Below are 121,141 nucleotides of genomic sequence, written 5' to 3'. Positions count from 1 at the left end.
TTTTGTTGATAATATTTTACATGATATATTTTGTTGTATTTAGTGTATGATATGCATGGCATAATTGTTGTATTTACTCTTGATATTATTTGTATGAATTGGACAACTACTTACATATAGTGTTGGTTTTTGGTTGGGTTTTGTTTTGGGGGAGGGGTGTACCATTTTGGTGAGGGAAAACATAATTGTTTTGTTTTTAATTGGGAAAATATAACAGTATTTTGTATACACACAAGTTGCACATATGTGAAATTGTTGAAAATAACCAATTTGCCAAAATCTGCAAGAAAAATTAATTGCCCTCACCATTCATCATTTTTTAATTACATGTACTTAATATATTGTTATCATCCAATAATCAATTGATCAAACTACCACAATTTAATAAGAATAATCAATTAATGTTGTGTTGTACAATATATTTTAAGTCATATAGTTTAATACTGTGAAGATAATTAACCAAACATATACTCAGATTTTTTCTGTCTTTGAATTAACAATATGTCTCATCTCATGTAGAAGTATATTTTTATTTTCTGTTTGTAGTCATGAAAATAATTATCCTATAGATATTTTAAGAATAGTCTATGATTTGAGTTTTTGGAAGGATGTTATTTTTTCCTTTTTCTTAAATAATTTTGAAGTTAACTAAAATAGTGAAAGTTAAAATGTGTGTAGTATGCTTTAAAAGTAAAATTGACATATTTGATTATTAGTTTCAATTTTTTTTTTGTAGTTTCTTAGGAAAGAAAGGATGTTATTTTTTATTATAATATTTTTTTGGCCCATTGTTTTTTTCTAATTGTTTTTAACGTCGGTTATTTGAAGAACCATTTAAGATACTACCATTTATATTTTCTATTAGTTCCTAAGAGTCAAATATATGTCCAGCCTCAAATCTGTGTCCAATCCTATATTGCATCATAGACATCACAAATCTGTTTCCTTTCTTTTCTCAAATCTGTGTCCTGTTCACCTAAGTTATGTGATGACGTTAGAATTATCAAAACGTCTTCCAGGAAAATGTTTTGTTGTCAAAGACATCAAAACTACTTTTTCATTCAAATTAAATAGCTATCAGTTAAGGTTATTCAAAAGTTCAAGCATGTTAAACTATGGGATTTGAATGCTTTAACGTCGTCACATTATATATGTGCCTGGCCCAAGTCGCATAACATTACTGAAAGTCTGCTATAATAAAAGGACATGGATTTGAGTAAACGATTGGCCATAGATTTGAGTGCACTGACATCAAGGGACACAAATCTGAGGAAAGGACACACCTTTGAGGCTGAACAAAGGGCCACCGATTTGAGTGCCATGACGTCACTGAACACAGATCTGCGGAAAGGACATAGATTTGACTCTTTTATATAAACATGGATTTATTTTTATTGGAATCTAATGTGCTGATCATTATAGGTAAAAAAATAAATAGTTTAATTTTCATATATCAATATTTCATAAAAGTTTGACTGGTTCAAATAATAGTTGAATGAATCAAGACCAACCTCTTTCCACATTAAATAAAAGTTATAATGTATATTTAAGATTTAAGGTGAAAAGACAAAACTCTTTTTTCTGTAAAAGCAGAAATTATTGCATGTATTTATTATTGCGATTTTTGAAGAATAAACAAAAATGCAAATTTAATTATTGCTATTTTAGGAAAAGCTCCATACGGATATATGTACAAGATAGCAGAATGCAAGTTCTTATTATTGGGATACTCAAGGTTTCGAATTATTCGCATTAATAAAAAACTTGGAATAATTCTAAACTTACAGTATTTTAAATATTTTGGAAAAATTTATATGTATGTTGAAGATATGATGTCAGATTTTATTACAATTTTTGATTGACTTCTGGAATTAAGCATCTTATCAATTGCAAAACTTAAAGATCTAAAGGTCTAATGGAAACTATCATCTACACAATTTTAATGATCTGTTATGAATAAAAGAATCATTTTAACTTGTCTTTATGTGCCTGTCCCAAGTCAGGAGCCTGCTATTCAGTGTTTTCAATGGTTGCTGTCAGCCGTATTTGTTCTAATTAATTTGCTATTTTAAGCATTGTGTAGGCCATTGTTTTTCTCTTTGAATACTATCACATTTTGTAAACACTTTTCTCGTTCATTGTTGAAGACTGTACAATGCACTATAGTTGTTTATATCCTCACCTCATGGTCTTGGGTTGAAAGTTGTCTCATTGCCAATCATATCACATCTCCTTATTGTTCCTTGCTGTCAAGCAGTGCATGGGACATAGAAATACCAGATATCCATCTGAAAGGCTTGTTAGCATACAATTCTTGCCAGATTTTGATGCAAGGAGTAGGTTCATGAAGGGTCCATATTGGCCCTAACATTCTGTGAAGTTTAAAGTTTAGTAATACAAATCAAAAATTTGATCACAAAATATGTAAAAATATCTGACAAACAAATTCAACAAGTGCTGACGCATTAAAGCTATTATGATGCCATAAATGTGACCTCTAATGAAGAAAATAATAATTTTGACGAATTTTTGGCCATTCTCCTTTTTATCATAGGATTATATCAGCAGTGTCTTGGATGAGTTCAAAAATCAGTGCTGATCAACTATTTCGAAAGGAGTTGGAAATACATATCAATTGTAAATTGCATTGTAAGCACTCTGTAAATTGCATTGTAAGCACTCTCATTTCTTGTACATGTATTGGATGTGTTGAAAAATCAGCCTTGATCAATTATTTGTATGCCCCAGCTACGATAGTAGTAGGGGCATTATGTTTTCTGTTCTGTGCGTCCGTTCGTCCGTCCGGATTAGGATACATTGTTTGTCCGTCTATCCCCTCCTACAGTTTTGGAGGTACAACTTTAATATTTTATAGGATGTTTATACATAAATGAAGGTGTGCATGGCCACAGGATTTTGATTTTTTTTCAAATATTCTGAAAATGAAAGGTAGTTGGGCTTAGTCATTATTTTTGTACTAGCTGCATAACGAGATCATGGTTTGTCCGGCTATCTCCTCCTACAGTTTTTAAGGGACAGCTTTAATATTTTGTAGGATGTTCATACACATGATAGAGGTGTGCATGGCCAAAGGATTTTGATTTCTTTAAAATATTCTGAAAATGACAGGTAGTTGGACTCAGTCATTTTTTTGGCACAAGCTGCATAAAGAGATCATGGTTTGTCCGGCTATCTCCTCCTACAGTTTTGGAGATACAGCTTTAATATTTTGTAGGATGTTCAAACACATAATAGAAGTGTGCATGGCCACAGGATTTTGATTTTTTTTTCAAATATTCTGAAAATGACAGGTAGTTTGACTTAGTAATTTTTTTGGTCAGGCGGGGGCATCATTTGTGTCTTACAGACAGCGTAACAATTTCAAGTTGTATGCCAACATCACCGTTTGTCGAATCTAAAATATGTGGAACTATTCTCATGCATATGGCAGAGCAGAAAGGGGGCATTGTCCATATCTAGTTTTCAAATTTGCCACCCATTTTTAGCTCACCTGCATCAAAGGGCCATGCAAGTGAGCTTTTCTCATCACTTGTCTTCCGTCATTGTACTTTAACTTTTACAAAACTCTTCTCCTCTGAAACTACTTAGCAAAATTTAACCAAATGTAGCCACAATCATCATTAGAGTATCCAGTTTAGAAATTAGTCTGATGACCCCGCCTGCCAACCAGCATGGCAGACATGGTTAAAAATAGAACATGGGGTTAAAAGCAAGTTTTGTCTACTATTTAAAAAAACTTGCTACAAAAAGAGAAAGGAGCAGAAACGTTTCGTTTTCAGAATGTTGCGATCTACCTTTTATATATAAAATAAAGAAGATGTGGTATAATTGCCATTGAGACAACTCTCCACCAGAGACCAAATGACATAGAAGTTAACAACTATAGGTCACTGTACGGCCTTCACCAACCTACATTTACATCCATTTACATCAAAACTGTCAGACGACTTTTATAGTAGTTATTGTCCTTAAAAGATGAATTTTACGATTTGTTTTTTCATTTTTAACCGGATTTTCGAAGAAAAAAATCGGTTATTGCTTTGGGGATGTACAGCGGGCGGGCGGCTGCCAAAAAGTGTCCGTTCATTAACAGTCAAACGCTTTGACGATTTTTTTTCGAATTTTGATATATTGTTTCCTGTGACTAAATGAAGGTCAAGTTCAATTTTCACGATTTAAGCGTCTCTCTTTTTTGAGTTTTCGACTTTTTAGAAGTCCAAATATATACTTATTACTTAGTATATGATTGAGTTATTTTCCTTTGAACAGAAATTGTGATTTGCAAATATCATTTTCATTAGATAATAATCTATTTTTATTTAAAAATATATTTCATTACATTACATTATGTAGATAAAATTGTTGACCTAGATAGATAAGTTGCAGATCTATATTAGTTTATGACAAATGAAAGAAAAAATATTGGGAACTATTAATCGTATATATATAGTTTGATTACACTTAGCGTTTTTAAATAATTTTCACCAGTTAATAGATAACAAAATATCTGGTAAATATCTTATCACACAATTATTATTGGAGTGACAGATTTATTTGAAAATTTTCTGTTTCCTAAGTGTTGATGATAAGATCTGAAGGACAGTATAAATAAAGTTTGAAATTTGCTGTTCATTATTCGACATTTTGAAGATAATTACAGATAAGTTTTATAGATTTTTAATAGATATTGTATGGATGATAAATGACATTTTGGATTTTTTTTCATCTTTTCTTTCGTAAATCGTTTGAAGAATTTTGTGGTTGGTTTGTTTATTATTCTGTATAAACTTATTTTCTGAATGCTATATATAAATTTTTTTTTGATGAAGCAAACTCCTTTAAAAACTTAAAAACTAAGCTTAGTTTGTCTATCAATAAACATATATTTACATTTCTGATTTTGGGCCCAGTTTTCAAGTTGGTCCAAATCGGGGTCCAAAATTATACTGTGTTTGATTTTAACATAAATTGAATATATATATAGGGTTCTTTGAAAAGCTGAATCTTAACCTGTATTTATTTTCATTATTAATTAGATAATACCCCATTGAGGTACAAAGGGTCCTAAATTAAACTTTTGTTTGATTTCATCAACAATTCAAAAATTTAATTCTTGGGGTTCTTTGATATGCTGATTCTAACAATGTACTTAGATTTTTGAAATTAGACCATAATAGGTAAATGTCCAATTTCAAAATTTTCAGTTCCTTGACCACATTCATTTTGTGTCACAAACCTATGCTGTGTCAAATATTCAATCACAATCCAAATTTAGAGCTGTTTTAAGCTTAAATGTTGTGTCCATACTGCTCAACTGTTCAGGGTTCGACCTCTGCAGGAATATCCGGTTTGCTGTTACTCTGACAGCCTCTTGTTACCTATTATCTTGAAAACTATAATAGATAGAGTGAAACTCGACTAGAAAAAATGATCAGCAAGACAAGATCTACAAATATGTCAACATGGCTGAAATCGTCTGTGGACTCCTGATTGTAGTTATTGCAATTTTTGCCTATCCAGTCCTACAACTATGCCCAAGAATTCGCATTCAAATGATGTTAGAAGGAAAATCAGCTTATCACCAACACCACTTAGAAAACACAAAATTTTCAAATAAATGTGTCACTCCAATTATAATTTTGTTAGTTGATGAATATTACATACATGTTTAGTTTTCTTGTTAATTGACGGTAATTGTTGCATGAATGAATTGATAATAAATAAAAATGTGAATATTTAGTTAATTACAAATGTAAACATGTAATACAAATTAAAATTTATAGGAAGACAAATAAAAATTTCAATTTTTTTTTAATGTGTAGGGAAATATAACATCACAAACTTTCCTTCATCCTTTTTAATATTTAATTTCCATGATTAGTTATAAAAATGTTAAAATAATCAAAATTTCAATTCATTTCATTGTTCCTGTCCTGGAATGGTAATATCAGAAACTGGACACATTGTGTATTATTATCTCTACTGTTATTACAAATCATTTGTTTGTTTTAAACATCTGTTTCTTAAGTAATATTATCTGTCCCTTATCAGCATCAGTTGACAGATTTACAGCTTTAATTAACCATTTAATAATTGAGAGAAGATATGAAATTTTCACTCTGAAGGGTTTGGATGTAAGACTGTATCATTCAGAAAACTATAATAGGTAGATGTACACTTTAAATGACAGAAATGATCAACAAGACAAGATCTACAAATAAGTAAACATATTCGGAATAGTCAGTTAATTCCTTATTGGAGTTCTTGTTCTTTAAATGACGATTTTACCATTTTTTTGGGGCATTTTTACCTATTATTTTGAAAACTATAAATGATTGATAAAACACTTTTAATAGCAAAAATGATCAACAAGACAAGATCTACTATTAAGTTAAAATCTTCCGAAATCGTTAGTTGACTCTTTATAGAAGTGATTGTCCAGAAATGACAAATTTTGTTTACCCTTTTTTGTGTTTTGGGCAAAAACTAAAGAAGATAGAGAGAAATTGTAATTATCAGCAATACAAGATCAACAAAAAAAAGGAATTTTTGTCATGAATTCGCACATAGACTCTTTAGAGTCTCTAGTTTCTTGTCCTTAAAGTACTTTTAAAATCTGCACATAGAAACTCATCGTGCACCCTTTTACTACACAATGCATAAGTTTGTATAACATATTATATCCTGCCTAGATTCAGCTGATGAAATGACTTTTTTGTAGGACTTAATTCCAGATTTGCAGGCTGCATAAAAAAGACAGAGTTAAGAGGAAATATATTATTTTATTTTGGTAGCTCTGTACAAAAAAAAAACAATTTATAAATTAACTATGAAAAATGAAACATACAGCTGATGGAATATCTACATGTATTTTTTTTTATATATAACAAGTGTGTCGGAAATCTTGCACTACTGAGTATTATGTTTACTTAGAAACACAGACCAAGGCTGCCAATGGTTAACAGCAGGAAGACATAGATAAAATGGTGTGTAATGATAGCATCACCATTACAGCATCAACATCAGTGATATGTAGTCTAATTAGATAATCCTGAAGACAACACCTAATAGTTCCGTTACTGCCAACATGGTCTGCATCAAAAGCCCTTCCTGAAAGTCATTTCCGAAAATTAATTTGACTCTGAAGGTTTTTTTTATGGAGGTATTCCTCAGATCCTTAGCGTTAGAAACATAAACTTTTAATAGTAAGTTTGTTAATTTCAAACTTCATAACCAATTATAGGTCCTTATTAAAATGATTGAAAGTTGAAAATGAAAGTGAAATTTTTAATATTTACTCGGGTAATCTTCCATCGTATACTTTTCTGATTCTAATGCAAAACTGTTCTGTTGTCCAAAGGGTCTTTTTGAGGGTTGCTAGGGACATGAGACACATGGCTTCCAGGTAATTTCTCCATAAGGCAGTCAGCTAGATGTCAGAGCTATCCCAGAATAGTCAAGCGTGGAACTATAGTTATAAAGAAAATGAAACTTCAAAGAATCACATCCTGTCTTGATGATATAGATTTAAGCACTTTCTAGTAACATCATCAGTTTAAAATGATGAAATAAAATTTAAAGGACTTAATTCATAAGTATTTCCTGCTTTGTAATTCAAAATCTACTCAAACGTTAAAGAAACCTATAATAGTGATAATATTATTCTTCTGGTTTTGAGATGTTTTACGGTAGCTTATGACACAACTATGCATAAAGACCTCAAGACAAACTCTTTATTAAAGCTGATTCATTTTTGTCGAGCCTTCGACTTTTGTCGAAAAAGCGAGACATAGCGATCCTACATTCCGTCGGCGTCGTCGTCGGCGTCGTCGTCGTCGGCGGCGTCCACAAATATTCACTCTGTGGTTAAAGTTTTTCAAATTTTAATAACTTTCTTAAACTATCCTGGATTTCTACCAAATTTGGACAGAAGCTTGTTTATGATCATAAGATTATATTCAAAAGTAAATTTTGTAAAAAAAAAAATCATTTTTTTCCGTATTTTACTTATAAATGGACTTAGTTTTTCTGGCAGGAAACATTACATTCACTCTGTGGTTAAAGTTTTTGAAATTTTAATAACTTTCTTAAACTATCCTGGATTTCTACCAAACTTGGAAAGAAGCTTGTTTATGATCATAAGATAGTATCCAGAAGTAAATTTTGTAAAAAAAAAATTCCATTTTTTCCGTATTTTACTTATAAATGGACTTAGTTTTTCTGCCAGTTAACATTACATTCACTTGTGGTTAAAGTTTTTAAAATTTTAACAACTTTCTTAAACTATCCTGGATTTGTACCAAACTTGGACAGAAGCTTGTTTATGATCAAAAGCTAGTATTTAGAAGGAAATTTTGATAAAATTTTGTTCCATTTTTTCCGTATTTTACTTATAAATGGACTTAGTTTTTCTTCCAGTCAACATTACATACAGTCTGCAGTTTAAGTTTTTAAAACATTTATTAGATTCATAAATTATCCTGGATTTTTACCAAACTTGGACAGAAGCTACTTACAATCAAAAGATAGTATAGAGAGGAATATTTTTATTAATTTTTTTCCTCATTTTTGTTGAGCCTGCGATTAACAGCAAAAGTAGGCGAGACACTGGGTTCCGCGGAACCCTTACGAATCTTTATCCCGAAAACCTATTTGCGAAAAATTTAATTTTTATTTCAGGATGAAATTCAGAAATATGTTGGAGATAATGATCGTACTGCATATTATGTAGAAACTACGGATAGTAAGTACTTGGGATACAAAAATAAATCAAATAAGCGCTATTTTCAAAAAAATTGCTCTGATTTTTTTTTATGATAATTTTTCATATCACGCCATTTGAGGGATAAGGGTTTTTCTCAGTGGTGTAGAAAGAGAATGTATGACATCATGAGCCTATGTCATTGACTGTGATAAATATATTATCAATGGTCTTTCAAACTCGTGGATGTTTCTCAGCAACTAAATGTTGAGGTATTCCTTGATCAGTCTTTCCTCTGCCAGTATAACTCTGTTCAGCTCTTCAGAAAGTTTGTATGTCACGGCCTTGTATGTCATAATGTTTGAACAGACATTGATAAATTTGACTCAAACTTATCACATTGATAAATTTGACTCAAACTTATCACATTGATAAATTTGACTCAAACTTATCAAATTTTCTTCTGATTTGCTGGTAAAACCAAGAAAAACCTTGTGTCTATAACAAAAACACACAAAATACAGTTCGATAAAATAAATCTATTATCAGATTTTCATCATTATGATATTGTAAAATATCAGCTGCGTAACACAATATGAAGCCATTTTGAAGATGATTATTGAGCTCACTCGACAAAAAGCTTTATATTGAGACTCACAGCTGATATTTTACTGTATCAATTTGCAGAAAACCTCATAATTGGTAAGTCTCTTCCAATCTCGTTGATAATGCAGAATACAAACTATGTAGATATAAAAATAAGAATATGTGGTATGATTTCCAAATAGACAACTCTCCATCAGAGACCAAATGACATAGAAGTTAACCGTTCACTATACAGCCTTAAACAATAAGAAAAACCCATACCTCATAGCAAGTTATAAAAGGCCTCAAAATGACAAATGTAAAACCATTCAAACAAGAAAACTAACGGCCTTATTTATGTACAAAATAAATATGATATAAAGCAACAAATGCCAACCACTGAATTACAGGCTCCTGACTTGGGACAGGTACATACAGAACATGGCAGGCTTAAACATGTTTGCGGGTGCCCAACCCTCCCCTAACCTGGGATACTGGTGTAACAGTACAACATAAGAACAAACTATAAAATCAGTTGAAAGGGACAGAACTCATCAGATCGGTACATAGCACAAAAACAACTGACAAAAAACACTATAGACACAAAGTACAGATCTGAGAGTACTCACAGTTACTGAAAACTAGTTCAAAGCCAATAACAACTCATAAAAAATTCTGTATCTCAAATTAAGATGTTTTAGTGTTATTTATGTCTTTTGGTTGCTGTCTCATTGACATAAATTTAAATTTTATTTACTGTATTATAATTAGCATTAATATAAGAATAAGGAGCTATGGTATAAATTTGCCAATGAGACAACTATCCAGTTAGCTTTTATAAAAGGACTGAACTCTGTGCAGTAAAACATAAAAGGAATTTGTCAAAATACTGTATATTTTGTAAATGATCAATGTATTTTGGTAAATGTCATTACCAATATATATATATATATAGGGTGGAAATTTTAAAAAAATATACATTCTGTGCATTCATTTTTTAAATGATGAGGTTTATATCAAGTGAATGTTATTTTTTTTTTGTCATTCATTATAAAAACGAATTTCTTAAACTTTACCTTATTTCAATATTTTCCTATCCTAATCATGCTAATAGCTAAATTATCAAATTCTGAAATGCACGACAAACCTTACAGTTTGAATGTTGAAAATGAAACCTTGTCAAATGGTTAAAAATCATAGTTATACCTTGAAGGGGTATTTTAGTAGAATCAATGCAATGGTGTATTCATTTTAATGATGGAATGTAAACCAAAATATTACAAAAGGAAATATGGGATATACTGAGACAGCAATCCAGTGACACAGAAAAATTAACCAACATTTAGGGGCAAACAAACTGTCTTCCATAATAAACAGATGTAGTTACAAAAGGTCAACAGCACTTGGGATCTTTTCAACAAAAAATCTACGACAAAAAATGATCGTAAGCTATACTGAAATATTCATGACTTAAGAGTATTTTTTCTCGTAATATTTTTTGCAAAATTAATCACTAAGTTTGGAAATGTAATGAATATAATGTTAGCAGTCACAACATATACTTCTAATCAGGAAAGCATTTTGTTGCTTACTTGGCATTTTTACATTTGTGAAAAATCTAAACAGTTTAGATTTATTGCTTTGTCTCATTTACAAATATTTTGTAACTAGAGCCTTTAATGGCTTTCTAATGGACTTTTGTTTCTCCATTGAAAAAGTAATAAATTGTCATGTATACATTTGTGGCCTTTAACAATGTCCAATGGGCTCCAGTTTCTCAACTAAAATTAAAAACCATTGTATACATTGGTGATATAATGTTCCTATGAATGGTGTATCTTAACACTATTCTATATAATGTAAATTCAGAAATTATTGCATGCATTTATTATTGCGATTTTTGAAGAATGGACAAAAATTGTATATTATTTATTGTGTTTTCAGGAAAATCTGTCTACAGATATATGTATTAAATATCAGAATGCGAGTTCTTATTATTGCAATACACACCTAGTCTCATTATTCACATTAATAAAAACCTTGCAATAATTTCTGAATTTGCAGTATAAAATAGTACATATTTTTTTGTAGTCGTTGGTCGGTGTATACCATCAATATTTAAAACTATTTTGGAAACAGCAAAAGATGCCGCTGTAAATACAGATGGTTCAAATAAAACTTATGACCTGACAAACACAGATAATACCCTGATATCAGGAAGTGTGCTTAGCCAAGGATCTGTGTAGGTATTTAATAAAGGAAAGATTTGACTGTAATTACCTATTACATTTTTTTTTAAATTGTATGTGCGTGAAGAAAGGATAAGTCATTATGTACATGCATGTTTAGCTTCAGGGTAAAAGGTATACTGTAACTATAAAAGTTGCCGAAAATAAAAAAGAAAAGATAGTTGCAATGAGCATGAGGTTAGCGTATACAATGTATAATATCTTTATCAAGTACAATGAAAGCCTTGCTTAGATAATATGCACAAGAGCCATATGTTCAGTATAAAGGTTAGATGAGATAAAGCATTAAATTCTCAGAATAAAAATACTTAACAGAAAGAGTTGTAATAGTAACCTAATTATCATTAAACTTTACATGAAGCTTTTTGATAGTGCGAGGGTAAATTGTATTCTGTTTCAAGATGTAAGGCACATCAGCATATAAGATTCTAGGCATATAGAGAATTGTGATTTCTAGTTTATTTTCATTATGCATGTTTGTGTTGAGGTGGTTAGTTTTATTTGAATTTAATGTCATAATTTAAGGTCTCATATATGCATATATAAAAAACTTGTATGAAGTGACTATGTTTTCATCTTGTTATGAATTCTCTAATGACAAAAAATTAAAAAAAAAAAAGCAAACCCTTAGATCATTGAGAACTTCAACAACTGACAGTTTATTGTGATTGTGTAGTTCTCTTCAGTCCATATTATACTGGATTTTGTCTATTGAATAGAAACTCCTTTGAAGTTTATTTTTTCTCAATACCCTGGGTGGCTTTCTCTCTAAAAATAATGAATTGTTTTGAAATTAAATACAAAAGTAAAACTTTTTATATACAAAGGATAAAAACACTACAGCTAGTCGAAAAAAAAAATATGAAGAGACTGCCTCTAATTTCTCAAAAATTAGCCTGTATAAATATTTACTGCATATAGTATAAAATTAATTGCTGCTACCTGAATTTTATTTTTAAGCTTCTAGATGTTATGCTAAGGGAGGCAATGCAGACTTTGCTAGTTATTCTAAGCATATTTTGATGAGCATTAAGTTTTAGTCATACTACGTTTGCTAATTATTTACCAATGTTTTCAAAGAATTTAAGGTTGATCAAAATCATGGAATTTAAAATTCTATCCATTCACAAAAATCATATTTGAAGTTTATTTGTCATGTTAAAACCTCAGGAAATGGTATTTAAAAAATGCACAACCAGTAACTTTTCCACTAACCGTGAATTTAAAATTCATCTTTACTCTCACAATGTATTTAAATAATACATTATAAATAATTTTACAAATTCTTTCTGATTTCAGATTTCTAGCTTTGTTTTATTCAGCATCACAGGAGGCAAAAATGATATTTAAATAGGTAGTGTTAGCATGGCATCTTATCGTCATGTAAGAATTTTAAAACAATATGTTTGACTTCTAAAAAATATAGAGAATTTAAACAGTATTATTTGCAGGCTTGTAAAGCATATGAGGTTTGTGGCAGTGTTTTGCAATGAGAAAATAAATAATGGACCAGATTCAGTAAAATAGTTAATTTTCACATAACCTACAATCTATTTCCAATTTTGTCATTTTTGTCAAAGTGTGAATAAAATTGAAATTATGTTTTATATTTAAATATATAGTAATATTTGGCGAATGAAAAATTGTGTACTATTTTTGTAGATAATGTGACATTAAAGGGAAAATTCTCGATTTTTGACTTATCATCTTATTATGTTTATAATATCATAAAAAACATATTCACCAAGTTTTATCTAGATACCGACACTAATAAAGAAGAAAATTGGAAATTATTAATTTTATTTATGAGAATTTCCTGTCCATTGTGACGTATTTTTAAACTATTGCATGCCGGGAGTGGAATTAATTTCATTTAAAGTCTTGTTCGTTAATCATCTAAAAACGCAATTTAAAGCGTGTCGATGACTATTTTGCACAGCTATTAACCAACTAATAATTGAAAAAATAAGGCGAACAGGTACAGGCAGATATTTTTTATGGACTTCTGATATGCATATAGTAATAAAAGTGAATCGTACAATAATATATTTTTGTAAAATATTACTTCCGACGGCTATGTTGAACAAACATATTAACTGATAATGTAATGACAATGAATGTATGTTTTCTGAGCTTTTAATCAAGTCTAGCAAACATTCCCACTAGGACTGTGTAAATACATGAGTTTATTATACTCTGACACTACCTAGTGAAGGCGTGGTTAGGTTCACGATAGTTAAAAGATTAGCATTTTGTAATTCTATTTTCGAAGGAAAAATCGGTTATTGATTTGGGGATGTACGGTGGGCGGGCGGGCGGCTGCTATATTTAGATATGTTGTTTCCTGTGACTAAAGGAAGGTCAAGTTCAATTTTCACGATTTTCGCTTTTCTCGTTGTTGAGTTATATCCCTTTCCAATAGTCAAAAGTGGTACTTATTATGTGATTGAGCTATTTCCCTTTGAACAGAAATGGTTAATTATATATAAATAAAGTCTGATTACATTTAAAGATAAGTTTTATAAATAATTCAAAGACATTGTATTGATGATAAATGACATTTGGGATTTTTTTTTCTTTTCTTTGGTAAATTGTTTGAAGAATATTGTGGTAGGTTTGTTTGTTATTCTGTATATACAAATTTTCTGAATGTTATATATATTTTTTCTATTTGATGAAGTGAATTCCCTTAAAAACTAAGCTTATATTGTCTATTAATAAACATTTATTTAGATTTCTGATTTCGGGCCAAGTTTTCAAGTGGGTCCAAAATTAAACTGTGTTTGATTTCAACATAAATTGAATATATATAGGTTTCTTTGAAATGCTGAATACAAACCTGTTTCTATTTTCATTATTATTTAGATAATACCACATTGAGGTCCAAAGGGTCCTAAATTTAAATTTGTTTAATTTCATCAAAAATTTAATTCTTGGGGTTCTTTGATATGCTGAAAAAAAAAGTCCACATTTAAGTCCAAAGGGTCCTAAATTAAACTTTTGTTTGATTTCATCAAAAATTAAATTCCTGATGTTCTTTGATATGCTGATTCTAACAATGTACTTAGATTTTGGATATTGGACCATAATAGATAATGTCCAATTTCAAAATTTTCAGTTCTTTGACCACATTCATTTTGTGTCACAAACCTATGCTGTGTCAAATATTCAATCACAATCCAAATTCAGAGCTGTTTTAAGCTTAAATGTAGTGTCAATACTTGCTCAACTGTTCAGGGTCCGACCTCTTCAGGAAATCCGGTTTGCTGTCACTCTGGCAGCCTCTTGTTTATATTTTGCGTTAGCTCAGTTTTCAATAAATTTCGCCAAATGAATTATTTTTTGTAACAATGAAATACTGAATTTATCTCAATTGAATAATTCTATAAATAATAAAGGCCCCCCAAAAACGAGTGTATAAACTAAAAATGTAATATTTTAAATTAGCATCAGTAACCTTGAATATTTAAATGTGCATAGAAAATTATCAATTGCATTTATATAATTTTTGGTCCGTCCAAAGCGATTTCTATTTACCTAATCGGGAAAGCCCTTATCAAAATATTTCATATCTCACAGCGTATAAATATTTTAGCTATTTGACCAAAGATGTTTAAAAAGTTAACAGAATAAATCTAAGGTCAACTTTGCCTTATTGGAATGAAGACAGATCGGAGGAATCAGATTTTCAATGTGCTTTATATCTTGTACCTTTGCAAGACTTATTATTCATTCATAAACCCACTCTAAACTGACAAGAATACTCCTTAATAGCGGACAAGCAGTAATTGTCTCGCCTTGACGGAGTCAAAAAGCGAGACATAGGTATGTTGTTTCCGGCGTCGGCGGCGGCGGTGTCGTCAACAATGTATTAGTTTGTGATTTGGTCTAGTTTATGGTGAACCACAAGTAGTAGGTCAATCATATTTGGTATGCAGTTGTTTAGGCATTGGCATATCTCATTTCCATAGAGATTATTTGGCTCCGCCCCCTTAGTCATGGTCTATTGACTTTGACAATTTTGCTAAGTTAACATGTATTAATTTGTGATCAGGTCAGTTCAAGGGGAACCATTTAGGGTAGGCAAATGTTAATTGGTATTCAGTTGTATAAGCATTAGCACATCTCATTACCATGGAGAATATTTGGCCCCGCCCCCTCAGTCATGGTCTATCGCCGTAGAAACTTTTGCTTAGTTTACATGTATTAGTTTGTGATTAGATCAGTATAAGATGAACTGCTAATGTTAAGTCAATGACATTTGGTATGGAAATTTATTGGCATTTGCAAGTATCGTACCCATTCTTCATGGTTCATAGACTTTGAAACTTTTACATAGTTTACAAGTTAATGTATGTGTTTAGGTTTGTTTAAAGGGAACGACTTATAATAAGTCAATGGTATTTGGTATGTAGTTGTATTAGCTTTGACACATCTCATTTACATGGAGATTGTTTAGGGACTTTCCGTTTTGAATTTTCCTCGGGGTTCAGTATTTTTGTGATTTTACTTTTTAGCCATGTACCTCAGTCATGGTTCCTTGACTTTGAATATTTGCATAACTTATGAAACATGTTAAAGTATTGCTATTTTAATTTCTACATTTGCATAATCAAAATTACAAAAGGGCGAGACATATCTCTGTGATAACAGTTTTTTTTTTTTTAATTTCTGTCATTTAATACCAAGAAAAAAAAATACCGAAATTAATTTGATACTCAATATGTTTCCTGGAAATATTCACATCCTCATTCGGTCTGAAAATAAAATATGAATTTGGTATACAGAACATTCAGAAGTGTGAATGTCATAAACCTTGTTATATCAGAAATATGTATTGAGCGCCATTATAAATGTGTACCTGTATACGTAAGAACTCATGGGACGTCACCTAACCACTTACAAATAATATACATATAGCTCTGTAATACCCGGAAATGTCAAGGTAAATTACTACCTATACAGAATTTACCATGTCAAATAAATTCTGACGATTGTAAAGCATGACTATTCATGATCTAAGAGGAGTCTTGGGTGGTGGAACGATTTAAATTCTGACTAGAATTTTTTTTTTCTCAATTAAAATCACTCAACTAAAAAAAAAAATTCAATTACAACCAGGAACAGAATTCTTTTTGTAAATTCATAAATACAACATTCTTATTTTGTAACTTTCAATAGAAGTGATTTTTTTTTCAAATCCCTATTGGACCAATGCATTATTAGTAAAGTTAGAATAAAAAATTGACACTACAATCAAACAATTTATTACTCTCATTTCTGGAATGGTTTATTCCCCCACAAGCTAACTAAATAAATTAATCAACTAAGTTGGAATCCATAACTGATATTACATACATGTCGGAACAGGAAAATTGACAATAGGTATTATTAGAACCAGTGCTATTTCGCCAGGTTCACATTATTATACATTATAACTAACAATTGGGATGACGAATTTCTTAAACTGTTCTAGAACAATTTAATTGAAATATAAATCTGTGATTTTACTATGTTCATAACTTCGACGAACCAAAGAAAGTTAGATATAGATCTGAATTTAAATCAGATTGGTCCTGGATGTTTCTCTCTTATAATATATATATTTTAAATTGCGACTATCTATAGTTCCGTAACTTTCTATCTTTATAAACCAATGATCGACAAGTGCGTACATTTTTGTGATTTAATACTTATATGTTTCGAAATGTCCATAATTATTGACAACGAGAATATACTTACATTTTCTCCAATTTTACCCTTGGAAAATATCTAAATAGATTTTTATTTTATCAAATTTTTAGCTGGAATTATTTAGATTTTCATAAATATCATTCTTTACATCAGAAATGTTATTCATAAACAAGTGTGTAAAACACGTAAGAGTTTAGTAATGACAAGTATATCTCTGTCGGACTCAAGACAAAAAAATCTGTACACATGATGTATATTACACCTGATAGTTTGTAAATGGAAAGTTACAAGTTACTGGCCCTGTACACGGATACGATCAGAAGTGAAGCGATGCATGAACATGCATTATGTAATGTGTCATAAGAGTTTTTATGCTCGACAGGAAATCGCTTGAATACCTGGACGCGTCACCTCACAATGCCTCTGGAAATAATTCCTTTAGCCATGCTGGTGATCAGATTAGGGAAGGATCTAATTTATTGAAATAAGTGTATACAAAAAGGAATTATGAACAAATTAGATTTTCGAAAACAATTTTACACGGAACACCTGATTATGACTAGAAACTTTGAGAGAATCCATAAAAGCAATCGCCCTTAACTAATTCCCCTATATATTTACTTGTTTCATAAACTTAGTAAAAAAAAGTAAATTTAAAAACGACAGACCATAGTTATTTAAACAATATAGATATCAAATCGGCCGGCTTTTCCAACTCTTAAACCTTTTTTTAAATATTTTTCCGTATTAAGTCTGTTAAAAAAGTTTTCCGATGGGGAGCACAACCATGTCTGATATAATTCTTGTTTTATGATCCGGGAAACTGTTTATGATGTTGTCATAACCTTGTCGAATAAAACTCAATTACGACTACGTTAGTCCCTGCTTGTTTTGGTACTTTGTGGTTTATATCACGTGGTTTCTTAAACCGGGAAGCCGTCAAGATGGCTACATGTAGAGAATTGATATTCTCAATTTAAAATCGATAAAGATCTCTTATCTAGGAGAATAAAACGTTAATTTATATGAATTTGTGCTTTTTTATACATAATGAACATAATATCAATTTTTCATTTTTTTGCGAAGTTTCCCTTTTAAGTTATTTTAGAGCTTTTTACTCTCAATTTTTATTTTAGATTCTTGGTATTTGCCATGGTAGCATGTTTTGTGTTGATTGTTATTATGAGATAGATTACTGGTTTAATGGTGTGGTTCAGTATTTTTGCAGTTTTAGGAGTCATGGGTTTTGGTAAGAGTATTTTTCTGACTATTATTAAATCCTGTCATATCAAGTCAGCTTCGATTTATAAGTTTAACCCAGCATTAACCTTTGTGACTACCTTTATTCACAAAGTTCGACCAGAAGTTTAAAAAAAAACTGTGCCTAGATTCTACTGCATGGATGTATTTAGCTTAAGAACTCTAGAATACTTTATATAGAATAGAAATAGAAATTCTTTATTTGACCAACAGGACCCTTGCTTTAAAATTCATACAATGATTACAATGTTTTTTTATGACAATAAAATAATAAAAAACAACATAATAGATCAACGAGTAGTCAGTGCATGCAAATGAGATAGAAAATTTAATAGGGGGAGACATTCAATTAATATGTAAGGATTATTTCCCTTTGAACAGTATCTAATAAACTTAAAAGAGAGTAGAATATGATGATAGATAATGATAAGTATTACATTAAAAAAATGTACAAACAGTAATTTGATATAAGAAGATGTGGTATGAGTGCCAATGAGACAACTCTCCATCCAAGTCAAAATTTATAAAAGTAAACCATTATAGGTCAAAGTACGGTAATGTCATTCGTGCTTCTAATATTGCTAACCATCTCAGTGGACTCATAGCTTGCTTATATCAAGCATGGTAGGTCATGGGTACAATACTCTGCCAGGTCAAACCCAAAACTTGAAAATAAGTATCGTCCGCTTTTCAAGTAATTCTTTGTTTATTCATTTACAAACTAAACATTGCTACTGTAACCTAAATATTGCAGGACAAAAACAAAGTACATTAAAAAAAAATTGTAATTATTTCAATATTTTCAGGTTGTTACTATAGTTACTCCCAGTATTATGATTTGAAGAACTCAAATTCAACATGGGAATTTGAAATTGCTCAGGCTTTTGCTCTCAATTTTTTATACTACTTGACATTAAAAGAGACATGGCTTGCATTTGGTAAGTAAAGATGGTATTGAAAATCTTTGTCTTTATAATTTTCCATATTTTCCAAGTATTATCAGGTCAAGGAACAGTTACGGGTACTATCAGACAGAATGTGCATACAATTGTGTTAATGTTGTCAAGTTTTGAAGTACATGTGTAATTTAAAGGTCATTCTGTTGTCAAGTTTTGAAGTACATGTGGAACTTAAAGTTTAACAAGATAAAATCGACCTCATGGGGCCACGTAGCTAACAAGCAAATTATTTATACACATTTTACTATGAAATTGCTGTATAAATTGTAAGAATGTATATTTGATTCCTGTCATGTGATTGTTTTGTTGATGATATGATATAAACTCGTATTTAACGTTCTGCTTTTTTCTATTTTTAGGTTGTACAACAGCCGTTTTCCTGATTATATTTTTATTGATTTTGTGTCACAGAATTTGTTTTGCCATTAAGCTTATAGAGGAGGGAAGCAAGTTAGTTGTTCAGTTGTGAAGGAAGGGGGTCTGGTAAAAGAATAAAGTTTCCAATAAATATTATAGATCTTTTGCATTAATTAAAAAATATTTTGCAAATTTTCCCATGATTTTTACTTCAACAGGAAATCATTTGATGTCATAGTTAAAAATAATTGTCTGATTACCTTTTTTGACAGTTAGAATACAGAGAACAAACTCAGCAAAGGTCTGATTACCTTTTTTGACAGTTAGAATACAGAGAGTAAACTCAGCAAAGGTCTGATTACATTTTTTGACAGTCAAAATACAGAGTGCAAACTCGGCAAAGGTCTGATTACTTTTTTTGACAGTCAGAATATAGAGAGCAAACTCAGCTAAGATTATTTTAAAAAAAGAATAATGAAATTCAGAAATTGTTTGCAATGTTTTTATACGACCGCATGTATTATTATGCTATGGTGTTATCTGCGTCTGCGTCTGAAGACATTTTGGTTCGCAGACAATAACTTAAGTATTAAATCATGGATCTCTATGAAATTTTAGCACAAGGTTCCATACCAGTAAAGAATGGTTGGAATTGTTTTTTTGGGGCTATTGTCCTTGCGGTTTTGTAATTAGGGGCCAAAAAAGGTCAGTTTTACTGGTTCATGGAAAATAAATTGGTTCGCAGCCAATAACTTTAGTATGGATGTGTAAGAAATTTTAGCACAACGTTCCATTCCACAGTCTGAGGGTTAGGATATTAAATAGTTAATGAGGCTCTACATTTATAGATTTATTGCACAACTAATAGTTGAGTCATAGTTTAAAATAGATTTGCTTTGTCAGATATATTTATTGTGGTGATAATTTATTTTGCATTGTGTTCTATTTAAAAATTGTTAACATATTTGAATATTTTCTTATGGTTGAAAATTCTCTTGGAATTTAAAATAGACCTTTGTCCATCTGTTGAAGTGGAAATGTAGGTAAGTGAAGATTTAAAATACATTTGTGCCATACATTATGTTATGTTACATCTTAATAAAAAATGTAATTTTTAGATAATAATCTATTTTCATAAAAGGATATATTTCATTACAATACATTAATGTGTAGATACAGTTGCTGACATTGATAGATAAGTTGCAGATATTAGTTTGTGACAAATGAAAGAAAAAATATTGGGAACTATTAATTATATATATAAAGTTTGATTACACTAAGTGTTTTATACGATCTAAAATTTATTTGCCTTCTTTATTTTTGTTGTTGTTTGTTTTCCAGTATGATAAATGTGATATACCATGCCCAGACTGAAAAGAAAATCTACATTAATGATAAGACATGATCGTAAAAAAAATTGATGTCAAAAAGGTCCAAAATAAAACTTTGTTGGTTTTTTTCAAAAATTGAACTCTTGGGGTTCTTTGATATGCTGATTCCAACCATGAATTTAGAATTTCGATATTGAACCATAATTGGTAAATGTCCAATTTAGATTTTTTTTAGAACTTATACCACATTCATTCTGTGTCAGAATTTATGCTATTATTAAATATTTAATCAGAATCTAAATTCAGAGATGTATTGCGCAATCAACAGAAATTTTAAGTTGAGTCATAGTTGAAAATAGATACAGCATCATATCTAATTTTAGAGAAGAAATTATGTATTGATATAGTTTGAAATTTACTGTTCATTATTAGATATTTTGAAAAATAATTAAAGGTAAGTTTAATAGATTTTTTAAAGACTTTGCATTAATGAGGAATAATATTCTGGAATTATTTTTTTCTTCATTTTTTTTTTACAATACTTTTCTAATTACTTTGTATAAATTGCTTATTTCTTGACCAACTTCAATGTGGTTTAATTCGAAGTCTTGAATTCATGTGGTTCTTTGATATGCTGTATCGAACCGTGTATTTAGATTTAAGATTTTGGGCTCCATATTTGATTTGGTAAAAGGGTCTAAAATTAAACTTTGTTTGATTTCATCAAATATTGAATTATTGGTGTTCTTTGATATGTCTATTCAAAGCATGTATTTATATTTTAATTTTGGGGCCTTCTTTCAAATTGGTCCACATTAAGGCCCAAAGGGTCCAAAGTTATACTTTGTTTCATTTAAAAAAAATTGAATTCTTTGGGTTCTTTGACATGCTGAATCTAACTGTGTATTTTAAATTTTTGATTATGGGACCTGTTTTCAAATTGGTCCACATAGTCCAAAATCAAAGTTATTTTACTTTTATGGAATAGGAATTCAAGGGGTTCTTTGCTAAACTGAATCTAAGCATGTATTTAGATTTTTTATTTCGAGGCAAGATTTCAGTTGGTCTAAATTGGTATCCAAAATTAAACTTTAAATGGTCCACATTGATGTCCAAAGGAGCCAAAATTAAACATTGTTTGAAGTAATAAAAAATGAATTATTGGAATTCTTTGATATGCTGAATCTAACCGTGTATTTAGATTTTGTAAATTGGCCCATGATAGGTAAAAGTCCAATTTCAAATTTTTCAGTTTTTCGACCACATTCAGTCTGTGTCAGAAACCTATGCTATGTCAAATATTTAATCACAATCCAAATCCAGAGCTATATCATGCTTGAATGTAGAGTCCATACTTGCCCCAACTGTTCAGGGTTCGACCTCTGCGGTCGTATCAAGCTGCGCTCTGCAGAGCGTTTTATTATTATTGCAAAAATTGCGACAGAATAGGTTTTGCAAAAATAAGAATTTGCAATATAATGTTTGATAGCATTATTTGTTTGCAGCATTTTCTGAAATAGTAAAAATTATTCCTGCATTTTTGTCCGTTTTTCAACAATTGCAATGATAAATGCAAGCAAAAGAAAAAAAAAACTTTTCCCTCTAAGTAGAAGTAATTCCTTTCGAAAATATTTCGATTTTGACCTTTTCCTGAATGGGTCCGAAGTTTTGATAGATGTATTAATTTTTGTTTACAATATCACATTGTTTGATGTTATATCATTTCAGAGCCATTGCAAACATGATCTTTACCCTGTTGTGGCCAATTATTCCATTCCTGTTACAGATAATAATGATAGCTTATATGGCTGTGGCAGTATTCGTTATCAGCTGTAATCGATTACATTTTGCAGTGTAATCACATGTAATCAGTAATCATGAATTTTCTGATTACAAGTATTCGTAATGTAATCAATTACAATGCAAAAAAAAAAGGCGTAATCATGATTACTTTAAGATTACACTCAAATGATTACTTGCTGATTACAAATTTTATATGTATAAATTGTCTTTTTTATATACAAGCATAAATAAGAAAAATCCTCAAACTAATGTTCACTATGATTGATCATGGTTAAATGTGATTTATACTATTAACTATTTAGTAATTTCAAGGGTATGTGGGGTGTAAATGTGTGGCTTTTACAAAAAAGTTTCATTTTGAGATTGAGTCATTGTGATATAAGATGCCTGCTTTTTAAATTTTTGCTGTTCCTTTAGGTTGCAGAAAATTCTCGGACTGTTAAGATTGAGTGCAAATTTTGCTCTTTATTTTGACTTTGATGTTCGACTTAAATTGATAATGGAAGTTAGAACCAACTGGTTTTATTTCACAATTTTTATAACAAAATTCCATGATTTTTTATCACGTGTTTTCTGAATATGTTTGTACAGAAATATGAATTTTACAATCATGTATATAATTAAAATAACAAACTGCATACAAATTTATTAATTATTTCAATCAAAACAATTCATTTTAATTACCCAAGCTCACCTATTGTTTGTTATAAAATTTGAAGTAGTGATTAACACCTGTAAAACACATTTACGTGTCAATTATATACACACAGACAAAAAGGCTACTTGATCAATAAATAATCGCTATTTGTTCATTTCTTTTCTTAATTGAAAACATATTTTGGGATAACATTGTTATTCCTTTAACAGGGAAAGCACGGAGACATTTACATTCAAAGTAAATCTGTGAAATAAAATAATGTCATCAAACAATACAAATATTACACTGCTCCTTTTCTAAGATCTTATAAATAACATGTTTATATTCAGAATATCAAAAACACAATTTTTCACTCGGATTAGCTTTTTCATGTGAGGATCAAATGTTTAAAAAAGTTTTTTTTTCAATACCACAGTATAAAATGTAATCATAAGTAATCTGAAGTAATCAGGAGTAGGAAACATAGAGCTCAGGCATCACCAGTAAAATATTCAAATAAGATATTTAAAATGTTATAACAAACATTATGTTAAAAGATCTTTTTTGTCGATGCATGCGCTCTATGGTTAATGTCTAAAACATCAATGGAAATTTATCCGTTTTCATTGAATTTTCATGGAAAATCAAAATGAGTGCTATTTGTGACGTCATGAATAGAATGCAAGTACGTAAATTTTCAACAAAAAGACATATTTCCTATCAAGTCATTGTATTAAATATGATTCATTGTGACATTGGTCAATAAATCCTAATTTGAAATTATAGCTAGAAATAGGGGCCATTTCAGGGCCTTATCAAACCTACCCCTTTAATCCAAAGTTTTGAATGAAAATTGAATATAAAAGCTTAAATCATTTTTTCAAGGTATCATATGTGAAATTGCATGATAAAAGAAATTAAACAACTTTTCCACTACATAAGGAGGTCACAGCCTGTCATCTGCAAGTTTTCAATAAAAGGAGAAAATGGGTATATGTCAATGAAACAGCAACCCAATGACACAAACAATCGAAAGACATCTACAGGGAAACCTACAGTCTTCAACAACAGACAGGTGTCTTTGCAATATGTCATATTCTTAATCGACTAAAGTCTAAAATGGTTGTGAATGACTTCACAGTATAAACGGAGACTATAAAACAAAATCTGCCATCAACACCAAATCCTCAAAATAACTAAAAACATTATGATATTTCATAAGACAATAACTGATGAGGATCCTGAATTAGGAAAGGCACATGAACATATTAAGTAAGGGACAAAATAGTTTTTGAGGATCTCCACCATCTCTCCCTTTTGATCTCCATCAGTGGATTAACAAAAGATGCATAAAACAAAAGAAAATCAAAACAGGAAAAATACTCAACTCTATAGTGTTTTAGTGAATATTTATTTAAATATAGTTACAATCTTTAACCTGGTACCAGATTTAGAGCTTCTATGGGAGGAAGTGAGTATTACAGAAACGATACCAGTAGTCAGATTGGTAGTGACTTATTGTCTGATTTACCATGTAATGAAAATGTAAGTAGGAGGGGTAAAACAAAGTTTTTACATACAAATAAGGTATGGTCTGGATCTGCATGGGGGCTCTTCCTATATAAAGGTATACACAGACATGCTGCTGGTATGGGTCAATTTTTTGAAATGTCAGATATATCACGGAGGCAATATAAAAATGGGTAGAATTTTATATGCCAACGGGTCATAAATGTTTATTTTCTGTTAAGATGTCTGTAAAAACTATGTACTGATCTTTTAGTCTAATAATATGAATGATCCTATGTGGTTAACATTTAAATTAGATACCACATATTGTATGTCTGAAAGCTAGGAAATATATAAATAGGTTAATATTATTATTGATGCTTTGGGAGGCGGCTTTCCTGATATGGAACTTGCGCCCTACTTAATACTTATTATATGAAAAAAATTAATTCCCTTAGTGTTTCGTATTGTTTCTAGTGAGTTCTGAAGTTGTGAGTTTTTTTGTGAAGTCCTTACTGTGCTGTGAAGTTGTACTTAGGTAAAATTCTACAGATTTTTGAAATATTTATATTGTCATTGCTTGTTGACTGGAAGCTAATTATATAAATAATTGCTTCGATGCGTGTGGTAATAGTAGCCAATAAATGAAATAAATAAAAATAAATATATAAATAAATAAATCTGAATGTCCATCGCAAAGATGGAGATAAGATAATGTTTCCCGATAGGCAGGTGTCCATATAATGAAAAAAAAGCCAAAGTTTTGTATACGTCATATAAATAAAACAATGATAAATGAATAATAAAATTATCATATATTTCTTTCACATACTTTGGGCTTTGCCAAAAATATTGTATCTGAAATTCCAATAGATACAAAGAGACCAGTTTGAGTTGTAGCGCCTTGTTCAGTGAGGTTGTCGTGGTGTTGTGTATTGACCTCGACTACCCTCACTGACCATAAGACCACCGAATACTCAATCTAGTAAGTAAATTTTTTAACTGTAACCTTTTATTGACACTATGACTTCGGGAACTACTATTACCATATGTTTTGGACCCAGAGATTGGTGTCCTGTTGCCATTTGGGCATATTGTGTTCAACTTACGACTTACGTAGTTTAATGGAGAGTATGTGCTACCAGCAGTACGCTTGCCATTTACGTTGTAGCTTTTTTTCTTTTTAAAATCTAAAATAAGTTTAACAAACATTTTAATCATTAACCAGTTTTTTTTTTTATTTTTTTGGCTGGAAAGAACTCAATGAGTTCTTCCTAATATAGGTGTATCCCGTTTATTTTTATATAAGAAGTAAAAACCAGTTTTAGTACAAATACAATTAAGGAACACTTTAGTGTATCAGTCTATTCGTATCTTTTATGTATATATAAATCGGTAACAAATTATATCCTTATTTTTAGCTGAAAGTTCTGTATTTGTAATTTTTTCAAGCTGTCTAATAAGTTAGATCTTTGTGCGTTATAGTGTTATCAATGAAGTAAATAATGCTCTACGGTTTCTTCAACTTTACTTGACTGACATAATTTAGTGTTTGATGAGCCTATTTTATGCAGATGTTTGTTAAGTGCTATATAACCAGTTCTTAATTTAAAAACTAGTCTTTCTTTGTTTCTTGACATTTTTGGTAATTTTATGTCTAAATTAAGTTTTGGACATATTTTATAATTCTCTATCTTTGTCTTTATTCTATTGTTCCTGCCACTTATTCTTCATAAAATGTTTACATAATGTTTTTGAAATCGTCTTTGAACAATGGTACAAAAATATTCATATCTTTAAAATTTAATGCCTGTTTTGCATGATAATCAGCCAGCTCATTGCCTTGGATTCCCACATGACTCGGGATCCATTCAAAAGTTATACTTGTTCCTGACTGATATAATGATCCTAATAATAAATGAGTATTGGATTTTTATCTTATTAAGTGGTATCTTGAATGCTTGTAGCGCTGATAGAGAGTCTACAAAAATCACGACATTATAGGATAAAAAATCTATCCATGATAAACATAGGTAAGTTGCGAAAATAGACAGGTGATTGTGCAACTTAAATCCCTTATTGATTTTTAATTCTGGTATGACAAAAGCGCAACTAGCATTGTTATGTTGGTCCTTTGACCCATCCGTGAATACTTTTAAATAATGTTTATACTGAGTTTCTATCATGATATTTGCTTTCACTTTTAATCAGGTGTGGTAAATCTATTTTGGAGTTAAAATCTTTTAATTACATGTTAACAATCGGTTCTGTAAAATGCCATGGCGGTATTTGACTTTCTTTATATATTATAACATTATTTCTGAGAAATTGTTTTCTTTTAAAGTTTCTGTTGCAATTAACGCAAATGGTTTACATTTAATATTTTCACAATAGAATTCGAAAATACACAGTGGCGGATCCAGAACTTTTCATAAGGGGGGCCCGCTGACTGGCTTAAGGGGGGCTTTATGCTTCAGTGATTCCCTATATAATCAACCAAATTGTTCCCACAAAAGGGGGGGCGGGCCCCTCAGGGCCCCCCCTGGATCCGCCTATGATACATGTATCTTGAATAGCTTTTTTAACTGGGTGCTTATTATCAAATGTAGATATATTCAAATATGCTTTTGCAATTAACGCCTTTTTTCTAACATCTTAGGGTGGGTCTCCTATTTCTATCTGTAATGCTTTTAATGAAGCTGACTTCATGGAACCTGTACATATACGCAAAGATTGTGTCTGTATTTTGTCTAGTCCATTCTTAATAGTTGCAGAGGCTGTATTATATACATCACACCCATAGTCTATTGTATATCTTACTAGAGCTATATATATATATAGTGTGTAACTAGTTGCTCCGCATTTTGTTCCAGTTAAAAGTTTCATACAATTTAAAATTTTTGTACATCTTGTATTGATATATTGTACATGACTTCTCCAAATGAGCTGTCTATCAAAAATAATTCCGAGGAATTTGGCTTCTTTAACTACTTTTAAAATATGATTTCCTATTTTCAATACAATACTATTGCAATTTGTTTTCCTAGAAAAAAATCACTGTTACTGTTTTTGAAGGTGAGAGTAATAAACCCAATTTGAGCTCCATTTGCTTATACTATCTAAGTCTTCTTGATTTTTTTTTTCTGTAAAATTTTTATGATGATGATCCAGATTTCAATATTGCTCCGTCATCTGCAAATTGTGACATTTCACAATTCTTTAAACAATCTGACAAGTCAATAACCATGATATTAAAAAGTGTTGGACTTGTACAACTTTCCTGGGGGTAACCATTCTAATAAACATGAATATCTGAAAAAGTATTGTTTATCTTAACCTGTAAGACTCTATTTGAGAGAAAATATTAACATAAGCAAGCATGTTGCCTTTTAATCCCATTTTTTCATTTTTTTCAATAACCCATGTTTCCATAGCATATCAAAAGCTTTTTTGAAATCAATAAATACTCCCACTGTAATGTGTTTTTTGACAAAAGATTTTTGTATTTCGTTTTTCTAAACGTATACATTGTTGTGTTTTTTTTCTATAACCGTTTTGATTTGGGTTATATAAATTATTTTTTTCCAAAAACCATCTTAGTCTGTTGTTAACCATTTTTTTCATTATCTTACTAAAATTAGATGTTAAAGCAATAGGTCTATATGATAATGGATCACTGGGATCTTTACCATGTTTAAAACTAGGAATGATTGTAGAATGTTTCCAATCTTTGGGAATTTCTTGCAATATCCATATTTTATTAATGAATAGTAAAAATATACTTAAGGTTTTATCAGTTAAATGGTGAAACATACTATAAGTTGTTCTATTTTGCCCCGGAGAGCTATCATTAGTATCTGCTATTGCATCTTTGAATTCTTGTAATGTAAATTCTTCAATATAGCAATCTGTATTAATTTGTAATATTCAATAAAATCATTTTTTTTCTTGCTCTGTTCATGCTGTTTTAGTCTTTAATTTTTTGAAATAATCATTGTAATTTGATGTACTACATTTTGTACTAACTTTACAATAATTATCTGCAAACACATTTGCTATTTCTTTCGTATCAGTCACAAATCTATTAAAGTTTTTTAAAATATGATTATTTGTCCTAGTACGTATCTTTCCTTACATATTTTTTACATTATGCCATAGATCTGAAATGTTATTATTACAATTAAGACTAGTACAATAGTTAGACCAGTGGTTGTCCTGGTACTTATCTTTCCTAACATCTTTTTTGCATTATGCCATAGACCTGAAAGATTATTATTATAATTAAGACTAGTACAATAATTTGACCAGTTGTTGTCCTGTGTTTCTTTTAATACTTTTTTACAGACTCTTTCTTTATCTTTATAAGTTTAAAAATCATTGCCATTTCCAGTGTGTCTTGCTCTATTTCTAGCTTTGTTTCTAGCTTTTATAGCTGATGTACACTCCTCTGTCCACCATGGATCACAAGGTTTGTTGATATTCTGAAATTTCTTAATGGAAATATGGGTGCATGCTATATTTATTAATTCAGTAGTTAATGTATTGTTAATTTGCTCTATATCATCTGTAATTAGATTCTCTGTAGATTTAATATCACATTCTTTTGTGAAGCTTTTCCAATTTGCTTTTTTAAAATTCCATTTGGGGGATTAGTCACTATTGATATCTCCAATATATATATTTGAATCAATGTAAACACAAAAATTATCATTTCCAAAGGTTGAATGTTGATCTACTGACCAGTTCATTTTTTGTCCAATATTTGGACTACAAAAAGTTAAATCTAAACATGATGTTTCTAAATTGATCGGGTTTAGTCTTGTTCCTGATCCTTCGTTTAAGAGACATATATTATTATCTTGAATGAAGTTAAAAAGTTATCTACCTTTAGTATCGGTTCCCCCCCCCCCCCCCCCCCCCCCCCCCCCCCCATAATGTATGGTGGGCATTACAATCACCACAAAATATATAATCTGTTGTAATTTGACTAAAGAGACTATCATAGTCTTTATGTTTAGTGTCTGATTTAGAGTCATACAAATTAATGTAAATGGCAGAAGTTTCAAATGTACTTTGAAAATCTACTGTACTATAACTAATAAATTGTTTAATATCAATGGTTGTTCCACCTCTATTAACCCCTCTACTTGAGAATGTTGCACGACTGTGTAACCTGGGATTTCAGGATAGTCTTTTTCTGAAATACAGAACGTTTCTTGAAAACATAAAATGTTTGGCGTATCTTGAATATTATTTAAGTGCCATATAAATTCCGATATGTGAGCCCTGATTCCTTGACAATTCCAATGTGCCAAACTTAGTTGTAAAGCCATCACTATTATTAAGTTATACATTATATTTGACATGAATGTAAACAGTATGTATTTCATTATTATGTACAAGTTTAACTATAACTTAATTTGTTACCGTTAACTTATCCAGTATATATGTAACACTCCCAAACGTGTCCTTCCCCCCAAACGTGTCCGATCCCCCCAAACGTGTCCGATCCCCCCAAACGTGTCCGTAATTATCAAACGTTGCCCAAACGTGTCCGATTTCATAACCCCCAAACGTGTCCGATAATTGTTATTCGCCCAAACGTGTCTACTGTTATACGCCAGAACGTCTCATGTCTTTTAGCGCTAATATGTATTTAATGACGTCAATAACGTTGACGGCAATTCAAAGATGGGGGACACAATTGAAGATGTCGGGTTTCGTTTAGACTCTAAAAAAAGGTCAAAACCGCTATCGAAAGACATAAATGCAGAAGTATTTTGGGCACAATTGCCGGAAATTAAAAGAGTTACTGAATTAAAAGAAGAAAATCCAAAATGGGGACCAAGAAAAATTTCAGAGATTGTAAAAGGAGTAACAGAAAGAATGATAAAAAAATATATTCAATTGTATTTTTTTGACAAAGAAACAAAACAGGTTTACAGAAGAAGTGAAAGCCTAAATGATGGACATAGAAGATGCGTAACCAAATTAGAGCTAATACAGTTAATAAAGATAAATCACGAAACAGACCACAGGAAAAATGATACAATCTATGAGACAATTAGGCATGCTGTTTTTCCCTTAGGACGAGAGAGTATAAAAATTCTATTCAAAAATGAAATTAACTGCTCTAGCTGTAATGCAGCTGTGGAACTCCCTAAAACAACAAGGACTAGAAAACCAATTCCAGCCACTTACCCAAATAGTCGGTGGCAGATTGACTTGAAGAAAATGCCTTGTTACAAAGGATATAATTACGTCTGCAACATTCTAGACTGTTATTCCAGGTTTGCGTTTGGATGTGCCACAAAAACCAAAACGGCAACGGAAATTGCTGACATTTTCTTAAAATTTATTTACCTTTATGGTGCACCGCGTATATTACAATCGGATAATGGTAAAGAATTCACCAATAAGGATCTAGAAGGAGTCGTTGAGGAGTTTAAGTCAAAACAAATACATGGCAGACCGTACCATCTGCAGAGTCAAGGGAGAGTAGAGAGATTTAACAGGACAATGACAACCTTTTTTCGTGTGAAAATGAGCACTGTAAAAGACTGTGTTGAAGAACTTCCACATTTCTACTATACCTACAACAACAGAGTTAATTCAGTAACCAAGCCGTTAACTCCTTATCAAATGTATTTCAAAAGACAAAATTTTGCTACATCGGTGGAGGAACAGGTTTGTAATTATGGAATTTATGTTAATGTTTCAATTAAACCGTTCATAAAAATAATATAATAAAGATATTCAGATTGCAACACAATTTAATTGTTTTAAGCTGTGTTCAAATAAATTTTATACTGTAATAATGTAATACACTGCATATTTGTATTTAATTTTAAACTTCCCTATATCTCAGAGACACAGAAAAATATTTCATAGATCTTAAACTTTAATTGTGTAACATTGTTTAAGGTGCGATAGGTCAACAATTTATTTGTATGGTAACATATTGCAATAAAAACCATTGCTAAATAATAAATTGATCGTTGGTTACTTAACGTCCAGTGACAAATATTTCATGCATGTTTAGGACGCAAGATGGTAAACTATAAAAGGTCCCGTTATGACAGAAGGAAAAACTATAATTAACTTAACCGTAACAGAAATAAAATGAACAGCTTAAGTTATGAAATATAATAATAAACTTGTGTATTTTTCAGATAGCATACCAAAATTTAACTGAAGAAGAAAGATTGTTTTTGAGAAACGCTCATCTAGATGTTGACGACGAAGTAGAAAATGAGTGTGAAATCAAACCAGAAAATAATCAGCAGGAGAATATTATGGATACGGCAACTGATGAGAATGATGACCAGATATCATTAGAAGGTATTCAACTTAATATGCTATTGAAAGTACATGCTTAAATAATTTAAATTTCAGATGATTGGATAAAGCAAATTTAAAAACTAAATTATTTTATAAATGTATTGCTTTCCCATTTAATCATTACAGGAAACTGCTCAAAGGTTTCAAAACATAATTACTTATATATATATATATATATAGATTTACTTCACTAATTTTATAGCTTATTTTAACCAATACTGAACCAACCTATAACCATTATCAACGTTAACTTAACCCTAACCTTTATTAAATCCTAATTGAAAAATACATCCTTACGTATATAACGCTGTACCATTTTAAAACTACTTCTTAAATTACAAATACACAATAACTACTTTTGTCTTCTTTGTGTCAAACCTATAGGATCCTTTAGATAAAAACCTACCCAACACGAACCGTATTCGAAATTGCAGGAAACCATAAAGGAAAAAAGATAAATATTTATAAATGCCAACAATAATTAGTGAATTATAAAGTACAATGCTATTATTATTCCATTATTGTCTGTAGAAGTAACTTATAAGAATTTAATTTTAGAAACATTACAACTATTCGATGACATCGCCTCGCCTACCAAGGATATAACTGAAGACCAAACTAATCAAATTATCTCGCAACAAGATTGTATGATGGAAGATAAAGCACCTAAAAAGAATATAGTACATGTATGTGTACCCCAAGTATATAAACAAACACAATTTTTTTTTTTATCTATAACCAAATTCATAAGAATGGATTTTTTCGTGCATTTTCACTTTACTTTTTAATGATCTAATCATCTGTTATCATATATTGAGCATTTCAATCTTTAAAAAGGTTTTTGGCTTAATAGTTGTATGACCACTGTTTGTGACCTATATTACTACATGTATAATTTTAAACCACGCCAATAAAAAAAACGAAAATACATTGTTTAAGTACGCTTGTTTTTAATGCTGAACTGATTTGTATTGGTATGCTCAATAAATAATACTGATTTTGAAATAATATGTTTAATACTAATATTTTTGTAGGAAATAAGTTTGACAAGTGAAAACGTGCAGAGCTGCCAAGTATTAATAATGGAAGAAAAAGAAAACCAGGTACACATAAAAACCTACAATAAACAATCTCCATTTTATTTTTTAAACATTTACTGATTATTGTACGGATTTAATATTTCCAACTGGACAGTAGTAAACATTTTCTTGTGAAATAAAATACATATTCAATAATTAAGGTGCTTATAAATCCGTACAGTTTGTAATGAAATGTTATTAAAACGACCCAGATGCAAATTTTGTTATTTTACCTAAATGGTCTTCAAAGAAATTTGTGTTTTTATGTTTTACATGGTTCTAAACCACATTTCAGGTGGAATTTTATTTTTAAAACAGATCGTCTTAATATACTTTTTATATAACAAAATTTATCATAATATAGAATAATTTTGTATATTTAAAATATGTGTGAATGGTATTTTTTAAGGTGGTACAAAATAACACAGCTTCCCCTTACTACAGTGAAATGTATAGAAAAAGATTTGGAAGACCCCCATCTTTAATGAGCTCAGAAAGTCCAAGCAAAAGGATCTATTTACAAGTATTTTTTTATAAAAAATATTCAAAATACTTTAAAAAAAAACACAAAAAAACACAAAATAAAAATATCCAACAATTAATAATTGTTCAAATTATTTGTTTACACATGCATGTATTGTATTAAGTTTCCATGTAAGCTTAAGTTTTGCGTTAATTTAAAATGGTTTTGAAAAATTAAGTTTGGTTTCAAGTAAAATTTGCAAACACGTATTTAAGATTCATTAAACAAACAAATGAACAAACAAATGTTTTACTTTTTAACTTTTGCTTCATTTAAACTTAATAGGAAATTAATGGGAACCAGTCCACACATGGATTTTTCAACACTGGTATCACGCAGTATTTTGATAGTGAACAAATGTATCCCGTTGAATTGTTTGGTAAAAACTCCCTGGACGATATGACCAGCTACATGTTTTATAATGAAGGAGATATAGTTGACTACAGAACCAATCCTGCTATGAACAAAGGGACTGCGGTTTTTAGCAGCGGTTTCTGGAGAAGAGGTGTAGTGATACGAATAGATAAGTGTCCTAGACGAGGCACGCTTTACACTGTTAAGATGTCATAACAGACTTCTGTTTTCAAATAAACAGACACCAGATTCGAATAGCAAAATAAAAATGTATTATTACTAGCAATGGTTTTATAGATTTTTTTTTGTTGATATGATTATTATGTGATCAACGCCGGTTATTAATGATTACCGTAATTACAAATTTAATTTGTACTGTATAAATTAACTTTAGACTGTTGATTGCGTATTGTCCAGTTGCACGTATTTCATGCATATTTAGAGCGAACATACATGTTTTAATGCGCAGAGAAAGGGACTTTTTATACCAGGTATCTGTACAATTTAACTAAACATGTTTACTTACATTTACATACGACATAGTCTAAATGACGCCCCCGCTTTAACCCGGTTTATAATGCCGGTTTAAAAAAGACCTAACGTACTTTATTTTTATTTTTTAATAAAATGGGAAAATTAGTATACGTTAATGAAATAGCAATAACCAAATAACGCTTGATATGGACACGTTTGGGGGATTGGACACGTTTGGGCGTTTATTATAAAATGGACACGTTTGGGCGTTCATACAAATGTTTTGCATGTTTTGCAGTTCAGTGACGTCATGTGGACACGTTTGGGGGGGAAGGACACGTTTCTGAGTGTTACATATATTCTTGGTTAATGTGTACACCAAGTAGATTTGTAACCAGTTTTGCTGCAAGACTGACTTGTTGTTTAGTATCAGTTAAGGTTGGAATCTGTGTTATTGTCACTATCATAAAATTTCTTAACAGGAATGCTTACATTATGGTAATTATATATAATACATACTAGAGGTTTTTTTTTTGTTGTTGCCACCACAAAGGAGACTTTTTTGGTTTTGCCCATAAATGGTAAAATTTTATCAGAAAACCACTTTTTCATATATAAAATATACTTTTTCACTCATTGGAAAATGTTGTTTGTGCTGTATTTAGACCCCTCTACCAAGAAATTTGTTTTGCATGCACACGTATACAAATTGCGGTTTTTATCCAACGCAATCATAGGTTTGAACGTTGTTTTCAATTTAGACTTGTTTATATTTTTTCGTTTGGGCTTGTATTATATTTGCCTTCGGGTTTATATGATCCGTTCATCCTATTTTGACTCTTTCAAAATTCAAGAGTCTATCCTAAATTGAGGTAAATTATATGGCCTTCCAAATACCGTTTCGATTCCTAACATCACTGAAGAGACATTAATTGTCGAAATCCGGATATGGTGTACAAATATTTGCACCTCGTGTTTGCGGTATACCATCTTTTCCGCAAGTTTATTGTTTTCTGTTTGGTAATAAATTAATAATAAGATCTATTTTGTTACATCTTGTGATCCGTTTATTTGGCAATCACCAATGGCAGTCAGCAGGGTTAAAGAACATCAGTTGTTCGACCTGCTAGTCAAATGCGTTTTGTTAAAATATACTTTTTGACTCATTTGGTCTTTTGGAAAATGTTGTTTGTGCTGTATTTAGACCCCTCTACCAAGAAATTTGTTTTGCATGCACACGTATAAAAATTGCGGTTTTTATCCAACGCAATCATAGGTTTGAACGTTGTTTTCAATTTAGACTTGTTTATATTTTTTCGTTTGGGCTTGTAGTATATTTACCTTCGGGTTTATATGATCCGTTCATCCTGTTTTGACTCTTTCAAAATTCAAGAGTCTATCCTAAATTGAGGTAAATTATATGGCCTTCCAAATACCGTTTCGATTCCTTACATCACTGAAGAGACATTAATTGTCGAAATCCGGATATGGTGTACAAATATTTGCACCTCGTGTTTGCGGTATACCATCTTTTCCGCAAGTTTATTGTTTTCTGTTCGGTAATAAATTTATAATAAGATTTATTTTGTTACATCTTGTAATCCGTTTATTTGGCAATCGCCAATGGCAGTTAGCAGGGTTTAAGAACATCAGTTGTTCGACCTGCTAGTCAAATGCGTTTTGTTAAAATATACTTTTTGACTCATTTGGTCTTTTGGAAAATGTTGTTTGTGCTGCATTTAGACCCCTCTACCAAGAAATTTGTTTTGCATGCACACGTATTAAAATTGCGGTTTTTATCCAACGCAATCATAGGTTTGAACGTTGTTTTCAATTTAGACTTGTATATGTATATTATTCCATTTATATTGAAACTATTCATAAATATTATGTGTATTCTATGCCTCATTGGGGCCAAGTGCCATAATCTCTGCACGTTTAAAAACCCTTGCAACAACTCTCTGTGGGGTCTGTAGGTGGCTTGCTTATAGGCAAAATTTCCCTTATTCAACATACCTCCATTTTCCTGTGGCAGTCCAAATGTCTCCCCCTTCATCCTGATAGAACTTACTTTCAGAACTTATCTTTTGTATTGTTTATTTGTTCTCGTTCTGACTATGCATACAATATTTGCCACTGGATGTTTAGCAAGAGACATGAACAATCCATCTATCATAAATATTTCTCCTAAACATTATTAAAATGGAACATGAAGTGGGATCACACAATTTTATTAACTTGTTCTACTTTGTAACATAATAAAAATTTATGTTGATATGAGAGACGAAAAATACCAAAGGGATATTCAAACTCATAAGTCGAAAACGAACTGACAATGCAATGGCAAAAAACAAAAAAGACCAAAAGACAAACAACAGTATACAAACACACCATAGAAAACTAAAGACTGACCAAAAACCGGTGATGATCTTAGGTGCTCTGGAAGGGTTAGCAGATCCTACTTCACATGTGCTACCTGTCATGTTGCTCATGAAAGTACAAACCCGGTGATAAGTCTAAATCTGTATATCACATTATGGGGAAAAGAGGACGGATTGTGGTTACAATATCACAAACAATAGTTTGAACAAAATTCTGTTATCTGATGTAATGCCACTGACTTGCATGAAAAGATTAGTAGAAAAAAATGTTGGTATTTTAAGAAAAATAAAAAGTAAATATAAAAATGAAATGAGATGTGGTAAGATTGCCAATCAGACAACAATCCACCAGCAACCAAAGGACAAGGATTTAGACAACTAAAGTTCACTGTAGAGCTTTCAACAATGAGCAAAATCAATACCTTATAATTTTGTTATGCCCCCGCCGTAGGCAACGTGGGCATTAAGTGTTACCCTTGACCATCCCTCTTTCCGTCTGTCCCATTTTCCCCATTCTTACTTAAGTTTGCCTCATCCAAATTTTATGAAATTCATACACAATGCTATGAACAAAAACTAGCAGACAGAGTTCAAATTTGGGCAGAGAGTCATTTGCCGTTCTATAGTGATGCCCCTTTATAACTTGGAAAATTACAAATTTATTTTTTCCCGCATTCTAACTTAAGTTTGTCTCATCCAAATTATATGAAACTCATACACAATGCTAAGAACCACAGCATGCAGACAGAGTTTGAATTTGGGTTATGGGTCATTCACCGTTCTAGATCTATGCCCCTTTTAAACTTCGAAAATTACAAAGCTTGAGCAGGGGCATTCGGGTCCTCAGACACATTCTTCTTTTATTTTTTGATATTTAAAAAATGTTGTCAGGTAAGCAAGATACATGTATTTATCTGAAACTCCTTACAACTGATCTACCAGCATATAGTATGCTCCAGTCATGCGGATGGGCAGTCGGGTGATAGGGGAAAAGTGGGTACCTAATTTGTGTAATAAACTCCTCCTACAGTTTTCAACACAGATTCCTGAAACTCACAGGAAGATTGCACATATGTTGAAATTGTGCACCTGTTATTATGGAATTGTTTGAGGAATATTTTTTGGAACTTGATTACTTTTCAGCAAAATTTATGAAAGAGGGTACAATTTTTCAAATTATTCTACAGTTTTCAACCAAGACCCCTATCACTTCACAGAAATATTGTGCACATGTTGAAGTTGTACACCTGCTATTATGGAATTGTTTGAAGAATTTTTGCACATTTTTCTGAACTTAGTTATTTTCCAGCATTTACAAAAAAGGGACGAAAGATACCAGAGGGACAGTCAAACTCATGTAATTGATACTACATAGTAAGTAGACTAATCAGTTGAAATTGATATACTTTGTTGTTATGTACTGCTCCAGATAATCTGGTACCAGTCATAGTAATCGAAGACTGATCAGTTTTAACTGGTATATGCTTGGTTGTTGTGTACTACTCCGAGATAATTAGAAATAAAGCTGCATAAAATGGGTGAGTGATGTGGGAAAAATGGCTATGAAAATAGAAACCAGCTTCATAAGTTACAGACAGATATGTAGAAGTTATAACAGAGCTTTCAACTAAATAGCAAACTTTGAACTAACTGCCAGTCAGGTTCTCGGTAGTTTAGGCAGGTTGTAAATGAATTAGGTAGAATTGATCAAAGATCTAACAATTGATTTAAAAGGCTCATAAACTTACTTGCGTGGGTAAAGATTGTGATAACCAATATTTACTACATCTCCCTAGCTTCGAAACATTATTATCTGGATGTTACGGCCGGATAGATGTTTTGGTTAGTTTTATTTAACATAGGAAATATTCAATAATAGAAAAAAAAAACAATTTGAGAATTTCTCTTTTTCTTGTGAGCTTTATCTTTTTCTTTTTTCTTTTGGAAAAAAATCCTGGAATTGTGAGATCTTTAAAATGTGTATGAGAGCATGAGAAAAATATGGGAAACCTGATTTTGATGTCTTATGCATGGCTGTAAGCAATCGTTCTCTAAACTGAACTCCAGTTTAAATGTGCTAAATTCTTATATCAAATTTGAAGATGAATCCTACACATTGTCCTTTGATGTTTAAGCTCGTTATATTTTTTTCAGGTTGTAATAATGGGAACATATGTGATAGCAGCCACATTCTTTAATGTTTATACCTTGCAGTTGATACACTGTTTCTATGTTTCTGTAAGTATTTTTATTGTAAGGATTTGGTAGAGGGATGTTTGATTTGTTTTTGAAATTATTGTTTGATTTCATTGAAATGCATCTAACAAAAACACAGTGGATGTGGACAGGTACTTCTACATCCCACAACAAAACGACACTAAGTACAGATCTGAGAGTACTCGCTGTTACTGACAGCTAGTTCAAAGCCAATAACAACTAATAAAAAAATCATGCATCTAAGACTAAAATATCAATCAGGGTTATTTCGAATAGACAGAAAAAAATATTTCAGTCATTCCTTATAATTTAATTATAAATTCCATTTTAAAGGAGTAAATCATGAAAAAACGTTGATAACGTCACAGTCACATGACAAAATTATGTCTATGAGCTGATAGACAAAAAACTTTCAGCCAATCAGAAGATGTGTTACATCCAAAATTAAATTATTGAAGTATAAAATGAAACTCATATTCGATAACATTCATGGAACAAGTTGAACAAATTTTATTTTAACTTTTCGACACATGGAAACATCTAGTTTCAATAAATAGATTTGTAATGATATTTGTTTATTAGTCAAGAATCTTCTATTAGAAGAAGGCTGTCTTAAATAATATACTAGTGCTTTATTCCAAACGCAACATCTTAAAAAAATTCACTGCTGGAAATGTCAAACTTTTCATGCAGTTCTAATTTTTTAAGTCTTTATTTTTTTACAAAATGTTATAGACTTTTATCAAAAACAATAATATCTTTTATCTTATAGTGGAAGACTTGGAAGTGAATAATGGCGATAATAGGCCATATCGTATGGGTAAAGGATTGCAGAAATTATTGTCAAAAAAGAATAAGAAATATAAAGAACCAGAGGAAGAAAACAGAGCTCAAATGGCAAAATGTGAAATCCTTAAATTTACTGTTTTGTTTACATGCTTTTTTCGTTTATATATAATAGGTTTGTGAATAATCTACCAGTACAACTGATTCTAGTTTAATTACAATGATAGAGCTTAAGTCGAGCAAATGGCTATTGGGAGATAAGAAAAGTATTGTTCTAACTTATGATATGATAGATAAATTATGTAAAGGTTACTTTCAACGAAAAGTGAATCACAGATTACAAATTAAAACTTCTTTTATTTCAATGACTTTATGAATACTTGCAATTTTTTCAGGGGCCAAAATATTACATTTCCCCATTCATAATTCAAGCCAGTTGAATTTAATTTTACTTTACAAGGAAACCTTTATTTTTTCCAACCTAAATTCGGGTCTGAATTTAACTCACTAATTATCAAAAGAGATTAGGTTTTCCAGTTTGATTCATTCTTAATTTTTCTTGATGTAATGAACAGAAAAAATGGAAAATGTACAAAATGCAATACTATGGACAAAATATTGTTTAATTTGATGAACATTGGAACATATAAAGATATTTGAATTGCTAGATGTTTTGATAATTTACCATTTCTGAATCCAAAAGACTTTTGACTAATTTAAATGCTGTTGAATTAGATAAAAGCTTCAACATTATGTCACACAATTAGCTAAGGATCCATTGATAAAAGTTTTTATCCATTCACAAAGTTTCGGTGTATGCTTTTGAAAATATTGCTTATATTACTTTAGATTCTGATATGGTGAATCAACTTATATTTTTTATGTTTAAGAATCAGTTGTTGTTGTCAAACCTACTTAGTCATACTATGACAATCAAACATATTTTGAAATATTAACCTCATTAGTGAAATCCTTTATTTTTATCAACAAAAAGAAACTTTTAACAAACAGCATTTCTTCAAATCAAAATACAAAATGAGATTCTTTATAAAAAATATATCAAAATATTTTTTTGTGTTAATCAATGTACATTACAGTCAGAAATGTAATGCATGATAAACTTTATTTGTCAAATGTATATTCAGACATTGAATGTAATAATAATGTTGAAGTGACTGTTATTTTTGACTAATGGTCATATTTGTTCAGATACATATTTTAATGTTAGTGCTAATAAAATAATCAATGCAAACTTTTCTAATTCTATGTTTGACAAGTACATATATAGTATGATAATGTAGTGTACATGTAGATTTAATATAGAACTAACTGTACATATATATCAAATAGAATAAACTGTACATATATTCATTTTTATGGTCCGCTGAAGTCAAATAAAAACTAAAAATGTTATGATGATGCAGGCCACAGATGTGACAGTTTATGTTTCAAAATCAATCATACCAAAAGAAACATGAATAAAACTTGCATACACTACAGTTATAAGTACCAATTGTGAATTTAAATATACGATACTTTCATTACAATCTGAACCAATAATCATATTATGTAATAAGTGAAAAGACAAATGTCATCAATTATTAAAATTGAAGTTTTTGAAAAGTCAATCAATTTAGAGTTATCTCCCCTTGACTATAAATTTGCTAATAATAGTGTAACTTCTCAACTTTTGGAAGCAGATACCACCTCTTCTCGTCACCTTTAGAACAAAGATGAAAGAAACTCTTTTCAAGGTGGAAGAAGAGGAAGGAGGAGGGGATTAAAATATTTTATGAAATTGAGTGTCACCAAATTTCTGTACGTTCTTCCTTTAGCAGCTATTTGAAAAAGAGGCTGCATATTGAAATATGTGCTTGAGGTAGCGCCCCCATATCAATTACAAAATTCCTAAAATTTTCATGTCAGATATACACCTATGTACTGTACAAAACTATTTTCTACATATTTCTAAAATTTACAAAACATGATATCAAAAGACTTTTAAAAATACAATTAAAAGTTACAATCTTTCATTTTACCATAAAGTCATTTATGCTGTACATAACTGTATTCGTTGTTGTAATTTTATATGACATTTTAGCTAGTTTACATCAATAGAAATTATAGCTTAAGTTTGATGTTAAAGCTTCTTACATTTTGTAATTTGTTATAAAAAGTAAAAGGGACCAAAAGTGACTATTTTTGAAAATCATACATTTTAATGAACCATGAATTTGAAATTGGAAAGTGATAGTGAATTTGGTAAATGTATTTCAGTAAAAACTTACAAGACTTGTATGCCATATTTTCATATTTTTTATGCAAACAATAAGAATTAGTTTTTTTAAATATTAGTTGTTGAAATCTAAATTGCTTAGACATTTGACTGACAGTCTTCCCGAAAAGGACATTATTTGCAACAAAATTGTCATATTTTAAATAGATTTAGAAATTTTGCCTCGCAATAGGTAACCTATAGTTCCCTAAATAAAATCATTGCCAGGTCTTTAATGTTCAGACAGCATTGCAATATCACAGCCCAGGGCATCAGATTTATCTAGTCCCCATTTCATACTGAATTGGCTTTATTTATACCTCCTGAACAACCAAACAGATACCCCCTCAGCCTTGGTCTTACTGGAGATTTGGGTTCCTGATGTGTACAGTAAGGACTTATTTTCCTCAGCTGCATTACAATATGGATATGATATGCCATACTTTGTGACTCTTTTACTTGAGTGTCTGGATGGGGTTTACAGAATAGAGAATGATGGGCAAAAAGTGCAGAATAAAGGGGGAAAAAATATAGAATAGAGAATATTGGGCAAAATAAATAAAGAATAGAGAAAGATGATCTACAAAAATGAAGGACACCCCTTCCGGATCCTCTTACTTAACAATTGTATCATGAAGCTGAATACAGCATATTCCTTATTGTCTCATTAATAATTTAATAAATATTGACTTCATGTACATTCCTTGCTCAATGTTTGTGATTTGTTAACTTGTATTATAGCAAATTGTGATGTTACTATATATATGTATGTGCATTGACTACTTGTCTTTTTTACCGGTTTATTTTTATTTTGATATTTTTAAGTTGAAATAAACAAGATATTTTGAATATTTGTACTCAAAACTCATTTTGAAATTTCTACTTTTCTTTATTTACCTGTCAACACAATTTCTAGAAATCCATATGATATTTGATATTTCCTTTTTTTTATGAATATATTTTGGCAAAAAGATGTTTGAATAGAGTTATGTCTAACTTTAAATGGCAAATGTTTATTCTACTTTTTTTAACTGTACTTACAAACATTCACTATTTTTAGTAAGTGTACGTGAATTTGTGAAAATTTATTATGCATATGTTATGTCTTATATATTTAAATATCCATTTTTATATTGACCATGAAATATCTAAATCATATGTTAAAATGGGCCCAAAAAATCAAGAAATGCATTATTTCAAAGCGTACAGCTTTGTTAGACTTAAGGCATCCTGTTCTGTTGCTTTGGTAAAAAGTGACATGAACAAAATATTTTCATTTTTATTAGTTTTTTTTTCTTAACCTCTAATATAAGTTAAATATAAGAACTATGAACATTTGACATTTGTTCAGTAAAAAATTTTGTCAATAAAATGCCCTCATTGAATCGATCTGCTCCTAAGTACAGAAAACTTGTAAGTACCACATATGAGGTTTATTTCTATTTTTTTGGAGTACCGGTATAAAAGTAGATATAATTCATGGGTCACCTAATTATCTAGCAACCATATTTAATTTCAATTTGATTTTCATCTATTAAAACTGTTGTAAAGTGTTGAAATCAATACTGTTTACAAGGTACCATTTGTGTCAAATACCTTACCTTTAATTTATCTGAGATTACCTTGAGGAATTTTGGTTGAAAAATACTAGGGATGTCAACTCGGTGAAGATTTACCAATCGAGTACTCGTTAGATTTACCGAGCGATACTCGAGTACTCGCTCGGATCAACATCTACAAAATGGAAACACAAAATTATACCCATTTCACGTATTTTTGGTCTTTGTCTTATGGACGTAAACTCTAAACATAATTACCAAGGACTAGATAATAGTCCCTGGAATTTTAAACCATAATTGATAATAAATAATAATAAAATCTATTTTATTTGAGTGTCACACATTGATTGATACAGTACATTTAGACATATATACAATTATATCTTTAAAATGCAATCAATGCACAGCCAAACAGTTGACTTATGAGACACTATAAAACACATACATGTGCATAGATACAATAAACTGCATGTTAATTTGTAAAATATTTCTAGGGTTAAAAAACTAATTAATTTAATTTAGAAATCGCTTTCAAAAATACTTTTAAATATAAATTGTTATTAAAAAATCATATAAAATACTATTAGAAATTCTTTGAATTAATTATAGCTCATTTACTATATGCACTCATTATGTAAACTGGCAATGATCTAATCAATTAATTAATAAACATCTATAGAAAAATGTTTGCTCAAACAACAGTATTTGTAATTCTTAAAAAAACACTTTTAATGATCAACAAAGAGGTGATGATTAGAACTTACTGATACCTTTAACAATTCTCTAAGGGTCAACACAGGGTGCAACGAATTTGTTCTTATTTTGGAAATATTATTTTTTCAACTTTTTCTGGGACGAGTCGATTTCTCAACTTTGTTACGTAATTAACAGTCCTGCTGATGAAAATATTTGCTCTGACGGTAAAGAGGTGTTGGAATGACTAAGAGATGATAAGCTAAAAGTGTAAGCCTTGGAAAGGTGCTCTTGTTCATATCCTACATCTGTTCGAGGGAATTTTAAATGACAATTAAACGCAAACATTCGAAGCTTTTTTTTTTAATTTTGATTAAATTTGATTAATAATAATTTCCCGGGAGGCGCTCTTAATAATAATTTTTTCTTTAAGAATGTAACAACATTCTAACAGAAACCGATTAGTCGAGTATTATTTTGGTATTCGATACTTGGTACTACCGAGCGATACTCAAATACTCGAGTACTCGTTGACATCCCTAAAAAATACCATAAATTTTTTAAAAGCTTTTGATAAAATTAAAATAGAGTTGAATGCTTACGAGGAAATTGGTTAGCACATGAATAGGTTCTGCTATAAATATGATTGAATCCAAGGTCTGATAGAAATCCTGGTGATTTTTATTTACTTTATTTTTTATGTATCATTTATTTACACTTATATTGTATATTGAATCTAATGATATTTCAAGCATTTAGTGAAGTTTGTTTTAATTATAAATAAATATCATATAGGTTTGAATGATTTGTGTATTTGATCAGCTGATACTGCATACATTTTACAATTAATCACAACTTTGATTCTGATATTGCAGAAATGTATTACTTACTAAGATTTTTGTTTGCATGCAGTTTTCATAATTCTATTTTTATGTACAAAAACAATTATATACTGCTGAAGATTTTACTACTATTTGGTCTCTAAAAGACAATTTATTTAGGCTAAAGATGAAAATCTAAGAATTAATCTCATTGGGCCATATATGTATGAACATTAATAATACAGCGATATTTGTTTTAGCATAATGGTGCTTCATTTGTTTTGTTATCTTTGTTGATAGATTTCCATTGCAATATAGAAATAATTTGTTACTACATGCCTCCCAAAGTCTTTCTTGTAATATGTGTGTGTCAAACTGTTCCTAGCAAAAATGTTAGTTTTTCATATATCATTTCAATTTTTGAAGTTTTTTGAGTAATGAAACACAAAGAATTACAAATTTTGCTGAGCACAAAAAAAAAAACAAAGCTTCAAGAAAGAAAAAAATTCCAAAATTGTTACTTGAATGGTTTGCATCAAAAATTTATGTTTGTTGTTTTTTACAGGTTACTTTAATAACGAAATGAGTTTTATGATATTTTTCTTGTAAATGAAATCCAATTATATTTTTATCCATTTTTTTAAATTCTTTATAATTTATTTTACTATTCTGGAAATAGATTCAAAAGTAATCCTATGTTAATATATAGTAGTTAATCTGTAATGGGTCCGACATTGAAAAATATTTTAAATCTATTTGTTAGTTGACTGCACTATATATATATATATAGTATGTATATGCACTGATTTTTTTCTATTACAACCAAAACTATACATGTGTTATAATTTATATTATTTTTTGTGACTGGTCGTTAAAGTTTTGCAAAAATGAAAAAAGGATCAAAAGACAAATAACAGTATACAAACCACAAATAGAAAACTAAGGACTGAGCAACATGAACCATCAAAAACTGGGGGTGATCTTAGGTGCTCAGGAAGAGTAAGCAGATCCTGCTCCACAAGTGGCACCCGTCGTGTTGTACAAACTCGGTGATAAGTCTAATTAGGTAGGTCACATTCGAGGAAAATTTATACAATTATTTTAAGATATTGAAATATATTTTTTTCAGTAGAAACAGGTTGATTCAGATAACTTAGCTCTTCAAAAATTAGCATATATATCACAGCTTTAAAAAATAACCTATAGTTGCTTACATGTTGGTCTCTAGTGGATAGTTGTCTCATTGACAATCTTTCCATATCTTCTTATTTTTATCTTAATACCTTTGACCTGATTAGTTGACAACATCGTCATATTTGACATGACGTTGATTATTTTGACCCAAACTTATCAAATCCTCTTCTGGTTTGCTGGTGAAACCAAGAAAAAATATTGTTTTTATCACGAAAAGCACACAAATACAATCTGATAAACAGATAACCAAATTTTCATCATACTAAAACTTTAAAATGTTAGTTCTCAACACAATATGAAGACCTTTTGAATTTTTTTGCAATGCTCACTCAACACAAAGCTTCAAATTGTAACTTGCAGTTGTTATTTCATAGTATCAATATGAAGGAATCATGTTAATCTATATTTAGATTTATCTAAGCAATTCTTCTTTCTCCATTTAATACTTTTCAAAAAGTTCTGATTAAATTAATATAGATTCTAATACTAAAAAAATAGAAATAGAACAAGTATGGTTTTTGTTGTAATAGTTTTTTCCTTACAGTGACTCATGCTTTTAACCATTCCTAAAGATGGTGCCATTTTTCTAGTAAAGATATATCATTGGTGAATTTTATTAGAACAAGACCAGGGACCAAGACGATAAAAGTTATTGTTGAGCTTTTGAACTGCCTTTGTTGGTAATATTTTACATGGCATATTTGTTGTATTTAGTGTATGATATGCATGGCATAATTGTTGTATTTACTCTTGATATTATGTGTATGAATTGAACAACTACTTACATATGATGTTGGTTTTTGATTGGGTTTTGTTTTGGGGGGAGGGGATGTACCATTTTCATGAGGAAAAACAAAATTAGGGATCTTTTGTTTTGGGTTGGGAATATTTAACAGTATTTTGTATACACACAAGTTGCACATCTGTGAAATTGTTCAAAAATAACCAATTTACCAAAATCTGCAAGAAAATTAGTTGCCCTCATCATTCATCATTTTAGAAAAAATTTTCAATTTCATGTACTTTGTTCAAACTTCCACAGTTTAATCGGAATAATCAATTAATGTTGTTTTGTATAATATATTTTAAGTCATATATTTATATAAGGTAACTAAAATAGTGAAAGTTAAAATATGTGTAGTATGCTTTAAAAGTAAAATTGACATATTTGATTATTAGTTTAATTTTTTTTTGTAGTTTCTTAGGAAAGAAAGGATGTTATTTTTATTTTTATATTTTTTGGCCCATTGTTTTTTTTTTTCTAATTGTTTTTAACGTCGGTTATTTGAAGAACCATTTAAGACACTACCATTTACATTTTCTATTAGTTCCTAAGAGTCAAATTTATGCCCAGCTTCAAATCTGTGTCCAATCCTATATTGCATCATAGACATCACAAATCTGTTTCCTTTCTTTTCTCAAATCTGTGTCCTGTTCATCTAATTTATGTGATGACGTTAGAATTATCAAAACGTCTTCCAGGAAAATGTTTTGTTGTCAAAGACATCAAAACTATTTTTACATTCAAATTAAATAGCTATCAGTTTAGGTTATTCAAAAGTTCAAGCATGTTAAACTATGGGATTTGAATGCTTGAACATTATATATATGCCTGTCCCAAGTAGCGTAACATTACTGAAAGTCTACTATGATAAAAGGACACGGATTTGAGTAAACAAGTGGCCATAGATTTGAGTGCCATGACATCAAGGGACACAAATCTGAGGAAAGGACACACCTTTGAGGCGAAACAAAGGGCCACCGATTTGAGTGCCATGATGTCACTGAACACAGATATGCGGAAAGGACATAGATTTGACTCTTTTATATATACATGGGCTTATTTTTATTGGTATCTAACGTGCTGATCATTATAGGTAAAACAATAAACAGTTTAATTTTCATATATCAATATTTCATAAAGTTTATCAACATGATATTCCTGTATTACTCAGGATACATATCTAAGTATCTTGGTTAACTCATGAATTAAAATTATAATTTATGTATTTCTTACCTTCACTATTACTATTTGAAATTATAAAATTTTAATCATGAACAAAAATCTTAAATATCAAATTTGAGTTTAAGTTTTGAAATTTTGCAGCATGGAGTTATGGAATAAATAAATCAGGATAGGAAACGTTTGACTGGTTCAAATGATAGTTGGATGAATCAAGTTTAACCTCTTTCCATATTAAATAAAATGTTATAATGTATATTTAAGATTTGAGGTGAAAAGACAAAACTCTTTTTACTGTAAAAGCAGAAATTATTGCGTGCATTTATTATTGCAATTTTTGAAGAATGAACAAAAAAGCGAATTTAATTATTGCTATTTTAGGAAAAGCTACATATCGATAAATGTACAAGATATCAAAATGCAAGTTCTTATTATTGCGATACTCAAGGTTTCGCATTAACCTCATTAATAAAAACCTCGGAATAATTCTGAACTTACAGTATTTTAAATATTGGAAAAATGTATATGTATGTTCAAGATATGATGTCAGATTTTATTACAATTTTCTATTGACTTCTGGAATTTAGCATCTTATCAATTGCAAAACTTAAAGATCTGAAGGTCTAATTCAAACTATCATCTACACAATTTTAATGATCTGTTATGAATAAAAGAATCATTTTAGCTTGTCTTTATGTCCCTGTCCCAAGTCAGGAGCCTGCTATTCAATGTTTTCAATGGTTGCTGTCAGCCGTATCTGTTCTAATTAATTTGCTGTTTTAAGCATAAATTAGGCCATTGTTTTTCTCTATGAATAATATCATATTTTGTAAATACTTTACTCGTTTATTGTTGAAGACTGTACAATGCGCTATAGTTGTTTATATCCTCACCTCATGGTCTTGGGTTGAAAGTTGTCTCATTGCCAATCATATCACATCTCCTTATTGTTCTCTGCTGTCAAGCAGTGCATGGGACATAGAAATACCAGATATCCATCTAAAATGCTTGTTAGCATACAATTCTTGCCAGATTTTCATGCAAGGAGTACGTTCATGAAGGGTCCATATTGGCCCTAACATTCTGTGAAGTTTAAAGTTAGTAATACAAATAAAAAATTTGATGACAAAATATGTAAAAATATCTGACATAAACAAACTCAACAAGTGCTGACTCATTAGAGCTATTATGATGCCATAAATTTGACCTCTAATGAAGAAAGTAATCATTTTGACAAAATTTGGCCATACTCCTTTATATCATGGGATTATATCAGCAGTGTCTCGGATGAGTTCAAAAATCAGTGCTGATCAACTATTTTGAAAGGAGTTGGAAATATATATCAATTGTAAATTGCATTGTAAGCACTCTCAAGCCTACATTTCTTCATGTTCTTGTACATATATTGGATGTGTTAAAAAATCAGCCTTGATCAATTAATTTTACAGGAGTTATGCTATAAATTATATTGAAAATTGCTTTGTAAGCACTCTCAAGTCACATTTCTAGTACGATTTTTAGGATACAGATTGCATTAAATCCAATCAAAACCCTTATGCTACTGGCCTAATATCAATATCTTCCAGAGCTTATCACTACCTTTGGAAGTTAAAGCAGCATAGTGCAGTGAGAGGAACATTCTTTAAATAGTATCCAGCCAATGCAACTTATTAATGATATGTTATAATCAGTTATTCAAGTTACAGAATTATGTGTTCTTGTATACTATTCTGGTCAAGAAAACTATTTCATACAACAAATGAAAGTTGTGCATGGTGTATGAATCTTTTTGTTCTAAAAATAGGCTCAATCAGGTGAGAGGTTTAGCTGGCTATAAAACCAGTTTTATTCGACCATTTTCTATATAAGCCCGACCGTGCAAGACCCTCATGGGTAGTCATGGTAGTTAAAAACCACCCTCATCGTCATTTTCTACATAAGGAAATACCTGTACCAAGTCGGGAATATGACAGTTGTTTTCCATTCGTTTGATGTGTTTGAGCTTTTGATTTTGCCATTTGATAAGGGGCTTTCCGTTTTGAATTTTCCTTTGGAGTTCGGTATTTTTGTTATTTTACTTTTCACAAATGAACAAAGGAAGATAGCTCAATTCAAAATACTGTGGATACATTATTATTCGTCGGATACCAATTTGGATAGGTATAAATAAACCACGAATTTAAATATTCAACGAAGTGAAAATTTTCTTTTGGTATATATATATGAAGACTGTAGCAAAACTTTGAATTCATATATCCACGAAAATAAAATTTTCTTCCAATCAACGAAAAAGAATGAATCCACAGTATATGATTTGTGTGTCATTAGAAAAAGCTATTCAATGTTTAAATTCAGTTCACAATGAAATCTAACTTTATCTTTCAGTGCTCACAAGCACTTTGATTATGAAACTGATGTCAAATTTTTATCAGTAATGTTTTGGACAAGATCGAAAACCAGTGCTGATCAATAATTTTTATAGAAGTCAAGTCCATTGTTAGCGCTTTTAAGCCTTCTTTTGTGTTAGATTATAAGGAAATTTACAGCAAAGGTTTCATTAATGTTTTACACAAGTTCGAAAACCAGTGCCAACCAAATATTTTGAGAGGAATAATGTCCCTTCAAAATAAAGTGTTTGGCTCTACTGTCATAAAAGACCATGTGAGTTTTTGCCATCACTTGGCGTCTTCGTCGTCTGTCCTTCTTTTTTCGTTGTTGTAAACTTTAAAAAAAAACTCCTTTGGAACAACAGTTCCAAATGTTACATAAAACTTTACCTGGATGTTCCTTATGATATCCTGTTAACAAATTCCAACTGGGGATTTGATCCATCAACAAACATGGCCGATGTTGTTAAAATTGAACATAGAGGTAAAATGCAGTTTTTGGCTTATTACTCAAAAATTAAATGAGTAAGAGCAAAGCTGGCATCATTAAAAATTGTGTCTCCTTATGTGGATTGCAATAAGTCAGATATAGCAGAAGTATCTCATAGTGTTTTGTTTTCATGAACGGAAGAGCCCAGTAATTTATACTCAGGAACTGTTTCAGGAAAATTTTCATAACTGCTTGATATATGTGATAACAGTGATATAATATTTATTGACATGTATACTAATGTAATTTTGTAAACAAAAGAACAAGACATAAAATGATTGATCAATTGGTGTTAAATGCCACTTTCAACACTATTGTGCAATTTCTGGCGGTCACGGTAGGAAAACTGACAATCCTAGTCAATTAAGATTGGAGTCGAGTGCACCTGCCCCGTGCGGGATTCGAACTCACAACCTCAGTGTTGACTGGCTAGTGATACAGTAGTTCGACTACTTAGACCACTCGGCCACCGAGGTCCCGACTTTAAATGAAGAGTAGACATAGTGGTGTAATGAATATCAAGGAATATGAATCATTGTGCGAATACATTGTTTGTTTAATTAAATAGGAAACGAGGTTGTTAACTTACTTGTATTTTACAAAAGATAATAACATTGTCATCTTCCTGTTGTATTTAATATCGATTGTTTATCTTCTTTATCCCTCATTACATAGCATTATGAATGCTTGGTTCCGACATCTAAGAGGATGATTTGATTATACCAGAATGCATGGTTTGCTGTACGTCCTTTGGTAAATATCACAATACTTTACTCAGCACGTTTTACCTTAAAATTCATCCTGGTATTCCCGAACACATTATAAATATGGTCGGTGATGAAATTTGATATATTTAAATTATTTATTTATTAAAATGATCCTTCAATTACATGGTTGGGCATCAATCGGCTCGAGTAGAGTGTGACTATTCATTTGCGCGGTTGGCAAGCAGGTTTCTAACCCCGCCACATTATGTATGTGCCTGTCCCAATTCAGGAGCCTGTAGTTCAGTGGATTGTTGCTGTATATCATAATTGTTTTTCGGTTATTGCTTTGTACATAAATCATGTAGTTAGTTTTCTCATTTGTTTTGTTTTACATTTGTCATTTTGGGGCCTTTTATAGCTTTCTATGCGGTATGGGTTTTGCTCATTATTGATGACCTATATATAAATTGAGAATGGAAACAGCTAGGGAATGTGCCAAAGAGACAACAACCCAACCAAAGAGCAGAAAACAGCCCAAAACCATCAACGGGTCTTCAACACAACGAGTAAATCCCGCACCAGGAAGCGGGCTTCAGCTGGCCCCTAAACAATAATGTATACTAGTTCAGGCGAAAATGGACGTCACACTAAACTCCGAAACATTAAGCTATATCACATTCGATTACACCAAAGATGACAATATTGTCTAAATGTTTGGGTAAATGAGTTTACGTAATTGATTGTATCGCTCTTGTTTACTCTTCTATCAACTAGGTTTGCTTCCCCTTATCTCATAACATCTTTGTTTACGTTCCAATAAAACGTTGCTACGTCATCAATACTCTGTGAAAGGTTACCGAAAACCATCCCTACATACTACTCCCGAGTGGCGGATGAATGATTTAAAACGAGGCCTTAGGGCAACCGAAATATTTTGTCTACAGGAGGACAGTCAAAAATCAGAAAAACATTTTCATGTCGGGGCCTTTTATAGCCAACTATACGGTATGGGATTTTTCTCCGATTGTTGAAGGCCGTACGGTTGTCTATAATTGCTAACATCCACTTCATTTGAACTCTGGTGGATAGTTGTCTCATTGGCAATTATTGAAATTGAGAATGGAACCGGGGAACGCGTCAAAGAGACAACAACCCGACCAAAGAGCAGAAAACAGTCCAAGGCCACCAATGGGTCTTCAACACAGCGAGAAAATCCCGCACCCGGAGTCGGGCTTCAGCTGGCCCCTAAGCAATAATATATACTTGTTCAGCTAATGGACGTCACACTCAACTCCGAAACATATAAATGAACCAAAATTTAAAAAAACATACATGACTAAAAAAGGCCAGGGATTCCTGACTTGGGACATGCGCAAAAATGCGGCGGGGTTAAACAACTTTTGTGAGATCTCAACCCTCTCCCTATACCGCTAGCCAATGTGGAATAAACAAACACACAGCAATACGCACAGTAAAATTCAGTTCAAAAGAAGTCCCGAGTCCGATGTTAGAATAGGTAACAGAAGAAACTAAAGCAAAATGACAATAATCAACATAAATTAACAAAGGACTACTAGCAGTTACTGAGTCTTTATCATATGAAAATCAAGCACAATTCCTCCCGTCATGATCAGGGGTTTAGTATCATACCATCATAAAAAAAAAAATTCCACATCTCCTTTTTTTATTTAAAAAAAACAAACTTTTCGACCATAAGGAGCTCATTGTCCTCCTCGCAATCCGCCACACCGACTCCTCTTATTGTTTTCAAGTCAAAATCCTTAAATTTTTCATCATTTTAATTTGTTCAACTGTTAAGAGAAAGGCGTGCGTATTATTGTGAAGATTATTTTTAATTTGTAATATTTCACATATATATAGTTACTGAATCTGTTTTTTGTAAAATTTGCTAATGCTATGTACGGAAATTGAACAGTCATCCCAACTCCTCTTATAGTTTTCAAGCTAGAAGCTGATTTTTTAAACAAGTTTTTATTGTCACATCCAAAATAGTTATTTTAGAATAAAGATTTAAAACATCTTTTCACAATATCATATGTTATTTTTCATAACACGTAGATATGGAATATACAAGGTATATGGTTTTTGATGTGACATTTTGAGTATTATAACCGGTTTATTCCTGCTATTCGTACATTTTAAAATCTGGTATGTCAGTTATAAGAAATCTATGTAGGAATAGGAAGAAACGTGAATAAGCAAGGGATTAAATCGGTTGTGATTAATTTCATAGTACATTCATCTTTAAAAATTATTTTCAAAATATATTATTATTTGACTTTGTATTTTTCATTTCTTTATTAAGCTTTTATTACCTCATTACTTTTGATATAAGAAATATTCTTTGTATAGTAAGTATATTTCTTTTCTTTTTTCTTTTCTTTATAACTATATTTTTTTCCATCCGTGACAAAATAAGAGTGTCATAAAGACAATTATAGCTTGCTGTTCGGTATGAGCCAAGGCTCCGGGTTGAAGGCCGTACTTTGACCTATAATTGTTTACTTTTTATACATTGTGACTTGGATGGAGAGTGGTCTCATTGGCACTCATACCACATCTTCTTATTTATAATTACCATGACAATGGCATTAGTATCATATTAAGTAGATCGTCACCTAAAAGTATTAGTCCCTTTAATGCCATGTTCCCATTATTTGTGGATGTTATTTTTTTGGCCGTTTGTAAACTATAACTGTTTGTTTGACATTCGTGACGTGAGATGTGAATGAAACTTAGCAGCAATATCCAGTAAGGACTATTCAGTTCTGTTTACGTATACTCAATTTATCTGTTGATGGATGAACAAAAACACAAACCAAGGAGCATAATTTTAATAGCTATTCGCTTTCTGAGGAGTCCCTTCGTGGTTTTTTCGAACAACAAATAGCATATTTAGTTACGGGTCATTTTAATTCTTTATTTCCAAACTCATATACTTTTAAGTGCCTAAAAATATAGCTTTCATCTTGGTCTTTACAATTAAAGGGGCATTAGCTGTCTAATTCATGTACACCGATTTGACTAAAATTTTCATATTTGATTTATAACATACTAAAACGTATTTCCAAATTATAAAAAGTCTGAAATAAACAACTTACAATGCATGGGCTCGATAATATGTATCAGTATTTCTTGTGTATTTTAGTCAAGACGCCATCTAATTAACTATTGAGGTGTCCTCCGAAGACTGCCGACGGTCATATAACCCGATATAAACATAAATATAAGATATAAATATATAGCGAACTCGTGCATTGGATTTTTCTAGGTCTGTTTGATTTCATATTATAGGTTAAAAATATATGTTAATCATCGTTTTTACCTGTATAAGAATGAGTTTTTGTGGATCGAATCAGTCAATCAAATGGTTTACCCTTGTTTCACTTTCAATGATGACATTCTTTTCCTTTTAATAACTGAACACGCCTAATTAATGCGTAATCCATCTCTAGCTAAGGGGTTAAATTGAAGGTCACATGAATACGGATTCAATGAGGTCGAATTATTCACTTGCAAATGTATAATTCATCATCGATGTTTCTTAGCTTATTTTGACAAAATTGAACCAAACTGGCTGCTAAAAGCGAATTATTATTTCACTATGTCACTTTCATTAATGATTAAACAAAAAAATCATATTTTAATTTCTTTTCATATCTCTTAGCTAATGCCCCTTTAAGACAACAAGGTCAACACATCCAAATCAATGGTTCGTTTTCCAACCGTAAACATTTCCTGGAATTACATTTTTTTCTTTTCAATTTGATAATTTCAATGCACAATTTTGTGCAAACACTAACATTTGATTTTGATTTGATCATTTCATCCGATTTAAAGATGTAAACGAACATTCAAAACTTTGGAATAATGAAGTCATTAATCCAAAGTTTTGAATTTTTTGGGGACATTACTCTACACTTTTTTATTTTAATTTAAACATCTGGAATGAAAGTGCACATATTTTTCCTCACACCTGTCATATCGTGATTTTATCGTACGAAACAAGACTATATTGAATGAAATCAAATATCTTTACTACAATTGTTGACATGAATGAAGAAATAAGATTGTGTACGGAAAGTGTAATTTATAAACATCCGTCATCTAACAAATAGACAATTTTGAAAAAGAGGTAATGACCAAAAATGAATGGAATTACCACAAAATCGTCATCGTCGTCGTCGTCCGATTAACATCTGCTTTCGAGGAGCATTTACCATCATCTGGAACGTTAAAAAGTTTGAAAAACCAACACTGTGTAGATACACTGTGGGCAATATATCCGACAGTGACATGACAATATAAAAATAAGGAGAAGTTATATATATGATTGACCAATGAGATATATATCCGCCAGAGACAACAGGTTGAGGATCTACACAACTAAGTAAAATTAAGAAGAAGTGGTATATGAATGGCCAATGAGATAAATATCCGCCAGAGGCAACAGGACGAGGATCTACACACCTAAGTAAAAATAAGTAGAAGTGGTATATAATTGGCCACTGAGATAAATATCTGCCAGAGACCAAAGGACGAGGATCTACTCAACTAAGTAAAAATAAGTAGAAGTGGTATATAATTGGCCAATGAGATAAATATCTGCCAGAGACCAAAGGACGAGGATCTACACACCTAAGTAAAAATAAGTAGAAGTGGTATATAATTGGCCAATGAGATAAATATCTGCCAGAGACCAAAGGACGAGGATCTACTCAACTAAGTAAAAATAAGTAGAAGTGGTATATAATTGGCCAGTGAGATAAATATCCACCAAAGACCAAAGGACGAGTATCTAAACATCTCAGGGCACTGTATGAGCCTTCAACAATGACCAAAGCCCATGCCGTGAAGTAAGCTATAAAAGGCCGCGGCATGTCAAAAGGTGGAAGAATTTAAAAGAGGAAACCAGCGCCCTGATTTAAGCTGGATACAATAAATGATAAACAAATATAAGAGATCAACCACTGAATTACCGGCTCATCTCTTGGAACAGGGACATAAAAGAATGTGGCGGAGTTAAACATCCGTCTGAGTCCCAACCTTCCACTAACCTGGGACAGTAGTGACGAATAGTTATATATAATAATTCGAAAATTTTGCTTGAAGGCTTAATTCTGGGCAAAATATTTGATTTTATCGTGTTTTTACCTTTATAATTTCTTACATTAAAAATGAACAAACGAAAGAGAAAAAACAGAAAAGAAAACGAAAACGAAACAAATAGTACTAAACAGAAACGTTAGATATCATCAAGTACATTCGAGACTTAAAGTTTGGAGGAAAGTAAAGAATTTTGAACTCATGAGGGAATCAAAGAAAATAACTATAAAGTTGCAAAACTGCTTGGGTCAACTTTTTGGTTTTAAGATGAAATATTTATTAAAAAAAGCATAAAAAAAGCCCGTTTTGATATTATCAACTACACTCGAGACTTAAAGTATGAAAGAAAGTCAAGAATGTTTAAAGGTTTGAGGACATTAAAGAAAATAATTAAGTGTCAAAACTAAGGCCAACGTTTTTTTTTAAGTACTAACATGCAATATTTGTTTAATCAAAAGAAACCTTTTTATCTTAAATTTGTGTCCCAAGGATTTACATATACTAAAATTTCCTGTCAATTTACTTTTTGACATGTTTGTATTTTGACTTCTCATTCATTGTCACACCATGTGACTATTATACTAACTAGTGTAATAGTCCCGGTCATTCCTCAACTTTTTCTGTTAGCTTAAATTATTTGAAACATTCGTTCTGTCATTTGTACTTTTTTGTGGCACTATTCAGGGGGGGGGGGGGGGGGCGCATTACATTTCCGCGCATTTGGGGATTACAATTTTTTACGTTTGCGCGCAGCTTTTGATTTCATTTGCGCGCATTCATTTTACAGGTAACACAGGTAAAATAAAGATAATTCATAATAAATAGTTAATATTAATTTTCAACATGTTCTGTTTGTAAATTAAAATTATATATTTTTTCATATTGAATTCTAAAAAAATATACAGTGATCATGAGAAATCCCGTAATAGCTTTAGACATACATGTCAGTTAATTGGGGGGAAATTATTTGTGTGTGATGGATTTACTATTCGACAGAACACTTAAGTCTTGGATATTTCATGGCGATGCACTGTAAATAATTACAAAGGTATTTTACAAGATTCCCTATTTCCTCAACGTCTTCGGGCATTACTATACCGTCAGCAGAATCAAGGCGTACTACAAACGACCCGGAATCATTCCATGCTCACTACAATGAGCAATTTTATTCAGCACATCCATGTATTTTTGTACACGTTACGACATGTAAAATCAGTACTTTTAATCTTTAGATTTACTAATTTTTTTACATTTTTATCTGTTTATATTTCCAGGACTAAGTGCTTGTGCGCAATAAAACGGACTTATCCTGCTCGAAAATAATAGTTAAATAAGTTCAATCTACCTGTATTTACCTGAGTTTACCTGTAAAAGAATGCGCGCAAATGTAATCAAAAGCAGCGCGCAAACGTAATGATTTTTGCGCGCAAATGTAATGCACCGATTCAGGGAACGAAAGAAAATTCAAAAAATGTTTAAGTTAGAATTATAAATTGCGCGCTAGACTACGAATAAACATAATCTACTGTTCCCAGTTTTACATAACTTGTCAAAAAATAAAATTTAATTAGTAAATCATGAATGTAGTTTCTTTTGCATCATTGCACTTACTGATTTTCCTTATACTGTTTAAACAATTTTATAAAAAATTCTCTCAGATTGATGGAACATTTTCACAGATATTGGACAGTGATCTGAGACTATATATATAGATGTATAAAAACAAGTCTAAATTGAAAACAATGTTCAAACCTATGATTGCGTTGGATAAAAACCGCAATTTTTATACGTGTGCATGCAAAACAAATTTCTTGGTAGAGGGGTCTAAATATAGCACAAACAACATTTTCCAAAAGACCAAAAAAGTGAAAAAGTATATTTTAACAAAACGCATTTGACTAACAGGTCGAACAACAAATGTTCTTAAATCCTGATGACTGCCATTGGCGATTGCCACACAAGGTGTGATAAATGGATATATATAGGGTACTAGTATAGAATTCGCCAACATTAAAACTAAACGATATTTTGTAAAAACAAATTATATCACAAATGTAATAAACAAATTCTAATATTTCAAAGTAATGATATATTATTCCCCCTACTGTGTCATAAATGGTTCGATGGTTTGAAATTCGAATATGTGCACATGTGCATAACCCAATTTATAATATTCTCCTAGTTTTCATTTGTATTTGTTGGTTATCCGATACATATACAATTATATGGTAAAATAAATCGTCAAGAACATGATCTGTTTGGCATTAACATAACTTTAAGTTCATAAAGCATTCATAAAGCAAACGTGTTTTGTTCAAAGTCGGTGACATATTTATAAAACATTGATTATATAATCGTGTTCATCTTGCATGGTTAATGCAGATATTTAAACCCCATGACCACGATATCTCACTATTGATGTGAAACATCCCTCTCTAGTTTCTCAAAAATCATTTTATCACACTGAATTTGTCTTTGGTGTGTAAGAATTATTCCTGGAAATCTAAACGCAAAACACAAATGATTGATCTTTCGGAATTTTTTTAAATCCGTTCTTTAATATGAAAAACCCATTACATATTTTCAGAAGTCCATTACTATTACTCTAGTAATGGACTTCTGACATTTTTGCTCGGATACCCCGTATGAGGATTTTTTGGATAAAAGTTGCAATTTTAGTGTAAGCATATTTTATAAAAGAAATCGTTATATACAAAGCTATAAGGGTAAAGACATAAATACGAAATATACAAGTGATTCAATAATTGGGATTAGGAAACAAGAGCAGTGCTCTTATATAAACCGTCTCCATAGATTCAAAAATAAAATTACAAGCTATGATTACATGCTGAATAGCAAACGAATATGTACGTAACAAAATACAGTCAATGAATACAATAACATAAAGAAAGTTCATTTTAAATTTATTTATACATATAAAAAAAATTGCAAAGGAAGGGGGTGAAAGGTGTTTTAGAAAAATGAGAGTGTTACTGAGTCATGGTTATTAAAGAATGAAATAATATTTCTTTTTACAGGGGAGGAGTGAATAAATAGAATTATTTGATTGCGGATGTAAATCGATTAATTGCTACTTAAAATAAAGTTTTGCACAGCTTTTAATATCAGTATATTTTGTTCTACTTTTGTTCTATTTTGTTTTGTAAGTATCTATAAATAGTATTTCGGATAACCGATATCCTTTATCAGTATGATGTAAAATGAACGTAATTAATTATGCTGGTTTTCCTAAAACAATTTTGAATGTATAAATAAAACAAGTAAAAAACCGAACCACAATTCTAAAATTTGTTTATATATATATCAAAGTTTAAATGCGTACAAGTTGAAACTGTAATGCAATCATATTACAAATGTATAGAATTTCCTTAATTTATTTATAGACGGAAACGTGATTCCTTCAATTTTTTTTAGAGTTGCAAAAATCATATTTAGTTTACCCAAATTAAATCAGCGAGTGAAAATACCTTTGATAGAGTGTCAACAAATTTAATCCTTTGATTTAATCAATAATAATTTAATTAAGAGCACAGTCTTGTTTATTCGATTCTGTACGAGTTGTTTTCATTGTTGCTAATGAGAAAGCATGAAAGCTTGGTCACGTGATATATGTGATTTAATTTGACAGGTAGAAAAACAAGGACTTCAATTCTCGAGTATTTTTTCACTAACTGAGGATATTTTACGTTAAAAAATGACTAAAGTTGCTGATGAGGAAGAAGGAAAGAAGGAAAAACAAGGTTAGATTATAAATTAGGCTATATGTTTAAATTATAAAAAGGGGGGAAGGTCTATTAACAGGACAGATAAAACCAGGACAGTTATTTTCGATACGTTTTCATCTGTAACTTTTGTTTTAACCAACATATTGTTAAAATTTAAACTGTATAATAAAGAACAGGGTATATACTTACATTATTTGTAAAAAAAATAAAAATAAAAAATTAATAAGTTAAAAATAATCTGCCAGGACAGTTAAATTTTAAGAAAAAAATGGCTGAAATTGCCGAGAAAAATTTACTTATAATTGAAATAATTTCTCCAAAACAACTGTCTGGCATAATATTTTTGTACGATTATAAAGTTTAGGGAATACTCATTCTAAAAATCTAGAAATTAATATAATTTTCGATTTTTAAAGGTAAAAAAATCTGCCAGGACAGTAGCCTTTTACGTTAGAAATTTTATTGAAATCAGCTCAAAATCAAAATATAAAGTTAAATATCTTCTTCAAAATGAATGTCTGGTAAGCAAATTTTGGTTCATTGGAAAGTTTGAAATATAAGCTTTAAGAAAATATAAAAAAATATGGACTTTTATTTCATTAACACAAAAAAAATCTGCCAGGACAGTAGCCTTCTGCGTCAGAAATTTTGTTGAAATTCGCTTTAAATCAATGGATAAATATGAATATTTTGTTCAAAATGCATGTCTGGCAAGAAAATGTGTGTTCATTGGAAAGTTTGTATTGTCAGCTTTATGAAAATATAAAATTTTATGAACTTTTATTTTGTAAACATAAAAAAAATCTGCCAGGACAGTAGCCAACTATGTTAAATGTTTGAATAAATGGCGTAAATCAACGTAATTTTTTAATTATAAATGAAATAGTATTTTTATTACCATTGTCTGGCATACTTTTTTGATATTATTAGGACCAAATCATTCAAAAAATCTATAAATTTATTTTTTAATCATTTCTTAAAGTAAAACAAATATGCTAGGACAGTACCTTATTACATTGGAACTAGTGAAGAAATTTGTTTTAAATTTAAAATAATTCTCAAAGATTTTTTTGTTTTATTCTATTCAAAGTTTGCAGTTTAAGCTTTATCAGTGATATATTCATGAAAGTGAACATATTTAGAAAACATAATTATTGGTGTGTTCATTAAAAAAATATTTACTTATTTCGTTATGTTGATTAATTTGATCTCTTTTCAGTTTATTAAAGGTAGCAGACAGATCATTGAAAGGGCATGGGCTTATATTTTATTAATCAAAAACATTTCATACACATACATACATATATATATAAATAATCATACAATACAATAAAAAAAGAAAACACAAAAATTAAAAACTGTAAAATCTCCTTTATATCGGAAGCAAACTCTTAACAAATTAAATTAAGTTTTGACAGTAATAAAAACTTCAAAGTCACTGATTGGTGTCAAATCCTTATAGGTGTTTATTCACTAATTAGTAATGTGTTTAGAGCACAGGAATGTGTCACCTTCTTTTATCCCCGTACACGAAACGTGTTTCCAAATGTTGCATTTTTTAACTCCTTTCTGCCATTCACACCCTAACATGTCTTCTACTGAATCACATTTGCCACACTGACAGTTACATTCCACCACACTAGTTTTATATTTCGGTTTACCTTTCATGCCAATTTTTTTCTTTGGAAATGGAATAAATTCACCTTTTTCTAAACAAATCACAAGATGTTCTCTAAAAATTTCTGTGTCAAATTCTACATGTATTCCACCTGAAAAACTTGTAAAACAAAATTCTACAGCATTTGCAATAGCAAACAACCCACAATCTATGGAATTAGTTTGTTTCTGAACTTCTGGTATCTTGACCAACAGACGTTTTTTACCATGTGAATATATTTGTGAAAGTTGTATTTCTGAAGATGTTGTAAGTGTGTCGTACATGCTGTCCAATATATAAACTTCATTTGATTGTCCTGACCACGTGGTAGTAATCCAGAAAGCAAGATCTGGCAAGATGGATTGACTCGTAGTATGCTATCAACCAGACTCTGTATTTAATTGCTCTGCAGTTTCCCTCTGGAAATCAGTATTAGACTCATCAACATATATGACTAAAGTGTTATTTCTTGCTATTGTGGTATCATTTTCCATATATTTTCGAAATAAAACATCATTTTCAGATATAACCGATTCTTGATCTTGGTTAGCTTCAGCATTCGCATTAGCCATTTCCAAATTTTGCCCTTGTCACAACTAATGTGACTTAAAATGGCAATAACCGGGATATACAGTGACTAAAGCTCACCGACGATAAAAGTCAAAATTTGTTATGATATATCATTATAACTTATTTATTTCGTATTTCGTATTAAATCCAATAGATAATTACATTACATTTATTTCCAAAGAATCAATCGGACTTTAAAAAAGTTAAATATAAGAGATACTTATATGTAATCTGTAGGAGCACAGGAAAAACACGTCCGTCCTGGTTGAAATCTGCTCACTAGAATATTATAGCACTAGTCTAATAACTTTTAATAATGAACATCTGTATTAAAATGCAATCTATATATACCCAGAATGACACGTGCTCACATGTAATCACCGGATTAATTAAGTTGATTATCACACGCCTATATGTTCCAAGTTATCTTTGATTCTTGCGGTAAAATGGAGATCTAATCTAATTTTACTTTTAAATATACAATCAATTAGTGTTTCGATGTGTTTTGTTTTCAATTGTATTCCTAGTAAATAGTTAGAACATAAAAAAAACTAAATATCTTCTCATAGGTACTCATTACCACACGCTCGGTTTACGGTTGACATAACAGAATACACAAATACACAGATTCAATGACAGGTCTTAAGTTTGGCACGTGCCAACCAATTATTTAATTAGCTATAGGACGACTGTTGGGCAGATTTTTGAGGTTTTATTATCAAATGAATATTTTTTTTTCTTTTCACAAAATTTATTGTTCATACTTTACAACGAATAACAAAAATAATAATATTCTATTCAACTTTCTATTTCGATTTGAAAAAAATTTCCTCACAAGTTAAGACAAATAAGTTACTGTCCTGGCAGATTTTTATCTACTTTAAGAATGAAAATTGATCAATTTCTTTAGTTTTATATTATAATTGTGTCTGTTACTTTATGATAGTATCAAAATAGTATGTCAGACAATCGAAATAAAGAAAATATTTCATTTATAGTTAGAAATTGCGTTGTGAATTTCCGCCATTTATACAGAAATTTAACGGAGTAGGCTACTGTCCTGGCAGATTTTTTTTGTGTTAATGAAATAAAAGTCCATATTATTTTATATTTTCTTAAAGCTTATACTTTAAACTTTCCAATGAACCAACATTTGCTTACCAGACATTCATTTTGAAGAAGATATTTAACTTTATATTACGATTTTGAGGTAATTTCAACAAAATTTCTAACGTAATCGGCTACTGTCCTGGCAGATTTTTTTACCTTTAAAAATCGAAAATTATATTAATTTCTAGATTTTTAGAATGAGTATTCCCTAAACTTTATAATCGTACAAAAATATTATGCCAGACAGTTGTTTTGGAGAAATTATTTCAATTATAAGTAAATTTTTCTCGGCAATTTCAGCCATTTTTTTCTTAAAATTTAACTGTCCTGGCAGATTATTTTTAACTTATTAATTTTTTATTTTTATTTTTTTTACAAATAATGTAAGTATATACCCTGTTCTTTATTATACAGTTTAAATTTCAACAATATGTTGAGTAAAACAAAAGTAACAGATGAAAACGTATCGAAAATAACTGTCCTGGTTTTATCTGTCCTGTTTTTAGACCTCCCCTAAAAAGGGGGATAATCCTGGCCATTTTAAATGAAATGGTAATGCACAACACCACCATGGCACTGGTAGAAATCCGGTGAAATTATGTGCAAAATGTATGGCATACTATGTTGTAATTTCAAATTTCAGTCCATAGATTTGTACAGAATGTAAGAAAATGCAACAATACAATCAAGATATACAAAACCAGTCGTGTCCCCCATCTAAATGTTACAACAAAATGAACAATTTTTACATGCATGCATCGTGCTTTATGATATAGAACATAGTCTAATCATAGTTATAATTAGTCCAAATAATTATGACGTCTTGAAAGGCTATTTTAATTATTTTCTGTGACGCCTGAGCCTCATAATTATTCGAACTAAGTGACAATCACCTGTATGTTAGCAATAAAAAGATTGAAAATAGACCAAAATATTATAGTATAGTCAAGTATAGGAGTAAACCTTACACCATATTTTTTTTACCAATTTTCAGGGATTTGCATCTAGTGTAACTAGACAAATCCGTGCTATTATCAATCATTTATTCATTTATTGCTACATGTGCTTTCATGTAGAAATTAATATAAGGTGACAAAGTGTGCATGCTAATACATTGTAAACATGCATGATGCAGAACAGACCCTTTAAAAAAAATCATGGTTTCTACCTGAGATTACTATAACATATAACTGATAATTATATGCATGGGTCCTTTTTAAGAATATTGTCGTGTTTACACCAATGCTACAATTTTTATTTTTAATGGAAAATGCAGTTTTTAAGTGTTGAAATTAAAGTTTGTAGGATTTATTAGTTTTAACATCAATAATAAACATGATTTAGAACTATATTGATAAGATTAAAATATATTTAAGTTAGATTTTTGCCTATATATAATTTGATTTAAACTCAGTCACAGTAACCAAATTTCAAATTATTTTTTTCCTAATTTCTGATTGTTTTGAAATCTGCAAAATGAAGTCTTTAAGAATTTTTATGATAACTCTAATGGAAAATCAGTTTCTTTATTATTCTATGTAACATTTCTTTTACAAAATAAATTCAATTAGTCTACATGAAATGCAGGTCTATCTTGTTCAGTCAAGGGTGTAACTTGAATAAGTTATTAGAGAAAAATAACATACACCTGTTATTACGGATACTTTCTCTTAATCTGTAGTAACATATGTTTGTTATCAGTTAAATGTACCATAAAAAAATTTATTTTCAGTGGGCACTTGGGAATTCTTGAAACTTGCGCAGTAACTTAATACATAACCTTGAAAACTAATTTTCCAATTCAATTATTACATTTTTGATCAACCATGGTAAATCAATGAGACAAGGCTTTTAAGTGATAACTTAGCTGTAATAACAAGGCTTAGTTATTACAGTCATTTAACTTATTACATGAGACACTTGGGAATGACTAGGAAGCTTGCACAGAACCTCATTACATGCTCTTATCATTATTTATTACAATAAATTAAAATACATTGTGATATATGTAGGAGAAAAGGCTTTGAAGAGATGTACATGATGTAGAGAAGCTGTAATAACAGCCTTTAGTAATTGCAGGCATATTTTTTCTGTAATATAATGGGTGTGTTATGCATGATTGGCAAACTATGGGCTGTTATATCTTTCTAAAGTTTAATATACATAAGGACAATTATAATATCAATAGAACTAGTACACAATTTTACAAAATAAAGGATGCATAATGCCCCTTTGAAACATGTAACATACATATGTTATCACAGATTTTTGATTTTTTAGCCCTCAATATTGCTCAATAACAAATGTATGTTATTTTCTCTAATAACTTATTTAAGTTAGACCCTTGAAAGTTGTTACCGATTCTAGATCAACCATTAAAATGTTTCTTCCTATGAATATGGAACTATTCAGTGATGATTTCAAAAGCACAAAGCATCCTAAAAATTAAAAACAACATGTTTCTTGTATAACTATATAGAGCAAAGAAAATTCAAGACATTTAAGTGAAAAAAATAAGTGCAATTCATACCCTTACATTTGTATATCCTGTCTATGCTGTTAACAACAAATTTATTGATTACAACAATATTATACTTGTAAAAAGTGCAATTACTTGTTGAAAACCAATGAAACCAAGACCACAAAAGTACATATTATCACTGCGTAAAAGGGAGTTTTTATTTCACAACATCATTGAATTTCATAAATATAGAAATTTGTCTATCCTGTTTCTATGGTTAAACAGTAACAGGGTAGACAATATTTGACTGAAATGTATTCAAAAAGTTTATTATTACATAAAATTTTCACTCATAAAGAAATGTTTAGTTATTTGAACTCATTTAAAGGTTACAACATTTTTATCTTCACAATTTTGCACACACAAAGTACAATATTGCTATTGGTTACAGGATAGACAAAAATGGTAACAGGATAGAACTTAATGTGGTGATATATGGTACTTTCCTGTTACCAAAAACAAAATGAAAAAAGTAAAACAATATGCACGGGAATTACTTGATGTTGGCTTTATTAGAAAGAGAGAAAAATACTGAACATTATGAATTACTATCTTAGTCTTACATTGCTTATGGTAATTTTTATAGCTTTGAAAACTAATTGTTTTAGGTATTTTTTGGTACAACATGGATACTTTACAAACAATATAAAGAGGGTGGTAAAGGGGGGTCTGAACATGGAAACACGTGAAATAAAAATCGCAAAAACGTTGCACTGAAAATAAAAATTGTGAAATTCTTAGGACACAGGAGAAATAAAATCATAATTATTATGGAAAAAAGTACTAGAAGTTATTACTCAGCCGTTCTTTGAAATCATGCAGTCATTATTAATGGACATGAAGACCCTGCGGTCACCTTTTAGCGTCCGCTAGTTGCATCTGATTTAAAAAAAATATTATTCATAGTAATTTGATGGACTTTATTACATACCATACATATACAATAGAATTGCAAAAGTAGAATGGTAACAATATACATCAAGTTCTATTAGATTACACAAGTTTCAGAAGGTACAAATGTATTATAACACATATAAATACACATAAACGTTAATTCTTGCAATGGTACATGTACCTCTTTTGCATATTCAGAAGAAACCACTAAGCATTTGATTGCATATCTTGGGGTATTATTTTGTGCGCTCATAGTTGGCCGAAATATGTATGAGGGGACCATGTACTAAGCAAAAGTCAGAACAAAACTTGATCAGAGTCAATTGGAAGTTTTGTTTAACAAAGCCTTACAAGGTAACAATAATCCTCAAATTCAATAAAAAATTTTTTTTACCACTCTCATCTAAGTAAAAATCTTTCAATACACAGAATGAAAATAAGAAATTTTAACACTTGAAAACCATCTTATTGGCCATGAAAAACAAGCTAACAATTCTATCGAGACCTTTTCTAAATAGCTAAAAAATTCCTTTTGAACATGGTAACAGGAGATAAAATATAACCTTACCTGTCAAAAATGTCACAATATATTCTTTTATGACATTATCTGTGAGATTGCATATTTTTTTATATGTTGTTCCAAAAGCATTAATTGTTTGTTTTGATTTGCCTATACAGAGGGTGGTTTAAACTAGAATCTTAATTGTATTCAACTTGCAATTTCAAAATTCAACTTTTTTTGAAAATGACCCATATAGTTATCTCCTATTCTACTTTTGAGTATTTTTGAAATATAAGTCAGAGGGGTAATACATGTACTTGTACTTGCAATTTTGCAAATATGATTTACTTGTATTTGTGTTATTTATTTTATTGAGTTGAGTGACTTTCTGCACCGATTTTCATTGTTTGTTCTTTTGTATAGTTTTTCAATCCACTGATTATTTCAATGCAAATGCATACATGTAGGTTTAAACAGGGGGGGATTATTAACTTCATAGTGTAATCTATTCAATTATATTGACTGATCATTTACAGAGAGTAAAGAAGAATACAAAGGTATATATATACGAAATATATGTAAAATAGTAGTCATTTCTGTTTTGAAACTTTCAAAAAGCTTGTGCAGGTGATACTAAAACTTGTCTGCTTTGACTAAATGAGTGGCTACATTCTTTGCTCACACAGCAGACTCTTGACCAAGTGAACACACATTTCTCAAGTATGATCATGTTTTTTATAGTCCATAACTAATGTAAGGGTGATCTATATGTTTCAAAATGTGATCACTCCAACCAGTAAACATGGTAAACACTTTGTTAAAGCCTTGTATAAAATTTACTGTTTATTTATTTATTTATTTACTTAGCTAGTACATGTAACAAAGGTTAAGAACTAAACTGATTTTAATATGATTTAATTTAATCTTTTTGAAATGACATAAAATTGTGAAACTTTTAAAGGCTATTATATACATGATATATGTAATTATAATTCCTAAAACATCTATTTTCCACCAAACATAAATGTTGAGGGTATTCTCCCATTAAGGATTTATAATTACCATTGTACCATGAATATATTATCATTTTCAGGGAAATAGTGCTTTTTCAAATCCCATTGTGTTGTTTGAAAATAATGGGGAGAATACTGCTTGACGTTAGTAATTAAACAATGTGAATGTAGTGAAAATTTTGTAAAACTTATAAAAACACATTTTAGTCAGGTTTCGATATTACGTAAATTGATTTTGAGTTATTCACCTTGGCTGCCCTTTTTGGAGGGGTAAATGGTTGATTTTCTTATTTGACTAACCAAATTGAAACATGTCGTACAACCAAGTCTGATAAGAGAGTCTTACTAGATAGTAGTGATGAATCAAGCAACGCTAAAAGAAATTAAAATTGTTCAGAAAACACTAACTAATTGACAAGTGGTTCACTGGTCAATCGTCTGTGGTAAATTAAATTTTTCATAATAACATGTTGCAACTTCTTTATTTTCTACTTTCATTCTTATTTCTTTGTGTGTTTCTTGTGTTTAATCTATATGGTTGAAATCAATAATATTAATTGATTTTTTATACAGTAGTTTTAGTTTTAAATGGATAACCAACTAAATACTAGGAGATAAGAGAATAGATTTTTGTGTTTTTATGTTTTTCTTTCAGCTTATCTAGATCTATGTAATGAAATTTCTGTAAATTCATATTACCTGTATTTAATTTTGAGATTTATCCATAAGAATATCAGGTTAATATCAAGATTATTATAAAGTCATTAAGTTAAAAGAATAAATATACATATGTCTAGCGAAATATTGCATATATCTATTTAAAATCTAATAGAACTTTTTTAATATTTCAATTAGCGTGTTTAAGTTATATTCTTAGACATTTATATAATTTTAATTTAGTAACTGTATCAGTTTATTTTCACAAGCTGATCCACGCCTAAATAGATTGAATGTTGATTGTTGCATTTTTAGACATTACATATATGTTATAATAATGTTACAATAAATCCAACATTGTATAAAACAGAACACCATTGAGACATCTGAGGATGGGTGTTGTTCAGCTGTTTATACAGGTTATATCTGATAAAGATATCGTATGTCCCAGTGTTTTTCTAAGAAGCTGAGAATTGACTATTTTTAGAATTTTAATGTAGGATTATTTAATTTTCAAAGAAATAAGATTCATGCTTGAAATATTTATTTTTATAAATTTTATATCAGAACCAAAGTTTTCTTGACACAATAAAGTAATTCCATAAAATCTTCCGAAGGAAATGAGATCAATATACTTCATGTATATGTTGTATTGTTCTTTATACCATAAACATCGATGTACAGTGCATGTAAAAATACCATTGATTTTTTTTATCTGATTTTATTATAGTTCAGTACCGGTATGGTCACTAACATACAGTTGTGGTTTTTCACAACACCTATTGCCTGGTAGCTGTTATAGTCCTTTTTCCAATAACCAACTTTTGTTTCCAATTTTAAAGGTTAACAAACGGAAATAACACCCAGGTCAGACAAACTACATCCCTGTCTGCAAAAGTTGGTAATTTGTAAATGGACTATCAAGGTCATGTTTTTCTGTGACTGTTAATGACGTCTTTACACTAAATCCATTGGAGATTGGATGTGAACTGATTGATATATTAGTCTAAGATGCATGATTTTTTTTATTAGTTGTAATTGGCTTTGAACTAGATGTCAGTAACTGCAACTACTCTCAGATCTGTACTTAGTGTCTTTTTTGTTGTTTGGGATGAGGGATGGTAAAAAAACCCTGCCACGTCTGGTCTGTGTTTTTGTTAGAATTGATGAGTTAAGTCATTTTCAACCGATTTTTATAGCAAGTTTGTTCTTATGTTGTGCTGTAACACCATTGTCCCAGGTTAGGGGGAGGGTTGAGCACTCACAAACATGAATAACCCCACCACATATTTATGTGCCCATCCCAAGTCAGGAGCCTCAGTCCGGCCCACATGTAGTTCAGTGGTTGTCGTTGGTTCATGTCTGTCATATTTGTTTTTCATAAATTGTTTTGTTATAGATGAGGTCGTTAGTTTTCTTTATTGAACTTTTTCATATTTTTCATGTCAGGGCCTTTTATAGCCCACTATACAGTATTGGTTTTTCTCATTGTTGAAGGCTGTACGGTTGCCTATAACTGCTTACATCCACTTCATTTGAACTTTGGTGGATGGTTGTCTCATTGGCAATCATACCACATCTCCTTATTTTTATATCAATTGTCAAATATTCTAGCAAGGTCCATTTTTTTTATCTCAGCATCATGAGCACAGTAGAACATATCTTAAATTTTTTTTTGTGTTGTTGGTTAATTTTCTCATTGATGTATATTCCAAATCTCCTTATATTAATGTATCAATAAGTAACAGACAATATATAAGGAAATGGCCAAGTCTATGTTATATTTATGTTATCTTTTATCAGACAACTAAATTGCAATTGTATACTTGAATTCAGTGTTTTATGCATAATTTATTGGCTAAATGATAGTGTAATTGAAGACATATATATGTGTCATATGTGCATGAATATATTATACTGAAAAATAACCAAAACAATTTAAGTGAAATTTAAATCTGAAGCAGATGGGAGTATTCATTACAAATGAATGAGGATCTAAATGAAAGATCTCCTCTTTCATATTCTATTAATTTTTCTCATTTGTTTGAGATAATGAGCACTATACAACTTACCAGAACTATGAGAGCTTATGATGTTTTTTTATGTCTTTTTACTAAACTGTTGTGGGGTTGCTGTCTCATTGACAAATACTCCAATCTCATTTTAAAATTGTCAGACCTATATGTAATTTCTGTAATTTGGACAGAAGCTTGTTTATAACCAAAATACAGTATCCAGAGCAAAATTTTGAAAATATCAAATTTATTTATGATAAATGGACTTATTTTTTTTTACAGTTAACAAGTCTGGGGTTAAAGTTTGTTACCCATTAATTTCTTTGCCAAATCTTCATAGAATTTTATGAAACTTTGGCAGAAGTTTTTTTATGATTAAGAGATAACGTCTGAAGCAAACTGTTTTGAAATTCAGTATTTTTCTGATAGAATGGGCTTTGTTTTTTACAGTTCACATTTACAGACAATCTGGGATTAAATGTTTTTGACATGATAAATTTGTAAACCTTCATGGATTATTATGAAACTTGGACAGAAGCTATTATCTTCAAGACCAAGAAATAGTATCTAAAGAAAACTTTAGATATTTTTTAAATTCTGTATTTTACTGATAAATGGACTCACTTTTTAAGTCAACATTACACTTTTACACTGACAGCAATAATTGCAGGCGAGACACAGGGTTACGCGGAACCCCTTACAAATTTTTCATACCAACATTTACAAAGAAATCTAGTTGCTTTCAGTCTATGAATTTCTAATAAAATAAGGATCTTACATTAGCAGTTTTTGTCAATTAAAATGTAAAAATAGAAGTATTAAACCAGATCATAAATTGTAACTTAGATTGTGTTTATCAACTGTTCCAAGCAACTGTCATTGGAGAATTTTATACTCAGATTATTGATAGTTTTATTTGCAATTCCTTTTCTTGTACAATGGAAATTTCATTGATTTTCCAAAGGTGTGTGGGTAAAGTCTGAAAAGATGCTTCCAATTTATATCTACCAGTTTGTATAAGTATTGACTTTTACCTAGCTATCTTGTTTATGACGTACTTAAAAAACCTATCCGTTAAAAATCCCCAAAGGTTTGCTTTCTTTTTATTAAGTTTTACTATTTGTCCGTCCGTACGTCCCAAAGTTGGTTTCCAGTCTCTAACTTTAGTTTGCCTCAACCAAATGTTATGAAACTTATACACAATGCTTATTACCACAAAACACAGATCAAGTTTGAATTTTGGTGGCGTCACTTAAACCGTTGTAGAGTTATGCCCCTTTACAAATGGAAAAATTGCTGAATTTTTTGTTTCTGTTCTTTAACTTTAGTTTGCCTCAACCAAACGTTATGAAACTTATACACAATGATTAATACCTCAAAAGACAGATCAAATTTGAATTTTAGTGGCTTCAATTAAACTGTTGTAGAGTTATGCCCCTTAACAAATGAAAAAATTGCTGAATTTTTTCGTTTCCGTTCTCTAACTTTAGTTTGACTCAACCAAATGTTATGAAACTTATACACAATACTTATTATCACAAAATACAGATCAAGTGTGAATTTTGGTGCTGTCATTTTTACTGTTCTAGATTACAAAAGGAAAAATTGCTGAATTTTTCGTTTCCGTTCTCTAACTTAAGTTTGCCTCAACCAAATGTTATGAAATTTATGCACAATGCTTATTACTACAAAATACAGATCAAGTTTGATTTTTGGTGGTGTCACTTTTACTGTTCTAAAGTTATGCCCCTTTACAAAAGGAAAAATTGCTGAATTTTTCATTTCTGTTCTCAAACTTAAAAGTTTGCCTCAACCAAATGTCATGAAACTTATACACAATACTTATTACTACAAAACTCAGGTCAATAACAAATTTGGGTAGCGTCACTTTTACCGTTCTTCAGTTATGTTCCTTTATAAATTTAAATGATATGCAAGCGGGGGCATCATCTGTGTCCCATGGACACATTCCCAATTTATTTTTCGTTGCCCTAATTCATCTACTTGATGCTATAATTGAAAAGATGGGTTTTTTGGGGGTCCTATGGTGTTAATTTTGTTTTCCAAGTTACTGAGCTTGTTGATCAGCCTTATATATAACTCTTTCTAAAATCCCTTACTGATGTCAGATTTATTTTACCTGATCATAATAAATTTTGACATGGTCTTATCAACAAAGTTATAAAGTTTGAAATGAGCTCATAAAGTCATCAGCTTGCAAAACAATGACAAACAGTTGATTAGACTATGAAAACCACACCAATAAAATACAATAAATTATCAGATTTTCAAGAGGTGATTATTCAATCAATATCCTGGTAAACTAATAATTGGTTCTTTTATTATTTCTGGGTTACACATTTTCATTGATTTCTTAAATATAGAGGAACTTAAAATGTATATTTTCAATGAATGTAAATTTTCTTTAGGCTAATGTATGCAGATTTTAGAAAAAATCAAATATCCATGAAAATACTCAATAAACGAAAACTGGTACGTTTCTGTATTGACATATGAAAATAAATTAATCCAACATCTCTTCGTTTAGTGACCCTGTGTAATTAAGATATGAATACTAGGAGTTATGGATACAGAACAATCAGAAAGCAACTCAGCAACACAAAAAAAAAAACCCATAAAATCATATGAAGATAACACATACAAACTTCAACAATACATTTTGGTTGTCTCTAAATCAAATTGTTTGTTGACTGCATTGGATGAATTAATATTCATTAATAATACAACGAAGGCCTAAGGTTCATGTTTGCACTTGTTTTCCATTTTGCTTTTAAAATATAAAAATGTTAGATGACTAAGAATATATGTATGCTTTGAAAATGTTCTTATTTAAAATTTTGTATTTAAAATGCATGCCAGCTAGTATTTTTATATTAATATTCTGTTTTGGTTAACTTTTGTTGTTGGATTATTGTCTATTAGGTTTACTACAGGTATTCTTTTTTGATTTTTCTAAGAATTTCATTAAGATTGTTCATTCTGGGTATAAATTTAACTAATATGTATATCGCTAGTTTTCCAGTGGTGTCATGTTTTGTCTTTCAGTTGTTGGTTAGCTATAGGTTACTTATTGTTGAATTCCCAGGAGTAAAATGAAACTTTTCTTGTATTAATACTGGGTACTTTTTTTTCTGAGAAAAAATTGCTGCAATATAGCCTTTTTACACTGATGCAGCCTAAAACAAACATCAATCAATCGATCAATCTGAGGAAAAATACCTATTCTAGTATTTCACCCCTTAGTAACATCCATATTCTTTAAGTTTTAAACAAATATAGAAAATAAGTTGAGTAGGTAGAGTAACCAAGATGGATACCAAAGTATGCTGCGATTGTCTTAAAACCTCATGAACATAAACTATACAAAGACAACAACATCTAGCTTTAAAAAATATCTAAACTGAGTAACTTACTGGTGTGTTATGAAATAGAAAGATATTTGATTTAACAATTGAAAAACATTATCCCCTTATATTATGTCAGCCTAGTGAGTTTGAAATGAATTATCAACAATAAAAGAACTTTAGATTTAAAATTGTTATTTTAGCACCTTTTGGGCATTTAAACTTGGCATGATCAATGATTGATCAATACATTTTATTGTTACTGAAGGAACATAATAACATTCATTTATCAATGACAATAAAAAGGAAGTCCAAGGAGGTTATATATATACATATTAAAAACAGATTGACATATTTTTTGTTAGGTTTGCTTTCGCATTGACTTACATGTACTAGTATACCCCATATATACATACACATGATAAAAATTAAGGAGAAATAGTATGATTGCCATCGAGACAAATTTCCATTAATGACCAATGGACAAAGATATGAATAATTTCAGGTCACATAAACACTGTTCTACCTCATAAAATGAGCAAAACCTGCACCATTAGTAAGCTATAAAAGGCCTGGGATGACAAAATATGAAACCATTCAAAAGAGAAAAACCCAGGGATTGATAAATACAGACGATATATTATATTGATCATTTGGTACAGAGAAAAGTAATTCCATTTATCATATACTTAGAGTACTGGTAAATAACTTACAGATCTTACAGTATGATAACAGCATTAAATTTACGTGAATTTCATATTTTCAAAAATGGTGCCTAGCGGGCTAATATGAAATATTTATCAACTGCTTAAGTAAATCCCATTATTATCACATGCCATTCCGTAACGTTATCGCATTGCATTCCAACGTTACTCAGCAAATTCCAGCAAACACACCTCAATGGTACGTTTTCAGTGAAAAACATGACAAAGTAGGGTACAAAACAAATATTAGGAAACAAGAAAATATATTGTGTAAAATGCAAAACAAATGATACAATAAATGCATTTTTCAAAGTTTCCAGCATATTAATTTAGCAAGTTACTTTACAAATGTTGACTTTTCCAAACAGTGTTCATCATGTTTTGTTGATTTTTTTTATCATCAATATAAAAATATATTATACTATTGTTTTTCTCCTCTGTTGAGGCATATGATAGAAAGATTTCATATTGGATGTATCACATTTGGCATCTGTTGTCCCTAAACTTTCTACTTGAGAACCAATTAAAAGGATCAATATATTAAACTGTTATTTTTCTCCATTATTGAAGCAAATGATAAAAAGTTCATAGCATGACCAGATGTTTTATCAACCCTTAGTCAATATCAGCTCTCGGGCCTTTGGCTGTTGGGCTGATATTGAACCTTGGGCTGATAATACATCTGATATGAAAAATGCCATGTAATAATCTGATAATACAATACCCTAATATAAATACAGTGATGAAAGAGGCACAAATAAACAAATAACATCTGATATAACATTATGTTTAGCCAGGAGGACAAACACAGTTATTTGTACATTTGATATACATACAAAGTTTCATATGAATATCTTTAAGATTATAGGACATGAAGATTTAAAGTTTTATTGCCTTATATCTTAGTAAAATTTCTTTTGTTCTTAGGCAACAGCTGTGCATTCAAATATGTAGTGATACTCATCACCAACTTGTCTATTAGTATAAGTAGTGTACATAAGTTACAAAAGTGGTTGTACTTTTCCATATTTTGCCACCTTAGTACCACATTATATTGGCAGTTGTGTATTAATAAAATGTTCTAAATTTACAAAATCTAACAGAATTTTGAAAATCAAGGATATTGAATTATTCTACAAATTCTAATTTCATTTTAAAGACCTCATTGTTTGTTGCCTTTCTAGATGTTTCACTAAATCGGCATACCATTTCTGGATGATCTGGTCTAAAAGCTTAATTCAGAATCATGCGCTTTAAGTTGTTTGATGATGGTGTTCAACCATATTTTTTTATTAAAATTCTGAGTGTCCCATATATAAAGTTGTAACCACAGTCATCAAAATTGCTTTATAGACAAAAATCATTTCATATTTTAAGTTTCTTACTTAAATTTACTTTGTGATTTGTGAACATTTAAAGTTATGTACTTCGGCTGTTGTCAGTGCTCTTTGGTCGGGTTGTTGTCTCTTTGACATATTCCCCATTTCCATTCTCAATTTTATGTAGTATTGATATATATCTACATGTATATGTAATATTACAATATTTTGACTGTAATAAACAATTCTTAAGTTTTTATGTCTATATATAACCCTAGTTCACCATACACCACATAGATGAGAGAGTTTCTAAAGAATATCATAATTGCTTTAGTTTATATGTAATATTTATAAACATGATATAACCTTATGTAAGACTTTTTATATACTTTGTAAAATGATTCTGACAGTTTTACTTTTAATTTCAAGGTTATATTACAAAGTAGTTAAAAATAGGATAACTACATCTTGAACTGAAGTGAATAAATTTGCAATAAGTATTTAAACTACCATTGACAAGTGTATGTATAAGAATGCTTATGACTGTTAAAGATATTTTAAATTACACAAACGACTGGTTCACAGACAAAGAATTAAAAGAACTTCCTGTTCTAAGAGAAATTTGATATTAAAAACCAAAATAGTTCCTCGAAAAACATACATATGAAAATTGTTAGAATGAATGGCGAAATACTCCAGTTCTGTTAAATCACAATGCAAAAGAGCTCTATGAATTCAGAGACACGCAGTTTAATATATTGGGTAATTCAACCACAATTCAAATCATTATTTAAAAACAATACCTACTGTCATTCTAGTACATTAAATTGGATTAAGTTTTTTTAATCGAATATTAGAATATAAACAGCATTTAAAATCATTGATTAGAACTTGAAATATAAATGACTTTGGTATAAAAATGAAATGGTCCTGGCTTCTGTTTTTTATTTCAGATTCATTATTTTTTTAACATCTTGGCAAAGATATATGGATTATCTTGACTTTATTGGAATCATATGTGTGTCAATATGGATATAATGTCTCAGATTGTTTTTGAAACTTGTAATAAAGGGGTGGCTCCAACATGGTCAAATCCGACCTGCTACTTTGATGGGTTTGGCTAGCATTCTGGTGACCTGACGTGTCTTTAGAATGCTCGAAACCTACTACCTTAGATTTGCTTAAAAGTGACCTTGTGACCTGATACAATTTTAAACGGGACTTTGTAACCTAAGGGCTCTATTTGAGCCCCCAAGAGGTAAAGAAAAACAGCTGTAGATGTCATTGTGTATATAATGATACATTTTTGGAAAGTTTGTACTAAAAAGGAAGTTATTAGATCTATAGAACATTATTTCCCAGCCAAAATATGCAGGTTTAGGATTATATGTTTTATAATCAAATATTATTAGCAGTTTAAATGCATCTAAGATTAACCTCATAAACAGTGACTATTACTTAAAACTAACAACTTAAGCAGTTAGCACATGGTGTATTGATTACCTTAAAAATCTCTTTGGTGTTGGTGGTAAGTGATAAATGGTGAAAAAGGGTGATTTCTGGTGGTGATGATGGCATTATGAAGAATTAATTTCGAATTCATATATTATTGAATACATAAAATAAGAAGAGGTGGTATTTATTATTCCCAATTAGACATATTTCTACCAGAGACAAATGACATATGTATATATGTACATAGAGATAAGACCAGCTCAAATCATCCACATTCACCTGAGAATTCACTGTGAAAAATCACCACAAAAAAATAATTTTAATTGAAACACTTTGTTTGAACTGTAGTGATAACTTCAAAAATTTCAGAAAAAAAGAAGGCATGGAATGAACCAGAGTATCAAGGTAGAGAACTGGGTGTCTTGTGTGCTGTATGAATTATCTCCCTTTGTAAAACTGTCTCACAACTTTTATCACACTTATAAAAACAATTAATGTATTAATCATTCAAAAAGTTCACATTAAGGGCTGTGGAGTTCTTTTTATTTTTTTTTTATTCATGAAGTTGGCTAGAAAGGTATCTGCAAAAATAACTTGGTTAACATAACAGTATTATTTCTCTGTTCAAAATCAGATCAACAAATTTCTTGAAGGATTTTTACTATGTACCAAAATCTACATGGTCTGCATGCACTTTTAGATATACATAAAAAAAGTAATTGAATTGTTTAGAGCCAAAAATGTACATGCATGCATGAAACTATACAGCAACACATATTTGAGTAAATCACCAACTCTGTACTGAAAATGTCAATAACCTTCTGATTTGTCTGAAGTTTAAAATATAGTTACAGAATGACTATTTATTATACAGTAATGTTATTCACACTTACTCTGTCACAAACACATGTTAAAACACACTTACTCAGTCACAAACACATGTTTCTCTAATTTTCATGCTATTTTCACATTTCTCGATCAGTGTGAGAAAAATATTTCTCATCTCTAGAGATTTAAGTTTTTTTCTCAGCAAATGATTGGTCAAAATTCAATTTTCATCAGAAGTCAAATTTTCTTGATTTCTACTGAACTTTCTTTTGTGATGTCATGAAAAAAGGCGACCATGTCTGATGACGTCGCATATAAAGAGTACAACTTTCTGCAAATCTAAATTGAAAAAGAAGGATAGACCTTGTTTAGATATTAATGTCTAATAATCATTAGAGAAATAGATTCCACCACTATATCTCGTGTATTACAATATTTCTCCACTCTCAACAGTTAAATTTTAAATATTCAAAAAGTTCGGCAGCCTTGCCTTTTTTTAAATTTTAAAATATAACTGTCTCGAGTGGAGAAATACCGTAACACACTTAATGCAGTGTGGAATCTATATAAACACACTTACTCAGTCACAAACTTGTACTTATTCTTTAATATCTGTGTTAGGATCTAAAATCATTAATTTCACATGTATGTTGTAATTGCAGTTGATTACTTTTTGAAATTCATGATACTGTTTGTTATTTACAGTTTGTTACAAAAACTTTTGTTAGTTGAATACAAGTTTATAGGCCACTTCTTCTCATTGAAGATTGTGATAAAAATGCATAAAATTTTAAGTTGAGGCAAAACTATATTACTACATAATTTTATAATGATATATCTTGAAATTATGAAAGAATTTCTATATTATTGTTATTACATGTATTACATAACAAATTATTCTTTCATTTAGTCATAAGTAAACATATAATAAATTTTTCCAGACTTAAATCAACAGAATTAGACAGTTATAGTTTTTCCCCACAATATTACTCCATATCTTTATTATAGTTCAATGAACAATATTGATTTGAAGTATATTGTTTACTTTTTTACAGGAGATAGACTTAAGTTCAATGAAAAATGATATCGATTTGAAGTATATTGTTTTCTTTTTACAGGGGATAAACGTCAGTATGATCCAAATTTCAAGGGACCAATCAAGAACAGGTAAAATGCACTCCTTTTCTCTCGATGATCTGATTCAGTTTAATATTATTTATATGTAAAAGGATTTGAATTTGACGTCACATGTTATCTTTGAATTACTTAAGTTTTTAAACATGTTATAGTCATTAAAATGGATTATGTTTCTACTTTGGTGTTTACAGTACGATTGGCACACCAATCGGTGAAATTGGCTAAAGAATTTATAATGTGTTGTTTAGATTAAAATTTTAAAGATTATTGAACAATGTTAAATCAACAAACTGATGTGAAAATAATGACAACATGAACTATTTATATCAATGAGTAACATTTGCATTTTCCAAGTAATATTCTTGTATAAAAGAGGGCCCGGTGTGGATGGAGGTTTACATACTAGTGAGTATGCAATGGGCAAAAGATATAAAGAATAGAGAAAAATAGACCAAAAAAATAAAGAATTATAAAGAATGGGCAAAAAGTATAAAGAATAGAGAAAAATGGCCTAAAAAATTAAAGAATACAAAAATAGACCCCCGCATCCAGACCCTCATAAAATGTGCAGGAATTGCATTAATTTTGCTGTAGATTCAGTTATTTTCATGGGCATTAATTTTTATTGAATGATAAAAATTGTTATTTATTGGATTTACTTGATTTTGTCAAATGGTTTGACAAGTTCTCAATATATAAATAACACATAGCTGAGAGGGTGATAGAGCAGATTGTTACCCCGAGAAAACATTGTCAACCGCGGTGAAGCCAAGGTTGACAATGCTTTTTCGAGGGGTACCAATCTGCTCTATCTGTCTGTCTGATTTACTGTCACCCTCTCAGCTATGTGTTATTTAAGTTATTATACTGAATGTCCTATCATTATTGTCTTTTACATATGAATTTTATTTGAAAGTATTTTCTATGACGTCACGTACATAACAACGTTACAGGTATTAGAAAAAATCAACAGAAGTGAAGCAAGATGTTTTTTTTTTTTTTATTTTGACAGTCAAATAATAAAATCTGAGCCAAAACGTAGAACTTAAGCATTGTTTTTAACTACTTGATGTAAATTCAATTCATTGTCCTTTAAATTATCGATTTTTGATTGGTCTGGACGAGAGGGTGACAGTCAAAAAAATTGTCTCCCGCTCAGCCATGGGATAGAGTAAATTGTCTACCTCGTATTAACCAATCAAAATCTGGCATTTTAACGTGAAGTATAATAACACAAATTGTATTTTGTTGTGAGACACTTAAATTTGTGGTGGCAACCCAATTGCCTTTACCCAAGAAATCCATTAAAGTTAGATGTACCCATAATTGTCAGATTTGCAATAATTAATGTATGTATCAAAATCTGATGATCTTTCTTTACATATTTCAACAACAATAAAAAACAAACAGCAGATCGAAATAAGTGAATGTTATATGTTTCACTGTATGTAGTTCCTATTTTTTTTTTTTTTAGCACTATTAAGAAATAATTTTCCTGAGACTGAAACCTAAAGTAGCTTAAATAAAAAAAAAATTCATGGCCTCTTTCTAATCAATGAACAGTGACTATATTCATCAGGACTATATATAATAAAAAGTCTTTTATAACTGTTTTTGGTTTGGTTCTTGCAGTCTTTTCTAAATGGAACTTTCTTGTAGTAGCCTGCATGGTCTCCTGGAAGGTCACACTAAAACCATGGAAACTTCTCTGTAGAGCTTGGGGCATTTTATAGTTTTAAGAGTAAAGAGTCAAAATAATATGTCCAGGTAGGATTATACTAGCACAATTAACTCAGCATGCAGATGTTGTATTCTATATGATTTCATGCACGGAAAAATTTTGGATTTAAAAAGATATTAAATTTTATCTCAGTTTTAATTGTGTATATCAGAACATTTTTCAACACAAGTTACAAATTTAACCCATTTTTCCATGTGTATGTTATTCATTTCAGGTCATGTACAGATATAATATGCTGTTTGTTATTTTTAATTTTCTTTAGTGGAATGATCATTTGCACCGTCATTGGTAAGTTTTATTACAGTTAAGGTGGGTTTACACGGTATGATTTCCATCTTATATTTGTCTTGCCTTGTGACATAAGTTGAGGAAAACGAGACATAAGGATTGCCTAAATTGCACCTAGTATCCAATTTGCACCCATTGCACCAAAAAAATGATGATATCTCATCGATTTTTTAAAGAGACTTAAAACAATTGGTACATTTTTCATTATGCACGTCTTTCGATCAACACAGATAAATGTTCTTTTAAAGATACAAAACTGGTGAGTCACATTATATATCAACAGGTAAAGTCTACAGTAAAATTTAGTGAAATTTAAGGAAACATGGACTATGTCAAATTTTCCAAAAATGCGGAGAAATAAAACAAAACATCAGTTATTAGATTTTTACTGATGTTTAGTTAAGCATGGGTGCAGTTACAGTAATCTTCATTATTGGAACCTTGGATCATTTGGAGGTCGGTTCAAAACCCTTTTTCTAGGATTCAATATGGATATAAAATAAAATTTTTGAAACTAATAGTAAATTATTAAAGGATGGATACATGTACAAAAAATAAACACAGAATGAAAACATTAGTCTGTTTCATAAATAAATAAAGCAGAAAAAACTGTCAAAATAGGTTCAAATTGGGTACCTTCACATTACATATTTTGTAAATTTTCAACTAGTTTTTATACCATCAAACATAGGGCACATGCAAGTACCAACACATTTATTTACCATGATTGTTGTCTATATGAACCAAACCTCTCGTGTATATATGAATCTTATATTTTTTGGGGTTCTTGAGTGTGCTCCAAATAAAAAAAAAAATATATCAAATTGTGTTCACTTTTTGTAAAAACAATGAAATTTATACTATCTTTCTACTGCCAAATTTCAGTTAATACATTCATTATATTTCACAATTTTCAAAATAGTTAAAACTATGCACATAAAAAGCAATTACTTTACTAAAAAATTACCTCATTTTGTATTACTTCAATTTTGAGCCCAAAACTAGGTGCATCTCAACAGTGATACAATATTGGTTCTACAACATTATGTTTCATATGGACATTGTTAAAATTAATAAATATAAATTTATGAAAATGAATATATTGTAAAAAGGAGTATTTTTACAGACTTTTAATTTTACAATTTCTAGGGTCAAACCTGTTGTGGAGTTTTTATTTTTACGTTTTCTTGTTCCTGATTCTGATTTTCCTTCAAGATCTTAACGCACGTTCAAATTATACTGCATGTGTTGTTTTTTTTATTGCAGGTTACACAAGAGGTGATCCATATAAACTTATTTTACCAACAGATACGAAAGGACAAATTTGTGGCTATGATGCAGCGTAAGTATAATGTAGTATATTTTTACAAGAGAATTTATTAAAGGGGGGACAGCTAGGTGAAATTATTTTTCAAATTGTCATTGTTTGTGGAAATTTTTGATGTATTAATCAAAATCTTGACCAGTGAAGTTTCTGGTCTCATAATGCAAAGTAAAAAACAGCTTTTATGGCTTATGCATTATATTTAGACGACCATAGCCTATTTATCAGTGGTACTTATCAATCCTAAATTGCTCGACAACATTCTTGAAGTTTGTCATCTGCCTTTATATTGTTTAACATCACCCTGGTTTCCTTAAGGATAAACTTTAGGGTATTGAATGTAAGACATAAAGTAGGCGATTTGAACAATTGCTGATATAAATTTTGTGATCAAAGTTATAGCCACTCTAACACAGGTGTAAACTATTAAATTCTAACACAGGTGTAAACAATTAAATTCTAACACAGGTGTAAACTATTAAATTCTAACACAGGTGTAAACTATTAAATTCTAACACAGGTGTAAACTATTAAATTCTAACACAGGTGTAAACTATTAAATTTTCATACAAAAGGGCAGTTTTATTTTAATATTTTTTTAGAGCTATTTAAACATTTTCTGAAAACATCTCAAACTTGCTCTGGCACATGGCTTGCTTTAGATTAACACTGAACACCCTATTACTGACTATCGGTATGGCAGACTAGCAATAGATTACACAGATAAAAGATCTGATGCAGACAAATTTGTAAGGAGAGGAAATAATTTTACTAATGTATGGTTCTTGACTCATTCTTGATGACTAAGCTTTCAACATTCAACATTTAGATTATTTGAACAGCTATTTATGAAATTAAAATTGAGTTGTCCACTTTTATAAGATTTTTCAACAATTGAAAGATTTCCACAGTAAATTATATGAACATACAGAAATATATTTCCTTTGGTTGTATAATTTGATCTGCTGAGAATATTTGAAGACAATCTTTATTACACGATGAAATCAGGTTACAGCAACCGTAAATATAATACAGTAATAAATAATTTATGACTTGACCATGAGATCAATGACTTAGAAGACAAGTCTGCAAACTCTGCATAATCCATATTTTCTTGTTACTGGTCAGTTGATATGATGTATTGGTAAACAAATGTGACTAGTTGAAATTGGATTGTTAAAGTAGAACAGCTCAGATCATTTATAGCCTCTGACTACTGAATTTAAACAAAAGACAAGATTCAAAAAAATATTTGAAGGCCTTAAGAAACTTTTTTTTTTCACAGAGTAAAAGACAAACCATATTTAGCCTACTTTGACATATCAACATGTGCACAGATGGGTGCTGCAGTGGTTGTGAGTGGCTGTCCCACACCTGCGGTTTGTATTTGGGGATATATGCATCATATGATGTGAACTTCTGTGAATGGAATTGTTTTGGTTATCTAATGTTTTAATTAACACATTTGAACTCAATAAAAAATATGTATTTAGTTAAGTTGGTTCTTAATTTCATGGTTGGAGGTATAACCATGAAATCCATGAAATTTGATACCCAAGTGACAAGAATTCTTATGCAGTATTTCATGCTATTTCTTCATACTTTGGATCCATTCGTTTTGGAGGTTACCAATTTCCTTGGATTAAGGAAAAAAATGTATTTTTGGAGATATTTGAATTTTTTGTCAATGCATTTTTTTATTTTCAAGGGAATTAATGCCTCTTTTATAACTTTTCTATCTACCCAGTATACATAAAGTAGAAATCAGATCTTCTTATTTCTTAGTTTGCTCAAATTGCAAAGTATTATTTATTAAGAGATTGTCCCTTAACAAGTATAGATATATATATATATATATATAAGATCCATTTATTACACCTGGTGATGCGTTTATTTGGCAATCGCCAATGGCAGTCGGCAGGGTTTAAGAACATTTGTTGTTCGACCTGTAGGCAAATGCATTTTGTTAAAATATACTTTTTCACTTTTTTGGTCATTTGGAAAATGTTGTTTGTGCTGTATTTAGACCCCTCTAACAAGAAATTTGTTTTGCATGCACACGTATAAAAATAGCGGTTTTTATCCAACGCAATCATAGGTTTGAAGGTTGTTTTCAATTTAGACTTGTTTATATATATATATAACACTACACATGAAAAACAAGCTAACTATATAACATTCTGAATATACATGAAATAATTGCCATTGGACATTAAGCAAACAATTGGACAATCTATTTATAGTTTTGATGTATATTCACCTTTGATTTACAAACAAATTTTTTTTCAGGTGTGTCGAGCTGCCTGTCCAACTGGTTATTATGTATATTTAGAGACAAAGGCAGCAGCACTTGGAACCTTAACACAGGCTGACGTGGACAAGATGATCTGTAAAGACTGGATCTCACCACAACCTACCACTAGTGCTTCCAGTGTATGTTCTCAGCATCATTATAAAATTATAAAAAAATTCTAATGTTCAAACAAAAAGTATAGGTTTTTATTTAGACTTATAAAAATGATATATATTTCTTAGACTCTCCATTTGAAACTCTTCTTACATTGAGTCATTAAAAACATATTGATTTTCTTTTTGTGTAAAATCACACTGTTCTAATATAAATGAAGTACCAGACAGAAGATAAAAGTAAAATAAAATATATAAACTTTACAGTTGTTAGTGCTTTCAAGACATGAATCAGTAAGGTCTAGGGATAAAAAATGAAGAACTAAATGAAGCTAATATATAAATAAGAAGATGTGGTATGATTGCCAATTAGACAACTCTCCACCAGAGACCAAATGACACAGAAGTTAACAAATAAAGAGCCTTTATAAGCATCCTCCTGTTATACATCGGCACATATTTAATAAATGTTTACAATTATATTTGCAGTCTGACATTCAAGCTTTTATAGACGATGATGAATGTGCACCATATTATATGGATTCAACAGATGGTAAGTTGTGACCTTTGGTTTAGCTTAAAGGTCATCATGCGTAAAATATTTAATGTCCAGTTGCAAATATTGCATACCGGCAGAGAACATATCAGTATAATATGAATATGAACCCTGCTTTTTATTGGATAAACATTCTAAGCCAGATTTTTGTCTTGTCTTGACCCCTGCTTTTTATTGGATAAACATTCTAAGCCAGATTTTTGTCTTGTCTTGACCCCTGCTTTTTATTGGATAAACATTCTAAGCCAGATTTTTGTCTTGTCTTGACCCCTGCTTTTTATTGGATAAACATTCTAAGCCAGATTTTTGTCTTGTCTTGACCCCTGCTTTTTATTGGATAAACATTCTAAGCCAGATTTTTGTCTTGTCTTGACCCCTGCTTTTTATTGGATAAACATTTTAAGCCAGATTTTTTTCTTGTCTTGACAAATTTGTTAAGGTGTGCTGTTTGTGGCAATTGGCAGTGTTTGCAATAGTTGAAGTTTGTGATTAGGTGAGTTACAGGGTAACCACTAATGGTAAGTCAATGATACTTTGTATGCAGTTGTAAAAGCATGGGCACATCTCTGAGAAATGTGGTCCTCCCCTCCATCATGAACCATGAACTTTTTAAAGTTTTGCATAGTTTTACATGTAAAGTGTTGCTATTCAAATTTTATTATTTGTATTTTCTATTCAAATTGGATACAGGTGAGACATATCTCTGTGTCAACAGTTTATAAGTGTGCAAGTTCACAAGGTTACTAGCATCACTTGGTGTGACTAATAAATCTCAGATGTGCAAACTTTTCAGTTGCTGAAGTTTTTTGAAAAATTGATAGGCCAGTCGAAGAAATGTTCCTGACCAATATTGAAACTTTGGTGTCCCTTCTAAGATGACAATAATTACTCTAATTGGTTGAAAGGTTGAAAATTTGACATCTGCAGAACTTATTGACAAATTGAAGAATCCAACTATGGTAGGAGGGTTATTGTAAGAGGGGCATTAAAGGGGGGTATCTGCACGGAAGAACGCGAAATAAAATTGCCAATTCACGATGAACGAATGATCAAAAATTTCTTGCACGTTGATCTTTTTACTGATTTCACGAAACACAGTGAATAACGAACCTTTTTCACGGCTGTACGTGAAATAAAAATGGCAAAACACGTTGCACGAAAATAACCCTTTACCACCCTCTTGTAAGGTACCAAAGAAGTATGCTTTATACCTTGTTGTCCATGTAAAAAAAATATGGCTGCTAAAGGTGGTGACTTACTTGAGCATTAATACTGGATGACCGAATGTACTTATGCAGCTTTAAATTTTTTTCAGTGGTGAACAGGTGTGTGCCATCTATATTTAACACAATTACAGATTATGCAGCAGATTTGTATTATACAGATAGTGGTGGAACTAATCGTACTCTTAAAACAAGCAGTGGGACTAGTCTTACCGGTACATTAATTAGTAGCGCAAGCGGGTAAGTATTTAAGATCTTTACAATTCTTGATTTTTTCCCTGATATCTTTTGTAATGAAACTATACCTGTCTTGTGGTTGGTTTAGACAGATTTAGATGTACCTTAACATGAAATCTATTGAAGCATAAATTTTAACACTGCTTAATATATAATCTTATAATCCCAAGAGTATTTTTGAAATAATTTTATACAGAAGCACTCTATTGCATGCATAGCTCCAGTAGTTAATGTATGAATAGGCCAAATTCACAATTTAATGCAAAGAAAAAAAATATTTTGTTTTGATCATAAGACTCACACATTTATCAATTATCATGTTTCCTCATAATTATTGTTAAATATAGTAAAAAAAAAAATGACTGTACAATATCACACTTAGTCTAGAAAAAATATAAATAAATTTAATACAGATTATTAAAGATCTATACTGTCTTTAAGTTTAAATGAAAATGTCATTTTAGAATACTTGATAGTTTTGTCAATTAGTTGGAAGGAATGGAAAGCACATTTTATTATTAGTGATTTTCTATTGCAGATACTTGGCACATTTTTACTCTGCAGTGCAGCAAATTGAAATGGTAATGAAAGACATAGTAGCATCCGGTTACCTGATTCTGATGTAATTATGTAATTATGTGATTTTTGAAGTCACTTAAAATACACATTTAAAATAATCATCGAATGTTCATTTATATGAGATTATTGAGCAGAGAGTGTTGCTGTACTTATCTTAATTCATTAAATTTGGATGATTTGGTTTTTTTTAACTAGAAATGATTGAAAATGTTGTTTTCATGTAGATTTCATATGGTTTGTTATAACATCTGTCAATCAATTTGTTAATAAATACCGTAAATTAAAAAAAAATCGCAATGTTTTTATTTAGGAAAATTGCAACGGGACATGTTTGAAAAAATAAAATCTCACATTTTAATTTTTGATAGCATTATTTATAATGCTGCTTTTCCTGAAAAAGTAATAATAAAACTCCAATTTTTTTGTCCATTGGCATTGTACAACAATTGCAATAATAAATGCATGCAAAGATTTCTGAATTTACAGTAATAGAATTCAGAAATAGGCCATTATGTTACATTTGTTTATAATCAAATAATGATTAATTTTCAATAATATTTTTAAACATGGCGTACTGTAAGATGCATCAGTGGCCGAAAACAATTCTAAAAGGGGGTTTTCAGCCTATCAAATGTATGGTAGGGTCATTTGCACATATATTAAGTTTGTCATTCTAATTATTATAATGCTGAACATTTAATAAACAACTAGCAATATGTTAATTATCAATATTCCAGTTTCCTTGGAATGGGAACAGTGTTTGCCTTCCTGTGGATTGTAATAATGAGATGGGTATCAGGAGCTATGGTTTGGATCAGTATCTTCATGGTTATTGGACTTTTGGGATTTGGTAAGTAATTGTAATTTACAAACTGTTTTAGAGTTGCGAATATATTAAGCAATAAGTCATTGGAGTTATAGTCATGTCTTGTAAGTAATTATTCTATCAGGAAATGATGATTTTTTTTTATCCAAGGCTTTGAATACCACTACATGTTATGGTTATCACTTACTACTAGTGTTTTACATAATCTACATTTGTATAATTTATATAAAGGTTTGAAAAATCTATGCTGTTAACCATAAGGGAGCTACAATTTGATTTTTATGGGGGGGGGGGCTAGGATGAAAAATTTTGTCCTGCATTTTTTTTTAGTTGTAACCTCTGTCCTGCCTTTTTATTTTCACTCTATTCGGTCCTGCCTTTTTTTTTATTAGTTTATCCTGACTTTTTTTACATAAATTGTCATCCTGCCTTTTTTTTTTGGCCAAGTTGCTCATCCTGCCTTTTTTTTAACTCAAAAATCATGTCCGGCTTTTTTTTCAAATTTCATCCTAGCCCCCCCCCCTAAAAATCAGATGGTAGCTCCCTAAGGCAGACAGAAACAAAATTCACCGTGGATTCATTTATTTTCGTGGGTACCAATTTTCATGGATTTAGGAAAACTAGCATTTTTATGGATAGTTTATTTCTTGGTTTTCCCAATGTCTGCATACAAGACTATCGAAAATTTGTCATTGTTGAACATTTAAATTGGTGGTTCGCCTGTACCCATGAAACCCACGAAAATGGTATCCAACAAATAATAATGAAATCCACAGTACATGAGACTAATCGTTTGGTTATCTATGATTTCAAAACTTCATGGTGTGGCCCACAACAAGTATAAGATAGTGATTATCCTCATACCTGTTTTTTCTGCCTTGAGCCTTACGAAAAACAGCATTTAAAAAGCGTGGGGCCTCAATTGCATTCTATTTGTCCAGATAAATAAGAATATGTGGTATGAGTGCCAATAAGACAACTCTCCATCCAAGTCACAATGTGTAAAAAGTAAACAATCATAGGTCAAAGCACGGCCTACAACACGGAGCCTTGGCACACACCGAACAGCAAGCTATAAAGGGCCCCAAAATGACTAGTGTAAAACAATTCAAACAGGAAAACCAACAGTCTAATCAATATAAAAAACGAGAAGCAAGAAACAAACTACACCAACAAACGACAACCACTGAACAACAGTCTGTCTATTTATTTGTTTGTCCAACATAAATGTCCTTCAAAGTTTAAGTAATACTTAACAGAAGGACTTTATATTTGTCCAGTAGCTTAACAGTGATGTGTTGTAATGTATGAGCACTTTTTGGATCTGTCAGAGTCACCACCTTCCTGTTTGCCAATACCTATCCTTTTAATATGTTGAATGAACTTAAAACATTTTGCAACACATTTCTCCAGTACTTCTGAACAGGATGACATTATATTTGGTCAGCAGCTTGACAGTGATGAGTTGAAAAGTGTGATCACTTGTCTGATCTGTCAGACACTACTTCCTGTTTTCATATATTTTCATTAACCAGTTATATGCTTAGTATGGAAACACCTGCATCCTTGGGGGGAGGGGGGTTTGGCGGTAGTGTTGTCTGTATCTTTGACAAATGGTTTTTGTCTTGCCTGGAACAAAAGACTTAGATTACAAGACAGAGATGCTTTGGACTGTGTTAACTATCTGTACAAAGCATTATATTTCAGAAAGCATAAGAGATGGATAATCTAGTTATCTTGCATACTGTAGCCTCATGGTCTAAAGTGTCTGTCTGACTTATGTCAGTTGTCCTTGACCTCATATTTATGGTTCAGTGGTTACCTTAAAAATACCATTTTTTTTATCATATGATTTTTTTCTCTCAGTTATTTCAAAACTATTTGTTAGATTGATTTTTTGTTTGTTACAGGTGCCTGTTGGTGTTTTATAAAATATTATGAAATAAAGGATACGAATGTTGTGAGCAAATGGGGATTTGATGAAGCTTTTGCTCTGAATTTTTCCTATTATCTGCAACTGAAAGAAACTTGGCTGGCTTTTGGTAAGTTTATTAACAGGATGCTGATTACAAATTACATGCAGTTATTTAATGCTGCAATACTTGTGAAAAAATAGTTAATTTTCTTTGAAGTAATTTTAACTATCTGATTGAATATAGATCCTGTGAACATAGATATAGGAAGATGTGGTATGAGTGCCAATGAGACAATTCTCCATCCAAGTAACAATTTATATAAGTAAACCATTATAGGTCAAGGTACGGCCTCCAACATGCCTTGATTGTAGTAACATAATGGTACCAATTTTTCAGCACCAGATGCGCATTTCGACAATCAATGTCTCTTCAGTGATGCTCGAGGCCAAAATATTTGAAAATCCAAAGCTAATTAAAAAGATGAAGAGCTATAAACCAAAAAGGACAAAAAAGTATAGCCAAAGCCGGGCAAGGAACCAGAGCTTTGCATGAGGAAGATACATTCCTTCATTTTAAATAATTTCCAAAATTTTGTAACAGCAAATAAGAATTAGAATCTGACAATACTCTGTTTAACTTTCTGGTCTGTTTACTATGACATTGCCAAATGAAATTTCCAACTCCAAATTTTTGAAGATGAGTATTAACACGACAAAACCTGAGGATCGGGGTAGAATTTGAAATGTGTACAAATCAGTTATCAAGTGTCAAAACATTATTTTGGTTTCTCCGATGGAGATTTTGTTAGATAAATGTCAAACACATTGAATTTGGTATCTTAAATGTACATTTAACTTAAAGTGGTGCCAGGCTAAAGAACATAACTCTTGAAAACGATGCAGAGTGAAGAATTGCAAATTACCAAAGTAGTTTAATTTTTAACATTAAACACAGAAAATTCTTGGACACTTTTCACAACAATTTAACAATATTTCATTAATCGTTGCTTATACTGAAATATGGTTATGACTGTCAAGTATTTCTACTTGCCATGTAAGTTTTTATTTGGTTGAAAAAGTAGCTGGTCATTTTGTATGCGTTGGTGAAGAAAATAAAAGTAGCACTTTTCATCACAAAATCCTTCATAAACCTTAAGGAAATCGTTATTTTTTGGTTTGTTTTTCAGCTTGTACCACATCAACATTCCTGGCTATATTTGTCTTCCTTTTGTTGATATTGTGCAGTAGAATTTGCCTGGCTATTGAATTGATAAAAGAGGGAAGCAGGTAATTTGCATTAGATAATAATATAAGGAGGCATACCACTTAATGCATTTCTAACCAGATAAAGTAATTTCTAAAAATCAAAACGAAAATCCCCTTCTGACTGGTGTATATATACTACATATTCAAGTTATTCAGTCCCTGTGTGACAAATTTATCCAAAAAAACATACCAACTTCATTACCAAATAAGAAGACATCAGCTGTTCAAAATATCTGGTCAAAACAAACGAATTTACAGTGACCTGAAAAACACTAAACATGAGGTATAAGAATAGTCCCTTTCTCCATGGATGCTAAACAAAATTTAAACAGATTTGACCACTTGCAAGAAAGTTGTTATATCATGTAACTTTTTGGTTGTCCTAAGTCTGTCTGTCTGCAGTTGTATTATAATATCAATTTGAAACATATATATATAATTTATTTTAGCCTTTGTTACCAGACTTTAATATATTTCTATTGTAGAGCTATTGGAAACATGATTTTTACGCTGTTTTGGCCTATAATACCGTTCCTGTTACAGATTTGTTTGCTCATATACATGGGATTCAGTGTTGCGTATCCTTTTTTAGAAAATTTGATGAAAGAGTACTGTGAATTAATTATAATTCGGGAGTTCTAATTTTCATGGATTTCATGGGTACCAGTTAATCATGAATTAAGATATTCAATATATTGAAATTTTTTAAGATTTAAAGCTCAAAATCAAGTTACCACAAAAACAGAATCTTTCCTGAATCCACAAAAATTGAAACCCTCAGTATCATGTGAATTACTGATTAATTTAAGAGAACAAATTGCCAAAGAAATAGCTTTTAAGCTATAGTATGGAAGAAACACTTTTGAATTATTTAGGAAAACAACATGTCTTTTGGAATAATTTTCAAACAAATATATCAGTTATCGTTTTTTTAATACACCCATCCAAGAGAAAGTACTTTGGTATACCCTCTGTTCTTTAATGCATCCTTCTGGGCACATCACTCAATATTCTTATGTTTTATGGAATACCATTTTTAAACCATGTTGGGTTTCTTGAACACAATTTATCTTTGGATTTGTGGAAGAGTTTATCATTCACTCATGACACAGCTGTTCATTACCTACATGATTTACCTACATAGTAGAAATTAAAAATTTTCAACTTTATCATTTGTTTTTGCAACAAATGAGTAGAACAGATATCCACGAAATTATTTACAAAATCCCATTTCAAGCAAAAAAAGCAATTATAATACCTCAAGAAATTAAATGCTTCTAATGAGTAATAATAAACTTTTTCTCTTTCTTATTATTGAAATGAAAATGGAATTATTGCGAACCCAATGAAAGTTTTCCACAGTGCCATCTCTATCTTGACAAGTGATTTAAACTTTTGTAAGTTCACCTGTCCTATTGAATAAATACAATAGCTAGCTATTGTTCTCTTGTAGTTTATTCTCTGGGACCTTTAAATTTCTTCTAAGAGAAATCTATCATTCATTGATTAAATTACCTGAGTAAAAAAATGATCTTATATATAGACAAAAATACTTTTTTTATACTCATTAACTGCGTGTGATGATGTAGTTATTCAATATTTATAATATATTTTCATTCAGTTTAATATAAACATTGATTCAATCATAAAAAGTTGATTTCTGAAGAAATTTAAAGGTCCCAGAGAATAAACTACACAGAGAACAATAGCTATTGTATTTATTCAATAGGACAGGTGAACTTGCAAAAGTTTAAATACCCGGTCAAGATAGAGATGGCACTGTGGAAAACTTTCATTGGGTTCGCAATAATATATGAAATAAAAGAACTATGTATATATATTTTTGTACAATTGAAATTTAAACAGTTTTTTTTGTGAAAGGAAGAGGAAATGAATGAAAAATTTTGATTACCTTAACATAACAAAGATACATTGCTTCTATGGGAAATTCTGAATTTTACTCTAATTCGACCAATACAACGTCCAATGGAGTGGACTACTATCTATCCAGAACACCATGTACTCCTGATGTAAGTAATTACTTATGTTTTTGTTTTTTATTAGATTCTCTTCTTTCTAATGTTAAAACATACAGTTCTGTTGTTATCTTACTACATGTACATGTACTTTTATATAAAAAGCTTGTAATTTAATTCTGTATTGAAAGGGGTTAAAATTTGGCAACTGGGAGTTGACATTAACAACTAAAAATCTCAAAATGATTCTAAAGTACTGGTTAACTGAAATAAAGAGAATTTTTTAGAGGTAGATTTTTTAAATGTTTATAAATTCAGTGTACAATACATAAAACATAAAATAGTATGATAGGAATAACCAACAATACTCGACAAAGTTAGTTGGAATGAAAAATACCTTATTAAGTAGTTAAGCAATAGACTATTTTCATATTACTGACTTTTGTTTATATAATTTTTCGACAGGTAACCTAATCTGTGGTAGGACATCCTTAAGTACTCGGTCAAGTAAGAGCAACCAAAAGAAGTATTAAATCAAACATATAATCGGTGCAATTTGAGGGAAAAGTTTACTGTTTTTCTGATGAAGTTGCTCCTACTTGACTGAATACCAGGATGTCCAACCACAGAGAAGGTAACCTGTCGAAAAGATATATACTTCGGAATCAAAAGTCGGTAATATGAAAAAAAGTCTATTACATTAAACAAATAAATTTATGAATATTTACAGGGAATTCTTCTTCTTGTCATGCAGCAAATCTGTTCTATACTTCTAGTTATTCTTCAATGGTTAATTTTATTTTACCAATACTCTCACAAACCATAGCAGTTTATTCTATTTCATTGATGAAAGATTTATGAAAAATTAACATACTCTTCCTTTCTTATTTTCTCTCTCCTGATGTCTTTGCTGCAGACGGTAACATTTCTGCAAATTTTTCCACTGCACTGAAATTGCATTAATCACTTATTAATTAAAATGGCACTATATATTTATAAGCTTTAAATATCATTTATAACACCTCTCCTTCAGTAATGGTAGGTATTTTATTATTAATTATTTTGTATGGAGCTCGAGGCTTACGGATCTGATAATTTTACATTACCAGTATTTATAGTCCTTAAAAAAATGAGATTTTATACAGCCCTTAATTTACCATCATGTGGAAACTTTTTTTTTTTCCAGTTGGTTGCAATGGGTTATATCAGTAACTGGTATTCTGGTACTGGCCTAATTTAAATCATGTAAATTTCAGTTCATAAAATTTCGTAATTTTACTTAAAAAATAAGGATGAACCTCCTTAAGGCAGAGTTTACCTTAGATGGTTTTGATAAAGTCGATATAGTCTTAAAGTTTGATTTTATAAAAAAGAAGATGTGGTATGATTGCCAATGAGACAACTCTCCACAAGAGACCAAATGACACAGAAATTAACAACTATAGGTCAGTTTTGATGGACTTTCCCTCTTTGAAATACCTTAGAGTTGGGTATTTTTGGTTGGTAATAATTTTTTTGACTGTACTGTTTTGGCTTCCAGTATTTTGATTTTTAAGCTCTGAAACACTCAATATCGTTTGCTTCTAAACTCGAGCATAACTGATGAAGCTTATTTCAGAAATGTTTCATACTCAAAAATAGGTCTGAAACATTAGTACATTTGTATTTATGTATCACAGTGGCTTTTAGACCTGGCAAAAATAATATATGCTCATTATCATTGTGTATTCACAATTTGAAGCAGTGATTTTAAACTTTCGTGTGCATGTTTATTTTTAGTTTTGTTGAAATAAACCATGACAACATGAAAAAAAGAGAAAACATCAAAATTACTGATTTATCAACATTTGTTAGCATAATATGAATTAAGCAACATTTTAAATATTTTTCAACACCCAATAATTTGAATATGTAAACAATCACTTGTTTTGAAAAAAAATTGCCTGAATATCGGACAAGGATCTTTTTTCAAATAAATATTTAATTTTTTCCTACAATACTTGCAAAGGTATTGTGTAAATAAGTTTTATATAACTAGTTCTGTTAAGTGTTATATTCTTTTTCATAGTCTTCAACAGCTGGACAACTTTGTGACTTTGTGAAATATGGAGGTGAAGAGTGAGTATTACACTAGAAACCATTGAAGTGTTAACCAATTTTTCTTGCAACAAATCAATTCTATTTGAATTCAAACCTAGAGTTATTGAAACATTGTTAGGTATTGAAATCAAGATTGTTCTGGTAAAACTTCATTGGACATTAAAGTAGATTTCATCATGAGCAATTTGAATGTTAATATCTGATAATTTTTTGAAAGAAATCTAAAAATTGAATCATTGACCACTTGCAAGAAAATTGGTTAACACATACTAAATTTTTGTTGTATTTATAATTCTATTCTGAAAATTTGTTCAGTTTTGTTAGAAGAAGCAGTTACAATTAAACTTTTCTGTTGTACATAATCATTGGTGAATTGATTATTAAAAAATCAACATATTTATTGCCGTTATAAAATTTTTGTATGCAAGTTACAAATTTTATTGAAAGTAAAATAGTGATCACTATTTACTATATCCCATTTAAAATATACACTGTGCAATTTTAAGTTATAGAAGTTTGCAGTTCAGATATACTTGCAAAGCAAAATTCCTTTTGATGTGTGACATCAAATGCTATTGCAGATAAACTCAAGATATGAGTTTAATCTTAAAATATAAAAAGATCGCTGTACCTAAATTATATTGTATTACTCTGATTAAAGAGTGTTTGTTTTAAATCAGTATTCAATGTTTCGGCAAAATTTAATATTTCGGTAAACAATTCAGTGGTATAATCATTTGCTACCATTAAAGTAACTAAAATTGTATTTTGTTGAAGATTTGAATTTTTTGTTTGATTTATCCATGAAAATAAGTATGACAAAAATATTAATGAATACACAATAGTACATTATGTTCTAAGTTCACGATGTTCAAACGAAAATAACATATTTATGTTTTTAACTTCGTGTAATTTTCTTGTACAAATAGCTGATTAAAAAACATATGATACACGTGTAGGTAAGTTCGTAAATCTGATAACGAGGTCATCAAAACACATACCCCCTCTAGGAGTAAACAATAATAGAATCTAAAAATAGATTGACGGAGGCTTCTTAACTCTTAGATAGAAGATACATTGTGTCGTGTATAAACTATAATTTAATAAATCAAATTTCCTCAAATAAGACAAGACTGTTTCTGATACTAACAGGCACAGTGACCATTTCCATTTATTCAACATGATTAACATAATCAATTCTCTATAGGTAACCATTTCCGTTTATTCAACATAGTTAACATAATCAATTCTCTATAAATGTCTTTTCATCAAACAATAATGTCCTTAAACACCGCTGCTTAAACACTTCACCGTGTCAAATCTATAAAATAAACATAACAAATCAGTATACTAAAAAAACACATTCACTGCACATGTCTTATAAACATTTAACAATATAAAAAAAAAATTGTATTCAAGTCGAGTGGTCACTGCCCAGCCTTCGATAAACTTAAAACCCGTTTTCAATCTATTAAATACTTTACTAATTTGCATAACTAGTTTATACTCTTGTAAAACAAGAGACTAAAATAGATCAGGAAATTCATACGCATACCGCACATAAATTTATTGTAAATACATGTTTTATTTCCAGATACATCATACCTGTGTTAGTGTTTATGTTGTTCATGTTTCTGTGGGTAATGAACTTTATTGTTGCTCTGGGTCAGATGACTCTTGCTGGATCATTTGCTTCATACTACTGGGCATTTGAAAAGCCCAAGGACATTCCAGCATTCCCACTTACTGCTGCTTTTTACAGAAGTTTGAGGTGAGTTACTTCCCTTGCATAGAGTATCTTACAAAATATCATAGTGTTAATTCATCAACTGAAATTTTTGTCTATAACTTTTCCTAAACTTGTAATTGAATTTCAATGAAAATTTCTTGTTTAATATGTAAATATTTTATGGGTTTCTCATAAAAAGCAAAGACTTTGCTATATCCTGTTAAACTGTAACATGAATCTTAATTCATTCTCACGTTTCTGTGCAAATGTTGTTTTTTTTAATTTCTGATAAAATTGTATATTATGCTGCCATCCTTTCATTTTTTTTCTCACAAAATTCCATTGTTCCTAAACTTCAAATTCCAAAAATTTTTATTTTTCACTTTTATACCCTATGAGATAGTATGGGGCATATTGTTTTCTCGTCTGTGCCTGTGTGCATCCATCCTTTCTGTATCAGGTTAAAGTTTTGGTTTACCACAAAAATTGAAATTTAGTACTCATGTTCATTACGATGTATACTTTTTACAACAATTGCCAAAATAGGGTTTTGACCCAGATTTTCGTGGTTTATTGAACTTGGAAATGTGATATTGCAAGTGGAGCATGTCCTATGGACATACTATTGTTTTTTTTTTTCATCTGGGTTTCAAAAAATGAAAGCCCCTTGTTTTTATTATCATGTGTGTAACAGACAAAAATGGTAGCTTTTAGAAAATGTTTCTTTAAGCAGGAAATAATACAAGTATTTAAGTCTACTAAGGTAGATCTATCGTCAGCAAAAAGAAATGTAAAAGCTTTTAATAAAGTTCACATTGATTATATATGTGTTGTATTTGATAAAAAATTGAAAAAATAAAAATCATGTAATAAATAAAATGTAATGTTTCACAAAAAAATTATATGTCTTCTTTTTCAGATATCATTTGGGAACACTAGCATTTGGATCTCTTATCATAGCAATTATACAGATGATCAGGATTGTATTGGAATATCTTGATCATAAAATAAAAGGAAAAGAAAATCCAGTAGCGAAGTTCTTCCTCAAGTAAGGGGTTATATATATTTCATGTTATTTAAGTTATATATTTCTTTGCAAATTATATAAAGTAACTTAATTAACTTAATTAAGAACTGCTATCAAACTGAAGATATATATATACATAATTCGTCTAAATAACAGCCAAACAATGTTAGATCTGCAAATTTTTTTTCTTCCCTGGCCGGGATTCGAACTCATGCTACTGAGATATCGTGGCACCAAATCGCCTTGCACTATTCCCGGCGTGCTAGACCACTCAACAACCTAGGCTCGATAAAAATCAAGCGTTTGGTGGCCGGGTGTTACCTTTCCTGGTCAGTTTTTATCTAGCGTCGTAACACAGTGCATGATATATAAGGCATGAAGATTGGATATTACAGATCAGCTAAATTATCTATCGTAGAGGATCTTACAAATTAATGTAGGATACAGTCACAGAAATAATTATATTATAAGTACATCTGAACAAGTGAAAACTCTTCGACAGATTTCATCCATCGGGTCACCATCACTGTTAACACTATATATATATGTTACAGTGAATTTGTATAATCAGGGATTCTACATAATCCCTGAAATTTTCAGGGATTATGTAAAATAACTGGTTAGTTTAGGGATTATATATAATCACTGAAATTTTCAGGGATTATGTATAATCACTAGAAAAGACATCAGGGAGTATGCATAATAACTGAAATGAAGAAACAGTTTTGTGTATGAAGAAAATGAATGTAAGTTAAACTAAATAATTTATAATATCAAATCATAATAAAACTTCATTATAAACATCCTAAAATATTTCCATACACCAAATTTGTAGACCTATTGCATACAGTATAAGAAAAACAGACCATAACAAAAAACTGAACTATAACCACTGAATCATAAAAATGAGGTCAAGGTCAGATGACACCTGCCAGTTGCAAATGTACACCTTACAATCCTTCCATACATCAAATATACTAGTCCTATTGCTTATAGTAACTAAGATATGGACTTGACCACCAAAACTTAACCTTGTTCACTGATCCATGAAATGAGGCCGAGGTCAGGTGAAAACTGTCTGACGGGCATGAGGACTCTGCAAGGTACAATGTACGCACATACGAAATATAGTTATCCTATTACTCATAATAAGAGAGAAATTAACATTACAAAAAATATTTAACTTTTTTTCAAGTACTCACTGAACCATGAAAATGAGTTCAAGGACAATGGACATGTGACAGACGGAAACTTCATTACATAAGGCATCTATATACAAAGTATGAAGCATCCAGGTTTTCTACCTTCTAAAATATAAAGCTTTTAAGAAGTAAGCTAATGCCGCCGCCGCATCACTATCCCTATGTCGAGCTTTCTGCGACAAAAGTCGCAGGCTCAACAAAAATGATAACCTTAAAGTATAATAAAAATGTTAGGCATAATATTTTAAAATGTCACACAAAATTAAAATATTAAGCACTATATATTAAAATGATAACCTCAATATATTTTACACAAAATACAAAAATGTTAAGCACAATATATTAAAACATTCATTAAATAAATTTGGATGGCAGAAACTTTTGCACATTTGCCCTGTTTTTCTACAGGCACATCTACCTGATTCGCATCTGTTTTACTACACTATCCACATTAAAAAAAACCCTTGTCTTTCTCATATCGAATCAGATTTTACGGCATGTCTAAGAGAAATAAAGTTTGTAATACAATCATCTGAAGGTACCCAAAAAAAGGGAATCAGCAGCCGTGAACTGATTGCTGATGCTAGCAGAATTCTGTTGCGTTATTTCTCTCAGAATTGAATTTCATGTTCATTTATCCCCTCTATGGACAAAGCCCTCAATTCAACTCGAATCAACCACTGATTTGTTATAAAAACAAGTATACTTATGAGACGCAAATCATATAAATGGTACTTCTGTTTTTGTATATCTAGTTTTGACTTTTCACAAAATATATTATTGTTTCGTCAAATATTGAAGACTATCTATTTTTAGATCCATGCCCACCAACCCCGACCCCTCCTATAGTACTGCATAATGCTGTAAAGAGTGTAATATGTATGAAATATATAGGATAATAGCAGCCTTAAAACAATTTAAATATATACTTTGTTAGCAGATAGAATTAAGCAGGATTTTAGTCTTTTTTACTTGGTTCTTTTGTCATCAAAGTAAAAATACCATTTTTTGTTCCTTGTCCATAGCTTGCATTTTGTATTTTCCTCTGCCATACTTATTTGTTTGTGAAATATTGTGGTTCAACGTACAGTTAAATAAAATATCACTGGTAAAACCTTTCCCTTATTTTTTTTTTTTTTCATTATTGATAATCCCTGAAATCATATTAGGGAATTTGTAAAAATATTTAGTAAAATGTTCAGTGATTATGTAAAATCACTGGTCATTTTCAGGGATTATATATAATCACTAATGAGTTTAGTGATTCTACATATTTTTTTTAATCCCTGAAAAACCAGGGATTCTACATAATCCCTGATTATACAAATTCACTGTAACATATATATATATACGCAATCATAGGTTTGAACGTTGTTTTCAATTTAGATTTGTATATATAGATTCTACCACTGCATCAAGTGTGATACAATATTTATCCACTCGAGTCAGTAAAATTTTCAAATTTAAAACGTGAGGCTCACCGAGCTTTTTAAATATTTAAAATTTAACTGTCAAGAGTGGATAAATATATTATTGCACTAGATTTGGTGGTGGAATCTGTTTCTCTAATGATTTTTAGACGACATACAGACAATCTTAATCTTTCTTTTCGAATGATCTGCAAAAAGATGTGTTCTTTCTATATGATGTCATCAGGCATGGTCGCCTTTTTTCATGACGTCACAATAGCAAATTCAGAAAAAAGCCAGAAAATTTGACGTCATAATCGAATTTTGATCAATGAGGAACTGAGATCAAATGAACCACACGTTGATAAGATAAAAATAATCAACATGTCAGGAAAAGGATAAATTGGATTAGAATTAGAGAAATATATATATATTCAATACTAAGTCAGAACACAAGTATCTAATAGACAATTTTCATATTACCGACTTTTTTGACAGGTTACCTACTCTGCCGTTGGACATCCTGGTACTCAGTCAAGTAAGAGTGACCAAAAGAAGTAAAATCAAATATACAATCAGTGCAATTTGGTCAGAAAGTTAACTGTTTTCTGATGATTTTGTCGTGTATAGAAGACATAAAACAGTTAACTTCCCCCAAAATTGTACCGATTGAAAACTTCTTTACGTTGCTCTTACCGGTCTGAGTACCAGGATGTCCTACCACAGATGGGGTAACCTGTCGAAAAAATATAAATTTTGGAGTCTAAAGTCGGTATTATGAAAATGGTCTGTTAGAACATCCTTTGGAATGGCAAAGAAATCACAACAATTCGCACTTGAAAACTTTCTTAGTATCAATACGGTTATTGTAATGAACCTGTTTTAAACATTAAGCTGTCAGGAGGATGAAATCATAACTGATATTTTATGCCTCTGCCTATGATAGTATAGAGCATTATAAATGTTTTCCAGTCTGTGTGTGTGTCTGTTTTGACCCAAATTTCACAGTTCACTGAACATGGAAATGTTATAGTGCAAGGGAGCATGGTGTCCTATGAACACATATTCTTTTATTAATTATTTATTTGAAATTAGGAATTTAAACTTTGAAGTTGATAAGTGCATGTCCAGTTATGTGCTTTTTGATATTTACATAAGTCATGTGGAATTTCTATAAACTTATTTATAATATACAGTTTACATTGTTAGTCTTGTTTGTTTTGTAACATAACAATACATAAGAAAGGACAAAATTGTTTTTAGAATACATATTGTATAACTACAAAGCTTTCAAATATCCTTTTGTTGTAATCCTGCTCAAAACAGGAAATCAAAATAACATTTTTCATGAATAATTTCTGTTTACAGGCTTGATCTGTGTGTGGAGTTCGTCTTTCTTAACCAAATATATAAATATGTGTATAAAATGTCTTTTTTAGGTGTTTAAAATGCTGCTTCTGGTGTTTAGAAAAGTTTGTGAAGTTTATGAACAGAAATGCTTATATAATGGTAAATATTTATAGTTTATTTATAGTTTATATTTATCCCTCCACTAGCTCTATAAGTATATTGAATTATGATCTGATGTGGTGACAGATTGAGACAACAGTATACTGTGGATTAATTAATTTTCGCGGGTACCAATTTTCGTGTATTGAGATATACTTGCATTTTCATGGGTATTTGATTTTTAGGTTTTGCAAAAGTCTGCAAACCTGTGGAAAATTTGTAATTCATTGAACATTTAAACTTTGGTGGTTCACCTGCACCCTCGAAAACCATGAAAATTGATATCCCCCGAATAATAATGAATCCACAGTAATAAATAAATGGGAAATGGGAAAAGCTATCTTTCAAAATATAGAATTTCATCATAGGCAAGGAACATGAAAAATCTTTAATTAATGAATTTTAGGGAGAAAAATTACAATTATCTTCCTTTGACGTGTATATATATATATATATATATAAAAAAAAGATAATAAAATTGATTTTTTGAACAAAAGATTTTAACAGAAATTTCATTCAGGATAGTTTTTGTCTCGCCTTGACGGAGTCAAAAAGCGAGACATAGGTATGCTGTTTCCAGCGTCGTCGGCGACGCAGCGTCAACAATGTATTAGTTTGTGATTAGGTCTTGTTTACGGTGAACCACTAGTAGTAGGTCAGTGATATTTGGTCTGCAGTTGTATTAGCATTGGCACATCTCATTACCATGGAGATTGTTTGGCCCCACCCCCTCAGTCAAGGTCTATTGACTTTGAAACTTTGCTTAGTTTACATGTATTAGTTTGTGATAAGGTCAGTTTATGGGGAACCACTAGTGGTAGGTCAATGATATTTGGTATGCAGTTGTATTAGCATCGGCACATCTCATTACCATGAAGATTATTTGGCCCCGACCCCTCAGTCAAGGTCTATTGACTTTGAAACTTTGCTTAGTTTTCATGTATTAGTTTGTGATTAGGTCAGTTTATGGGGAACCACTAGTGGTAGGTCAATGATATTTGGTATGCAGTTGTATAAGCATTGGCATATCTCATTTCCATGGAGATTATTTGGCCCCGCCCCTCATTCATGGTCTTTTGACTTTGAAACTTTTGCTTAGTTTTCATGTATTAGTTTGTGATTAAGTCAGTTTAAGGGGAACTGTTAGTGGTAGGTCAATGATAATTGGTATGCAGTTGTATAAGCATTATCACATCTCATTTCCATGAAGAATATTTGGTCCTTACCCCTCAGTCATGGTCTATTGACTTTGAAACTTTTACTTAGTTTACATGTATTAGTTTGTGATTAGGTCAGTTTAAGATGAACCACTAATGTTAAGTCAATGATATTCGGTGTGCAAATGTATTGGCATTTGCAAGTTTCATATCCATGGATTATATAGCCCCACCCCCTCATCATGGTTCATTGTCTTTGAAACTTTTACATAGTTTACAAGTAATGTTTGTGTTTATGTTTGTTGAAAGGGAACGACTTATAATAAGTCAATGGTATTTGGTATGCAGCTGTATTAGCATTGGCACATCTCATTTCCATGGAGATTGTTTAGCCCTGTACCTTCAGTCATGGTTCATTGACTTTGAATATTTGCATAACTTACATGTAAAGTATTGCTATTTTAATTTCAACATTTGCATTATCAAAATAACAAATAGGCGAGACATATCTCTGTGTTAACAGTTTATTTAGTTATATCTCTTAAAATATGATTCTGTGCCATTGTGTCAATAACCAGGCAACAAATTGATACAAATGAATCTTTTTCTCTCTTTTCAGACTGCAGTGTATGGAAGAAACTTTTGTTCTGCTGCTAAAGAAGCATTTTTCTTACTTCTTAGGAATGTTGTCAGGTAAAATTATGTTTTTGTAGTTTTGCTTATACTGTGGATTAATTTATTTTCCTAGAATCAAGTTTTGTGGATTGAGGAAAGATATTATTATATGGATGGTTTTGCCAAAGTCTGCATAATAGCCTATATACTGTGATATTTGCGCAGTCATATTGCATTGATGGTATATTCATATGTAATATACAGTCACTGACTGTATATCCCCTTGTTTATGACGTTGACAAAGCGTAGAGTTTTATTTATGATGTCAATAAAGAATATAAGCTAACAGATTTTTTAAATAGTTCGCTTGAAATTCACAAAATTGATGGTTTGGACACAAAAAATTTCATTTTGAATAGTTGTTAGAGTTACAAATAAGCTCTACATTTCGAGACAGTGTATAGTAATTCTATATATAGAAAAAACATGAACACCAAATGGGTGTGTTGACTGGGTACGCATCCTCCACTGTTCATGCATCAACCACCATGCAAATACAGCCTCAGACAACAAATGTCACGATTTTATATAGTCCTGCTTTATTTTTTGTTTAATGGTTCTTAATTTATCTTGCTTTATTAGTGTTCAGATGCTTTGAGGTTATAAAGTTTCTCTTGGTCTTATTATTCATATAGTGCACAAGTCTGCTTTAGAAATGACCTCAACTGTTGACATACTTGCCAACCTCTGACAATGAGAAATCATGTCATGACATGACATGACATGTCAAAAAGCGTGTGAAAACGTGTGACGTAGATGCAAACTTTTTAATGTGAACAATGTTCATAATTTCACATTATATAAATTTGTTATTAAATATAAGAAACAATGTTCAACTGTAAACTTTTATTGTATTCAACAGTGGTCTGTTTTGCTGCTTTTAAAGCAACAACACTAGGCACATATTCAAAACAACTGGCACTGCCAGTTTGGTTACATTTACTTGATAACAAGGCACACAATATATCATTGTCAAGTTCTGATCAGAATTCAGTGTGAATTTCTTTATAATTGAAAATGCTCCCTCTCTGTCAGAATTGATATTTGGCTGAACTAAAATAGCTTTATCAAGCTTTGAAAGAGTGTCATAACGTTTTTTGCCATCTAAAACGTCATCTTTAATCTCTGCCATTGCTCCCAACAAACTATATATGTTGCTATTGCCTGGTCAAACTGGGTAGTTAATCAGAAGACAGCTGGTACTATGAGAACTGATCCAACAGTTCCGTGATATTTCCATCCCCTATGGCCTGTGGAAATCTGTTGGCTAGATTTGAAACTGAAAAAGAAAAAATATTTTATAATTTGATTACCATTTATTGATAAAACATGTTAAATGTTTAATCAAATAGCTACATTGTAATTCCCCTCTCACATATATTGTTATGATTGTAACATAGGGTGAACAATGTGTTACTGGTCCCTCGATCATTTAAACTCAAACTGTTTTATTTATAAATCCTGAATCTTGGACTTGGTACGTACACATCGTTTTTGCTTAGCAATCGGCTCTCTAGACGACGGTACAGGCCCTGAAAGCGACCTCTTTCTGTGGACATTTCCCCTAAGTGAAATTGAAAGAAAGATTGTCAAAAAATTGTAAAAACTAATCACAAACTACTTACTTTTAAGAGCCATAGCTGTTCGTCCACCATGATAGAAAAAAAAACAATGGCGTCTAAACAATTACTTCGGAATTTTCGGTATTTATCGTCTAATAATGAAAAAACCAGAGAATTGCGATATCACTTATGACCAAAAAATCAAAACAACGAAAAAGCGTGTAATTGCGTGTAAAGTGGTGGAAAGCGTGTACACGCCATGTGACAAAATCCTCGCATGTAAACCGTTGAAAAAGCGTGTATTACACGCGAATATCATGTCACTTGGCAACTATGACTGTTGACCTTACTTTTAAGACGATACCAAGTTTATTTTTCAGACTGCAATAACCATAAAATGATAATTTGTTATCCATATTTTGAAGAATGTCTCTTTGATGAGTATTAGTTGTTTGTGTTAAGGTTGCTGAGTTGTGCAATATTTTTGGTAATAATAGTTAACCTTTTTTATATTACAGAGCTGTTGTTTTAGACAAGATTTGTGATTATGTATTGTTTATCAGCAAACTGATGGTAACAGCAGCTGTTGGTGAGTAAAATTACGTATCTTTTTGAATGATAGGTTTGATTTTAGGCTTTTTGAACGATAGGTTTGATTTTAGGCTTTTTGAACGGTAGGTTTGATTTTAGGCTTTTTGAACGATAGGTTTGATTTTAGACTTTTTGAAAGATAGGTTTGATTTTAGACTTTTTGAACGATAGGTTTGATTTTTAGGCTTTTTGAACGATAGGTTTGATTTTAGGCTTTTTGAACGATAGGTTTGATTTTAGGCTTTTTGAATGATAGGTTTGATTTTAGACTTTTTGAAAGATAGGTCTGATTTTAGGTGGCAAAGTTTACCGATGTTCAAATCTCATTCAACAATTTTGAAAGAAGATACAAATCAAGTTAAGGATGTTCGCTCCTCTTGTTTTTGAATTTTTGCTAGATATTCGGAATCCTCTGGTTTTATCCATGTAGAGCCATTAAAAAATTTGCCCACTAACCCCTACTTTTCTTTCCGTAATTTATTACATATAGTTTAAAATGTCATCTTTGAAAATCTTATAAAATCTTTGTTATTTTTTCATCGTTTTTGAAAGAAAGAAGGTGTCAAGGTTAAATGTATGAAAAATCTAGAGAGAAGTATTTCCCGCCAAATTTTCAATGGCTTATATCTCGAAAACAAGCACATGGACCCTTCTTTTTTTTCTGCTTTTTTAGTTCCGTTATTTATATACTATCAAATTATAACAGACTTTTAAAAAGCTTGTTATTTTGAAACAGAGTAGCGAACATCCTTAACTACCAAAATCTGATGGAATTTATTTAAATCAAAAAGGAGAAATCCACACACAATTTAGAATAGGACACGATCGTTAAAAATTACAGATCAGACAACGCTTAACTAAGATTAAAATTGAAATAATATTGGTCTTTGGGTTCAAATTTCAGTCAATTTCCTGGTCTAACAGGTCCATATGTCACCTCGACATCAATCGGAATACAGTTGTTTGAGAAAAAGTTCTACTGATAACCTTGCATACTGCTTTAAAATCACTTCAGAAATTAAATATTCCAATTCCAAAAGAAAACAGTATTAAATGTCTACATGTTATTTGATATTTCCCTTATTTAATTTAGAGTAAAAATTATGATATAAAACATATTTTTTCAGGTGTGGGAGCCTATTTCTGGTTTTCTGGTGGGATAGACTTTTTCCAGAAGTACAATCCCAATTTGAATTACTTCCTTGCTCCAGTGGTGGTAAGTTATATCAGAATTACTTACCGTATAGTTTTTTATCTTTGATTTTTGTGTATGATATTCCTTTCTGTTTAAAATGGATACTTGAAAAATATTGAAAAACTGTGAATATATTCACAGAAAGTAGGTTTTGTATCAGCCATCTTGTATAATTTGAATTTTTATTTTATATTGTCATTATTTCAACAGTAATCAAATTGCAATGTAATTGAAACAAGTGAATGACAACCATTATGAGGTACAAGCTAGCTTATTCCAATCAACTTTAATTGGTAATATAATTATCACCCCTTTCATTTGTAATTATCTCCCCTGTATTTTCAGATTGTAGTGATTGGGATGTTTATTATAGCCTGCACTTTCTTCAGTGTGTATAACATGGCTGTAGACACACTATTCTTGTGTTTCTGTGAGTATGAATAATAAGGAAAACATTATAGATTTATTGAAGTTAAAAGACAAATTTTATTATGACAGGTCTATGAATGACTTTTTAATTTGTTTACAGAATGCCATTGTGCATCTTTTCTATCTTTTTTTCTAATTTTTTTTCATCTTTTTTTGGGGGGGAAGGGGGAGTACACATCATATTATTGACTTTGATTTCTTTGCAAATGAGGGTATGTTGCTATGTACTTGTGTTTGTTTGTTTGTTATTGTCAGTAATTGTACAGATCTGCAACATGAATAAGTCATAGACAGCCTATTTGTTTTTTTTTAAATGAGTACCATATATACTTTGTAAAAGCGTGAGTTTCAAAAAACGTGTCCGTCAATTTTATTGCTCTGATGCAACTGTTGCACAATATTTCAACATTTTATTCTTGAAAGGAAGACATTGTGTGGAATCTGAATAGTTTACAAAAATATGTTCATTGGCAATTGTTAAATTGTACCAATTAATCTTTTTAATGTTCGCAGAATTGGTTTCTACCCATCATTAACAAATGAATTTACCCATTATTAGTAAAAACTGCCAACATATTGCCAGTTTCATATTTTTTCATTCATTATTTATTATTTAAAATATGCTGAATATCATTTATGTGATTTGGACGAGAAGAATTATTGATAAGCTACTATTGAAAAAAGATTTTAAAATGACATGTTTACTGACCAGAGGAGAAAAATGGAATATTATTTAAAGCACTTAGTTAGATCCTAGATTCAATTGTAAAAATATAGAGACTTAGATTTTGTGATATGATTGATGTTAATTGACAAAGTGGGACCTCAGTGGCTGAGTGGTCTAAGTACTTAAACTCCTGTATCACTGAGGTTGTGAGTTAACTCCGCATGTGGCAGGTGCGTTTGATTCCAACCTTAATTGACTAGGATTGTCAGTTTTCCTGCCGAAGGTTAGTGGTTTTCTCTGGGCAGTCCGGCTTCCTCCACCAATGAAAACTGACCTCCATGATATAGCAAATAGTGCTAGAAGTGTCATTGAACAGCAATTTATCAATGTGAAAAACAGTTGTTGCTTCTTTCACAAGAAACCATAAACATATATATACCCTATTCTTCTTTTTCAAAGAGGGCCTTGGTGGCCGAGTGGTCTAAGTAGTTACTACTGTAATCACTAGCCAGTCAACACTGAGGTTGTGAGTTTGAACCCCGCTCGTGCGGGTGCACTCGACTCCAATCTTAATTGACTAGGATTGTCAGTTTTCCTATCGAACGTCGGTGGTTTTCTCCGGGCGCTCCGGCTTCCTCCACCATTAAAGACTGGCCGCCAAGAAATAGCCCAAAAGCGGTGCTTAAAAGTGGCGTCAAAAACACAAAAAATCAAAAAAAATTTCAAAGGTTGGAGTTGGTATCCACAATTTGAGTATAATTTAGTATTTTAGATTGTCAGTGCAATATCTTAAACAATTGTTTTGATTTCTTCTGTTGTTTTTTTCAGTGGAAGATTTGGAAATGCATGATGGATCACCTGAAAAACCGTACTTTATGAGCAAAAGTTTGATGAAAATCCTCAATAAGACTAACAAATTTGAAGAACCAAAAGGAAAGAAATAAATATGTATCAGAGATTTCCGTAAGAAAGACAGCAATAAGAGATTTGTTATTGAACAATTTACAGTTTGTGTGATATTATGCGGGAACATAAGTTTTATTTCACAATGGAAGCTGTAATTTAGGTATTTTAACTTAAAAAGATACATAACTCAGGAACAATTCTTTAAAATTTATAAATTTGAAATTTGAATGTTAATTTTTTTCCCTTTGTCCGTTTTAATGTCTTCAACAGCATTGATAGTTATTCATCTGATATCTTTATGTTTTTAGTTGGTTATAGTATACACCTATTGACTGGTTATGAGGGTAATAGCAAGTTTGTTGTCCCTGAGATACCAACTATTGATCGAGGTGAAGCCGAGGGCAATAGTTGGTATCAAAGGGACAACAAGCTTGCTATTACACTCATAACCAGTCATTAAGTGTTTTATTATAATGAACAAAACAACTTTTTGAAAAGACTACATACGCCACTTGGAAAAAAACTAAATAGTCAAATAAACATGCACAAGATGAACTAATAGGTTTTTTTTCACCTGTGTGATATTTGTCAATATTTTATTTACTTTAATCAAGATCAGGAATCCTTGTGTAAAAATTCCTGTGCATAAAATAAATGCTAGCTTATATAATAATTATATTACCATGCATACACCAAAGCAATCCCAGATTATGAAGACGGCGACAGACCCATACCATATATTTGTTATGTTTTAGTTCTTAAAATATCTCATGTAGATTTTCTTTTTCTTTTTTAATTGCTTCTGGTAAGTAATATATTAATTTGAAATTACAACGACAGACACATACAGATTATACCATTTACAATATTTCATAGTTTAACATTGCCAAGCACACAAATCCAAGCAGGAAAGTCAATCACGTCATTGTTGTCCAATGCAAAATTAGTATGAAAAAGTACGGGAAATATGTTTATTAAACTATTGACCGGGGTAATAGTCTTTGAAACGATTGACTGGCAAATAGTCTGTGGAATGAAATAGCACAAATGTTGCATTCTTTTTTATATTGAAAAAACATACTGAGTTATAATAATACTTAATATTCTAAATAGTGGAATTGAAAGATTGAATAGTTTGGTTTCAGCATGGTTTTGACACAGGACTTATTTTAGCCAGACTTCCACTCCGTATTCTTTAATTCATCATTGGAAGGGGGATTAATGTTATTTTAATGGCTCAAACTTGTAATCATCTGTATATATTAAAGTACATTAAGTTAATCCATAAATGTAACCTCTATGTACCCAGATTGCCTATATGGTACCCAAATCTCTAAATACAGGAAAGGTTTATTTCAGAACAAGAACATGACAATAGTAAGGTATTTATGTGTGTTTTTTGTTGTAAGATTCAAAGTTATCCAATCATAAGACTGAGGGATTTGGATACACCCGTCATGAGATATTTCTATCTACCACTGATGAATTACTGAAGATAGGATATTTATGTTAAAAATGTGTATTATGCCAGTTGTCCCACCAATAGACAATCAAAAGAATGACTATGTGATAAATTGTTGATTATTGTGAAGAAATATTGTACATGAATTGCAAATGGCCGAATCAGGGTATTTTTTAGCAAGGCAGAAAATATGTTGAGAAAATGTTGTTGGATATTTGTTAATTGTTATTGTGCACATTTCATACACAAAAATGCATTGAAATAAGTGTAATATTGTCCCACTTAATTAATATCCACTGTGCTGTGCTTTACTAATTTCACTTGTTATATTATTATTAAATGTACAACTTGAGAAGTCCCGTTTCTTTTGAAGGTATTTTTAATTTTTATATTGCACTATACAGATCATGTTAGAATTCCTCATCAAGTCTCATGTAAATCTAAAAAACATTTAGTCCCATCAATTTTATTCACAGTTTTATATATACATTCCCTTATATTCTTTTATAAATATATTATGACAGATTTTTATGTGTAGATAAATTGTTTAATAATGTTTTTTTAATGTGTAGATTTGTTTTAATGTTAATTGTATAAAGATTTTCTTTCATTTTGTGTGTTACAGATATTTATGTAAAGTTGAGGACTGATAGCAATAAATCTGTGAAAAAAACTGAGAAAATAGAAAATGTTCTTTTTTTCACTATCAGACAAGGGATTCCAACTTTACTTTTTTTCTTAAAAAAAAAAGGAATAAACCAGTTGTTTCCTTATTAAAGTTTGCAAGGCAGTTGATGCAAACTTAATTTTTAGAACATATATTCTATATTTACATCATTATTTAGAATACTATATCAATGCAATATGTTATAAATAAAATCTATGATCTTGGCTGGTTCCAAGGTTTGTATATACAGATAGGTAATTGTGTTTTAATGCCCGGTAACAGTAGATTTTACGTCCGCAAAACTTATTCTGTTTATTAGAATTGATAAATCTGCCCTGTCAAGGTCTATTAGAATTATAATTACAAAGAGAATTTACATTTGACTGCTAAGAAATAGTTGGAAATAGTTTTGGTAATTTTTAATTCTTTCAAAATTGTCTAATTTAACATTATAACCATCTTCATGATGTTGGATATTTTTATGAATTAAAGTAAAAATCTTCAGTCATCTACCATAAAATATTAAGTGGAGGCAATGATGGTTGCAGTCATTGGCAATAACGTTGTGCAATCGCAGTCGACAATTTTGGGATATTTTCTTGAACATTTAAAAATACTGCATCAGAATGGAGCTCTTTGTTGACAGTAATACTGCATTTGCAATCGTCAAATGCCCAAGTGATGGTGGCAACTCTTCCAATACCATACTGTTATTCCTCAATTCTAATCAAATGAAGGGAAGAAAGTGATAGATTTCAACATGGTTATTTGAGTGATAAATTTCTCTTGAGATCGATTCACCATGACAATAACATGAGGAAAAACTCTACTCTTCAAATTCTAAATCATTTCAAGATTACTTTAGATTTATTTGGCAAAACCTTTCAAAATTTTTGGGTCTTCAATGCTCTTCAACTTTGTACTTTTTTTTTTATTATAAAGAGTCACTTATGAGTCTTTTGTAAACAAAAGGCTCATCTGGCGTACAAAATTATAAGCCTGGTATCATTGATGATTCTTTTTTGAAATAGTCAGATAAATAGTTAATTCAATTCATACTGAAAGATAGATAAGCATCAATACTTTTAGCAGTAATAAGTTGTACTCTATATATTGTTGAGATAGATCATCCCTGTATTGTTCTTTTGCGTGGATACTAAGTATTTAAATGAAGTCATAATCATTGTGTTCATTCATTGTTATGTAGTTACAGTTATTAGTTTTTTGTAGATTAGTCTTTAACTATTGTCTGTGGATGTATTTGTAAAACATTCAAAGAAAAACGGGGAGAGACTTGTCCATCAAGTTAAATGTTATATATCTCACTTTTTTTTTTACAGCAAGTTTTCGTCTGATAATCTGATTTATTTCATTGCTTCAATTTTTATGGATCATTTTCCTTTCATTAAAAAAGAATACCAATCAGTATATCTTCTATTTATTGAAAACTATTAATAGATTATTTACAATTTAGATATGATTGTTTTATATTTTATGTCCATTAAAAAATCTTACCTGTTGATGAGTTTGACTATTTGAAAAAAAGAATTTAATCTTTTTAACCATTTGAAAGTTTATTGTCACTGCTCAAAAACAAACAGCATTATTATTAAATTTAACATGGTCAGTTTTCCTTATATTTTATAATTGCTTGATGATTTCAGAAAATTCCATACATTTGTGAATCTTCAAATACAATTCATGCATGAATCTTTTTTAAAATTAATCACCTTTTTTAAGATTAATTTTAAAGTAAATTGTATATTCTGGTGGAGGGTCAGGCTCTCTGTCATCTCCTTTTCCATCCAAATATTTTTATTGCATTTTCATTGGTTAATGTTATGAACTTGCCTTTCAATTTGGAATTCTTCATGATATTTCAAGATCTTTATTAAAGTGGGTAATTTTTAAGGGGTTTATTTTTGCTAATTTTGGGATGAAGATGTAATCAGGAAGATATCCCTTCATGTAAACCTGTAAGGAATAAGGAAGATCAGATTCAGGTAGAAAAGGCAAAAAAATAAATCTTGCGAAGTGTTTATCATATTCAATGATATTTATGGCCCTAGAAATCGCAAAATTTAAACTCTGAAAAAAAAACCATGATATGTTATTCCTTAATGTTTTTAGTGTGAAAATATACTGTGATATGTATTTTATTAAATATATTATATACATTTCTTCTCATTCATAATAAACATGTTAATGTTGAATTCTTGTATATTAAAGGCCACCAAGAAAGGAGTGTTTCATTGTGGCCATTATTTGAATGATACACTTTATGTTAAATTTTTTATCCATAGAATTCGAAAATTTTACAAGAATTCATATTGCATTTCAACCCAGGCAAAGTTGATCTTTGAAGATAGTGGCTGTTCTGTTTAGGACCTTTTTGATTTTGATGCTCTGAAATGTCATAAACCTTTGGCATTGAGCTAACTATTGAGGTTTAATTTGAGACAGTACTATTGCAATCACATCAGTATTGATTATACACAGTTAGCACTAAAATTATTACACTCATCTTAACTAGACAGTTGGGTTTTGAGCTCTTTTATGGCCAGTCCCACTGCTCTGATACAAATTGATTTGTAAACGGAAATCTAATTAAGAATTCTTGCCTACATGTACATCATTATTGTGCAATAATGTACCTACCTTGCTCTACACTTATCTACCTGTGTTTACATCACTTTACATGGTTAACTTTTCAAATATAAACATTCTTTTCTGAACAATCACTAAGTTTGTTTTAATGGTACTGGCAAACCTTTTTTTAATCGCGGATCAGTACACAGCTTATGGGCCATTTGAACACAAGGCGTAAACTATTATTTTAAACCTTTATATTTCAGAACGTAGAAGACCTGGAGACTTTATAACTTGTACCCAGACGCCTTATGTTTTGAATTATCTTCTTGCATTTGTCCATTCTTCTTGGTCTCATTTTCATGGTTCTGGTACTGCTTAAAAAAATAGTTGTTTTGTCATGATTCTTTCATTTATAATGGGTAAAACGACAAATCTCATTTGGTAAATAGAATAATCACAAGATACACATGTTCTTCAGACAAGGCTCTTATGTCTTTGACCTCATTTCATTGATGCGTCGTGTAGAGTAAGTTCCACGCTTTCTGAACGTTAAAAACCCTTGCAACAACTCTTTGAGCGGCCCGTAGGTGGCTTGTGGACTGATTTTAATGGATCATTGATAAAGTTTTGTTAATTTTTATTGTTGTACCCATAATTAAAGCCTGATTTGAATAATTTCAGCATGGTTGTCCATCATAATCAGTAACGCAGGCGAAACATTCTTATAAAATATTTAAAAATTAAAATAGATCTTACTAAATTGTGGACGTCTGACGCGCTTTTCTGGATTTATCTCTATCAGGGGGCTTGATAGCTGCTATTCTTTGTTTTAAAGAAAAATTTCTCATTGGTTACGAAACATGAATATTCTTTGTTGAAAAACGTATTCAATGTTGCCAGAACAGATTATTGTGTTCACAAATAATACATGAAGGTCTTGAAGTATAGATTCTAGGTACTGACGTTGTTTATCATCGTAATTACGTGTTATAGTGTTCTTTTATTCGGGAAGCACTTTTCTGCACAAATGATGGTATACTTTTGGTAGAATTATGGCATTGACCTATGAGGTATTGGTCTTAAAATCAAAAGTGATCTCGCATTATATGTGACCATACATCCAAGTAAGTTTTCAATCTTATGTATAGTATTTGATAAAATATCCGGAAACCATTTTATTTGCACAAGTTGCTGTCTATTTCTTCCAACTTTGACCTTTACCTTTGATATATTGACTTTAACATTAATAGGGATTTTCATCTCATGATATGTGACCATATATTCAAGTATCTTTGAAATTCTATATTAAGTATTGGAGCTAGTATCCAGAAACGAAAAAAGACTGACTGATTAAAGGAGAGTCAAAAACTATGTTACTCTGCTAATTCATAGCGTGGGGTAATGATATAGCAAAACAAGATATACTGAGTATTTTTTGTCATTAATTTATCGGAAATAAAGCAACATAGTATTTAAAAAAAACAAAAATAAATAAAATCATTAAAAACACACAATGTGTCAAGGCACATCTACGAGAAAGACATCCAATGCATCAGGGCACACCCACGAGAAAGACTTCCAATGCACCAGGGCACATCCACGAGAAATACATCCAATGCGTCAGGGCACATCCACGAGAAAGACATCCAATACGTCAGGGCACATCCACGTGAAAGACATCCAATGCGTAAGGGCACATCCACGAGTTTTAATCCAAATTGAGTTTTTTTTTTTATAACATTTTGCAACCCATACTATTTCTGGCCGACCTTACCGAAACTAAAATATATATCACCGACCAGGTTTTTTTATTTCAAGATAATCAGATAAGAAAAAAAAAGATTTATCTAAATTTCATTTTATATGAAAAATAACGGTTGTCATTGTTACCAATTTAATAATTTGTAGCTGAATACTTATTGTTTAATTGAAAAAATGGATTTTCTGTAGGAACGACACATTGAAATACGTAATTGATAAAAGTTTTGCGTTAAAACATGAAGTAAAAATTAACACATCTTAGAACCAATTTTTCAGACTTGAAATGCTTTCCTTGTTTTCGAGACACCAGTATTTTACCGATGTTCAAATCTCGTACGTTCATTTTTAATATACAAATCAAGATAAAAAAAACTCTGAGGAAATCGCATGATCTCCACGTTTGTCATTAGTTCTAATTTAAAGTCGTCCATCTGTTTCAATATCGAGGAAAGGAAAAAGATATGTAGCAGACCGTCTACTTTAATAATATCCTTAATATCAAGTTCACTTGGATATATGAGATGTACGCACTCATTGCAATGTGTGTTATTAGGCGACAGGACATCATCATTATTTCTGAAATTGAATTTAAAGAATTTTGTGAGATGCTTTTTCTTTTAGTCATTGGGTAGATTCTGTATAAATTCTGCTTCATACGAGTACAAAAACGAATCGGCCAGTAGTTCACACTTTGTAACCATTGGAATACCGACTATCTGCTGAAATGTCAATCTAAATTTTAGCCAAGGTATGGGGCAGACTTAACTGTATCTGTGGTATCCTTTATTTAAAGTCTCTTGGATAGATCAGTTAAACATAGTCACCAAATTTTGAATATGTAGTGAGAGTGTTTCATCTTTATAGCTTAACGTGCTGTTAAAGGCTAATGATAGCTTTTATCATTCTTACTGGTATTTTATGCTATGTGATTTATTGTTAATGATTTCCATTTTGGTAGGTGTCGTGGAAATATATGTTGTGTTTCCGAGTGAATTGTCAATACCTAATCCCTTTATCAAGCAGTTTCATGGGATTTACAAACAAAAACGTTTAAATGTTTCGTATGCGGGGACAACAACATATTTGCCATTTACATAGGACAGCTGTTTAGCAACATTTAGGTCTTTGAAGATAGACGTAGAAAGACTTAATGATTTGGCATCGTATTTAAGTAATACTGTATCATGGACATTCATTTAATGACTCTACGCAACAAGTGAAATACACTTTGTTCTAAAACAGTCTTAAATGCCTCCCTTCCAATAACGCATTTGACTAATTAATTTTTTAATTTGTTTTTTACCGGATCATGCAAAAAATTATTTTTCTTTGAACGTTTGAAAATAACAATCAAAATAAAGTTAAGACAACAAATACAAACGTTAAGATATAACACGCCGTTCACACTGAACAATCACTTTACAATTGATGAGTTAAAATACACGAACCTGTTTAAGATCTTTATGAGATCAATAATTGGAGAACAATAAAGAAAGGAAATGAAAAACTGAGATCCTACAGTGAATTGAGCGATTTAGAAGTACCTTGGTTATTTGATATAGTAAGTTAGATTGTCCTGGTGTAAATTCATTCGACATTTACTTCTTACGTATTTTTTCTGGTAATATCTATGCGTTAACCGATTTTTTTTAATGAAAACAGTATGACATGTCATGACCGCTTATAACGGTGTCATGTCAATGTATTCGCGATGTATTCCACGTTCCATGGTGGACATCAAAATAGACAAAGAAAAATGAAACACATTAAGAAAATAAAAAGAATTAGTTCAATACACTGCAAACTACGATCAGACCTTTCTGAAGAATAACTCATGACGCGAATAACACAGAAATTGTAAATATCGAATGTAAAACCATATCTCCCTAATAAATAAAACTACAAAACAAACGACCATACCACTGAACGATACAAAAACGAGAAAACAAATGAGAAAAACAGAAACAAGAATGTTATTGTTGATTGTTCTTATTAAAACAATCCTTGTCTTATGATTCGACAAATGTGTTGTTGAATATACCAAGTACGACAACCTAGCTTATTTTTACTTTATCCGATAGTCTTTGTGAATATCATTGTTTTAAAAGTATATAGCATAAAACATTAACATCATCAAATGCCAACAATTGTATAGTAGTAATGAATGACCTGCAGCAAATAAATAATTTGATAAGAACATTTAAAAAATGGAAAGAAATAAATCGGATCCTATAATGAATTAAGCAATTCAAAGTACCCTGAATAACAACACCAAAAAATTGCCGGGATATATAGAATTAATGGTATAAATAATTTGTTCATTAATTAACTATCAGCATTAGTCTTAAAGAATAGACCGTAGTATAAAATCCCCTTCCTCGGCTTTTTATTTTTGATTGCCTCTTTGCAATTTGATATTTAAAAACACATTGCCTGTGTAAAAATGTCACGAAAAAATCTTAATAATTAATTTGCTTTGCTTGTACATTACTTAAACCATCGTAGTAATTACCAGAATTTTCACATTTTTTTTAAATCTCTTTTCGTGAAAATTCTATGCATTCATTGGAAAGTATATTTCGGGCTACTGCTTTAATTCGTATAAAAAGAAAATGTGACATCTGATTAGTAAAAGTTTTTGCTTTATTCCTAATCATACATAAACGGGTTTTTAGTGAACCATAAGTACTAATCCTAGAACTACAGAACATTATTTTTATTCCTAATGTGTTCCGGAAAGGTAGGCAATGCTCTCAGTAATAATGAACATTTTGATTATATATGTTTTGAGGATATCTGTGCATGCACAAGAATGATTCGTTATAGCCTTTATGCAGTGCAAGGTCACGTTCCTACGAAATACGATTAAAGTATGTTTTCGATATAATACCACAAAACGGAAAATACATTGACAGCAACAATATAAGTATGTGAACATGATCTGGACCAAACAGTCTATAAACTTATATATCAGGTTACATCATTACTTTGTTCATTTGATGTGTAAATGTTAGCCATTTGAATTGGAATTAGCTTTCTGCGTTTTGTTACGTATTCTTTATATAAAACTAAGCTATAAGTATGGGACATCATTGATTTTTGTCGAGCTTGGGAACTTTATTTTGCGAAAGCGAGTCATAGCAATCCTAGATTCCGTCGTCGGCGTCGGCGGCGTCAACATTTAGGTTCAGTCT

General features: G+C 30.6%; 1 protein-coding gene and 2 long non-coding RNA genes across 5 annotated transcripts; 2 read left to right on the top strand and 1 right to left on the bottom strand.

The window, feature by feature from the left end:
- Positions 1–1,656: 1,656 nt before the first annotated feature.
- LOC127729907 (uncharacterized) lies at positions 1,657–49,514 on the bottom strand. The gene is made up of 2 exons (XR_007994892.1): positions 49,243–49,514; positions 1,657–1,763 (listed from the first exon to the last, which is right to left on the bottom strand). It is a non-coding gene; the product is annotated as an uncharacterized LOC127729907 (long non-coding RNA).
- LOC127729908 (uncharacterized) lies at positions 32,091–34,040 on the top strand. Of its 2 annotated transcripts, none has more exons than XR_007994893.1 (3): positions 32,091–32,447; positions 33,482–33,550; positions 33,936–34,040. It is a non-coding gene; the product is annotated as an uncharacterized LOC127729908 (long non-coding RNA). The 2 variants fall into 2 exon arrangements; XR_007994894.1 differs by lacking the exon at positions 32,091–32,447 and adding an exon at positions 33,013–33,133.
- Positions 49,515–60,939: 11,425 nt separating the features above from the next.
- LOC127729902 (choline transporter-like protein 2) lies at positions 60,940–115,807 on the top strand. 2 transcript variants are annotated; one of them, XM_052237834.1, is made up of 24 exons: positions 60,941–61,238; positions 69,014–69,034; positions 80,952–81,000; positions 82,926–82,999; positions 84,266–84,341; positions 85,609–85,702; positions 86,613–86,756; positions 87,219–87,282; positions 88,601–88,748; positions 89,284–89,367; positions 90,062–90,174; positions 92,061–92,192; positions 93,253–93,352; positions 93,817–93,909; positions 95,259–95,361; positions 97,376–97,425; positions 99,002–99,178; positions 100,056–100,184; positions 104,214–104,283; positions 106,060–106,133; positions 108,196–108,266; positions 109,396–109,484; positions 109,809–109,893; positions 111,388–115,807. In XM_052237834.1, the coding sequence occupies exons 1-24, from the start codon at positions 61,193–61,195 to the stop codon at positions 111,501–111,503; spliced, it is 2,202 nt and encodes a 733-aa protein (XP_052093794.1). In that variant the 5' UTR covers positions 60,941–61,192; the 3' UTR covers positions 111,504–115,807. The 2 variants fall into 2 exon arrangements, with proteins under 2 accessions (XP_052093795.1, XP_052093794.1); XM_052237835.1 differs by lacking the exon at positions 69,014–69,034 and having other exon boundaries at positions 60,940–61,238.
- Positions 115,808–121,141: the final 5,334 nt, after the last annotated feature.

The sequence above is a fragment of the Mytilus californianus genome, unplaced genomic scaffold (assembly GCF_021869535.1).
Source record: "Mytilus californianus isolate M0D057914Y unplaced genomic scaffold, xbMytCali1.0.p SCAF_2, whole genome shotgun sequence".
NCBI classification, from domain to species: domain Eukaryota; kingdom Metazoa; phylum Mollusca; class Bivalvia; order Mytilida; family Mytilidae; genus Mytilus; species Mytilus californianus.
The sequence above is the reverse complement of the archived record's forward strand: the minus strand, read 5'-3'. Positions and strand labels throughout refer to the sequence as shown.

Coding starts and splice junctions, on each gene's coding strand:
- LOC127729902 (XM_052237834.1), top strand. CDS start 61,193: ATGACTAAAGTTGCTGATGAGGAAGAAGGAAAGAAGGAAAAACAAG. Junction 90,175..92,060: donor TATTGGACTTTTGGGATTTG/GTAAGTAATTGT, acceptor TGTTTGTTACAG/GTGCCTGTTGGTGTTTTATA. Junction 109,485..109,808: donor ACTTCCTTGCTCCAGTGGTG/GTAAGTTATATC, acceptor CTGTATTTTCAG/ATTGTAGTGATTGGGATGTT.